The sequence below is a fragment of the Callorhinus ursinus genome, unplaced genomic scaffold, assembly GCF_003265705.2.
Source record: "Callorhinus ursinus isolate GAN/ISIS: 27379988/994484 unplaced genomic scaffold, GSC_fseal_2.0 scaffold22, whole genome shotgun sequence".
Classification (NCBI taxonomy): domain Eukaryota; kingdom Metazoa; phylum Chordata; class Mammalia; order Carnivora; family Otariidae; genus Callorhinus; species Callorhinus ursinus.
In genome coordinates, this window is record NW_027397084.1 from 5,410,588 (window position 1) to 5,554,766 (window position 144,179).

Consider the following 144,179-nt stretch of genomic DNA (forward strand, 5'->3'; position numbering starts at 1 on the left):
GATCTAGCCTCAGGAGAAGCCGGCGGGCCCGGCGAGGGAAGCCCCGCGCCCCCGCTAGCTGTCACTCAGGGGCCCAGCTGGAGACTCCTGTCGCTTCCGCTTTGATTGGGACAGCTGCGAGAGAGCTCCTCGGGGCCTGGGAACCGCTCGCTGTTCCAGAAAACCAGTGAGTGGATGTGCGATTCTTCCCCGGTGAATCCAAATCAAACACCTCGTTCCACCGCAGCCCGGGGGCGGAGGCTGGGGCGCAGGCGGGAGGACGCAGGATGGTACCAATTACAGTGGCTTCCAAGAAGGCAGGGCCCGCAGAGGCTCCTGGATCTTGCTGCCGAGCGAAGGAAGTGGTCTCTAACAGCCATCTTCCCATGACTTGCCCAACCAGTTCCTGTTGCTTTTCATGCTGAGAAAACGCCTTTTTTCCCTCTGGGCTCCTGGGCTGGTTCTGTTTCGTTTGTAGCAGTCGGGGCCGCATACCTCGTTGGGACTTGGCTCTGCATGAAAGAAGGGAAACCGCGGGCCTTGCACGGTCGCACGTCTCCCCGACCCGCTGCCCTTTTGTGCAGAGGGAACGCGGGGGACCTTGTGACTCCTCGTCTCAAAGTTTAAAGGGAAAAGGTTAAGAATGGGTGTCTGGAAAACAGGAAGATGACTTTAGCTGAATCGTGGCCCCCACAGGGAAATGGTATTCGGAGAGAAAGAACGGGGCTCTGGCACAGGGCAGCCGTCTGGGATTGTGCCCCTCATGTCTTCCCTGTTGTTCTGTCTGCTCATAGTCAACTGAGCACAGAAAACTTAGGAGAATTGGTTTCCTCTCTAGAATGTGCTAGAGGATAAACTTAGGTATCCATCTATGCAAGAGGTAAGGAAAGATGGTGTGTGGGGGGCAGGGGGTCGAGTGGATAGGACCCTAACCCCTGAGGTTGGTAAATGGGAACTTATCAGGTGCTTTCTGACTGCCCCACCCCTGCAGAATCCCTGATGGGAACAGAGAGAAAGGGTGGATACCTCACAGGCCTGGCCCAGGGGGCCGGTTCCATTCTCTCAAAGCCCGCTGCTTGGCACCTGCCACTGTGAGGGACACTGGGCTCTGAGTGTCCACAGGGACAGGGCTATATTCGGACGCTGCTGCTGGCTGCCTGCCCTGGAAGAAAGGGGCACCTGGCACTCTGCCACGTGGACCCATTTGATGCCGGGAAAGCCTTCCTCAGAGCAGGCCTCCCCTGGGAACCCTTTAATCACACTTGCAAAGCTTTCCTGCTTCCCAAACTGTCATCCTCCAGGACCATCTGGTCTCCAGGCTGGGACTCAAAGGGCCCAGAAGGCATTGCAGCTGGAAGTTGATCCGCAGGGACACTCCCATCCTTGAGGACTTCTGAATAACCCCTGGGGTTGTGGGACAGGCCTGGGTCTCTGTCAATCCTCCCTACACTCATGGGACAGTGGGGGTCCCCTATGCCCCCTCTGGGCTGTGTGTGCAAGGGGCTGAGTCCTGACCTGTGACACAGATTCTGAGGCAAGGAAAAGGGTTGGACTCTTGCAGGAAGTGCAGAGGGTCTGTGTAGAGGCATGTCTGCAGATGGGCTTTGGGGTCCTGTAAGAAAAGTCATGTGACACACAAGATTGGCTTGAAGGAAATCTGCAGAGTCGGTAAGTTGTTTAGGACTGCCTCATTTCCTCATAGGTGCCTGATGAACTGTGTCCTCCCCTTCCTGATCCAGTGTCCTCCTGATGACCCCCTCGATGCCCAGGAATCCCACTGAGGTCACCAGAGCTTAATGCCCCTGACGGCTTTCTGTGGTCAGCCTCCATCTGCCTTTCAAAGAGATATTGGAAATAATCTTTTGTTTGCATAATACTTGACAGTTTACAAAACCCGTTTACGTAAACTGTGCTTTTTGAGCCTGACAACAGCCTTGAGTGGGAATTTGAATGATCCCTATTTTTTAGGTGAGCAAAGACCAGAGAGGTGTAGGGAAAGGCTCAGGTGAGTGAGGGAAAGTATCTTTCTGTTCCAGGCAGGAGCCATGTTCTTTCTGCCATACCACACTGCTGAGACTGCAGGCTCGTTCCCCAGGAAAGAAGGCTGATAGTGATTCCAGACACTTCCTCCTTCCTGGGGAAGATGTGGAACTGTGATTTCCAGGGGCAAATGCCCCATGCTTGTCAGAAATCTCAGAGGAGAGTTTTGAACAGTGTGGCTTTCAGGCCAGCTTAGGGTGGTGGGAGTCATATGGAAGAGAGGTATTTGTGGCCTTATGGATTTCTACCCCTGCCCCCCCCCGCCCCCCCCCCCCAGTATATGTAGGGTCTCTGCACAGACCAGCGAGGACGATGTGGTACAGGCCTTGTTTTAAATTCATTCTCCTACCCTGCTGTCAGTATACAGAAAGCAGAATGGCAGAAAGCATTTGTCACTGGTTGATACTCTAAGTCTCTGTTGTGCAGGGGCGCCTGGGTGGCTCCGACGTTAAGCGTCTGCCTTTGGCTCAGGTCATGATCCCAGGGTCCTGGGATCGAGCCCCGCATTGGATGCCCTGCTCAGTGAGGAGTCTGCTTCTCCCTCTCCCACTCCCCCTGCTTGTGTTCCCTCTCTTGCTGTCTCTCTCTCTGTCAAATAAATAAATAAAATCTCTAGATACGTGTGGCTATTGAACACTTGAAATGTGGCTGGACAATGGAGGTGCTTGGTTAGCATAAAATACACCCTGGAATTCCAACAGTACAAAGAAAAAGGAAAGGAGTGTACAATGTCTCATTAATAAGTTTACATTAATTACATCCGGAAATGATAATATTTTGGATATGCCTGGCTACACAGAAGTGTTACTGCAATTAGTTTTACTGATTTACTTTTTTTCTAATGTGGCGAACTCAACATTTAAAAGCACGGGACTCACATTCTCATTCTGCTAGACCATGCAGCATACACGACGTTACCAAGTAGTTCAAAGAAAGCTGCATTTGTGTTCACATAAAGTATTCATGGGAAGCACTCTTTTCTTCCTGTTTATATGAAGAAAGTATAAACTTCATAAAGCCAGGAGGGAATGTCTTCAAAATACAAAAATAAACCTCTTCCTTCTGAATGATATATATGTTATCTTACAAAGGAAAAAAAAAATCAATGCAAAGGAGCAGAAAAGTCCAGACAGGCTCCTGTGACCCAGGCGAGTATTCAAGGGGTGTGTGGGTCTGTCGAGGAGGAGCCGTTCCCAGCCCCAGGCGTGACCTGCAGGCTTCAGGCTGCAACATTTCACGGGAAGGTTTAAAGGATGAGAAGTGCCCAGCATAGGAGGAGCATTATTGACTTTATTTTTAAGGACCCGGCGGTCAGAGGTACAAACGTGTGGAGGACTGGCTGGCACCTGTCTGCTTGGGTCTCTGATCCGTTGGCCCAAGCGTCAAGGGAACATCAGCTCCCGGACTCCCTCTACCCGCACCCCAGACACGCACGGCGCTGGGGAAGGTTGTTGGCCCTGGCGTTGTTGAGCCTCATTTCATCTGGACACATCAGGCTTTGCCAAATAGCACCCTTTCCCTGAATCCCCACAGAGCTGGAGGCCGTCCCCTCGGGAAAGGTGACTTCTTTCACATTTGCATAGTCACTAGACAGAGTTAACGCTACATTAGTTGCATCACGTGAGCTTTATCCATGGTCCTGCCGGAGAGCCCCTTTTCAGTGTGATTAGTGCTGTGGAGAAAGAAATGTTTACAGGTCACAAAGCCACAGCGAATGCCTCAGACAGAATCTACAGAGCAGCGTTGGGTCCTTAATGTTGTTTGTTTAAACAATCTGATGCAACAGCCTGTATAATCCTCTCCCATTAACTGTGGGCAGGATCTGTAAATACATCACTGCCAGGAGTAGAATATATTATATGGCCAAGGTCTTCACCTTACATCACAATCTGCTGATGTAATCAAGGCCCCTAATCACCTGACTTCGAGATCGTCACCAGGGTGATTATCCTGGATGGGCCTGACCTAATCAGGTGAGACCTTTACAAGAGGGTCTAGGATCAGAGACTGAAGAAATCAGAGATTCAAAGCAGCATGGAATTTCTCCTGCTGACTTTAAAAAAGCAAAGGACCACGTTGTGGAGAAGGTCACATGGCAGAAGATAGCAGGACACCTCTAGGTAATGAGGGCCTCTGTCCTACACTTAGAAAGAACGGAATTCTGCCCGACAACCAATGAGCACGGAGGGGGAGCTCAGCTTTCAGATGAATCCACAGCTGCTAGCCTGAGTTCTGCCCGACCAGACCCTGAGCAGAGGACCCAGTGAAGCCATGCCCAGATTTCTGACCCCAGAAACTGTGCGCTCATAAGTGGGTGCAGGGTTAAGCCTCTAAGTTCGTGGTAACATGTTACTCAGCCATAGAATATGAAAACAGGAAATATGGGCCCACATTGCAGAAATAATCTGTTGCTAACAGAACTCACAGGGCTCTGTTTTCAGCCGTCCGTGAAAATTCCAACCAAGCCACACACAAATGTTAGAAAAGATATTTGTTTATTTGTTTCCCGGACAGTTAGGTCCTGAAAGCATTGCTTCAGGGTCCCTCGTTTCAAGCCCCTGTAAGCTTCCAGGCTTCGCATGCGGCATGAGAGTGTGGATGGTGTGAGGAAAAACATCAGTGCCCTCAGCCAACTGAGCTCAGCCGGGAGCTTCTGGTACCCCCGCCCCCCACCACACCTGGAGAACAGAAGCCACCGTTCGCTGTGTGGGGAATGGCATTAAATGCTGGTTGGATTTCTGGTCAGGAAGCCTAAAAGAGCAGTGCTGGCCTATTTACAAAAGAGCAGACAATTTATATAAAGAAAGCTTCATGAGATCTTGCTAGATATTTTATTGTAATAAGCATGGATAGGACACAGAGCTGTACGCTGGCATACTCTTATGACATGATTTAATATCCCAAGTCATACTATTAGAAACCTTTAGCATCTCATTCCAAAGCTAACTAGTCTTTCAAATGATGAGACACTATTTTCATTGACTTTTTAAAAAATACCTAAGAAAGATAACATCCACTGTAAGCCCCTCCTTTATTTTGGACACTCAGGGAATCAGCCTTCCATTGGCCTGGGTCACGGCTCCCTTTGGAATTCTGTCTGACATCACCTTCACGTGCCACAAATCAAATGCATTCCATCTACACTGGATTTCTGGGACCATAATTGTTTCCTTTTTTCTTCCCCAATGGTTGTGACTTTCTGCTCCTCTCACCCCAAATAACTCCCTCCCCTGCGTCTGCACTTCCTGGTCGCTGTGATCTTTCTCATTCCCATGTCACTTTTTTTTTTTTTTTGACCTTCCAACACCGATCTCTCTGAAGTTCTCTACACAAACTACAAAAGGCTAGGATTTCCTAGTGTTTCTTAATTTCTGGCCTTAGCAGCTTGTATCCTGAAAACCCCATGGGTCTTTATTTACCTCTTTCTCCATATATAAGAAATGGGGAGGAGGGTGGCAGACATGACTCCTTCAGGACATGGTGTGTTACACTGGACTTAACCGTATTCCCAGAGAATATTTCTGTAGCTTAGATTAATTGCTCCTTTGTGAATGCTCTTACCTCACAAGCTCTGAAGCATTAGCACAGATCCCTTTGCAAGAAACTGACTTAATAGAAGGCCCTTAATGCAAGTTAAGTTTTGGCCCATGGAACTGACTTTACCCACTGAGAGGTCAGGAACATGGGGAAGTCCTGCGCACTTTGCAAGCAGGGCAGACCACACATCTCACTTTGTACCAACATCAGAGCTGACATTCCTTCCTCCTCTTCCTCAGAAATCGGCTGCTAAAAGCCTTGCAATCATTGTTGATTGAGAACTAGTGAATACAGGACCAGGCAGGGTTCCTGCTTTCACGGAGCTCACAGATTCATGGACCACTCTCTTTTACAATATTGAGTTCTATTGTTTATTTTAAGATATTCTTGGCAAACAGCAGTGGTTGAACCATGTATCTTGCAGTTGAGCAGAACACCAGCAAGTATGTCTCTAAGTTTTTGTTTTCATAGGTTTTCTGGAATTTAGATCTGGTGTTGTGGCTTGAAAGCTAGAAAGCACGCGCACACATATGTGTGTATGTGTGTGTGCTGGGGGTAAGGGAACGTGCCTCAGTTAATGCATGTGGGCAAAGGGCCAAATCCACATCCTATGAACGCTGCGAAGGTTCCTGCCATTATAGAGGTTGCCTTCACAACACAATGGTTCCCAAAGGACCCCTACTGCTGTGGCTGGAAGTTCAATGTTCCTTGTCCCATTGTTGTTTTGGAGCCCCTGCTGGGCGCTATGCTTTCTTTGGCGCATCATGTCACGATGGCCAGGCTCACACATTGTACTATATAACCTTGCCTCTGTTACCCCTGAGATTACTCCAGGAATCAGATCGGTCAAAGCCACTCTCTCTCGAGCCTCTAATTCTCATCCCATTTACCCTCCAACCTAGCCTCTGGCTCTGTCTCCTCGGTACTGAGTTCTGCCCAAAGCTGACCATCCTTGGAGGATTTTATAGCTTAATCATTTCCTTTGTGACAATTTCCTGGCAAGCGTGGGAGTAGATGTCTACGTTGTTTGTGAACGTGTAGAAACGAAGAGCGCCTTTACTTGAAACACTATTAGGACTTCTGTCTGCCCCACCTGTTTCTCCCCCTGAAGAAAAGAGGGGCAGAAGTAGAATTTAAAATTAAAAATAAAAAGAAGAGAGGTTAAAGAGCTAAAATAGTGAAAGAAAACTCTTTTGAAACTCAATAAATAAAAGGTTGCTGCATTGCAGCCTTATCTGTCCCACCTTCCTGATGGTTGGATCCTGCTGGTTCTCAGTCCTTACAAAGACCCCACGGCCCACATTCCTCAAGGAGCCCCACATTTTTATTCCATTTCACTCTGTCTCTGGGATCAGACTTCAATTTGGAATGTATGGTTGCTGTGGCTACAGCACATGCTTAACTTTAATATGGATGCAATTTTAATAAATATTTGTATTTTTATGAAATGCACACACCACAAACAACACACACACATGCACATAATTCACAGACAACCAAATCCTCAGGGAAAGCGCCACCATCTGCTCATCAAGGTCAAGTGTCATTGGGAGCATAGAGTAGCCAACTGTAACATTTCATTTCAGAAGATTTCCAAGTGGTTGGAATAAACACAAATTAGACAAGACAAAACTCTGACCGTATATTGGTCTTGGAACTTAAGGGCTGAAAGAGCTAATACATAGGGAGCTAGACCACACACCAAGGGCCACTAAATCCACAGTAGCAACAACAATGATAAACAACGCCATAAGATTATGAAAATCTATTCTAATGCACAGGGAAGTACCTGGTTAAAGCTGTTAAATACAATACATGACAGTCGGGATCTGTTTCCAGTACAATATATCACATTCATATCACCTTATGTCACATTTGGCAAGTGATGCATATATAAATACACATATTTTTTGCCTTCAAAAAGTGGAACAAACCAAAAGATAAGGCTTTTCCGATAAACGGTAAAAAATGTAACTAGCAGTTGGATCTGCTTAGATCTGATAAAGCATGGCTATCCCATTTCCTCTGCCTGCTCCCTCCCCTGAGCTCAAAACTTCATGTGCACCAGCATATGTGTGTGTGTTTAGCATCAGGAGAATTACATCTCCTTCCATGAATTTCTTGTAAATATTATTATCCACTTGAAAGCATCCTGATGTTACAATTTCCTCCCAATCTCTTCCCACTGCCTTTCTAAGAAAATTTTCTCCTGTAGCTAAGAAAATAACAAGAAAATACCAAACTTTCTCCGTGGTTTATTTCAGTTTCTGTTTTTGAGCCATTTTTGTATTCTCCATGTTGCAGTATCAGAATAATTACGTTAACATGGAAATTTTTAAAATGTGGTTCTTATTGTTTTTCTCTGTATTTTTCTTTTTTCCTGTGTCCTTCCTTCTTTCCTTCCCTCCTTCTGAGAGTTCACTGAAGTATTTCCTCGGTACTAGGCTTGTGCTTATTATTTTAATCAAAGCTTATTTTTGTGCCCAACGTGTGAAAAGTAAAAATGTCTCTTTGAAATTCTATTTTACAATATAGACAGGGAATTTGGGCCTCTGGGGACTTGAATCTCACTTAAATACTGTACACATTTAGTATCACACAAGAGGTGGGGGGTGGGGATGCAAATAAACTTAACAATTACGTTTTTAGTCTGTCTTTATGAAAGAAAGCTTCTTTTCCCTAATGAAAGAGGCTCTTCAGCATCTGCTCCAGGAAGCCTGCAGAGAAAGCATTTTACCCTCGGCTTTGAAAGGATTTTTTTTTTTTTTTCCGAGCATATCCACTGTCCCTTAAAGAAGTCACATAGGTCGTTTTTCTTGTTCTTAGTTGAGCAAGGAGTAAGCACTGGATGTGTTTTCCAGGGATGAGCTGGTTGCTTCTGGGGTGGAAACATTGTACGTTCCTGAAAAACAGAACAGCAGCTCAGGCTTACGTGCAAGACTTCACGATCACTGTGGCGTGCCCCTCTCCTGATGTAGCCCCGAGGTGGTGGTGGGGGGGGGAGGCTCTCGCTCGAGAGCCAGGTAAGCTCAGCCACGCCTGGAAACAAACCCATGCCTGCCCCGCTCCCAAGACCCAGAAAGGCCAGAGAACAAACAAAGCCGTCGTTCTCAAGCATGCGTGGCAGCCGACAAGACAAGCACTAACTACTTCCCATCAAACCAGCAGCCGGGTTTCTACACAGGGCAGGGAGAAGGTGAACACGGGCAGCCCTCCACATGCCACCACATGCACGGGCCTGGGGACGTCGGCGTGAGGGAAGCTCCCTGGTCCCCTTGGGTGGGCGTGACTTGGTGGAAGCTCCTGGGAGGGGCCCAGAGGCTGAGCTGGAAAAGGCAAGAAAGGAGTACAATACAGGGGAAGAAAAGGCAGGACCGGGGAAGAAAAGGCAGGACTGGGAAAGAAGCAGAGGTCAGGAGATGCCAACAAAGGTGCAGGGCGGGGGCGGGGGGAGGGCAGCCACGGAGCAGCCACAGGGGCCGGTATCAGCAGGAGGCAGGGACTGAGCACGGGGCAAGTGGGGGCGGGGTGCTGGGCGAGGAAGGGACACAGTGCCCACCCTACCATCAGATTGGTGAGCTGCCACTGCTAACAAGGTTTCCATCACTGCCTGGGGGCCCTTTGGGGCTGCTGACAACATAAACCAAAGTTACAGTGATTATGGGACCTCAAGCAGGCCAACACGGAGCCTCATTAATGACCCTCAAGAGGCCATCAAATGGCAGTGACTGGGAATCTCAGGCCCTGGGACCTCAGGAGCAGACCCTAACTCCAACTTCAATTGGACTGACTCAGAAACAAAGAACCCATTTTATTGCCCTTAGATTGGGTAATTCTGATTCCGTAGACTCAGTTTGTAGAGTTTTCACTTGGATGCAAATGGTCAGAACATTCTAGTGACATGCCGGCCAAGTGCCATGGTAGAACCATACCCTGAGGGTTGGATCATTTCACAGCAGGCCCAATCAGGGACGTTTCAAGGCAAAAGGATAGACCCTCCGCTTTCATGAGTAATGCATCAAATCGAAGCCCCAGACACCACGTCCTTTGGAGTTTTAACAATTGATAGGCATTCTCCAAATTTGATTTTATAGGAAAAGCCTTATTCTGGAATATTGACACATTTCTGGATTCTGCCTTTGTGAGATCTGTTCATTGTCAAGAAGCTGGAAGCAATTCTGGTGCTTATTTTCCTGGGGGCGGAGGGATGGTGGGAAGAGGTTTCAACTTGCCAGGTTAGCTGAGACCCATTGCCCAAAGTCATTAACATTATTTATTTTGTACCTCCAAGGTAGCGATTTAGCTGTGCATGTTCCTAATAGAATGGATAACTTGGGTGATTCCTCCCATATATATGCACAGTTTTATAAATATCAATGTGTACCACAAGCACACTCAAAAAAAAAAAAAAAGAGAAAGAAAGAAAGAAAGAAAAACGAAAGAAAAAAAAGGGGGAAAGAAACCCATAGCATGTGATCCTATAGTAGAGCTTTCTAAATCTATTTTTTGCTACACCTTAACCCATAAACATGACCTTCCTATTCCTATTTAACTTGAATAGCAAAGAGGGTGCCTGGGTGGCTCAGTCAGTTAAGCGTCTGCCTTCGGCTCAGGTCATGATCTCAGGGTCCTGGGATCAAGTCCCACAGCGGGGAGCCTGCTTCTCCCTCTGCCTGCTGCTCCCTCCCCACTTGTGTACTCTCTCTCTCTGTCTCTCTCAAAAATAAATAAATAAAATCTAAAAAAAAAAAAACACGAATAGCAAAAACTCTGTGTTTGACAAGGCCAGCAATTTACAGTTCTCATTTTGGTAGTTGATACAGTTTTGATAGATAGCTCTCCGGAGGCTTGTCTAGATTCTCCAAATCTTATCCTTCTTAAGTTATTATTAGTTGCCCACCAAAGGCAGCTGCCCTCTGTACCAGCCTCCTGCTGGTTTGGGAAAACGTAAGCAAGCTCCTGTATTTAACCTCTGTCCCAAATGAGGCTACTGTGGGTAAATACCTTAAAGGGGGCAGTGGGAAGGTAGGGGTGTGAGACCCCCCATCAGGGCAAATTTGTTTGAGTGAACCCAAAGTGAGTGCTCTAGGGAGGGACCTAGAAGTCACTACGTACCTGTTTTACCAAACAAATTGTTAAATCTTCTTGATATTGGAGAACTCATAGAAAATACCGGTGTCGATGAACCTAGGGATGTTGACTAAAACAGAGAAGAAAGACAGTTACAAAGCAAATGTTAAGCCAAAGCCCTGTTTTATTTCTAGGATGATGCATTTGCTGCCCTCTAGTCACTGCCTGCATCTCTCAGTCCACTTGGAAGTGAGAGCCTGGTGGAGCGTGAATTTCTACTTCAAACAAATCAAGTAGGAGAGCCACTTTGAAACACTGGACTCTCATCGGATTTAGGAAAATAACTTTCAAATACATGTTTCACTGTTCAGTAGGGTTTGATATCTTCTGACATGTGACGGTAGTCAAATATGTTTGAGTGCAATAGTTATTTTCCAAAATGAACTACAGAAAATCTATTCATCGTTATTCCTCACGTTGTGTTCTCTAGTGCCTTAAATTTCCCCAGAAGATTTCTTGTTTTCCCTTGAATTTTGGTTTTTGGCCTCCAATTGGTATTATCTGTGTTATCTGATCCCTATTTAAAGATGTGGGACGGCATCTTAATGGAAGTTCTGTGGCTGACTTTAATAGGCAGAATCGGGTACAAAGCAAAAACAGTGGAATAATAATCTATCCTGAACCTGGGTGTGGACAGAGAGGGGTTTTCAAAAATCTCTACAAAAGAAAGACTGACCTTTGAGTGCTGCGAAGACCATCTTGACAGTGAAAACTTCTTTAGCAAGGCTTCCTGGACCTACAATTGTTTAAAAGAAGCCATCGTAAGTTCAATATGCCACAAGCACTGTCGACTGTTCTAGAAGCATGAAACTGTCATTGTTCTTACCTTCTGATCCCAGAGGCATCCAAAGAGTAAAATGAATAATCCCTGAAAAAAAGAATTGGGAAGAAGGACATTTTATTCACATTCTGTTGCCCAGCAAACCAAGAAGTATTGTTAATCAGGCATTGAATTTGTACTACCTCTCCCATATCTGTATTTATGGAATGAGTCCAGGGGATAATAATATTAAAAGGAATGCAGGTGGTCCACACCAGGGGGCCTTAAATGTTATCATGTGAGAAGGATATTATTCTATTTCCTTATCCCTGCCTCCTTGTGGACTGGAGGGCCTGCTGGTTGAGCTGTTGAAGGCACCTCTTCTGTCTACAGCAGTGCTCACATCATTGTGATGAGAACCTGGGGCTTGGGGTAAAATAACCAGTCCCTTGTAGTCAAGTCATGCTATACACTTCATTGGGCATGAGCCTTATAGTTTGAAGCCATGGACCCAGTAGCAGAAGTTAGGATTTGTGTGGCCTTGGCATGAGCATCTGGGACCATGTCTCAATTTCTCCTCCTTGCCAGTTCATGGGAGCCCATGCTTACCACCCACCTGCTGGTTGAATCAGAATTAAGCATTCCCTTCCTTGCTGCCTGTATCTCTGCTAAAGCTCTTCTAACAATGTGGCTTGTATTATAGTTTGTCATGTGCTAAAGAGAGCAATGAGTGTGTCTTTTTCATTTTAGTAAAATAGAGCAGAATGTCTACCTTACGTAGGGCATTCTTTCTCTCATTCTTCAGCAAATGTCCCTAGAGAACATACTGTGTGGTTCATGGCATTCATTTTATTTACCAGATGGTTATCGAGCACCTACTCTGTGCCAAAGTCTGTTTTAGGTACTATTAGGGATAGAGTGGTAAGGAAGACAAATGCTATCCCTGAATTCACAAAGATAGAGCTCATTTAATGCTTGTGGAAATTAAGTGGAGAAATGACGTGGTTTAATAGTGGTGTTTTCATTTAGGAGATAATAGGTGGCATCATGATAATGTTGGGTAAATAGCAAAATCCTGTGTAGGGAAGGGACTTTCCTCTTACTTGTATTATCAGGGCCTTTCAAAGTGACTCATGCATGCAGCTAAATTATAATGCAGGTGATAAGAGGTATAAGTTTCCGTGGCAGCAGACGAATGTGTCCCTTCTATCTCACTGGGTTCTTGTAACTCCCCCTCTTTAGGGCTAGGGCCTCCTCTGAACTAAAATCCTTCCCCATTCCTACCCCTGTTTGTGTTTCTATCATTAATTTGTCCCACCAGTTCAGATACTTCCTGAGAACCCTGCCCTGCAGAACTTACCTGAAAGGCATTGAGGAGCGTAAATATAATATGGAACACAGCATTGCTTCCTTGGAACACAGTGGCAAGGCCAAAACCCCAGGTGAGCCCCAAGAGTGGCGTGAGGACCCCAATGCTCTTGCTGATCTGAAACAGGCTACTTTTCTCCTGCTTGCTTGGCTTGTCTCCAATGGAAGGTCTCAGGATCTTGGAGATGACCACAACTGTGATGGTCATGTTCACTACCACGATGATCAGTGCTGGGATGACAAAGGCCAGCAGGGCCTTGGTATCCTCCCAGTTGAGCCAGCAGGCATTCTTCCTGGTGTAGACTTCTTGGGGTTGGGTGGCCCCCACTGTGATGACTGAGATGACAAGGGGGCAGCCATAGCCAAGAGAAAATGCAATAGTCTTCTGAATGGACTTGCTTGTGTCATGCAGAATGAAAACCAGGCGGTAGAAGAGCATGAGGCCCAGAGTCAGCATCCAGAAAAAGACGCTGAGGTAGAAGAAGTGGATGAAGAAGGTGGCGGCCACACAGGCTGTCTCGTTGAGAGGGTAAAAATGGTCGTGGATGGCAGCGGCCACAATGAACCAGATGTCGGCCACCAGAAGGGAGGCGGCAATGTTCACTATGCAGATGTGGCGCATATAGGAAGTCCGATTCTTGGTCACGGATTTCCACACCACGGCTTCCACCACTAGACAGGATGCTAAGCTCAAGATGGAAAAGCACAACCCAATGTAGGAAATGATATCCAGTAGTATTTCCAGGAGGGAACCAGGGTATGGAGAGTCAGGGGACATGAGGATGGAGAATGATGTGAGGTGGTCACAGATGCAGGAGACACTGTCCCCATCGACTCTGTTCACATAACACCCACTACTATCCCACCCCCCTGTGTAGTTGGCAAGGTTGAAATTCCAGAAGACACATTGTGGTACCCCGCCTGAAGGGTTGATGTTCTTAAAAGTCATCGAAATCCGGAATGGCAGGGTTATATTGTGGCTAACAGTAGTTGTCATCACTAAGCTGTTTGCAATGTTCTTTCCTTGCCCATCCTGAGTGAGGATGGTTTTGAGAGTTGGGAAAGCCACAGTGACAATAGACGAACCCCACTGCAGACTTCCCAGCTCACACTTGTCAATGGCCACATTGCCCCAGAGGTCCGAGTCCGAGAAAACAAAGCTCTGTTTGTAGGTTTTTGGAGGGCCAGGTTTTATTACCATGCTCCTCATCTGCACATTCGTTTGGTTGATAGACAAAAAAGTGCTATCTTCAGACCGTAATGTTCGGGAAAATCTTTCTACTGAATCCAGGAGCTGTGAGCTCTGGTTGGTCTGTTGCTGTTGGAACACCTGCCAGGTACTCAACATGGGCTTGCTAAGGATGGTGTTAACCGTAGAGAGAACATTCTGTAATTGACATGGCATGGGGTCAAACCAACCGAATTCTTTCAATCATAAAAGAGAGAAAAAAGTAACATCTCCCCGGAAACTGGTTGCATGGGTAAGAGGGAAAGAGAAGAGAAAAATGAGGCATCACAGGCTATGGGCATCTGTGTCCCTCCTTCTGATGGCAGGGAGTTTGCGGAGGATGCGTCCCCAAGGCTACGAGACCTCATCAAACATTGACCAAGTACTGCGCATCCCGCCCCCCCCCCCCCCCCCCGCCGCCCACAAAGGCCAATTCAGCAGGCTGGTAGAGATATGTATTCACTGTTCTATTTTGTTTTAAATCTCAAGCCTGTAAAGAGTGATATTTTACGAGCAAGGGTGAAGTTGTTTCAAAAGACCCTCTTCTAATGCCGAACACCAAATTGCTGGCAAAGGCATCATTCTTTTTGCTAAACATTTTGATTTTCTCTCCCATAAACGGGCTTGTCATTTTCCATTTGGGCTTTCTCTCATTGTAATTTCTTTGCCCTCCTTTGCCTTGTTCTGTTCAATCTGAAACTATGAGCCTTGTAGTTTGTTGAATGGTGGTCCCCAAAAGAACATGTCCTAATACCCAGACCGTGTGAATGTGACCTTATTTTGAGAAGAGGTCTTTGTAGTTGTAATTAAGTTAAGGATCTTGAGAGGAAATCATCCCAGATTACCTAGGTGGGCCCTACATCCAATGTCAAGTATCCTTATGAGGGACAGAAGAGGAGAAGATCAATGGAGAGGGGGAGGCCACGTGAAGACAAAGGCAGAGGGCGTACTGAGGCAGCCACAAGCCAAGGAGTGCTGGAGCTACCTGGAGCTGGACGAGGCAGAGGAAGTCTCCGCTGGAGACTTGGGAAGGAAGGTGGTCTGGCAGACACCTTGATTTCAGACTTCTAGCTTTGAGAACCATGAGAGAATAAGTTCCTGTCATCGTAAGCCACCCACCGTATGGGAATCTGTTACACTCGCCATAGGAGGTCCACATAACCTCCTTGAACCCTTGTTCCCCAAGCTGCTTGCCAGAAGCCTCTGCCTGTGTTTGGCCACTGGGAAGCATTGGCAGGAGATGAGAGGATGGGAGGAGAAAGAAGTTGAAATATATTTTCCTACGCCCCACCACAGTCATCCCCTCACCCCCTATACCCAGATACCATCTTCAGCACATCTTTGGTGATAGTTCTGTTGCTCCTGCTAGCAATCCCTCTTCCAAGGCTTCATTCTCCCTCTGCTGTAGGTACACTCTTTCCTCTCCTTTCCCCTTTAGTCCTCGGGGTGGTACTGGCTTCTAATTTTTTTTTTCTTTTTTATCCCTGGCTTGACCTCTGTAAATATCCTTTCATTAAAGTCTCATCATTTGAATTCTGGGTGACTCCACTCAGAACGCTGAGTGCCTCAGAGTTCATGCTTAGTGCTAGACCACTGAGAATCCCACCTTATACATATTCTGAAAACCTTTCATTCCTAGTTTTCTTAGAAAGCAGGTAAGAATACATTCTACTTTAATGAAGAGACTAAGATGGAGATTCACTAAAGATATCTTTTTAAGATCCCCAAATGAATACTAGAAACACCCCCTGTGACCTTAAAAGCCATAGCTAACAAAGCACAAAGCATGCTATGTGACCCTAAAATCCAGAGTATTGCTCTAGAGAAGACAAAGAAGGAGCTGCAATGGGGACGAGTTACATTTCTTGACTACAAGTCCCAACGGGTGAAAAGAGGAGACCCAAAGCTCCTGTAAGGTCTAAACCAACTCACCGTCATCATTTCTGAATTCACTTGGGTTGGAACTGTTGAGAGCAAATCCAGGATGTTAATGATGGCTCCCAGGCTCCCAGGAAATGAGCTGACTTCATGTTTCACCTTGCCTGTGCTGACAGAAAGATCCTTCAGGTATGTGGGAAGCTTCGTATCCTGACAGGGGCTCTTGATCAAATCCTAGGAAAACAAAAGCCAACACAAACAGACAAAACAAAAAACTTGCCAGTCAGTCCCGTCATCAAATCCTGTTGATCTACCCATGATGAAAATTTCTTACATCTGTGGTTTCTTTTTTTTCTCCACTCCTATAAATATATCCTATAAGATAACTTATCTCTTCATTTAATCTGTGTGCTCTTCAGAATAGAATAAGACCTCACGCGTAGAAGGGGAATAGTAAAACACATGTCAATCTGACAGCTAGCTAAAGAAAAAGAAAAGGAGATGTGATTCCTAGAGAACTAGATTAAAATTGAGTAAAATTATCCCTTGGTGGTCTGCATGGAAGCACATTTGCTACTCTGCTTTTTCTCATCACTTACTTTGCCGACCCTCAGAGGGGTGACTCCCCATCCCAATTTTCCCAGGACAGTTCTGCTTTATATCTGCTGGCCCAGTGTCATTATTACTAGCACCCTCTTTTATTTTCAAAATGTGTCCTGATTTGGATGGTAAATTATATGGTCACCCTATCTATAATGATCACACTTCTGTTTCCTAATTATCTAACCCCTACTTAAAATTAAAGAATGAACTCCAATTTGACCTCCTCCATAAAGAACTTCGACAAGTATTCCAACACATGGGAGATTCTTCCTCTGACTGCCTAAATGTTTGTTATTTTTTTAAAAAAAATATTTATTTATTTATCTTAGAGAGAGAGAGAGAGAGAGCACAAGCTGGAGGGGCAAAGAGGGAGAGAGAATCTCAAGCAGACTCGTGCTCAGCGTGGAGCCCAATGTGGGGCTCAATCTTACAACCCTTAGATCAGGGCCAGAGCGAAAACCAAGAGTCAGATGCTTAATGGACTGCACCACCCAGACGCCCCTGTAAGTGTTTGTTATTTAACATACTTTACATTTGTGACATTTCTACCAATGTCAGCTTGTGTTTTAATTTCATTATCTCTCCAATTAAATTATAAGCTCCTTAGCAATTTGAAACATGTTATATTCCACCTGATATGGTATAATGCCTAGCATAGTATAAGTCATAAATTGGCACATAGTAGGTATTCAATAAATATATGTTGAATGGATAAATCTGATAGACCAACAGGACCCCTTTCCATTGAAATTGTATCTAGGTATCTAGAATTGGAACCAGGGCCCAAAGTTGAGTTCAAATTATAGTATTCCTATCTTTCTCGATTAGGAAAATTCATATCACTGATGCATCCTCATCCAGGTCCAGCTCAGAGGCCAAGTTTTTCAAGCAGAGCTTCCTGATTATCCTAAGCAAAATCAATGTGTATAGGACTATCCAACTGGATTATGTCCTCTAGCAACTACAATAATGCTTTGCACCTAATAGGTATCTTAATGAATTTAGTGTAAGACAAGAGGAGAGTCAGAAGATAATTAGATGAGACACAAATCAATATCACTCCTTTCCCTTAATGCTTCTTCCAAGGGTGAGAGTATTTGGAACCACTTGTCTAACAATGTCATTAACTATAAGTCTACCAGTTGCCTCTTCAGTATTTATTTATTATAACTCATGGCATTTTAGGAGTCCCTACTCTCGACAACTTAAGTATGAGGTAATATTTATTTATTTTCACGAAGAAAAGAAAGGAATTTTCCCCTACTACGTGGCAGGAACCTCTCTTCTAGGTAAGAGAGGCAGGCTAGTACCATCATTCATAACTAAAGGTTTCCTCTAAAGATGGAAGAAATCTCAGACCTATAGAAGCATAAAGCCCAAGCATATTTTTTTTTTTTGCCCTGGTGAACCTTATTTTTTAATGTATCTCCCCCTTCTAAAAAGATTAGAGCTACTTGCTTGATACCCAGATTATTCAAAGGAGAGTGGTAAGAGAAGATAATTCCACCTGCACCTTGGAGGTAATAGGAACAAGGCACTGAGAAGTCAAGGTCAAGGTGTACAGCTGGTCCCAGAGTAGAATACATATTTTCTTGTCTCCACATTTGTACTTAAGAAAAATGTAAAGCGTTTGTAGGATTGCATCTTCTTTGGAAATAAACAAATAAAAGTAGCTTTGGGAGCAACACAAACCAGCCCGAGACCCATTTGCTGAAAAATATGGATAAGCTAGACCCATCTCCCCACCAAGAGCTCGGAGTCAAAGATTTAAGGATCACCTTGGCCAGCTGGAGCAGACTATTTATTGGGGCAGAGATGCAGTCATTTTTCTTCACCTCCCAGTGGGAGCCTACACATTTGTAAGTCATGATCCCGCCAGTGGGACCTCCAGGGCTGCTGGGTACGTTTGAGAACTGGCATAGTTTCTGGATGACTTTCCCAGGTTCCCCAACACCTATTGTGGGATCTCGGCACATGATCTTCTCTCCTGCATTGGAAACACGGAAATAAAAGGGACAATTTGAAAGGAGGAGAAAAGATAGTCAAAATAGGGTCTGACCTAGCTAGAATGTTGCTGTTTGAATTTATTTTTCTCTTTAGTTTCTGTGATCTTTTCAGAGTTACCCACTTTCTTTATTTCACGCCTGATTTTCCAAAGCCCCTTTTAGTGCTCTCGACACAAATCTGACTTTCATCTGCACTTGCTTTTCCTAACAGAATTTATTTCCTCTATGCCTCATCCCCGCCCCTAATCCCTGAGAATCTTCTCTCTGCTGCTGCCTGTAAAATCTAACCCACGGAAAAATCATGAAAGTTTAATGTGTGCTCATCCAGATAAGAGATAATCAGATTACCAGGAATCTCAGGGACAAAATGCCTTAATCCAAGGGATTCTCAACTCCGGCATATTTGAATCACCTGGGGAGCTCAGAAAATACCAATGTCCTAGTTTACTCCAGCCCAAACAAATAAGAACCCCTTGGGGCTGGGATTTAGGCATTGGCTGTGTTTCTCACTTTCCCCAGTGATTCCAGCGTGCAGCCAAGATTGAGAAGCACTGCCTTAATTCACACCTATGATTAATAGTGGGAATTCCAGGTACCCATGACCTGAATATTCTAAGCAATATTTGTAAACATTTGTTCCTTCTGGCTTCCCTAGAGGTGACTCTATTTCATGTCTATTCAAGGCCAGATCTGAACGGGAAAATGACATTTATTGCAGAATCTCTGATCCCCAGGGGACCTTGATTCTCTGATGATAAGATCCCTTTCTCACCAACTTACAAATTTAACATTAATTGAGTTCTCAATCATTGTATAAAATCTTAAGTACGTAAGTAAATTCTTACTAGGAAAAGGAAGAGGAATCAGACCTGGTATGAGGAAAGAGAAGAACAAAGATAAATGGGTGAAGATGGTGGCGTGAGGGACAGTGAAGAAGTGGTCTTGGCTGCCTCCAGAAGAGGTGTTCTTGGTAGAGTCAGGGGACAGTAACTCAGAGAGACAAGGAACTCTAAATTGCTTCCTACCGTGGTGTCCAGGGCTCAGTTACCAACACATATTCTCATATATCACAAATCATTCAGTAAACCCAAACATGAGTTGTGATGGAACCATGAATCCTTTGGGTATCAGAGGTCCTATTACAGACAAGATTTCTGGGGGAGGGGTTTGCTTCTGGTGGAAGCCCAGGACCACCCTTTATTCACTTGCCTCTCTGCTGCTCCTGAGGAGAGCTCTTGGTCATGGGCTATTACAGAAAGAGCCATAAACCATGACCTCCTACGTTGAAAATATTATGCGGGGAGATATTGGCTCAGTGATGACAAAGGATGGGAAAGATGGTTGCTTACGTTTTAGATGGATTCTTTTCACGTAGCCCTGTCCAGTGGGGACACCCTTCCTTGGCTGAAACCTCAAAGGGGTCTCAGCCCCACAAAGACACTATGCACTGCCCAGTCCAGTGCTTTGCCTCTCAGACTCCGCAGAAATAGGCTTTCATCTGCAAGAATTTCTTGATTACTTCCTCCCCACTATCACCAGCAGAGTGAAACCCAGCAGCCTCTTCTGCCTGCCCACACGGTCTCTAGTTCTAACCACATTAGATGTGATCACATTTTTTATCACACCCACCTTTCCCCTATACCTGAGGCTAATCCCCATGGCTTAGTTGTTGTTATTATTGTTGTTGTTTTCCAGACCCTCTACCCTTAGCCCAAGGCTTGCCACATGAAGGTGCTCAATATCTATTTATTGAAGGTATGCATGAGGGAGTGAACGAATAAATGAATCCCTGCTCATGACTATCACATTTAAAAAAAATTTTTTCAAATGCTCTTACCAGAAACCAGGTTAAGCTTCATAGATGAGCTCCGGACTGAATTATTAGCAGCATTGGTAAAGTGACAAAATATGTCCAGCTTTTTTGGACACCTGGAAACTGAGCTTGCCATGAAATTGTATTTGTAACACACTTGCTTTCCTTTAACTTCTTTTTCTGAGAATTATTAAAACAATCAAGTCACAAGATGAGTCTCCAAAGCACACATTTTGTTAAACTGATCCACCATGGATAATGTGTCCAAATTTTTCCAAGGCATGTGCCATATTCATTTCTGATGTGGTTTTAAAAATGCCCCCAGCCAAGAAGTAAGTCAGCCCACACTTACACGGTGCTTGCCTAACTTTACTTCCACCGTTCATGACTCCAAATCTGTGCCCATACAGTTTGGAATATCAAAACGCCTTCCATCATCCCTCTCCTCCCTCTGCCTATCCAAATCTCATCATGCCCTGTGCATTTCTCCTGTCCTGCCTTCACCTCATTGGTTTAGCATCACCTTTTTATGGGTCTGTCTCCTCCATCAGACCATAAAGTCTTGGAGAGAAGGTACCTGGTCCTATTTATCACTGTATCTCCCAATGCCTAGCTTAGTATTTGGCACATACAGAGCACTGGATGCATGCATGTTAAACACGGAATGTTGAAATGCTTAAATACTCCAGTACCGGGATGGATTCTATATCCTCCTATCACCCAGCCTTCTCTAAATCCTCATCTCTACTGGGTCCTGCTTTTCTGAACTTCCAGTGTTCTTTTGATCTGCATTGCTCATTTTGGAAACTTAACGTTACATGGATCATCCTTTATGACAGGAGCCCTTCCAGCTAGATAGTAATACATGTGCCCCAACTCTTGTGTCCCCTTTTCATTGCCTACTATGGTGTTTTGCATTGAGTGTGTCCCCACAAATGGTTGTTCAAAGAATGAATAAGCTTGTAAATCCCTCATGAAGGTGTCTCTGTGTTGAGATTTGGAGTTGTGAGCTCATGGTAGGTTCACCTTAATCTGTAGGAATCCTGAGGTATCTGGATTGAGGGTACATTCTACCTTAGAGGATTTGAATTTTTTTTTTTTTTTTTTTTTTGGCCAGGTACCATTGGGTGCTACTCATGGACCACTTTACATTAGTTACTCCTCAGCTTGGCGTTCCTGGGCCATGGAGGCAGTATAAATTCAAACCCAAACCTGAGTGAGGGCAGGACAGTTGTAATTCTCTGGGGAAATTTTTGTCCACTTGGAGATGAGGCCAAGCTCTTAACTCTGGCAGACAAATTTTGTTTTTCTACTTACCCTCTTCCTGAGTGAGCACGTCACCCTTCGAGGGTCCTGACATTGTGCTGGTGACATGGGGTGCCTTAATCACTGCATAGGGAGCAAGGCCTTTCTTTCATGCCCTTCAGAGCCTTAAAACCCAAGGTTCTGGGACGCCTGGTGGCTCAGTCAGTTAAGCATCTGACTTCGGCTCAGGTCATGATCCTGGGGTCCTGGGCGCGAATCCCATGTCAGGCTCCCTGCTTAGCCGGGAGTCTGCTTCTCCCTCTGCCTCTGCTCCTCCCCCTGCTTGTGCTCTCTCTCTCTCTCTCTCTCAAATAAGTGAATAAAATCTTTAGGAAAAAAAGCCAAGGTTCTGGGTTTCTCATACTGGCCAATGCCCTCAGAGAAGCCCCAGCAGTAGCTAAAACATTTCTATTTTTCTTTTTCTTTATGTTTTTGGCCCTTGGGTATTTCTCTCACTTTCTTGGATGCTCAGCTGTGCATTTAAAAGGATTTCTGTGGTGCTTTTATAGTATGCTGACTCATAGCATGGAGGGAGGGACCACCAGAATACCTGATATACTGAGGAAGCAGAAGACCTGGAGATGTCTTAACACTGTCTTCGACAGCTTCCACTAAAACCCATGGGCTCCACCCTCACAGACCCTCAAATTCTGCCACAAACCAACAAGCCACCGGCCACATAACAAAACAGAAGATAATAAAGGTTCACGAGGTTCCCTCTGTTACATTCTCTCTCTGATGCAATCCTCATGTCTCTTTACCGCTATTTTAAGACTCCACATGAATGAAATATGTCCTCACAATACAGCAATTAGTGTCTTACCGGCAAGAAAGGATAAGGAATCCATTTGGAAAGTTACTTTGTAGTCTTCGTCCTCCTCAATGCAGCACCTGAAGTGATGGGAACCTTTGCATGGAACTGTAGCCTCCAGAGGATCCACCATGATGTCTGGCTCTAGAGGCAGTGGGTGAACGGTCACATCTTTCGTCGCGACACTGTACGAATTCTTATATCTAAACACACAATGATAGGTTCCTGTGTGGAAGGAAATAAAATTGAGATAGAATGTGATCACTGCTCCCAAAAAGCATTAGCTAGGAAATTTAAGAAGAGGCTTACTTTTCCCTGTGAAGCATGGGCAAGGGCACATCACACCTTTTTGGACACTGGACGAGAACATGTTTGATCAATTCTCCTTCTGGGTTATCTATGTATCTGAAGGACTAACCCATTGCCTAAATATTCACTTACTTCTAAATAAAATTAAGTGGCTTATCTAAAGTTACACAGCCTGTTAGGTGTGGAATTGCATTTCTTTCTTAAGATCAAGAGTTGCATGCTCTACGAACTGAGCCAGCCAGGCATCCCAGGAATTGCATTTCAAACCAGGTTCCCAACACCTACTCCAAGGCTCTTTCATTAACCCAGGGGGGAAAATTGGAATTTTGGTGCGTGCTAGGCTGAGGAGGAGTTCTTCGAAGACCATTGCCAGCCAGCTGGAGCTCTGTGGTGGTGGGATGTTCCCTCACTCCATCTGTGAGTGAGTAGACATTCCGGTTCCCGGGCGCCATCGCACCATCAAAGCGTGTGGAGGGTGTAGGCTGAAATCCTTGAGAAAGCTTCCCCTGTGGACCCTGGAGTTGGACGTCTGATGTCTGACTCCCATCTAGTAAAGTCTAAAGGCGAGAGGCTGGCTGGCCTTTCTGGAGGACAGAGGAAAGGCTTCAGCAAGAGTAGCCTGTGCAGCCCATGCCTGGTGAGGCAGAGTAGGCTGAGCACGGTCTTTGGGTCGAGCTTCTAGAGAGGACCTTATCCCAGTGGTCTTTATACCAGGGTCCATCGGAGGATGAGCCACCCCCTGAGCAGCTGCCATGGGGACAGTACAGGAAGATTATAACAGCACCTACAGTTGAGTAAGACCCTTTGACTTTCTCTACATTCCTTCTCTTTGCCCCAACTCTGGAAGAACCAGAGCAGCAACTTAGCCAGGGGGAAAACAGGTAGAACAAGGACAGAGAACAAACCTCCTTCTGTTTCTGTTGGGAGGAATGGAAATGTAGCTTCAATATAAAATAAAAGCGTAGTTGATTTAGATGAGAATGGATTTTTCTTAGGGCCCGAGTATGGGACCGTTAAAGAGTTTATGTTCCTGGAAAAGTGACGGCTCCTCCTCAGTTATGGCTCCTCAGGAGGAAAGAGAAATTGGACAGAGTAGGTGTAAGCTCAGCACAGGAGAAAAATACTCCATCTTCTGACAGTATGCTACCAAGTGATGTGGTTTTAAAAATGCCCCCAGCGGAGGCCAGCCACAGAGTGACACCTTATTTCTACAATGTTGCCTAGGCCTTATATGAACAAATAAAGACGTGGGACTCGTAGGACCTGGGCAGATGAAACTTACAGTTAAGGAAAGCCTTCAGAGTGGAGTGGTCAAGGGTTGGCCGGATAGTCTCCATTTCACCCTGGCTCTGCCATTCACCAGGTGTATAACCACAGATATTTTACTTACCCTCACTGGGCCTCAGTTTCTTCATCTGTAAAATGGGGACACTAATAACACTGTCCTCTAGGTTTATTGTTTTAAATGAACTAACCCACTCAAACACTTAGCATGACGCCTATCACATATGAAGGACTCAAAACATGTCAGTTATTATTGCAGCAATTCTATCAAATCCTTTTCCCTCCAAATCTTTGCATTTCTTTCCAACATGAATAACGTGTAGAGATAAATACGAAATACAAGTGTTCCTTTCTTTGGAACCAGGCATATAAATCCTTTACCTAGATTTTTTTAATATCACGACTCGGTGAAACACTCCTAAAAGTCTGGTAAAACTACTTTTAAAAATAATCCCCTTGGGGCGCCTGGGTGGCTTAGTTAGGTAAGTGTCTGACTCTTGGTTTTGGCTCAGGTCGTGAGATCGAACCCGGCGTGGGACTCCACACTCTGCTTGGGATTCTCTCTCCCATTCCCTGCCCCTCCCGCTTGTGCTCTCTCTCTCTCTCTCTCTAAAATAAATAAATACATCTTTAAAAATAAAGAGCAAAACAGTCCTCTTAACTTCATGGCAAGAGCACAGGTTCTTGAATCGGAGAACCCAGTTCCAGTCCTGACTCTGCACCTTGAGATGCAGGAGCCTGGGAGCATTTGTTATTCTCTCTGAGCCTCTGTTTCCACATCTGTACAATGGAGATTGCGACACCTTCCCCTAAAGAGCTCTTGCATGAAGTGTGGTGGCACAGGCACATCCCGGGCCAGCCCCTCCAGAGATGGTCCCTCTTACAAGGTGTTCCCAGGGGCCCCGGGGCAGCATGGCAGCAGAGGGTCTGGGGTCTCGCACCCACCGTTCCATTCCCGGGTCGCGATCTTCACTCTCAGCACCGACTCTGCTCCAGCAGCAGACCTCCTCGTGGTATAAAACTTTTGGTATATTTTAATTCCAGCAGAAGTGTTCCAGTACACCTCATCATAGTTACTCACATCGCTGATGCACTTTATGGAAAAATTTTGTCCCTCAGAAACAGAAATTGGGTCCGGGGTTATTGTTAGGTTGGCTGAAAGAACGCACACAGAACGGACAAAAGAAAAACCAACAACAAGCACAAGGTTTAGTCTTTCTGGTGACATCGACACAGGAGTGAAATTTAAGACAGAGGCAGAGAGCATGGGCTGTCCTGACTCCACTGGTGTCAATGTGGGATGGGTACCTTGCGGCTCCTGGGTTTTCTTTGTTTCTACGCTGTTCCCGGTGATGCTCTCAACTGTACTCATTTCCATCTCCTGCCTTGGGAACTCGTGCACTTCCCCTTTGTGGCTGGGATTATCTCCTGATGATCGGCAGGGCAAAAGGTTGCAAACTTAGGGCTGTTGACTTAACCCAAGCTCCCCTCCAACCTCTTCTGTGCCAGATGGCTCTGTTCTTACAACAACGCCATTCTCTACTCTTTTAAAACACGTTTTAAATAATACCATGTTGTATTTTAATTTCTTTCCTTCTATATCTCTTCTTCATAAACATGGGAACCTCTCAGGAGCAGAACTCTCTTTTCTGTGTCTTTGCATTGCCCAGGACTTAGCACTGACTATAGTACACATCAATACTTACTAAGCTGAAGAGTGATTTCTGGAACAACATTTGAAGTACAGGGATGGTAGAATGTATTGCCCAAATAATTATACCAGGACTGTCTCAGGCAAACTGGGAGGGATAGGCACCTTAACTCTAAGTCTCTCTACATTTACTCCTCCTTATGAGAATGTCCTCATACATTCATGAGGAATTATTCATCAAAAATGTTAACAAGACCCTTACAAAGGTAAGGGCTTATAGGAACAGTTCACTTTTTCTGGCCTCTGCTTCTATCTTTCTACCCCTCTTTGAGCATGCCATTGACTTTTCAAAATGCCATTCCCTTTTATTTCCTAGGGGTGAACAGTTTCATGCCTTGAGCCCACTGACGTCAGCCTGCTTTTCCCAACAGTGTAAAATCTTGCCCTTCGTCACAACCAAAAGAAATCAGGCCTTTCCATAGTGCCCCTTAGAAGCTGGGATCCCAATGTCCAGATACAGTCCCCTGGTCGCATAAGCATGGATTGCTGTGTCCCTCCCATGGGCCTCACTGGCTGTAGGGATCTGGTGTAGAGATGCCTTTCTAAGGTTGGGCGGTTTCTGAGAGTGGAAAGGGAGAGGCTCATGGAACCCTGAATCTGGTCCTCTTGATTCTCAGACGAGGTCCAAACTACCAGACCAGTGGTTTTCAGTGAAGGCTAAACACGTTTCTATGACAACAAAAAGCCCGCCTAATCAACACAACTCTGAGTCGAAACCTGAAGTGTACAACTGCTCTCACTGCAGAAAGTTGCAAATTGCTCAAAAGACCCACTAGCTTGTCTATGGCGATAATGTTTTCAGATAAGCGTCATCTTGATCTTTGTAAAAATGCTAAGTCACGAGAGTAACAAGTGTGAGCCAGAGTCATCAGTAGTGTTGACATGAGCCTTTCTCCAAATTGTTCAAGGGTGTCGGATGAGTGACCTGAGTAGTTCATTTTTTTGTAAGATGGGGAGAAAAACAACACGTGTGGGTGTCCCGTTTTTGCAGATAGGGGTGAAGTCAGAATGTTTTATTACACGAGGAGAAGAAATGACACTTTTGAAAAGAGGCCTAACTCAGTCGAAAGCATTTAGTCAAAAAGACGAAAAACACTCAAGGCACAACTGTAAAATGACCACAAAGTATCCAATTATTAAAGCTTCCTGCAGCAGAGGTGGAGTGGGAGGGGAGGGAGGGCAGAGCAGGTCTTCGCCTGCTGGGGATGGGCCATGCGCCAGGCTACTGGCGTGCAAGGGAGGATGCGATCACGGGAGGAAAGGGGAAAATTTGGGGCACCGCCCTCGACATAAATTCAATGCTTAAACAGAGCTAATCCAAGGGTGCCTTCTCAGTGCCGGGCGGACCTTCCCTTCCCTGTAGCCCTGGGTTCTCAGCCCTATCCTTCTTTCTTCTAAAGGCTTCCTCTGAATTCAGATGGGCCAGAGGGACATCCCCCTCTGTCGCCCACTTGTGATTGACCCCAACCACACTCCCGCTAGCTCAGAGATATTCCCAGGGGATTGACAGCCCTGGCTTGAGGTGCAAGGCTAAAGATCCTAATGAAGGAGTCCTCACCCACAGAGGTGAACGTCACTTCTATGTTCTTGCCGCCTCTGGCCCCGTGGCTGCTGACGAACTCACACGCATAGACGACCGTCGTTCCAGCTGACCCGCTGGGACACTGAGTCCCATCCGCCCTGAGGGTGTACCTGCTGCAGCCGGACTCTAGGTCAGTTTCAGGGTTGCCTGCAATGACATAAGTAGTTCTTTCACGGTCACAGTTGGCTGACTATTCGATTTAGGGGCAAAGAGGTCCCATCAGTGAAAAAGAATTATTATTTAAACCCGATTTCTTCTCTTTGGAGAAGAAGGATTGTATGGTGGTTAGGTCTGCAGACTCGGGAGCCAGGTGGCCTGGCTGCAGATCCCAAACTACCACTTCCTAGCGGGGTAGGGTTGAAAAAGTCACTCAACTGCTCTCTGCTTCAGTTTCTCCACATGAAAAATGGGGACGACTAATCATAGCTACAACCCCAGATCATAGTCAGGTCAAATGAGTTAAGATACACAGACACTTAGAACAGCACCTGGTTGGGCCGGCCCCTCACACAGACCATTAGAGATGGTCACTGGGGCAGGAAAAATTAAAAATTAAAAAAAAGAGAGAGAGAGAGAAGTAAGGTGTTTGGATATGATTTCAACTGCAAGGAAAAGAGATGTCAGATTATTTAGACCATTATTATTGAAAGGAGAAAGAAGCCTCCTTCCTTCTTCTTCCCGTTGATGCTTACTTCTTAACTTGTCTTTTGAGGCCCAGCTTTACCGTCAAACTGATGTGCAAGACAATGAGTTTTCAGAATCAATAACATAGAGAGACGTACAGAAGAAATGATAATGCATAGTAGAGAGGAAACCTCTAAGCCACTAAATACATTATGGAGGTTGAAGGAGGGGAGTTTTCTTTGGGAGACTCGGGAAGATTTCAGAGAGGAACAGAGGTTTGCTCTAGGTCTTGAAAGACAGAAATGGTGGCTGGAGTGTTCTGGGGTGCGGTTGTATGTGTGAATCAGTACCCCTTGGAGGATGTGGTGTTCCAGTAGCCTGCTTCGGGAGCTGGAGCTGGGGGGGTGGGAAAAAGCCCCTAATCCCATTCACAACTCAAGTGGCTCTGCTATGGCCTGCTTTGCATATCAGATTTCGGTTCTCCACCAGAGTGGTTTTGCCTTCCTGGGGGACATTTGGCATTGTTCAGAGACAGTTCTGATTGTTACAAGTGGGGGTTCTACTGGTATCTAGTGAACAGAGGCCAAGGATGCCGATAAACATCCTACAATGCCTAGAACAGCTCCCCTCAGCAAAGAATTATCCAGCCCCAAATGTTACTAGTGCTGAGGCTGAGGTTTGGCTTGAAGAAAGATTTCTACAGTGAAGTCAGAAAACCACTGGTTCAAACAAAAGCACAGAATCTGTGGCTTGCTGCTCAGGAGACAAACAGTGGGGGGTGGGGGGAATGGGGGGCTACATTGTTCTGTGAGGCTGACACCTGTAGGTCCAGAAAGGCTCCAAAGAGATGGTAAACTCAGAAAATAAAAGCAAGATCTCTGATTGGCAGCATTTGCGTTGCACTTCATCTAGTACCCCAGCACCCCAGCACCCTGGGGGCTCTGCCCCTCAGGGTCCTGCTCTAGAAGGTACTGAATGCAGCTAGTAAGTTGGTGTTGGGCTTTCTGGAGAAGAGATGACATGTGATCACATGTTTGCTTCTCAAGGCGAGATACTCTCCACAGAAGGTTTGCCACCACACTGAGGAAAAGTGAGGAGATGGGTTTGTTGGTTTTTTTAATTTTTAAATGTTTCTTTTTCTTTTTTCTTTTCTTTTTTTTTTTTATTGTGGCAGACTCAGTGTATTCAACTCTGTCTTAAATGTTTACGTTTATCATCATGGTTTTTTTCTCCCCACAAAAGCTTTGCAAAAATGGGTACCATTATCACTACTTAACAGACAAAAGTGGGATCAGTGAGATGACCCAGCTGGGCACGCCCACGGCAGAGCCATGATGTGGCTTTTCAGGACTAAGTACTGTCTTCCTGGAGAGCACTTGGCTCAAGTTCTTTTTTTTTTTTTCTTTTATGCAATTCTGTGGGCATTCCCACAAGTAGAGGAATCACTATTTAAAATCGGATTTAGCCGTGGCTCATTAGGAACACACAGAGAAACACCCAGGAGGAAAAAGAGCAAGGCTGGGGCGGGGCATCCCTAGCTCCTGTCAGGGAGATCCTGGGCCGAGCACAGAAAGCCTCAGTGTCTCATGTGTACAATGAATAGCTGGACTAAATGCATCGTCCTCACGCCCCTCTGCCCAATAAAATCTGCTGTGAAATTTAAGAAAATATGCCACCGCCTGTAATGTGGAGAACAAAGGCAAGAGAAATGCACATAAAACTAGATTTCCATATAACCTGCAGCCCATGGACAAATACTTGAGGCAGGCAGCGTATACCCTTCCTCCAGGAACTCCCAATCTTAATGTTAATGCCTTGCTAGGGGAAAAAAACCACCTTAGCTTGACAATAGTCAGGGGTCCAGGATCCTGTAAGTCTTCTCTAACATATGAAAATCCTTTTGGAAACTTCCTTTGTCTTTACTTCCCCCAACTCCAAAGTATATAATCAAGTGCTGCTCACAACCACAGTGCAGCAATTCCTGCCCAGGGGTCCTGCCCCCGTGCTTCAATAAAACCACATTTTAGCACCAAAAACTACTCAAGAATTCTTTCTTGGCGGTCGGCTCGTGGACCACACTTGAAACCGCATCACCTGGAGCCCTAACACAGAGATCCTGGTGTGGTTGCTCTAGGGTAGAGCCCTGAGAGCTGGTCTGTTTAATAAACCCCTGGGGTGACCCTCACATGTAGCCAGGATGGAGACCACTGCCTTCAGGATGCTATGGACCACGTCCAGCTGCTTCTCTACTTAGGGTTCACCTCAGACCCTGAAGCCAGCCTGCCTCTAGGGGCACTTCATCAAGGGACTCCAAAGCCACAGGCTGATTTCTACTCAGTAAAGAAAAACAGCCAGTCTCCCTTCTTTATATCTGACTGATGCCCTGTTTGGCTGCAAGAAAAACCCAAACCAAACCCAACCAAAACAAAAGCATTTGAGACAGCACGCAGGCACACACAGTAACATACGTTTAAACATTTCAGTGGGGCAATCAGGAAGAAAAGACACAAGTAAAGGGACCGCGGAGTTTGAAGGTGTTCCCTCTCCTGTCACCCAAGGTCACAGCCAAGAGGGAGCTGGCCCCCTCTTGTAGAGATTCAGTTGTTTTATGAATACTCCGTGTGATCATGGGCCACTGGAGTGTGGTAGGCAGGGCCATGAAGAAGTTTATGAACTCATTTGGGAACTGCTCTAACTTGTGGGCAAGGAGGGAATTAAGGCTCCATTAGTTTTTATCATCACACCACATAACAGCTACAGTGAGACTATAAACTCTGTTGCTGTTAGTTTCCCCCAGTTTGTCAATGCATTTCCGTGCAGGCGAAGCTAGCTAGTACTACACCAGGCAGGCGAGATGCTGCACCAATAATAGTAACTATTACCACCTCTACCATTACTACTACTGATACTATTATTTCAGACCATTACCATCTATATCATTAGCTGCTGCCCCAGTGAGTTGAAACACTCCAGGAAGCCCCGCCCTATTCGAAAAAGACCACCCTCTTCACGCTAGAAATCCTACCACTGCTGGTTACCTTCTCTCTGTCTTATCCCTTGTGTTTTGAAAATGAAATGCATCTGTTTCTGAGAGGAGGCAGTCCATTCAGTTCCTCGTGCTTTGGAGTGAATTATTTTGCTAGATTGTCTCCTACTGATCTGGAACAATGGGTGCTAAAAGAATCGTGGAATTTGGAGAGAGAGAGAGAGCTTCAGAGTGGGAGCTGCAAGCGGAGGAGGAAGGCAAGGTGCCGAGGGCAGAGGCTAAGTTCATCAGAGAATGAACGGACGGTGCGGGTCCCCGGGCGGCCAGCCCTGTGGCAGGAAATCCATTGTTCTGTAGCTGGGTCACCTGCACTGGGCATTAGGAATGTCTGAAGCAGTGGTGGCCACAGAGAGGTCCCTGAGCATCTGTACTGCAGACTTCCTGGTTCCTCTGCCAGAGGGCTAGGCTTTCAGCTTTTGGAGCTGAAAGTACATTAAGTCAGTACCAAGGGAAATTTGCAAGGTCTTTCTCCCAACTGGCAGCTTCTCCAGGGTGCCTACACTTCCTCGTCCTGAAAAATCAAGGCAGTGACTAAACGTATCAGGTGTCAACATTTTCAACGGTTACCAGATACCTCTCCCATTCTTCGGAGTATTTAAAGTAAAATACAGATGCAGCAGGTGAAATGTGCTTTGCAAATAGATGGGCTCAGGACAAGTTGCATGTAAATTAATCATTATTTTATTTTTTTATAACTTAATATAGTCTGATAGCAAAGACTCTGTACCATAAAGCCTTACCGCACCGATGTATTTCACGAGTAAAGCCACATTTTACTTTAATTATTTTTTTAGTGTAAAGATGAGCACGTAAAGCTGTCATTTCTTAAGGGAAGGATTGGATCTTGTTACATGAAGTTTCTAGACAAAAAAGTCTCCCGCTCCAGAACAAACATTTCCAGATCAGCCTGCACCAGCACTGGTTCCTTAGGCATGGCTAACATAGTTTTGCCAAGGCAAACACTGGTCTTGCATAATCAGACCTGAGGTGAGTCTCTCTTTTTCTTTCTTTTCCTTTTTGACAACCTCAGATAAGTCAGTGTAGACCTCAATTTCCTTATTTGCAAATTGGAGGAAAAAAATGCCAGCTTCAAACTTGCGATCAGGGTTAAATGTGATCAAGAGTGATAACATATTTTTAAAACATTGGTTAATCATAAACTGTTATACAAAACAGAATCAGTATTGCTCTTTTAATTTATTATTATTATCATTCATCAGTATAAACGGGGGGGCTGGAGAATTTCCAGTAATATCTCAGATCTAAAAGGAAGCTAAGCAAGATCAGAAATTGACATGGAACCAATGAGAGACAAACAGGTCTACACCAAGAAATAAAAAAAGCAAAACAAGACAAAAACCACAAAGACACAGAATTAGGTAATACAGAAGGATGTAGGACAGAGGCAGAGATGTGAGAATGACAGACACCAAGAAAAGAGACACAGAAAGAGAAGTTCCGAGTCAGACTCCAAAGCAAAGCCAATGACCTCATCCTTAGCTCTTTGTCGAAGATGATGAGAGAAGGAAGGTGGGGGGCCAGCTTTTCTACAGGCAGGAGATACTGTGGACCTAAGTCATCACATCTTCCCAGCCAGGATCTTGTCTACAACCCAAGCATGACATTTGTATGCATATATTTTTGGAATGTTGTTCTAGAATAGCTAAGTTGGAGTTGGCATCAAGCCTAGTTATGTTTTTATAGTCTGAAGTTTGGGAAAAAACAGCCATCTGACATTTCCTCTCCCACCCAGTGCATCTCCCATTTTTACTTGGCCAAAAGGCAAAAATGTACATGCAAAATGGCATCTAACATTCTTACCTGGAATGTTTATTTTCCCCTCCTGCTTCCATTCTATCGCGCTCCAATTAACATTAATCTCACTGCAGCAGTTCAAAGACACAGGATTGTTGTCGCACGTCACCTTCATTTCTTCAGTTGCCAAAATTCGGATGGGCGTGACATCTATTTTTTTTCTGGACTCATATTCAAAAATATCTAACGTCAGCTTGCAAATATATTCACCTGCATAGAATACACAAATGTATTTTTTTAAAAAAAAGATTTATTTGTTTATTTCAGAGAGAGAGAGCGTGTGAACGAGCCAGGTGGGGGGGGGGGCAGAGGGCGAGGGAAACAGAGAATCTCCAGCAGACTCCTTGCTGAGCACGGAGCCTGACACAGGGCTCCATCTCAAGACCCCGAGATCACAACCGGAGCCAAAACCAAGAGTTGGATGCTCAACCAACCGCACCACCCAGGTGCCCCTACAATTGCATTTCTTCTTATTACATATATGGAATTCCTTAAAAGAATGATAGCTTCATCTCATGCGTCGTGACAGTACTTCCCGAAGCATCGTTTTCAAAAACATCCAAGACTTGCTCTAAACAACCCTAAAGAAACATTCAGGAAGGTCAATGCAGGTCATTTCTGATGCCACAAGTTAATGAGTAGAGAGATGTTCCAGGGAAGGAGCAGAAATCTCAGTCTTTGCTGATAAGAAAAAAAGGTGTGGTGATGAAAGAGGTAGAAAGGAAAAATTGCAAAGCCTCGGAGAATTAGAAGGTCAGGGATGATTTTGGCATTCTATTTAACTCTGCGGCAAAATCAGAATCCACAAAGATGTAACAGGACCCGTGTGTCTGCAACCCAACTTCTCTGTCAGGGAAAAAGAGATGCCCCTGCTGACATCTGGGTTACAATGGGGTTGTTAGATTCTAGTGTCAGGTTTAAAACTTCTGCTTCTGTGGGTGTTGGGGAGGGAGAGTGGGAAGTGGGAGAGATTACAAGGGAATCCAAGAAAACTGCATGCAGAGGGTGATGGAAAAGATATGTTCGCTCTCCTGAGGAGGGTGGTAGTTTCACAGGTGCACACATATGTCACAACTTACTAAACGGCACCCTTTAAATATGTACAGCTTATTACATGTCAATTCTATCTCAACAAAGCTGTTTAAAATTTTTTAAAGATTAAAAACAAAAGAAGGATTTTTGTCTCCATTTCCAACTCATAAGCCCTTGGTAAATGTGGAAATCTGTTTTTGTCTCCAAGGCTATATTTGCTTACTCATATGCCATGGGATTCATTTTTAATTTTGAAAAGTTGAGGCCAGTGACTTCTTTTCAAAGAGGAAAACACTATGTATATACTCCAAGGCTTGCTTCTTTATGAGCTGTTTGTTCCTTTCCCCGCACCCGTTCTTGGATGGAAACCCACCTGCATCGCCGGGAGTGATGTTGTAAATGGTGAGGCGCGATACTGAGGTCACGTTGTTGAGCACGGCGCTGTAAACCGAGAATCTGCTGCTGTTCTGCAAGTCAGAGCGCCTTTCGACGTGGTGCCAGGTCACGTTAGAGGACAAAACTTCGTTTTCACACACCAGATTTACCGTGTCCCCTTCAAAAATGATTTCTGGTATGATGGTGAACTTCGTTTCATCTGGAAACCCAAAGAAAAGGTATTAAGATCCCAGAGCAAACGAATGGAATTGAGACTACCCAGCGGGCACCCCCACCACATGGGGCTGTAGTGCTTCTAGAAGGAGGCAACGCGTCTTCCTCCTTCCATCCCCGGACAGCTGGTGTCTGAGTCCCAAAGAGTTGCCACCTGCCAGATACCGGGGACAAGGCTTCCAGTTTGGAGTCTGAGCACACTCAATTGGACTCATTGGTAGTGATGTGGATTCCAAAGCTATTTTCAGTATTTCACATAGTCTGGTAGAAAAATGCTCACTTGCTTATAAAAAAGTCACACCAACTCATTTAAACCTCAAGTTTCTTTGCTACTGACTCAATAAGATCAACTGCCTCTTGACAATAATGGGTATCTTATACCACTGAAAGCTCTGTTGTATGTTTTTGGTGAATTATAAGTGGGGAAAAATAATTTCTTATAATAAAGTCTGTTAAGAATTAAGAATTTTTTTTAAAGACTTCATACCCATGGGCCCTTAAGAAGGAGAACTTTATAGACACACAGGTCCAGATTTGAATCCTGGTTCTGTGCCACACACAGCTGTGTGGCCCTAGGGAATTTACTTAGCCTCTCTGAGCCTCAGCTCATTGTCTGGAAAACAGGAGCAGTGAGAGCCACGGGGAGGTGATTTGGGGGAATAGTAGCTATTATTGTTTTCATGGTACAAATCAGGAGAACAATGGCATTAAGTCATTTCACAGAAATAAAACACAACATTTACTTTTTGTGTTTATGGTTGTCCTTTGTTTACACAACATGCGTTTTTTTCCCTTTAAGCTGTGTTTCTTATTCCACATCCTTCATGAATTCCACATGTTGAGGAAATCAGAGGTGCTGGATAAGGGAAGCTCTATGAGGGCTGTTTTGCATGGGCTCCATGCTCAGGCCAGACCCTCTCCATATTGTCAACATGGGATCACAATACCCTAAAATTAATTTCAGGAGCTCTGATGTTCTAGTCAAAGTACCAAGGGATCTAAATATTTCTTATCACTTTTTTTAGGCTCCTGAATTAAAGAAGATTTTAAAATATCACACCCAACTGTTAAGAAACAAGACCTCCTGGGAATATTTAACGTAGCGAACTGACTCAGAAGTCATACAGACTTATGTTGCTTACTCTGTGTTCTTGAGCAAATTATTTACCCTCCCTCCTCTTCTAGTTCCTTCCCTATAAAATGCAGATAACAGGACCCATCTCACAGGATATGTGAGGACACAATTCTGTGTTAAGCTGGGCTTAACACAGAAAAGATACATTAACGATGTGTCTCTTCGTCATCACTGTGGCTAACGATAATGATTAGTAAGACCGTGGGTATCATGTGATTATATGGAATTGACCATGAATTTATGGGCGGTGATGAAAGAAAGGGGCATTCTGGTTAAGCGCCCCTGCTAATTAACCAAACATTAATTACTTTGAGGATGAATACACAACCAAATAAATGGAAATATTCTGAATATTGATTGCCCTGTGTTCTCCGTTATTTCATAACGATTTAAAATAACTTTCTGATACCAACTCATTCATTCAGCTTTTTTTCTTTCTTGTTCTCTTCCTCTTCTCTGCCCCCCAGTATAATTATAATTAAAGCAAAACAAAACCCAGGCTCTTGGCCTTTTGGATATTTATACCCTAGGTAAATAGCAGTAACGCTATGGAGAGCCGGATGATGGGGGAGCTCTCCCGTGGAAATGTACATGACCTACGTTCCTGTTTATTGCTCGGAAGCTGTGCATATCACAGAATCATTCTGGTCTTCCAAGGAGATGGTTGCAGAGATGGATGCAGACGCTCTGCAGAAATGGTGTTGAGCTCCATTCACAATGACTTCATTGCTCTTTGGAAGGATAAGCCACAAACTCCAAAGCACTTTTGGGAACCGTACTGTCAGCAGCATGTTTCTGGACCAACAGTCAGCCACTGATCAGTAACACTGCTAGATACCGGCTCCTTTAAATGGTTGACTATCCTCAACAGAACTGAAATTTGGGGGAAGGAGTAATCATAACCGAAGCTTACCTAGGCTAGAGCCTGATGTTCACCTATGCCGTCAGAACCATAAACATAAGGAATTTTTCGGGGTAAAACGTGTTGGTTGGGGGTGGTGTTGGGGGTCAGGAGGGAGTAGCATCGCTGGGTGCCTTCCATGGGAGCCCATACTTTTAGGCCACTTACTCCCCTTTCTTTAATTTTCCAGTTTTCACCTGTGTTGCTGTCTTATGTATTCTGGATTTTTATTTTGCTTTTTCTCTTGCTTATGTTATAGCACCTTCTTACAATTATGTATGTATCTTTCAATATTTTGTTCTTAAAAATGATCTGGTGTCTAACAATACCGGAGAATGTAAAGACAAAACTTATAAACCTATTGTAAGGATGGCTTAACCCTTGAGAAGGGGTGCCCTTTCTCCCAGGTGTGCCTGAAACAGTCCTTTCGGGGCCCTCCCTGCTGGGGGACAGTGTCACTCCAAGGAGGAATCATCTTGAGTCCAGAACCATGGACTGGAGTTAGCTAGAACATCCACCAGCAAATTCTTACCTGCCAAATCTCTGCTCAGCGGGCTATTTCCCAATTAATAATAGGTCCGCCCACCTAATGACACAACAGAACACAACTCTGTACCCATTTGTAAAATGGGGGAGAACATCTAACACCCCAGGATTTTATCACTGCTCTAGGTGATCCCAAGCAGGGGTTCTCAAACTTTCCCGTGCATCAGAACCACCTGGAGGGCTTGTTGAAACACCAATCGCCCTGGTTGGTCTGGGGTGGCCCTAAGAATCTATCTTTCTAACAAGTTTCCAGGTGGTGCTGATGCTGTTGGTCTGGGGGCCACACTTCAAGAACTACTGCTCTAAAATAACATTATCAATTGTTTAATATCAATGCATTTCATGAATATCCCAACTCCCACCTCCATGTTAGTTTTTGGATGTTTGGGGCCTTCTAATTTTTTATTAAGAATCCATAAACCCAGATGGCTCTGTGACCCTCTGGTCAAATCTCTCTCAACCCTTCAACCCCCCCTCCCAACTGCAGTGACATTAGCCTGGTTGGGAGGCTCTGCACTGGCGCCTCAGATGGGGAGGGGGCAGTGGGCACATAAGTCTCTGTGTCAGGAACAAGACAGTCTCTGTCCATGGAGGACATTGTAATGGAATTTCCTAGTTTTAAGCATAATGATAAATACCATTACTTTATCTAAATAAAATCCATGTACAGGAAAAATGTGCAGATGTCCTACTTACTGCTAGTAACTGCTTGAAAGGAGCTGTAGTCCATTTTGTAGGTCTGATTAAGGTTCTGCATTACTTGCTCGTTTGCTTTATGCATTAATTCGGGTGATGGTGTTGTCGTCTGGACCTCATATGTCACAACCACACTTCCAGGCCTGGATGGAGACCACTCAGTTTAGTAAGGCAGTGACTGACCTGGAAGAGTCTAGATCCTTATGGTGTATTTGCATGGGAGAAACAAAATGGCAGGAACAGCCTGGGCAGTTCTATCTTCAAGGGTTCACTCTAATCAACCTGTTATTAAACTCTAGTTGAAAGCCCGAGGCAGGGCTCACACAGTCAAACAGCCGCAGACAGGTGACATAAATGAACAAAACAGCCAGACAGGAATGAGTGGAGTGAATCACAGAAGCTGGTCATAGGGTGGCAGGCACAACGCAGAGACTATTGTCACAGTCCATGCTGACCCAGGGGTACCAGATACGCTGAATGTTAAGGGAAGCCAAAATCCTGAATTTTTCTCTGAACATTCTTTATTCTTAAAATTGGCAACTAACTTTTTGAAAGCCTGTGCTAACCCGCTCACGGCCGCCACGGTGCCCAGCTCCAGGGGGAGCCATTCACACAGCAGCGTGCAACTGTGTGCTTGCGGCTGGCGGGTGACTTCTCTTGAATAAAGGCATCATGCATGACATTATTTCATTTTTATAACTCAGAACTCACCAGACTGCAAACTTACCCCGTATCTGTTTGCAAAAGTTTTGCATGCACAGAATAAACACAAGGCTTTTGCTCACTTTCCATCTAAGTAGGTGTATCTCTAGGGAGCAAGTTTCTGTTCTCAGCCATTGTCTCCCTCTTTAAGCCCCAGCAACCTGGTATTGTCTTCACTTCTACCAAAATGTCCCTGCTGTGTGCCCACATGATGCCCCCTAATGGGCTTTTTCTCCTTCTCTAACATATTGGTCTCTGCCATTGGGTAGAAATGACCCGATTACAGCTTCTTTTTTTTTCTTCAAGATTTTATTTATTTACTTGGGAGAGAGAGCGAGAGCACAAGCAGGGGGAGTAGAAGGAGGAGAGGGAGAAGCCAGCTTCCCGCTGAGCAGGGAGCCTGATGCGGGGCTTGATCCCAGGACCCTGGGATTATGACCTGAGCTGAAGGCAGATGCTTAACCAACTGAGCCACCCAGCCGCCCCCGATTACATCTTCTTACCTGAACCCTGTCACAGTCACCAATTTGAAGCCTGGTAAAATACTGTAACCTTTCCAGAACTGGAAAACAAAGACAAGTGTCATCGTATCAAGGTCCAGTGAGAGATAAGGCAAAAGATTTAAAGCCGAGTAAAAAGCACATATTCTTTACGACCCCAGCTAAACCCTTCTCCTATATATTTTAATAGTGCTGGCACAGGCAGATCTTTGAAGAAGTAATTCCTGTCTGCCTATTGCAGGCTGGGTTCTCCAAGAAGCAAATACCAGATTACATGTGCAAAAAATTTTACTCAAGGAGATGCCTAGCAAAGAAAATGGGGAGGTTTCTCTGAATACCAATCCACAGGAGACTCATTTTGATTCAAGTCACATCTGCAGGCAGATGTTATACACAAAGCACTGTAGGTGCAGAGCACTGTGCCAGGTACATGGGTGGGTGGGATCTGAAGATTAATATGCCATTCTCTCTTTCCTCCAAGGTATATAATTGAGCGTGCTGTGTGTGTGTGTGTGTGTGTGAGAGAGAGAGAGAGAGGAAGCTTCTTGTGCTGTGCAGAACTATTACATGCCAGATATGCAAATCAGATGTCCAAGAGCTCTTCAGCATTTCAGCATGGCACCCATGGAAATGAAAATAATTTCTGTGGTACAGAAGGGTAAGTGGAGGCGCTCCTGGCCTGAGACAGGGGCTTGGCTGCCCAGAAAACTAAGGGAAGTCATTATTTCAGCGCACCTGTAATAATTTGTAGCACCAATTGGGAAGCTCTACTCCAAATGAGTTAATTCGAGCAAAGCATTTAGGCTCAGATGAATTAATCCAATGTAAAGCACTTAGAATAGTGTCTGGCACACAATTAACACCCAGGGGATATTCTCTATTTTTATATGAGTAAATTTAAATCTGTCATAAGTGAGAATGCCTCGGTACTTTTAATATAGAATGGTTTGAAACCCTCAGTAACAGCCTTAGGCTGATCTGCCCAAAGGATGTTAGGGGCTTCATCCAGGTGGTGTGTGAAAACAAATAGAAATGCACCATCAGGCACTTCTAGACCAGGTTCTTGGGCCTTTGAATAGGATTCAATGAGCTGATGTCACCAAATCTTCTCTGAATCAATTCTACCCTGGGAAGAAGTTCTACCTATAGGTCAAGATGATGTCAAATCATCCCCCGAACACTGTTTGATTTGAGCACTTCTTAATTCATCATCCCAGAGGTATAGGAATAGCTTTGATGTCCACATTCATAAATTCTGACAAAGCCAAGCAATTTATCCACTGTAAATGCAACAGATTCAGTTCAGCCCAAAGCTTGTTGGTTAAGAGGTTCCCGGGGCCAAAACCTACCGCTGTTTCCAAGTCAGTCTTGTAGGACCTATAGAGAGCAGAGGAAGTGTTCTTGAGGTCTTCTTGAAAGCCCACATTGAGTCTGACTGACATTCTTAGGGTAACATCTGCTGAAAAAACGCAGGGCAACATTTTAAAATCTCATGTTAGCAGGTGAATACACACAGAACAGAGAAACGTTTGCTTGAGTTGGTATCAAATAGCCACTCAACAAAGAATCATTTAATGAACAGTTACTTACCTCCTTGGAGCTGGCAGAAAGGTCCCTTGGGAGGTAATCCTTTAAGGCAACTGCAGTGATGCCCTGCAGGGACACTGCCATGCTCTTGACAAGTGAGATTTTGGAGGCACTTTTCCTGAGGCCACCTATAGACTGTCTCACAGGAGCACCAGATTTCATTCCCAGTAGGTCTGCAGACTACCATTAGCCAGAAGAGTAAGAAGAGAGAAGGTGGTCACCACCTTTACATTTATAGACTGTAAGTATTTATACTTGTAGAAAATCCTAACTTGACTCCATATTGCCCTCTGGGAAGTTCAATGGTATTACATGAGATTCACGTGATTCCCATTATGCATCACCATGCTATCAGGCACGGCCACCTAAAGGATGATGGCTTTGACTATCTTAGGGGATGCCTACAATGATACCATGATGAACAGATTCCTGGACATGAAGTGTATGGTAGCCAGTTTCCAGGATGGCCCCTGTCCACCCCTGTTTCTGAGTATTGATACTCTTTTGTAACTCCCTGTCATACTGTACTAGGCTTGGTCTGTGCGACCAACAGAATATGGCAGAAGTGATGATATATCATCTCTGAGATTAGGATATAAAAGACACTGGCTTTCCTCTGTGATCTCTCTCTCTCTCTCTCTCTCTCTTCTTCTCTTTCATCATTTGCTGTGGGGGCAGCCAGCTGCCCCTGCACAAGGACATGTCATGGAAAGACTGACATGGTGAGGAACAAAAGTCTCCAGCCAACAGCTACTAAGGAGCTGGGTCCTGCCAACAACCACATGAGTGGGCTTCAGAGTGGATTTTCCAGCCCCAGTTGAGCCTTCAGAGGATTGCCACTCTGGCTGACAGGTTGGCTGCAACCTCATATAACCTGAGCCTGAGCCACCCAGATAAGCTCCTCCTGAATTTCTGGCCTTCAGAAACTATATGATACAATAAATATTTATTGTTTTAAGATGCTAAGTTTTGGGCTAATTTGTTAAGCAGCAAAAGATAACAAATACAGAGTACAAATACGACTGTGCCTTTTACATTTCTAGTCAAATGTGAACAACCAAAATAGTAGCTAATCCCACTGGGGACATTGGAAAATGCTCTGAAAACAGAGTGTTTTGAATTTATTCCTAAAATTCAATCAAAGTCATAACACTGGGAGCTGTCTATTCTAAGAATCAGCTCCTAGGCAAAGGTCCAAAGAATGACTACCCAAAGGAAAGCCATCAAATCATTGTTCCCGAAATAGGAGGGACACCCAAGCTCTACTGAATCCACGAACACTGATGCAGTTCTGTTCTTCAGCATTGGTGGGAAGTGGCACCCAAAAGGAGCTATGAAGCAACCATTTCAGCAACTATATTCCTCTAGCATATACTAAGAATAAAAAACTGGAATGCATAGATGATATTGATGACTATTTGAAATTTGAGAATTAAAAACAATTTTTGAAAAGCAAGAATTTTATGCTTGCCTCCATTTCAGAATCATAAAATCCAACATCTGTTAGTGCCTGCAAGACAATAACTTTGTTTAGGACAAGGGGGAGTCCCCTATCATAGCTTCCCAGGTGATGGTGTCTGAGAAGTAGGATACCTAGCATATCCTCAAAAGGGAGGCAGTGACCAGAAAGTCCAATCCCATAGCCTGGGGGTTTCTATATTATGTCTTGCTTCCAATCCAGGCATGTACCTCGTTCCTATTTCTTGACCTATGATGCCAGAATGAAGGGAACTTGCCACTTATTAATACCTGAACCAGTCCTTGCTGTACCCACTGATTACCCAGAGGAATGGAACCCCATAGTTGGTCATGAAGGACCTGGCAGTATCTTGGCACATATTTTGTGACAACCAATACACAAGCCACCAAGCAAACATTTGGCCACCATTTGAAATAAGGAAACTGGCTGCAGAGTTTGCCAATAGGGGCCTCATTCTGGAATGCTATGAAGTCATAAAATCATGCCTCAAGCCTTTTTGGGTCATTTCACTTGCCTACTAAGTACAATCTGCTCTAATAGTAAGGAGTGCAGACAGCCTTTCTCCCGATATACCCCACCCTCTGTTCTGAAGCAATGGGTCTTTGACTCACCTGTTGTCACCTCAATGTTTAGAATGTTGGTGGCTTGGTCAGTGCTATTCCCTTGAATTGGGAAACTGAGGCTGTGCAAGTAAGCTTTGATAGGCTCCAGGAAGGAGGCATTTTCAAAACTGATCTGCACATCAACGGTATACTCTTCAGCTGCTGGGCTACTTGAGGCTACTGAAAGGAAAGCACAGGAAGCTGTGAGAACTCGCTGTGGGTGGCAGAGAGGGGCCATGGTGGACAGTTCAACATTTAAAGGCAGTAATGGGACTATGTGAATGCTGGACATTTCAGCCTTAAGGGATTTCTAATGAACCTTTTTAGAGAAAAAGAAGTTTGTCAGTTTATACCACCAAACATCCCCTTCATGGTGTTCCCTCTCTATGACTTTACTATTTATTTATTTATTTGTTTATTTATTTATTTATTTTCTTTTAAAGATTTATTTATTTATTTGAGAGAGAGAGAAAGTGGGGGTGAGGGGCATAGAGAAAGGGGGAGAGAGAGAGAGAGAGAGAGAGAGAAAATCTTAAGCAGATTGCGAGTTGAGTGCAGAGCCCGATGCGGGGCTCAATCTCATGACCCTGATCTCAGGACCCTGATCTCAGGATCTGAGCCCAGACCAAGAGTCTGATGCTTAACCAACTGCACCACCCAGGTGCCCCATGACTTTACCATTTAACGGAGGAAGGCAACCGATTTGTCTGGTCTCAGTGTAGTGGTCTCTGGCCATTTGAGAGATTCACAGGCTAAGTTCAAGTCTTGTCCTTCCTCTCCGTTCTCTCACCCTCCTTGGTGTCCAAGGTCAAGGATTGCTGTGTTGAAACTGGACCGGAAGGGGCAAGAATAGAAGCAGGGAGACCTAGCAGGGGGACCTTGGCAACCGTCTAAACAATAAAGCCATGGTCCTGACTCAGAGGAATGAGTCAGTGTGTTTCCAACACCATTCACTTGACATGTGTGCGTTTTGAGATCTGTACTAGGCATGGCTTGAAGACCTCCAGGAAAAGTCATCCAGTTAATTCCCTTTGCTCTTCGCCTACGCACACAGCATGGGCTCTTAGTTCTTACTGTGTATCTCTGGTGTCCAGAGCATGATAGGTACTCAATGAAAGCAAAATTCATAAATCTCCAGCTCTTCATTGCCTTTCCAAATTGTCTCCAGGCTGATTGACTCTCTGGTGTCCTAAATGCATTTGATGTCCAACACATACCCACCACAGGCAAGCCAGACAATATACATACCAGAATATTCTTTCATAGTTTTCTGTATTACATTATGTCTGGTTCACTAGTTGTAAGCTTCTCAAGGGCAGGAACTATTTCTTTCAGTTCTCATAGCTTTACTCCATCTGGAATGGAGCTCACCACATTAATAAATGTGTGCCCAATCAGTTCTTTTTAAAGTTGTGACCCTCTTGACGGGGCTACACATTCACCTCTCTGTCACTGCCAGAATCTTTGGCTCATTCTTGGCTGAAATACATAACAGGAGCAGAAGCCAAGGGCTAGTTTCATAGCTCATGATGGAACCTTCAAAGACTAGGAGAATTTTTTACACAGATGAATTGAGAAGACAAGTTGTGGCTTATTCTATCTTGTCAGTCAAATAAGGAAGAGGTTAGTGAATACTTACAAAACTATTATTTTAAAATTTAAGTCAAATCTGGAAGTATGCCGTATACTTTGCCATAAATTAAAATTCTAGGTCTGTTTTCTAAAAGGGCAAAGAATTTTCTCACAATATTGCCAGATTTGTTTAAAATTTCCCAAGGAATATTGATGAGAAGCACTAAAATAGAGTAAGTTTGTGATGGGAAACGCCAATGAATAAATTTTTGTTGAAGAAAGCTGTAATATCTGTTTACTTATAGTGATAAACTATGTCTTAGAAGGTTGGTTTTATTCATCAATCTTTCTGAGAATTATTTCATTCTGACATGCATCATTCAACTTGCTGTAATTAACTCAAACTGTGAAAAAAAAGTCTTTGCCAATTTTCTTAAAATTAAGAATATATCTTAAGGTATATTTCCTGCTTATAAAAATGTAATTACAAGTAGAACAAAGTGACTTTTAAAACCCAGTGCAGAAGCACAGTCTGTCATGATACCATGGCAATGCCTCAAATTTCCTGTTTTCTTTCTAATTCTCCAATGATTCTGTGATGAAAACAAGCTTCCTGGAAGAACTGTTCATCTTAATTTATGTGATCCTAACTCTAGACACGGTATGGGGCCTGCTGGGAATATTTGTGAGGAGGGTGGCTGCATGATATTTACAAGGAATGTCTGCCTTGGAGCACATTCTTTTTCCTGAAAATTAATGCAGCCATGTTCAAACCCTTCAGCAGATTCAGCTCCAAGATTCTCTTTGCTGTAGGCAGTCTATCTCCTCCCATGGATGTAAACAGGATATCCTAGATGGTAGGACTTTTTAGAAGAGTGAAGTCAATAACAATACCACATCCCCCACTTCATCACCTGCAATGTTGCATCCCAGGTTCTGACCCCAGCATGGCATCAGCCCCTGCCTGAGCGCCATTCCTACTGCTCATCTCTGAGGCCACTTCTCTGTGTTCTTTTCAGACATAATTTCAGGACAAACGTGTGCCTGGGAAGCACATGGTGATTCACCGATGTCCTCATTCCCCACTGAAACCTAGGCGGTCCTTCCGCTGAGACCTTACAAGGAGCTGAGCCAAAAGCTTAACATACTTAACATCACTTCCTGTGACTTTAACAAATTCTCTTCTAGGGGATTTGTGCAACTGTAATAAAAGTACCAGCCTCCAAGAACCTCTTCCTCTCATCTACCTTTTATGTTTTTCAACTTCTAAAGAAGTTTCAGAATAACCTTCCACCTGAACAACACTTCTCCCTAGAGACTGGTATGGATGTGGGACCTCCACTAGAGAAGGAACGTCTTCAGCATGACAAGAGTCAATTCTTCAGAACAGGCTCAACAACACCATAATAACTCAGAAAACTATAGGCTTGCCCTTGGAAGTCATCATCTATTTTGGTGGTCCACACACTTGATTGGTGATTATGTACACCGAGGGAGTGCAACACACACGGATACTTTGGAGCCTCAATCCAGGTGAGCCAAAGTAAAATCTTTTTGGATTAGGCCCATAAATCTGTATTTATTTTTTCCAATTCCCACTGGTGATCCTGGTGATCAGGCAGGTTTGGGATTTAATGTTTTAATCCAAATGAGGAAACCAAGGAGGTAACCCTAGAGAGCCAATATTGGCACCTAAACTTGTTTCTGTTGTGTGTGTGTTTTCTTGTTTGTTTGTTTTGTTTTTGCTTTGCTTTTTTTTTTTTCCTAGATGCCTCCCGCACCTATGGGGGCAATTAGATAGTCTCCAAGCATACGTGTTCACCTCTTTCTTCAGTCACACCCAATGGATCAAAAGTGCTCATAATAAAAGTAATAATCATTAATAGTAACTGCCACTTATTCACTGCCCTGTAGGTTCCGGGGTCATGAGGAGAATGTGTATACGCCCATTTTGCAGATGATAAAATTGAGGTTTAGTGGGGTGAAGTCCCCTGAATAGCAAACGTTAAAACTGGGATTTGAAATCACATTTTCCTGACTCCAAAGTCCATTTTATTTTAACCGTTCCCTACCACAATTCCAACGGAAGACGATAATGAAGGTGATCGTTTTGTAAACACCTTATAAACCTTTGTGTAAAAAGGAAAAAAAAAATAAGCTTTATAATTAAACGTGTCTTTAGAACTAGTGTGCAATTCTCAAAGTAAATTTTAAAATAACAGCATGTTAAAGGCAAAATTATTCATAATAAACGGAAGAATTATCTAAAACGTTGTTCTATTTGTTTCAGCACCATAAATGTCTTAGAAATCCACACCGAGGAAGAACACAGTGTGACCCATTGCCATTGGCACTCGGATTTTGACATTAAGTCTTGCTAGGTTTATTCACTTGTGCCTTCATTTATTGATTTATTGATTCATAGTAAGTTTACTGTTTATTAAGTGCCTACTTCCCAGGCACTGTGCCAGGTGCTGAGGACATGGGGTAAATAAAAGAGGCAAAGCTCTACTTCCATGGATTGTCTGTCTTCATGCGGGAGGTAAAAGTAAGTTGAAACTTCAGTGTCGGGCAGTTCTGAAGCGCATGGAGACAATAAAGCAGGGTAAGAAAACAGAGTGGCAGGCACATTGAGGGTAGAGTGGGATTTTTTTGTAGAATGGTTAGACAAGACCTTTCTAAAGCAGTAAATGCTGAGCAAAGATGCAAATGAAATAAGGAGTTGCCCTGTGGATATTCGGGGACTACTCCCCCAGGAAGAGAAAATAAGCATAAAAGCCCTGAGACAGCGGATTTCCACAGTTCATCCGAGGAACGTCAAGATGCCCGCCCCATCCGGGTCATTCGTTCTGGTCTCCAGTGTCTCCGCCCCACAGGCAAGACACACGGAGCTGCCACCGGGCCTCCTGTCCCTGTACAGCCGCAGGGCGAGTGTCTGACTTTAAGTAACGTAGCTCAGCTGCTCAGGTGTCAGCGTGACCCGCCGGTGGATGGGACCAGAGGCACACTCCGCCCACAGTTTGGGATAAAAATGCCAAATCCTGCTCGCCTGACCTCTCCCAATTCCGAGGACTTCAGAGCTGGGGAGAGTGATGTTCCTGGTCTTGCTCCAGGCTACAAGGGACTCAGGAGGAACAGAGGAAGGTTTTCCCACCTCTGTGTGAATGTGTCCCCAAGAGGCCCTTCTGTGCTCCTCCTCGGCTGCCTCTGGACCATCTGATTCCAGAGTTTAACGTGTTTCCTTTTTGTCGGGCTTCTGTGGCCTAGTGTTGTTTGCCTGAACTTTTCTGACTCACCGGTGCCCCCAGTGGAAGGTAGCACATTCCAGGTGTCATCCGTGCGACGGATGGAGCCTATAAGCAGGCCCAGAGACACAGACCAAACAGGATTTCCCCTCTCCTTTCCCAGAAATTGCTGCCCGCCACACTGCACTTATCTTAAAGAGACATTTCTGGAAAGTTGGCCACAAACGGAGACAAGTAGTTCTGGGTCTTAAGCACAGCTGTTTAAGCAAACAATCCTATTTTTGCCGGGCCACTCTAATGGGAATTACGGCTTCTCAGAAGTTGGAGCCTAAGTCTATGTGTAAATTAATCTCCCACCTGCAAAAGAACGAAGGCTGCTGACTTCACACAAGACAAATGAGGTTGATGTGATTTTTCGGTTGCCCCAAAGGGACAAGACTTCTTTATCACTGAAGATTTGGCTCTGTTGTTCTCACCCTTAGTCCTGTAGCAGGTAAATATTAAAAGATTCCTGTTCTTCCGCTTGTTTCTTAATATGTTCTAGTAGGTAGAAATTTGGCAGCAGCACCTGTATCCTATTGTACCACTGTCAGCAGATAGTCAGAGGATCATGTTCAGGCAAAGGGAAACTACCAGAACCCCAGGCTGGGGCTCACTGGCAGGTGTCAATGGAGGGGAACATGGGTGGCACAGTGTGTCATGGAACACTGGCCTGTAAAGTCTGGAGAAAGTAATCAATTCTACTAGTTTGTCATATACCCAAGTCATCAAAGTCAGTCCCATATAAAATTCTTTTCCTACTAAGATGAAGGCAGTGCTCCTTACTCTTTACCCTATGAAGCTGCTCTAATAATCACGGACTGGAATCTCACCGGCAAAAACCAGAAACACGTGTTGAAAACTAGAACTCTGTACCACGAGCATGGACTCTGGAGCCAGAGCGAGGTGGGGCGGAATACCTTCTTTCCTGGGCAAGCCATTTAACCTTGTGAGCCACATTTTGCCATCTGTAAAACAGCAGTAATATATTTTTTGCAGAACTGATGCTAGGAAGTTGGTGTGGAGACCCCTAGCAAATTGTCTGGCATATAGTAACCAGTCTGAAATAGCAGGTAGAAATAAGAATATGAATTAAGATAAATGTGATGGTTATATGACATGCAGATGTCTGCTGGTAGGTCAAGAAAAGCTAATGCTATTCCAATCAGGTCTCACCTTTGAGATGGTTAAACAGACACACCACACTGATCAGAAATTAAAAGCAAGAAGCACTCCCAACACACGGAAGGTCAACCCTAAAACCAAACCCAGACACCAGGCTGAGAGCACCTTGTCATCTTTCTCTGCTACCACCTCCACCTGCTTAGTACACTAAATGCCACATGCTATGATAAGGAAGATTAAGGCCACAAAACCCCCCAAATCTGTTCCCCAACCTGGAAAATGCACAGCATTTCCTGGACCTGGATGAAAAAGGGCCAGCACACGCTGAGGCTGCCAGTTCTGCAGAAAGATTGAAATTCCCACACTGGCAGCCAACAACCCAATTCTCTCACTAGGTAAGTATGAACTTGAAGCGCCTCCAGCACAAGGATAAGACACCCTGGATCTCCCTTTCTCGAAAATATGTCTGCTATCAGCCATTCCTTTTGAGGCCAAAGAAGAACCCATGAGGACTTTTCCACCCCGCGCCCAAGAACATTCCCAATGAAGCTCGGAAACCTGGCATGGGCAACCTCACAAAGTGACCTAGAGAACGCATTTGTGTTACTGCTAACCAATAAGAAACTTCTGCTCTCACTCCCCTAGGAAGATTACCCTTAAGACTAAATTTGGAGCTTATTGGTAAACCTTCAAGATAAGATTTCCATTCCAGCTCCGGGTTCTACCTCTGGTCTCCACATCCCCCAGACGCCCAGGTCTGTGAGCTCACAGAGCGTCACAAGGATCACTGCTACCCTTCACCCCACGTCAAAGCAGGTGGGAGATGTGATCCACTTCTCGTAATATCTTTCACAAGCGTTCCCCTTTCTCCTTTCCTATCTCCCTCGAGGGGCCAGGGCCAGTGATGGTCCACGCCGCTGAGCCTCCTCGCTGGACTCCCGAGTGCTGACTTCTTCATTCGGCCGCAACCATCCAGCTACTTCTCACTTCAGACGGTTTCCACCAGTCCTTCCTCTGTGCCAGCCTTTCAGATGATGGAGAATCCACCTCCGAGTGTCATCGGGACATAACTGGATGCTCTGTCTCATTCTTATTTCCCTCTGCTCCCCAGAAGCCTCTCTGCTCTAACTGGCAGATCCACCCTGATTCTGGCCTCTGGCTTCTGGGGTTTTGTGCAGGCTTCTCTTCCCCAATAGAATTTTGAAAGAGTTTTCCAAAAACATTAATTTGCCTCTCATGGCATTCCTCCTCCTGCCTTCAGGGTTATATGGGACTTTCTCTGTACCCGGGATATTTCAGGCTCTTTCAAATGCAATGTTATTTTTATAAATAAATCTGTGTTTCTAATTAAAGAAAAACCCCAAATCAAGTACACCTCTAGATAACCCTAATAACATTTAAATAATATGTACATAATGTTATTTAATCTTAACAACCCTGTAAAGTAATAACTCATATATATATTTATGCATATGTATGTCTGTGTTTGTGCGTGTGATATGTATGTGATATATGTATAATATACATATATGTATGTCTGTGTACCAGGGGCCCAGTGAAGCTATATAGCTGACCAAAGTAACTTAGGAAGAGGTCCATAAGTGCTCTGAGCATAAATGAGTGTTGACCCTACTTTTAAAGACGATTCGATCCCAAACCCTTAAGATCTAATCCAGTGCCTCAAAAGGACATTCCTTTTGAGGAACCTCATTCTCTTGGAAACTTTGTCCCTTTCTGGCATTAAGTCCCCGGAAGGAGCGGATGAATATATATGTGAAAGGGGATATTACCCTGAAAATCAAAGCTTAATCCTATCGCCTCACTTAACTAATACAGCAAGCAGAACACAGACACCTCCGTAAGGCATCTGCTGAACGTAACTCTTCTGTTGGTTTCTTTCATGGCTTTCCTGGAGAGTGGTGCTGTCTATTGCAACTCACATTCCAGTTCTGTGTGATCTAGTGCCTGGCTCTTTCCATGGCCATTTCTTTGGTGATTTTGTAAACGTACCAAAGCCAATCCATCTTCTGAATATGATGGCTTGAGTCATTAACACTTCCAAAATGACTCCAGAGGCCAAGAGCACAGAGGACCGTGTATAATAAATGGAAAACAGGTTTTTATGGTAATTTATTATCATCATGATTGTTTTTAATGAAAGCACACCTGGAAAATTTTGGAGTGACAAATCCTTAGATGTAGGAGTGGTTTCCTCCCCAAAGGCTAACCTCTCACGATGTCACCATGGGTCATAAGCCGCCAGGCCCGGAAGGACAGGAAGACGTTCCTTTTACAACTGTACAGTCACCAACTGTCCCCGAGGAAGCTGACAGCCTGAGGCCAGCAAGAACCTGGCAGAAGCCTGGAGCTAGAACTCATCCACAAATAGTCTGATTTTAAAAAGAAAAGTCTTTCAGAATACCGAACAGGGACATCTCCAGCTCTGTTCCTATCACAGGCTGCAAGAGGACTCAGGGACTGGAGTCGATGTCCTGATGCTCGTTTAAAAGCATGGGAAGTGCGGTCTGTGTGCTTCAGATCGCTTCAGGGAAGGAGGGGAGTGGGAGAGAGAGGGTCTGTAAGGATATCAAACAAAGCTAAAGCAGAAAAGAAAGAAAAGAAAGGCAAAAGAAGAAAAAAAAATGAAGGTGTGACCTTCCAATGAACATTTTGAGACCTCAATAAAATGTGATCAAATTGTCATTTCAAGCAACGGGCAAAGTTGGAGCTGGTTGCTATTCTGGAAGGCTCTAATGGATGGACACGTTTATCCTGGCCTCAGGGAAAGCCCGCTCTCTTTGGCAGCTTCTTGACTCTTGTGGACCACAAAACTGAACAGACCAAGCCACGGCACATTTGGACATGATTCAGTCATAATCCTAAAGGTTAAGAAGTTCTGCCTCCTCCAGAGTTGGTACAGACACTAAGGCAGAGGACTTTTTGCGATAGGAACATATCCTCAACTCACAAAGGGGCAGCTGTGACAGGGACATACACTCTCTTTATTTGTTCACTCATTTACTGAGAAACTGGGCTCGATGCCAGGCTACAGGGATGAAGAGGGCTCGAGAGAACTCCTGTCTCCCGGGGATGACAAATAGGAAGTAAAATAATTACAATGCATTGGGACAAATCTTATGCTCTGGGAATGTAACAAGGGCAGTGGGAACCCAGAGAAGCAGCCCCTCCCTGTCTGGGGCACCAATGGAAAGCCTTACATGGCGGGAATCCGAGTGAATGGAGACTTAGGTTGGAGTCCCCCAAACAACAAAGTGGGGTGGTGGGTGGGGCAGCGACCATGTGAAAGGAAGCAGAAGGAGAACAAGTGGGAAGATCACGCAGTGTCTGGTAAGACGCGAGCAGGTGATTGGATTTTCTCTCCAAGGCAGTTGGGAGCCCATGAAAGATTTTACGCAAGGAAATAGTGGAATCATATTGGTGCTTTTGAAAGGTTACCATGAGGAAGTAGGGAGCTGAGGAGAGAGCCATTGGGAACAGACTTTTGGGGATCTGCGGAGAGCGGTGAGGGAGGAAGTGAGGGGCTTAGCTTATGTGTTGCTAAGATCCACTGAATGTTACTAGATAGAGTAGAGAATGGAGTTCCCTTGTCATTACTCCTAGAAATCAAACCCTGCTGCACTTGGAGACTGAATTACGTGGATCGCAGGGTTTGAAAAGTTACAGCAAATGTCATTTGATCGGACTTGCTAGAAGACACTGCCAAGCGAAGAGGTTACATACCTGCTCTTTTTTGTCTTAGTAGCTCCTTCCCTGCTGGTTCATGTTCACGGAGAATCTGAAAGAATGTTTTAGGAAACTGTCAGTTAGCGTTAGAGATGCCTTTTCTCCATGGCTTTCTGCTCACATGCCCCGAAATGTCAGAGCTGAGCTGAGGGCTTCGGGTCCCAGTGAGTATCATTGTGCCCTGTGGATGGCAGTTACTCTATAATGTGCGCTGGCATTCCCGTTTTAGAGACCACTCTCTAGACCCAGGAGCCGAACCCCAGATCACCATATCTGAGTCTCTGCAAGTTCCTGCAGTTTGAGCCAGGTCAAGAAATTCAAATAATTATGGTGTTCTTAACTTGTGCTCTCTGCCTCAGACTGAGTCATTCCAGTGACCTCTTAGACAAGCACTCAGCCTGTTCCCGCCCCAATCTTTCTGCTGCATTAGGGCTGTTTAGATTGTGCATGCTTAGAAATCATTTTCTCCTCCTTTGGTGCTTTTCCTCCTGGATGGTTCTACTGCTGCTTCCTGTGGCAGGGGCTGTGAGAGCTAGTTCTAGAGTCAGACTGCCTGGGTACAAGGCTGGGTCCTAGCTATGCGACCTTCAGGAACTTCTCTCTGAGCCTCAGGTCTCTTTTCGGTAAAAGAGAATAATATTAGTGGCCCCACAGAACGCTTATGAGAATTAAATGAACTGCCACGTGACACAGTTAGTCTCTAATAAGGTTGAATTGTATCATATAGGAAAATAGTTAAGAGCAAGGATTCTGCAGACATTGAGTTCAAATCCTAGCTCTGCTATAAAATGGCTGTGTGGCCTGGGGCAAGTTATTTAACCTCTCTGTGCTTCAGCACTCATCTATAATGTAAGGATAAAAATAGTCTACCTCATCAGGTTGTCAGAAAGATCAAATGATTAACAAATGTAAAGCACTGAGAATATTCTGGTGACATAGTAAGTGCTCTTCTGGGACCAAGCATCACACTGTTCTAGGGGCACCATCCACATGGACCCCTTCGTCCACACACTGCCATTTACTTTGTCTCTGTGAAGCTCTTCTCCGGTATTATGCAGCTTCTTTGTTTAAGAACTGACTTTGACCGGCTTTGTATTAAGTTCACTGCCAATTCTGCAGCTGGTAACCAGACCTTGACCTGACCTGGGCTTCCTAGCTCATCCCTGCTAGGATGTGCTTCTCAATGCAAACTCCCTTCAAGATTCAACAGAAGAGCCAGATATCCCCTACCCTTTGGGGTGTGTCCCTTACCACGAACTCCAAAAATACTTATGAACACCACCTGAGGCTGAGCTCGTTCTACCATCTGTGATGTCTACCATTAGTTTCTAGTTATCTCTCATCATAACGTTAATAAAAATAATAATTCTCTTTTTAAGGATTTTATTTATTTATTTATTTGAGAGAGAGAGTGCACAACCAGCGGGTAGTGGCAGAGGGAGAGGGAGAAGCAGGCTCCCTGCTGAGCAGGAGCAGGGAGCCCGATGCAGGACTCGATCCCAGGACCCTGGGATCATGACCTGAGCCGAAGGCAGACACTTAACCGACTGAGCCAACCAGGCGCCCCCAAAATAATAATTCTTGAGAGATATCCAATACCTCTGTGCCAGGCACTGGTAAGTACTTGATGTGTGCTTAGGTATTTAATCCTCATGACTGTCTAAGACATAGACACTATTATTATCCACATTTCACTGATGAGAAAGCACAGTTGCAGAGAAGTTAAATGACTTGTCTAAGCTCACACAGCCTTTAAGGGCAGAACCAGGACTCAGACTCCGTTAGCCTGGCTCCAGAGTCTGCACTTATCCATACAGGCAAGGAGTGATCTCATCAGGAGATACCCCAGGAAACTGGGTCTGTCTCAGCACCCCAGTGTCTCCTATCCAGCACCCTTTCTCTTTCTCTGTTGCCTCCTCCTACCCCCTCCTTCCTTTCGATGACAGTTTTTACATCCATAAGGATCTGTAGAGGGGCCGTGTACCTGACAGTTCATAAATGTTCCTGAAGCAACGAAGAGAGGAATGATGCATGATGATTGGAATTTTAGAAGCCCAGTTGCTATTTTGTTTGCAGTGGGCTTATTTTAGCCACACTTAAATACACAGGAACCAAGAAGGAGCAAAGTCAATGCAATGCATAGGGCTGGTTCCTGTCCAGCTTCCCCTGGAGCCTGCTTTGGCTCTGTGCCTAGGCAGAAGGAAAGGGTCTTCCGCTGCATTCCTGAGTCCATCCTCCCTGGGGGCGGGGGGCAGGGAGTGGGGGAGCCACCAGGAAGGCTTCTCCATCCACTCTTCACCGCCTTTTGAACATGAGGCCATCTTTCGAGAAACGCTACTTTTTAGCTATTTTCTCCATCCTGATGGTGATTATCTGTCAGTGTCAGCGGACATCTCTGCAAAGTGCACTCCTGCAGCTCTATCACCTACTGCGCCTGTTGTCCAGTAAGGATGCACATCTTCTTGTGAGAATAACCTATTTGTTTATTTTAAGCCCTGCAACCTTGGCGGAAAATGGAGGAAAAACACTGAAAGTGATCAAGTCTCTGATGAGTTCCTTAGTGGTGGTGGTGATGATGGTGAATACCCTTGGCCCTGCCAGATTTGAGAAGGTACAAAGAGAGGGGCTGCCAGGTCATGGGGTCTGGAGTTCAACAAGGCAAATGCTAGAGTCTTACCCAGCCCCACATCCCAGCACCTCCTCTCCTTCGTAGTTGGAAAAGTCATTCACTCACTCTCAGGCTCAGTGTCTTACATTATGGAAGGTAATGTTCTGAGGCACACCAGAGGCTTGGACAGTTTCTGGCAGTGGTGTGTGTCCAGCCAGCGTGGGGCTCACCAGAGGCCATCCTTGCCCTCCTGAGTCCTCATGTGACCTCAGTTCAGGGACCTTCGTGACTCTGGCACTTGCCTTTTCTCTTAAACGTTGGGTGCTGAGGAGAACTCACAGGGGAGCATAGATCTTGCCAGATGAAGTCTGTACTTCAGACAAGAAAACAGAACCTCCAGGGGGCCTCCCTCTACTTGTCCACATAGAGGTACCCAGATGAGTAGCTGAGGACAATGGCCACCTCCGTCCAAAGGGGGTTTCCTTATGGCCGAGCCTCAGCCCGAAGACCCAAGGTCACCAATTCCAGGAAATGCGCCACCTTTTGGACCTAATGACTTTCAAATAATTGTGTATGGGGGTGGGGGGAGAGAGGACCTGAAGTGGGCATGGACAATCCATCAGGAATGAGAGGTGGCATTTTATGGGGAGAAAACATAATCCCACGGAACAGGATGACAAGCAAGGTGGTCACGGAAGGCCCCCAGAGGTTGTCAGACCTCACTCCTCCTCACCAAGGCCCTGTCACTCACTCCTTTTCTTGGAATTCCCGATTTACCCTCTTTGCCTCCGGTTAGATAATTGTCTCAGCAAAGCTCTTGGCAGGATGTCTCCTCACAAAGGCGTACTAACCCGGGTTTGTTTGTACTAGCACAGTGAAAGTGACTCCCCAAATATGAAGTTCTTGCTCTGTGCTGGTCACTGTGTGTACGTTCGTGTATGAGAACGTCTAACCCTCACGACAAACCAGTGAAGGAGATACTATTTATTCTCACAGTATGTAGAGGAGACAGGTTCAGGGAGATGAAGAAACTTGATGAAGAAATTTCCAAAGCTAACAGAGCCGGGCTTCAGACTCAGCCATGATGCTGAGGTTGAGGGTCCACAGCCTTGCGGCACTAAGTGCCATCATTGGAGCAGGAACAAGGGCAACCTGTCAGAAAGGCCACATCTAGGCCCCACCCCAGACTTCCTGAGTTGAAATCTGCATCTTAATACAGTGCGCAGATGGGTTAATGCACACACTGAAGTTTGAGAAGCTACATTACCACACTTTTAAAGCCCATCACCCCACATTTGTGCATGCATGCTCAGAGCCGCATCATTATTCAGAATAGTCTAGAAAGCAACCCAAGTGTCCATGAATGGAAAATGGATAAACAAAATGTGGGATATACGTACAATGGATCATTATTCAGACTTAAGAAAGGAAGGAAATTCTCATGCCTATTACCACATAGGTAAACTTGTAGGACATTATGCTAAGTGAAGTCAGTCACGTAAGGGCAAAACTGTACGATTCTACTCACATGAGGGACTTAAAGTAGTTGAAGTCATAGAGAGAAAGTAGAATAGTGGTTGCCAGGAGTCGGGGGAAGGGAGGAATGAAAAGTTGTTGTTCAATAGGTATTGATTTTCAGGAATTTTTTTAAAGATTTTATTGATTTATTTGTGAGAGAGAGAGATAGCGACAGGGATAGGGAGAGAGGGCGCAAGCAGGGAGGAGAAGGAGAAGCAGGCTTCCCGCTGAGCAGGGAGCCCCATGCGGGGCTCGATCCCAGGACCCTGGGATCATGATCTGAGCCGAAGGCAGACGCTAAACCAACTGAGCCACCCGGGCGCCCGTGATTTTCAGTTTTGCAGGGTGAGAAAGTTCTGCAGATGGGTTGTATGGTAATGTGGATCTATTTAAGACTACTGAGCTCTATACTTAAAAATGGTTAAGATGGTAAATTGTGTGCATGTTTACCACAAGTTTTTAAAAGCTCATTACCACATGTTGCATTTAAAACGGTAGAACGTCAGCCTTGGGAACTGAGCAGCAGCTTAGGGCAGGATAAGCTGATGAGGCAGGTTCAAGTTCATCTCTCTAATGAGGGGGTCTTCTGCCTTTGGGTTGTATGAAGATACTGTATCCCAAAGGCAGATCTAAGAGGAAAAGTGGGGCCCTTTGGGGTGGTGGTGGGAGTTTCCAGGAAGATGGAGTCTGAACTCCACCAGCAGCTTTGGGAAGCCACTGGCTTATTCCTGGACCAGCCTCTGCCCCCAGGAAGATGGAGGGACTTTGTAAGGGCCACCACAGGGAGGACCACACTGGCATAGCGGGAGGCACAGTTGCCACCATGAGTGCTAGGAAAGTCTGGAACAGAGGTACAGCTGACCCCACCGCTGAGATCATCTCATGCTCAGGCTTTCACCCCACAGACCTGAGTAACTAGAGCTCTACACTGACCCTGTGGATTCACAGGAAGTGTGTTTCTCTCCTATTTATCTGAGCAAGCTGCCGCATATGGTCACACACAAGGTGAAGCCCACACTGGAGTTTGGGAAAAGAGACACACAGTATATAGCTCCCAAGTCATGAGAGAAATAATGAAAAAGACAAAGAAAACCGAGTTCAAATGAAAGATACGAAAACAGAAAAGAAGAAGGAAGTGCATGAAGTCATAAAAGAAAGTCCTGAAAGTAAGATCAAGCATCTTATATATAACATCAAATGTGAATACATTTATGCTCCCCTAATCAAAGTCAGATTTCCTCAGGTTTGGTTTAAAAGAATAAAAAAACTTCAAGCCCATGTTGTTTATAAGAGAACCATTAACACAAAGTGCTACATTAAAGGCTAAACAAAAAACAACCAACAAAGATCAGGCAAACACAAATATAAAAATAGGATTGGAGGCGCCTGGTGGCTCAGTCCATTTAGCGTCGGACTCTTGGTCTCTGCTCAGGTCATGATCTCAGGGTCATGAGATTGAGCCCCGAGTCGGGACTGAGTGCAGTGTCTGCTTGAGATTCTCTCTCCCTCTCCCTTTGTCCCTCCCCCAGCTCACGCTCTAAATTAATAGGCAAACAAACAAACAAATAAATAAATATCTTACCAAAAAAACAGGATTGATCCTCGGAACAGATGACAAAGAATTGAAATTAAAGCAGAGCAAAAAGTGACATTCTATAATGCCAAAAATTACCAATGAAGCTCTAACAATAGTGACAGAATAAAATAGCCCTTAGATATCTTTTTTAAAAATCGGTAGCAAAAGATGCCATTACAGTGGGACAAAGAAATAATAATAGCAAAAAACTTGTGTGCCAGGCACTATTCTAAGGCATCTCACAAATATTTACTGATCTAATTCTCCTAGCAATCAGGAAATCAGTACTATTATCATCATTCCACAAGTGAAGAAACAGAGACACAGGATTCCATCAGTTTCCCAAGATTTCATAACTAAGAACATGCCCTGTCTCTGGTGCCTGGGGCGGCCCCAGGAAGGAATAAGTAATAATTCTTATAAGGAGTAAGGGAGTATTTATCACCCTCTTTCGTTAAGTTAATCTCCCATGAACTTCCCCAAAGCCAAAACAAAACCATCTTATAATCTGTCAGCAAAAAGTTTAAATGACATCTATGGCACCATGGACTCTATCAGTCTGTGATTGTGACACACACACACACACACACACACACACACACACACACACACACACACCCCTTCTGAAATGTGTTCTAGTCTGACGCTCAAGTTTTTATTTATTTATTTATTTGACAGAGAGACAGCGAGAGAGGGAACACAAGCAGGGGGAGTGGGAGAGGGAGAAGCCGACTCTCTGCTGAGCGGGGAGCCTGATGCAGGGCTCGATCCCAGGACCCTGGGATCACGACCTGAGCCAAAGGCAGATGCTTAAAGACTGAGACACCCAGGCGCTCCCCGACTCTCAAGTTTAAATGAATCCTTTGAGAACATGCGTCCTGCCCAGTCCTCACAATCTGCCTTATAGTCATTGTTGTCAGTTTCAGAGCAGAGTTTCAGGCTTAAAGGTGGCCATTTAGTTAAGGAGGGAGGCTGGGGGATGTTCCCTTGACCATCACTGATATCAGAGTATGCTAAGTGGTAGCCCAGTAGACACAATGATATCCGTTTATGTTCACCCCCTCCCCCACATTTGCAACATTTTCTCAAAGGCCCTAAAAATTTTTTTCTAAGCAATTTCTGTCTGTGACATTCCCAGGAAATCAGAAAAATCTGACAAGGAAAAATATAGCAGGCATGGGTGTACTCACCAAGGGATGAACAATAGACTCTAAATTCAAGTTCAGTGTAGCTTGGGAAAAATAAATCACAATAATCATGAAGCACAATGTGGTTCTCCTTGGGGATTTCATTTCTTTAGGACTGAGTTGCTTTGCCTGAAATGTAAATATGATAGTTTAGAGATAGAATTTGTTTATAAAACATAGAGAGAACTAGCAAACCTCGTTTCGAAGGTCACACAACAAAAAGAGGAGAACGGAAGGAGCATGAAGGTATCAACTGTAGAGAACAGTGTCTGCTCCGGACCCGGGGCTGAGTAAATGATCAGGTCGGGCAGGATGGGGGTTGGCGACGGCCCTGTATGGAGGACAAAGGTAGCAGATGTTTGGGTACCTTTCCTATATACTTAGAGAAGGAGAGAGGGAACGAAAGAGAAAGGAGAAAGAGGGAGGAGGCAGAGCAGGAAAAAAGAGAAAGACCACTGAGCAAGAAATACTTCAAACATTGTGATCCAGTACACATAATAAATGAACAAAAGGTTTCAGAGTGCAATATTTACCTTTGCTATATATGTCACATTCTGATTTTTTCAATTCGATCCCATCCTATCTTACCCTATTTTTGTTTCGAATTCTCGTAACAACCCATTAAAATTGACCTTATGATGCATATTAACGGGCTATGACTCATTAGTATGAAAAATCCTGGACTTAGTCATAAAAATATGTTGTATTTTATAGTCTTTTATAGTAATAGAGTGCATAACATTGAATATTCATATAAGGTGTCCCATCTTATGCACTGATTTTTGATAGCTTCCTCTTTATAATGCTGGGTGATTAAGATGAAGTTTTTTGGTGTCTAGATTAATCACTGCTGCATTTAAAAAGTCGAGTATCAGATTGCATCATTCCAACCCACTCGGGTCTGGGGACCCAGACAAACCACTTCGTACAGATGCCTTTCCTCACTGACTTTTTTACGGCCATGAGTTTTCGTGAAAAGAGTAGTAGATCAAGAGGCAGAAGATACAGATTAAGATCCAAGATCACCATAAGCTGTGTATCCTTGGGTAAGTCACATATCTTCGCCGAGCCCGATATTCCCCATCTGAGAAACGGGGATAGTTATACCTCCTCTTATTTTCTCACAGACTTTCCTGAAGCTCAGATGATTAAAAACCATGAAGAGCCACAAGGGTGCAAGCTGCAGTGTTTCACTCTGGTTGTTAGTGGAATCCAGAGGGCAGCCATCAGGAAGGGCAGGCCTCGGCCCAGGCGTTGCAGTGAATGCCAGGGTACCGTGGCCAGGATAACACACAGATGGCAGCCAAGACTTACATGCCAGGGAGAATTGTGTTCCAATCACCAGCTGCTGGCTGCCTTCTTTTCCTCTCCCCCAGTGGAAAAAAGGGAAGCATAAGGCCCTGGAAAACTGACCCAATTTGCAGATCTGGCAATCAAAATACATTTTTAAAATTCTGCAACTCAATGGCTTTTGGAAAATGCTTTGCAATTTGGGTTACGAGAATAGATATCCCAACCAGATGCATCTGCTGTAGGGCAATCGTAGGAACCAATTCTTTGTTCAAAGGGAACAGGCTTTTGTGGATATTGAGCAGACTGAGCCTGGTGATTAACAACTGCTCTTGGGTTGAATTGGGTACTTGGGAGGCAATTTAACCTTTTCAGGCCCCACCTTAGTGCACTCGACTAGCTGCTTCCAGATAGAGGCAGTTAATCTAGGGGATGAGATGTAGCAACTGAACAGTTAATGAGCCTCCCTTGACCTGTGACAGCCAGGGAGGGACCCAGGTGTTAGAGGGACTAGAGCTAACTCTATCCTTTCCATCATTTCCCAGTGGTGGCTTTGGGGTCAGAATTAGCAAGACTTATAATGTCCCCAAATGGCCATGTCTGGTCCTTTTGGTATATAGGCCAGTGGCCAATACTGCCCACTGTCTCCATCTTCCCGCAGCTTCCCTAGGGACAGTTCTTGATGAAATTAACACTCTTCTCTCTGTTGACCTACTTAGTGACAACAAACTCACAAGCCAACAGAGATGTAGCAGGAGCCCCACTGTGGGGAAGGGCATGTTTTCTGGATGCAGGAGAACGAGAACAGGGACCCAGTCATCACTTCCACAGTAAGGGCAAGGGTGGGTTCTCCACTTGAAAGAAGAATGCCACCATGTTGATGGAAAGGTAATATTAAAAATATTTGACAACCAGTTTGTTTTGTCAATACCATTGGCCTGGCCAATCAGAACAGTGATACCAGCTGAGATCAGTTCAGCTTTTGGGGTTCCTACAGTTTGGGAGATACCTGAAGACAAACTGCCTTTACCTGTATCAACAATCTTTCATTAACCCTCAGCTCACAGATATTCTCATCCATGAGGAGCCAATGGAGGCTGTTTAACTTGGCTAATGGTGAGAAAAAAATCCAAATTCACCCAATTAAAAGCAGGGAGTAGAACACCAGATTCAAGGCAATATATCTTCAGTAGGGTCCCTTTAATTGTAAATCCCCTCGAAGTTCATATTCACCCTGCATTCCTAGATTAAATGGCAGACAACTGCCAAGAAACACAGAGACAAACAGGCAGAGAAGAAAGAAAATTATCTGATGTCGTTCTCAATTTCTTTCTCTTTTTAAGTTTTAAATCCTGGATATTCTCTACTAAAACTCACCAGCATGAATGAGCCAGCTGTGTCTTAGAAAAAGCTGGGAAATAATGAGCTCATGCTCAGTACAAACCCCGGGGTGATGAGCAACTTCCGGATCTTCTCTGGTTCTATATTCCTGTCTGTGAAGTTAGAAGACAGGGAGAGGGAAATCAAGCATCCTGACATCATATGCCAGGAATAAGTCCTCAGGATTCCCAGCAGCACTGCATTTGCAGGGTGGGGGTCTGGCTTCCTTGAAGCAGTCTTATAATGACATTCTCTTGCAGAATGATTATGCGTCAGGATCGCCATTGTGAAACTGGCCTGAAACAGACCAGGGAACTGTTCTCCTGGATCTTAGGTACCATCAGTGCTCCAAATCAACTGCTCTCCTGGAAACCCTTCATCAGGCCTGACCTGCCCAGACTTTATTGGCAAGGGGCGGGGGAGCAGCGGCTGGGCGGTGAAGAGGAGCAAATGAACTCGCATGCCTTTGCAAGGTTAGAAGCATATTCACAAAATGGCCACGTCTGTGAGGTCTGGTGCCCCAATGTTATCATCAAGTTGTGATTTCCATCTAAGTAGGGCAATTGTGGAATTCATTCTGGAAATGATTTATTTCCTAAGCTCTACACAGCTCTGCCTTTTCATGCCCTCTGGTATCCTTAGCCCCTCTCCCCTGGGGACTCTTAGCTTAGATACTTTCCTGGCTCCTCTTGGGGAGGAGGAAGGCGAGGTGACAATGTGAACCCACACTTGCTCAGTCTCTGAGCTGGTGCCTCCTCCTGCCTCCAGCTCAGGGCTCTGCTCCCCACTTTAGCCTGGCACGCAGTCCCTCCCCTTAGCATTGCCTAGGGAAAAAAAGTCCCCTCGGGTATTTGTGTATCACCTCCTCCAGGGGTTCTTATCCCTGGTTGCACACCAGAACCATCACCCGGGGAGTTTCTTATTTTTCTTTTTCCATGTGCTTGTTTGTTGTTTTAAAATCACCCTAGACCAATTAAATTAGAACCTCTGGGGGATGGGAGCCAAAATTCTGTATCCACCCAAGCTGTTTCTGATGCATAGGGAAGTCTGGGGTCTGCAGACCTGTATTTTCAGCAATCTATTGCTCCTTCCACATTCCCCTGCACTCTAGTACCTTCCATCACCAGCCTATAGCTCTTTCTACTAAAGAGACCATGTAGAAACAGAAGCTTGAGGGGATGCACTTAGGAAGCAATCAGTCAGTGGTGAATAAATGAATGGATTAATGGAAGTGTGGGCTCCCGAGGTGATATTTGTTTGTTTGCTTTGAGAGAGAGAGACAGAGCAGGCACCCGCAGGAGTGGGGACGGGCAGAGGGAGAAAAAAAGAGTATCTTAAGCAGGCTCCATACTCAGCACGGAGCCCAAAGTGGGGCTCAATCTCAGGACCCTGAGATCATGACCTGAACCAAAATCGAGATGCTTAAGAGACTAAGCCACCCAGGCACCCACTACTCAATAGTTTCTGATAAAATCCAATAGCAGAGGCTGTTTATGTCTCAAATATGTTGCACACTTAGGCGCTGACCAATACAGTGTTTTCTGCAGCCCCAAAATTGTGCTCTGCCATCACAAACTGAAATGAGTCATGGTCCTTGCCCCCAAGAAGCTCTCAGTCTCATTGGGAAGGCACCAAACATAGACTGAAAAACATCAACGTAAAAACCACTATGTACTGAATGTCTACTATATACCAGGCACAGTGCTAAGTGCAGTAAATAGGTTAACTCACTTAGTCTGCCTCTCACAATGACCCTGTGACGTAGGTATTTTTGTCCTAATTCATAGATGAGAAAACGAAGGCCCAGAGAGGTTGCGGAATTCACCCAGGACACACAGCTAATAAGGAACAGAGCCAGATTTGCCCCCAAGTGGGCCTGTCTCCCAAGTGAACCACAGTGTGCAGGTGATAAGCATGCCTGGAGCTGAGGATGGGGGGAAAGTGGGGTGAGTTTGGGAGTGACCAGGGTCCATGGCCAGACTCTAAAGGATGAGCGACGCTTTCATGTGTAATGGCGAAAGAAAAAAGAACCTCAGGAGAAGAAGAACAGCATCAACAGAGGGAACAAAGGAGCTGAAAGGGTGAGGTTTAGCAGTCCCCTGTGCCCCTCACGGGAGTTCCCTTGAGCAGCTTGCCCAACCACTGTGACATAGGCTCAGCCATGGTCCCCAGGAGGGCATTGTTCTCCTGAACAATGACTGGCCCCAAAGAAAGCAGAGCTATTTTTGCTGTGACTTGGAAAGAGAATGTGGTGGCATTAGGGCTCCGGTGATTCCCTCCTTCCTGTAGTAGACTGGAGTGGAAGGAGCATCAGCTTTGAAGAGAAAGGGGCTTGTGTTCTGATTCAAGCTCCACCACTAACCATGGGGAGACACTTCGCCCCAACGAGCCTCTGTCTGCTGATAGGAATGACAACGATGACAGCATCGTTGTAACATTGTATAGACGTTGTAACATTGCTATAGACGTCGGAGATCATGCCCGCGAAACATAAAAGGGCCCGGTCATCATTGTAATTTGTTGTGGGCCGAGTTGTGTCCCTCCAAAATTGGTACCCTCAGTACCTCAGAATGTGATCTTATTTGAAGATAGGTCTTTAAAAAGGTAATTAAGTTAAAATGGGGTCATTACAGGGGGGCCTCATCCTGTACAACCAGTGGCCTTATAAGAAGAAGAGACTAGGACATGGACAGACACAGAGGAAGGATGATGGGAAGATCCCAGAGGAAGATGACAATCTACCAGCCCAGGAGAGAGGCCTCTGAAGGATTATAATGTCCCCAAATGGCCATGTCTGGTCCTTTTGGTATATAGGCCAATGGCCAATACTGCCCACTGTCACCATCTTCCCGCAGCTTCCCTAGGGACAGTTCTTGATGAAATTAACACTCTTCTCCCTGCTGGCCTTCTTAGTGACAACAAACTCACAAGTCAATAGAGATGTAGCAGGAGCCCCACTGTGGGGAAGGGCATGTTTTCTTAGTGACAACAAACTCACAAGTCAATAGAGATGTAGCAGGAGCCCCACTGTGGGGAAGGGCATGTTTTCTGGATGCAGGAGAACGAGAACAGGGACCCAGCAGGGTGGGTGTGTTGATGTGTTGATCTCCTGCTGATGTGTTGATCTCCAATTCTAACCTCCAGGACTGTGAGAGAGTAGATTTCTATTGTTTATACCACCCAGTCTGTGGGCCTTTGTTATGGCAGCCCTGGAAAACTAATTGAAATTCAATAAAAATGACACCCCCCTATTTTTTATTTAAAATGGGTGAGTATGACCCTCTGGTCTACTGCTCAACATTTATTGAGTGCTTATTCTGAGTATGTCTTTCTGAAAACTGAATTACTGGTGTATCCAAACAGAGCATAAACACGCACTGTCTGAATTGGAAAACAAATTAGAATTCATCTCTAGTTCCAGCACTGCCCACCCCCCCACCCCCCTTAGTTTTTCAGATGAGAAAACTGAGACCTAGCAAGGGCTGTCAGCTCCCAAGTCAGGACTCAGGAGGCCAGCTGAGCATTCTTAAAATTCTAGATAATAATGATGTCCCACAGTCAGGCAAGCCATTTCTGATAGGATTGTGGATAGTAATTGTCATCAAAGATGATGATGACAAGTATAGATTCCTGGAACTTATGAGGTGCTCACTCTGTTCCAGGCATGATGCTAAGCTCTCTCCAAGAATTATGTCATGTAACCACCTCGATGATCCTGTGGTACCACTCAATTCTCTCCACTTTTCAGCAGCAGAAATGGAAAGTTAAAAGGAGGAGCAACTCACCAAGACCACACAGCTCACACGCAGTAGTGGCAAAATTATAAGCTAAGCAGTCTATTCCACTAGGCGTACGCTTTGGGTTACAAAGCCTTCCTGGTAGGATAGCGACATGAATAAATGGAAGACTTTCTCTATATGGACACTGGATTAGGCAACTGGAACTACGAGCTCTAGCCTCACTCTGCCACTAACCAGTTCTGTGATCTGGGGCAAGTCCCTTTGTCTTTCAGGGTCTCAACTGCGTTACCAGCAAAGGTAGAGAATTGACTGCACTCAGTATGGGAGATGGCCTCAGAAGTCCCATTACTGTTAAAAGTGTCTAAAATCTCTCACGTTTGTTTCAAAGGCAAGGTAACCTCACTTAGACTTCTGAGCCTAACCATAACTGTCTTTTGTATTTATCCCACCCATCTCTGACTTACGACACAGTTCGGGCCCTCACTACCCCTCACGTGCGCCCTTGCCATGGCTTCCATTCTTTCCCTCCTGCCCCATGGTCTACATGGATGCAGGATTAATCTTCCAGAAGCGCCCTTCTGACATGCTATTCCCTTTTCAGCTCCCCATTGCTTTTAGAATAGAAGCAATTGCTTTCGTTGATACTCAAGGCCTTCCGTGACCTGGATTTTATATTCCAGAGCAAGCATATGTAATAAGGATGGACCAGATTTTCACCACCGAAGGGGTTTGATTTTTTATAATTGAAAATAGGGTAAGGGGTTTTCCAGTGTTCATGCAAAAATAAAAATGCAAAAACTAATCTTTGAGAATTAATCCTGGCAGTGGGGAGGGGCAGTTATTATCGTCAAACTATTTTTCAGTGTTTGGCAAAACCAAAATAACCCTGCCATTTACTTGGTTTGGTAATCCCCATCTTTCTCTGCCCCTGGGACTCAGGAAAATCACCACATATTCAAATTCTATCCATCCCTCAATGACAAGGCAAAATGCAGCCTCCTGGCTGGAGGTTCCTTGATCTGTTCAGCTATAAATAGTCTCTACTTCCTCCAAACACCTGCTCTTAATCTAGGCCCTTAACCTTCCTCCTTGTATTGTATTTATTGTTCTAAGTATATCATGGAGCGATTGTATTTATTCCCTTACTCATGTATCCATTTCTCCATTCATTCACTGCATGTTTATTAAGCTCTGCTAAGTGCCAGGCACTCTGCTGCGTGCAGAGGAAGCAACAGAAAACGAGAGAATGATCCCCGTCTCCATGGAGCTTAGAGTCTAATGGAAGAGATAAGCATCATTGAAGAATCAGTGACACAATTCATTGTTTCACTATGACCGTGAAAGTGTGACCAAGGAGAGTAATCAGAACACTAATCCGTGGTTGAGCACTTACTATGCGCCAGGCACCGAGCTGAGCATCGACTGCATGAAATCTTTTAGCCCTCACAGCAATTCCAGTGCACGGGCTTTAGTATGATAGCTAATGAACAGTATGACATGCAATGAACTGAGCCACAGAATGGTTAAATATTTTGCTCCAAAGCAAATAGGTAGCCAGAATGTGAACCAGAGAAATATAACTGCAGAGCCCCTTTTAACCACCGTGGTGAACTGTCTAATAAAGCCTATAAGAGAGGGACATGACCTAGTCCTGGGGATCTGTGGACAGTATCCTGGAGGAAGTATTTAATGGGGTTGAAATCTGAAGTGTGAGTTGGAATTAGCTGAAAACAAAAGAGAGGTCAGATGGAGAGGAGGATGAGGGTTCCAGGCAGAAGGAAGATCTTGTGCAAAGGCCCGGAGGTAGAAAAAAAAAAATGCATGGCACATTCAATGAGCTGCAAATGGACCGGAGTGGCTGGAATGCCAAAAGGAAGCAGGGGACGGATATTGGAGGGCTACTGAGGTGAGCAGAAGCCAGGGCAGGCACGGTAATTGCAACCACAGGAGTAGTAAGATTGATTAGGAAGCCAGCAGAGAGAGTAGAGTGACAGCTTAGGACTGAGGCCCACAGAATTCCAGCAACCAGAGGTCCTGTCAAAGAAGATGATGGGGCCCAGACGGGAGTGAGAGACCAGAGAGGCAGGAAGAAACAGGGCTAGAAGAGAGTCTGGAACCAGGGAAGGTCGGGTTTCAAGAAGCAGAACGTGGTCAATTATGTCCAGCGGTGCTGAAAGGACCATACGAAGGGGGCTGAGACCGTTGGATTTGGACACATGATGTGTTCTCAGCAAGGGGACTCTCCTTGGAGTGAGTGGGGAGGAAATCACATTGGGGGCAGTTGTCCAGTGAGTGGGAGATGAGAGCATGGAGACAGTGAGTGTACAGAACTTGAGAAATTTGGTTGCAAGGTGGAAGAGAGAGTGCAGATTTTTCCCAAATGTAACCTGCTCTGCTCTCCCGTCACACTCAGTAGTGATGTTATGTGTGTGACTTTCTTTTTAAGAAAGAAGCTAACTGTGTTGCACGCGAGGACTCTATCAAGGGGAGCCATGCCTCCTACTAAAGCTTGGCCTGTGACTGGCTAAGTAAGACAAGCTACTGTCCCCTTTCAAAGAAGCCACCGGCGTGTCTCCCTATTCCCTGCTTTGCACGTTCTGGGATACAGACTACATGTTCACGTAGCTATTCTTTTAAACATGTACTTCTGAACAAAATAGTAGGCGAGAGACTGAAATTAGATATAAACATGCATCATTCTACGACTGGAGAATAATTCAAAGCAGATTCCTTTTGATGGTAGAGACTAAATGGTAATACCAGATTTCAGGAGGGCTCCTATTGCAAATCTTTCTGGGATTATTACTCTTCGCTCATCTCCGTGAGGCACAGGGTGCCGTTGGTAACCCCCCTCCTGAATTGTAGAACTACAGATCAAAAATCCTCAAGTATAACTTTAAAAGCCTGCCTTCATAGATCTGTATTTTCAACTGCAGAGGTGATAAGACTTATCTTTGCTGACATTATTTAATTAGATGATTCATCCCTCGCACATGCAGAACGATAAGCTAAATATTTATTTAACACGAACACGAACCACAATGTCAATTAAAGGACTGCCTTGAAAATTTTTTTCTCTATTTAATTTTCCCTTGCCTTGAACTAAGGTCCTGCAATAGCATTGTGTCAGGGTGGCTCAGAACTCTCAGATTACAGAGGAACATTTGTTTGTACACAATGGGGTCAAGTTTTCCAAAACACACTGCACATGTGTGCAGCGTTGATAACCTTTTTATACTTCTTCCCTTGTTGTAAATCCCTGGAGGGTTTTAACCTTTAAGCAAGAGATTGCCATCTTTAGGAAAACATGAAGTTCCTAACTCGGCCTTTATCTCATCTATCTTGCTACTTTCATTTGCCATGTGGAGAGGTTTCCCTAAGCCCCAGCAAAACAATGCCAGGGGTGCATTCCAGTTTCGAGGGAGGGTAGCCCTGTGGTTGGCTATTGTGCTGGAGAGAGCATCAGAGGGCTTGGGAATGGGTGCAAGCCTTACAGTTCTGTGGTTCTACCCTCCAGCAAGTGAGAGGCAAAAGAATACTGGAGTATTAATCATAATAATAATGGACCAATAGGAGCAGTCTCTGGTCACTATGCAGAAGCCTGGAAGCTGTCATTCTGGAGAGTGAGGGCCTTACATTCTGTGGGAGGGTCTGCGGGCTGGGTGGCTGAGGTGGAGGTGGGCGGGGGCCACACTGGGCATTCCAGGGGCTCAAGGCAGCGATTTACAACATGGTTTAAAGATTCCAACATTTTAAGAATTGGCAGGGCTGCCTTAGCCCTCTGTGTCTCCTGCTTTCAGGAGCCCTTACCCCCTCCATCTCCTGAGACAAGGCATTGCTATCCTTGGCCCGTGACTTCCTTTCTCTGAAATTTTCATTCCCCCCTCCAGGGGGATTGTTAGACTTCAAGAATAAGGTGTGCGTGCGACTCAAAATGAAAAACTATTTTTTTCCCAAAAATACATATCCTGAGAAGTCATGAACATGCCAAGATTTCTTTAATCTGAACAGTCCGATATTCGTCAATGCTATTCTTCCAGAATCCTTGTCCTCCCTGGGTTCTTGGTTTCTGAAGTCACTCAGTGCCTCTTCCTTTGTGGCGCCCGTCCCCCTTCCTCCTGGGTCTCTTATCACTCCAATTTTTGCTCCTTTCCCTCCTCCTCCCATGATTTCTCATCCACAACGTCCCCGTCACGGGCCTGCCAAAAACTGTCCTCGGTCCTTTGTTCATTCCTCTAGACACCCTCTCTCTTAGGGAGCTTGCCCACTTCCATAGTTTTGGTTATCAAGTTACGTGAGAATTCCCAAAGCTTTATTTCCACCCTGATCTCTTTGTTATATATCAGGAGCGGCTCCCCAACCATACTATTCTCACCTGGGTCAAAATTCAGCTCACCCAAGACTGATTGTCATTCTTCTGTCCCCCTGCTACCTCCTAACCCAGCTCTTCCCAGATTTGCCAACGGCTAGCCTTGCTCTCTGGTTTCATGCCACAGGTAGTGAGCAGGGCTGGGAGCAGCAATTCAACCAGCCACTGAGTCCTGTCATTGTCTCCACTGCCACCTGCTATCCCCTGGCCACCACGCTGGCTCGGACATGATCACCCCACACCTGGATGATTGCAGCCATCTCCTGAATGGTCTTCCTCACTTCTTCCCCCCACCTGCTCAATAACCCAACACACCATCAGCAAATTCATTTGCCTAGAACGCTGTTTTCCACAGACTGCTGTCTACCACATTCATATTCTTCAAACGTTCTCAAGTGACCGGGGACTATTTGGGCTCCTTCACCTGGGGAGCATGATCGCCACAACCTAAATGTGAACCCGGCTCTGCCACATTTTTCTTCCACTACACTTGTATACAGAGCGGGCTGACCACTCACAAGCTTTCATTGTGCCTTCTTCTGCAAAATGTGTCATAAATATTAACCATAAATATTGGTCGAATGGATTGCTGCCTCTCAGCTCCTTCTCAAACCACTCTTGGCAACTGAAAGGTCCCACTCCTCCTTTCTGAGCTTTGCTCATTTCGTCTCTTGCTATTTCCTTAATAACAGCAACAACTGCTCTCATTTATCAAGCTCTTGCTACAGGCCAGGCATTAGACTAAGCACTCTGCGAGCGCTTGGCTCATTTAATCCTTAAATCCTATATTGGTAGAACTATCAAGGTCCCCGTTTCACAGATGAAGAAATTGAGGCAGGAGTAAATTAAATACAACACCCCAGGTCACACGGTAAAATAGTTAAGTCTGTTGCCAAAGTCTAGACTCCTTATCTTTACACCATACTGCCGCTTTTCTTGTCCCCTCCAGAGATGCATCTTTCTCCTGACTACCCTGCATGTCTCCGTCATGTGCATCTTTCTGCAGTGCCCTTGTGAGTGTTGTAGCATATAGCATGGTCATTAGGCATGACTCTTAAGCCAGACTGCCAACTATACTAGTTGCTGGCCTTGTGTGCCTTGGGCAACTTACAACTGTGTGTCCCTTCATCCATAAAACAGCTACCATAATAGAACCTGATGTATAGGTTATAGGAACAACTAACTGAGCTAACAACTTAGGTAAAGCACCGAGCAGCATGGCACATGATAAACACTCAGTACATATTACCAGCTATTATTAAAATCCCCAATGCCTGTGTGTTGCCTCCTATTAAGAGTGTAAGCTAACTTGGACGCCTGGGTGGCCCAGTTGCTTAAGCATCTGCCTTTGGCTCCGGTCATGATCCCAGGGTCCTGGGATCGAGCCCTGCACTGGGCTCCCTGCTCAGCGGGGAGTCTCCCTCTGCCTCTCCCCCAGCTCAGGCTCTCTCTCTCTCTCTCTCAAATAAATAAATAAAATCTTTAAGAAAAAAGAGAGTGTAAGCTAACTAAAGGAAAAGATTCTCTGCCTTGGTAATTCCAGAGCACCTAGCGAGTCTAGCCAGAACAGATGTTTCCACCAAACTGTGTCTTTGAAGGTTTCACTTGGGGGATGATTTTTAGGAAATAGGCAAGATGTCAGTTATTGAACCTTCAGGACTGGAATCATGCAATATGAGTTGAAATGCCGAGTGCGTAAGTAACTTGTGACTTCATAGCATGCCCAAAGCCCATGCAGATATTTTGGTCATCAAGCCTTCCTGTAGTATCTACTCTTTGCCGAAACTCATGGGCACCGGGGACATGGAGGTAAGCTGAGAGAGCCCCTCCTAGCGCTCTCTATACAGGACACAAACATGACATGGAGGAGCCATACTAGCTTGAACTATATTGAGAGATGTCAGTGGGGAGGGGAGAGGATTCTAGGGGCACGTTTTATGATTTAAAAACAACCCTGATTTATTGTCTATCCATATATAGATCAATCCACAAAGTGGTGGGTCATGCAAAGGATAATTAGTATTTCGGCCTTCCCTTTTTTTCTGGGGATTGGGACACACATGTTAAAGTGACATGGAATAAAATGGATGGCCCCCATAATCATTTGGCACTAGAAGAGCACATCCTGTTTACCTAGAACATCTAATCTGGTTTTGAAAATTCGGCAAGGAACAGCGAGACAGGGTATCCGCAGAGAAGTCAGGGGTGTGGCATTGCCATTGTGGGGAGCTGGAAAACTCTGCATATTCTCACATGCAGGTGTGAGATGGGTCTGCTCCTGTCACAGGCAGCAGAAGCCAGAATCCTAACACACGTTGCTCACGTGCTCACAGCTGCTGGCACTCCCGGCCCCGACTTCCCGGGCACATGAACAAGGATTGCTTCTGCTTCTCCCATGAGCCACTTTCTCTCTTACATTTAGGACTCAGTGGTTCGCAACCCTAGCTATATAAAAGAGTCACTTCAGAGAATAAAAAAATATATATATGCCATGCCCAGAGATTCTGATTTAGTTGCTCCAGGGATGTGTGTCTAGGCATTGTTTTCTTTTTGTTAATTTCTGGGATGATACTAATGGACAGCATGTGTTGGAATCTGCAAAAAATCTGATCCAGGCAATAGCTTCATCTATCTATAGAATTCCAGCAAAACTGGGAATCCGTGTTGCTACAAAGCTGACAGGATCCAGCCAATCACATTAATTTTCTATTCCTCGTGCCTCCTAGCCTCACATTACTGCCCAAAAATGGGGTTGGAAAGCCAGAGGCCTGGGTTTTTTTCTTATCTTGGTGCCCCAATAAGATCCAAACCACTTGATCTCTGAAGCTTTCATTTTTGTGTTCCATAAAATGAGATAGGACATCTGCTTCCCCTGTGATGGGGTGAAAGAAGAGGCAGTCTCTGCCAGGGCTAGCGCCATGCAGTACGGTGAAGTGATTAATTGGATTAACCACGCCTGGGAGAGGGATCCAGACAGGCAAATTCAACAGGATGCTCAAGAAGCACTACAGAATATCCACAATCAGCCGGGCCAAGTGGCCTTCTAGTTTGGGATAGAGAAACCTTGGAAAGGCCAAGGAAATAAAACTGAAAGTATTTTGTAATTATTCTTGGATTTGACAGTGCCTATTTGTAACTTCTTTCTAAACCCTCTCTCCATGACCTATACCAACTTGTTCATAGTGATTTTTTCTTCTTCACTTGTCTCATAACATTGTATGGGGGGAAAAATGAAATGTCACTCTTTTACAGAAGGTTAAAAGAGGTAGAAAGTGAACTTATCTGTTAAAAAAAATTATCATCCATGAAATAAAAAGGGAATCTCTCCCACCCTCATCCTATCTTCCCTGAACCAACCACTTAATTTACTAGCTTCTAGTTAGCTAGCTAGCTATCCATTCATCCACCTATCTAATTCATTTTCCTTTCCTTTCCATTCCATTCCTTTCCTTTCCTTTCCTTTTTCCTTTCCTTTCCTTTCCTTTCCTTTCCTTTCCTTTCCTTTCCTTTCCCTTTCCTTTCCTTTCTTTCCCTTTCCTTTCCTCTCCTCTCCTCTTTTCTCTTCTCCTCCCTTCCCCTCCCCTCCTCTCCTCTTCCCTTCCTTTCCTTTCTTTTTATTCTTTCATTTCCAGAACAAGGCTGCCTTTGATGGCCTTCAGAGAGGACCAAACCTCCAGTTGGAAAATCTAGAGTTTAATCCGTGGGGAGCTATTATTAACATTACTTGCCAAAGCCAAAATCAACACAAGAGTAATAATGATAAAAATGAGTAAAACTCTTTCAGACTTTTCTAAGTGTTAAAAGAGCTGTTCACACCCCCAGGTGTCATTTTATCTTTTAGTGTGAGAAGGTGCTGTTAAAGATGGGTAAATGAATCTGACAATGAGAATTTACTGTACTCTGTGCCCTGGCTTATCCTGAGAGCTGAGAAGACAGAAATAACTGGTAAGATGCACAGCACACTATTGATGGGATAATCGGGGGGAGGAGAAGAAAAGAGTGGGTACTGGAGAGTATGAGATATTCTATGACAGTAGGAATATATTCATGTTCTACTGGTATAATTCCGAAATGAAAGACCAAAAACCTGAGCCCTTTATGAAAGGAAAGCCAGAGTGCCAGCTAAGTGGCATGGTCTGGCTTTCTAAAACGCATAAGAAAACATGGTTTAAGCAAGCCACACTTCATAGAGCCTTTCCTCCTTCTAGAATGCTCAAGACAAGTCTGCCCAGATCCTAAAGCCAGCACTTTTCTTGACTTGCTTCCTAGCCCTGACCGTAAACCCTTCCCCTCGGTCATGGGTGAGAGGTGACAGCTGAACTTTTTGGAGATAACCCCTTGTCCCGGTGACTGCCTGGGAGCTGAGAGAGTGCACGGTGTAACCTCTTGCTTTGTCAACACAACCGCAACATGGCTGCCTGGCCATGGAAACACTCACGGCAGCATTCACGAATCTTCTGGTCTTTATGGTATTTTCTGGCTCAGGGATGGGAAAATTCATTAAGAAAGAAAAGAAAAGAAGAGAAGAGAAGAGAAGAGAAGAGAAGAGAAGAGAAGAGAAAAGAAAAGAAAAGAAAAGAAAAGAAAAGAAATAAAAGAACGCAAAAAAATAAGAAAGGGGAAAAAAGGAAAGCTCTCTTTATTATAGAGAAAACCCTTAAAAGATGCCAAGTGGTTGCATGATACTCAGTCTCCCTAAAGACAATCTCATCAACTGGGCCAACAGCCTGCACAATGCTCTTGACCAAATGCACCTTACGCTTGCAACATACATATTGCAGCCACACAAAAGAAAATCAGGCAGAGGATCAAAACTGGGCATTGCCTTAAAAGGAGTATCAAAGTGACTGAGGTGCCCCTGAGGTCTTCCTACAGAGGGAGGTGAACCACAGCAGGAGAAGACATGTTACCTGTCCAGCACTGCAGTCCCCAGGCTGCCTTCTGCTCTGATCAGACGCCTAAGACCATCCAGGTTTCCACTATGAGGCCATTTGCCCCGCGGTCTCCAAGAAAACCTACACCCGATGAAGGCAAAGCCAAGCAGGATTCATTGTGAGGGCTCAGGCAGGACTGGCAGCTCCGTGCCGAGCTCAGCCTCACCCCTGTCCTGCGCCTCCCCTGCTGTGGTCCTCCGAGCCTCACAGCGCCAACTGTGAGAGGCTTGCTTCTGTTTGAAAAACAAGAAGTGATTTCCTGCTCCTCTTCCCCGGATGGCGTGTGCGATTTCCCTTACGCCCATGGGAAGTCCTTCAGATCCTCCTTATCTAGAAACCTCTCCACTGAGTGGCCAGACTTGTTTGGTCAATGCCCCTGGTCCTTGCTTTTCTTTCACCAAAGAAAAAAATCAGGAAAATAAAACCAAAGCAAACCCCAAATGGGTTAGAGCTAAGGAGTGGTATAGAATGCCTTGTTTAAACCTTCGAAAGATGTTCACTAAATTAGATTATGTTTTCAGCGTGGAAGGAAAACAATGATGAGTCCTCGTCTTTGGCAGTGTCAAGAAGTCAGAGAATTAAAAAAAAAAAATCCCCCAAGTGTGAGAAGACCTAAAGCTGTCATTAGTCCTTGCCCTGGGCTTTAGAGAAAGCTGCACTTCAAATCTGCCACATGAAGGGGACAGCTGGTTCTCTCAGATTTCTAGGAAAACTCTATGGATATTTATGCCTCAAATGCTGTGATGCTTAAAATATCATCTTGATAACAACACTAATATTTAAAGATAAGATACATGGAAAAGGGCCAGTTGGCAAGCTGCAGTCAGGTTGCTGGGTTTAAAGATGAATTATAATCAGAGTTTTTGAGCTGGAAGTGACCTACTTACCCATCCTCAGTTTACAAGTTAGGAAACTGGGACCCAAGGAGAAACTGTGACTTGCCCAAGGTCAGAACACAGATGAGAAGGAATAGATTATCATTCACTAGTTCTTACATGTTAGTGGGGGCAATGATCAGTTTCCTACTCTGGACCTCGTCCCCACAGAGAGGTTGATGAATGAGGCCTGGAGCCCAGGAATCTGCATTGTAAGTGCTCCTGGTGAGTCTGATGCAGGCAATCCCCAGACCGCAGTTAGAGAAACCCTTATAACATAAGGACTCCAGTGTCAGACTGGAGGGATTCAAACTGTAGTCCCACGGGGTTTTTATTTATGTAGCCTTTTACACATTACAATGCTTCCCTGAGACTTGGTTTTATTATGTGTGAAAATGGATTACAGTCCTGCTGAGTTTACAGGCTCCAGTGTGAGCGTGGCATAGAGAAGGAGCTCGAGAACTGTTTGTGACTCTCTGGGGACCTGGGCTCTAATACTACAAGCTCATACACTTGTCCTGTTCCACATCAACCCTCCTTTTCACCCACCTTCCCATCCGGTCAAAGCTATCACCCTTAGGCATGTTGACAACTGCCAGTGGCACTCAGGCTTGAGAGAGAAGTTAAGAATTTTGACAAAAAAGAGGATGAACCTTCACAATATCATTCTAACTTCTCGGTGCTGATTCTCAACTGTACTGTCTAGTCCATTCCATGTCGTGGTTAGGACTTGGTTGGACAGTTAGGCAGTCAGGGCCAGGGTCCCCAACAAGAAAATATGGAGTCAGGACAGCTAAAATAAAACAGCACTGACATCCTGTTTTGCAGCTTAGACAGGACCACACTAGCATTCTGTTCTGCAGCCTTTGCAGAAATGACTTCTGCAAAACGGCCTAAAATAAGACAGTTAACCACAAGGCATTTGTCAATATCACGGGCCAGGGGCAGTTAAGACCTAAGCCCCCAGATGTCAGCAAAAAAAGGCCATCAGCACATGGACATGAACCTAAGAGGTAGACAGATACATGGCCAAAGCCCTGATTGGCGCGACTCAGCACACCCTGATTGCTTAAAATAGTTCTGCAAAAGAGCTCATAAAAACCCCTAAACTAAAAACTCCAAGGGCAACCCTCTTGCCTGCCCCCCGTCTCCGGGACCTTTATACTCTTGCTTAATAGACTCTGCTTTGCTGCCCACCACTCTTCGTCTTGTCTACCCCTTCATTCTTCAAAGCGGCATGACCAAGAACCGTGGGCACTGAGGGCAGAGAAATCCTGCAACATCGTCACTGGGAGATGTGGTATTTGCCCACCCAGCTGACTCTCCACTTCTCCTTGCTGCCAGCCCGAGTCTGGCTGGGGAACTCAGGGACGGCAACTTGCTCCCTAGGGCCTCAGCGAATCATGATTGGTCTAAAGCACGCTGATCTCACGCTCCTTGCCGGGCGGCGGGGCGTGCTTGCACGTGAGGCCGGTGTGGATGCACATTACCTCTGGATTTACCATTAGCGGCACAATAAAAGTCCTTATTATGTAAGCCAGTTCCAGTTGGGGTTTCTGTTATTTGTAGCTAAAAGCTAAAAATAGTAACGTGGTGAATCACCATGAAGAATAAATCTTTTGAGTCTATATAAAATACTACTCTTGGCCTAAAAAAGTATCAGGCAGAGCATTAAAACACGTACACACAGAGCCAGATGGCTTAAATCATATTCTAAAATATTCCAAAATAATTTCCTGTACTAGATATTTGAGGTATTAAGTTTTTCTATAGGAAATGGACAAAGATACCCCAGATTCTCTCTTACATTAAGAATCTATAATATGAAATATAAGTAGTGGAAAAGCACCTACGTCTTGGAAACCCTGAGGAGCCTGGGGTTGACAGTATGGACTCCAGATCTGCCCACCACTAGCTCCGTGGAACTTGAACAGGTTATTTCATCTTTCTGTGCCTCAGTTTCCTCAACTGTAAAATCAGAGTAATAATAGTACCTACCTCAGTGTTGCCGTGAAGATTAAAATGCTTGTAACATTGCCTGGCATAGAGGGAGCAGGTATAAGTGTTGGTTATTGTTAACTCTATGGAAAGAAAATTTTTGCGGTAACAATATAGCTGCCTGTATGGATTTGGCAGTGTCTTTGCCTCTGCTTTCTGCCAGGTTTGCCTCTAAGTTCAGCAGAGATTGGCCCTTTGAAGATGCCTTTGAAATATATCTTGTCTTTGTCATGGGATTGGTTCCTTTGGGAGTAACTTGAGTGGATTAGGATAAACGTAGATAAATGACACCAGCTGTGTTGGGGAGGAATGAAGAAAAACCAGGAGGACACTGGACATTAATGTGGTAGTAAAAGACACTAAAAGAATTTTGCCGGCTGACCGCTTTGGAAAGTAATTGTAGGATAGAACTAAATGCCAGGGGGCCAGTTAGTGCACCCCAGGAGAAAGGGAAATTTGCAGACCTTGGGGAGTTGGACTTGGATATTTACAAAAAGAGTAACAATGGGGGGAGCTTGATATCCAAGTCTGAAAAAACACCCCGGGGTCAGAGTGAGCTCCCTGAGTAAATGCTTCTAAAATGCTCTGAGATTTCCTGCTTGGGTTGGGTTGTGGGTGGGCTGTGGGCGCAGTTGGCTCTCTGACATGGAACGGGGCGTCATCAAGGTGGCTGTCCCTTCGCTTCCCTGAAGAGCAATTCCTCTCTCACCCACAGTCCCGTTTGTTGCTAGGAACACTCTGTGCTTGTCCCACTCACTTTACAATGAAAACAAAGACAATTAAAAAATGGAACCACCATATGGTCTCGGCTGCAACCCAGAATTAGCTGCTGATGGGGAGACTTTGCCCTATCGTGGCTAAGCCTTCCTGTGGCTGTGACAGAGGCCCTTCTCCTGAATTCTAAGATGTTGGAGTTGGTGGCAGGTCAAACCCAAGCTTCTTCAAACAGACTGCAGTGGTGCATTCAGAGTAACTAATTCACCAGTCATGTTATATGTGTTTATAGGTGTGACGTGTCTCTTAGGACTTGAGGGTATCACCTCATTCCGTACAGAGCTGTTTTCTCAGGCAGAAATGTTGGCACCAAATTAACACATATTTCCAGCATGCTCCAGGCTGTTTCACTGCCCAGCCCTTCCCTCTTGCTCACCTAGGTAACTTTTAGTCTCCTTCTAAGTTGTAGGTGTTATTTCATCCAAGGACCCTCCTCTCCCTCCCAGCCTGGGACAAGTTCCTTCTCCCTGGACCCATAATTCCAGGTCCATGTCTTTTTGCAGTTACCACACTGCATCCAAATGATTATCTTAATGCATTCACTGTAAGCAGCTCGAGGCTTAATGCAAGCACTGTAAGCAGGGACTAGTTTTATTTATTGTATGCTAGCAACTAGTATACTGCTGGCATATAGTAGGTGATCAATAAAAGCAAAAAGAAAATGAAACTGCTCCATCTCATCCGTTGCTGGTTCCCCCTCTTAACACTGGCGTGGTCCAACTCTTCTTTGTTGATACTCATTTCTCAGGTCAGCTCCAGCCTGGTTTTAATCTTTGTGCTGATAACTTCCAAATGTACTGCTCTATCACGGACCTCTCTCCTGAATTCCTGACCCGTATATCCAACTGCCTACTTGATATTTCCACTTGGATATTCAGTAGGATCTCACACTGAATGTAACCAAAACTAAAGTCATGATCTGCCCCTCCAGACCAGCTCTTCCAACCATCTCTCCCATCTTAGTAAAGGGCATGGCCATCCTTCCAGGTTGCCCAGACCACAACTCAAAGAGTCATCCTTGAGCTCTCCCTCACACACTCTATAATTTGTCATCAAATCCTATCATCTCTACCTTCCAAATATATGCATGATTGGGCATTTCTTAGCCCTTCCACTACTATTTTTCTCATCAAGCCATCATTATCTCTTGGCTGCATTATTATCGTGGCCTCTAATTGGTCTCTGTGCAAGACTACAGTTAGAATGGTCCTCATAAAAAGTATGCTATGTGATGTCCACCTATACTCAGCCCTCCTGTGCTCCCACCTCACACAGTCAAAGTACAAGGGCCTTCAGCATTCTGCACCGCCTACGCCCCCAGGCACCTCTGCTCCTCCCACTGTTTCTTCCTTCGATTCCTCTCTTACTTCTCTCTGCCTTTGCTCACATTGCCCCAGCCATGCTGGCCTCCTTGCAAGCCAGGCACAATTCCATCTCAGAGTCTTTGCACTGCCTGGAATACTCTTTGCCCAGATATGCTTGTGCCTCCCTCCCTCACCTCATTCCCAGCTTTGTCCAAACAATGCCTCCTTAGTGAGGCCTTTGCTGACTGCCGTATTTCACATTTCCCAATTCGCCATCCCTGACTCTTTTTCTCCCATATCACATATGACCTCTCATGCACAATAATGTACTTACTTGTTTTGTTTATTGTCTGTTTCCCCCTTCCATCCCTCTCACCTAGCATGTAAGCTCCTTGAGGACAGGGATGCCTAGTTTGTTCACTAAAGAAGAGTATTTGCAAGTGTAACACACAAAGTTGTGAATGCCACAGCATTAGCATATACACAGCAAAAGTATGTACAAAAGTGTGTAACGGTTCCACTTGCAAGAGCCTCCCACCTTCACGTCTTGGCAGGGTAAGCCCTGGTTTTTTAAATCTACAACCAGATGTTAGTAACCTTTTTGACCCCCTGTGGCCCAGGGTCAGCTCTCTTTTGGTGTTTCCATATCAAGGCCAGGAAAATTCCCCTCTGGCACTGACCTGTCCTTATGCAAGGAAGGAACCAACAAATAATTGGGCAGTTTTATAGTATACAAATGGTCTTATTCTTATCTTTTGTGTGTATATCTTGGCAGCGTCTCTGCTAACTGGAGTTGATTATATTTACACTCGGCTGGGGCCTCTCAGGTTTAATCTGCACTTGCTGTTACTGGGCCCATTCCACCAATAGATAACCAGAGTTATTATACCTTCTCTGTGTATATATCCTCCAGAGAGTTATATTACTTTGCTATGGAAGATCCCAAAGCTTCCATCTTTCGCACCAGTTAGATAGAGTTGACAGCCGCATTGCACCCGCCTTTTTATGTTCCCAGACATGGCTCTGGCTTCTGTCAGAAATCCAAAGCACACCCCATCTGGAACCCTGTTTTGGACTCCACACCCAGGATTGCCACCCCTATATTTTCCCAGAAGAGGGAACGACAGCACATGGGGGAAATGGAGGCAGATTTAGGAGATGGCTCCACAGAGTTATCATTAACAGCCCTCTTTTGACCTTTCCTGACCTTTCCTTGATGGGAGGGTTGACCATCGGTGGCCTGTGAGTCATCCCCAGCCTTCAGGTTCCACCTTCAGTTCTCGCAGGAGACATGCTATTCATATAACAGGAAGTGCTTGCTAATGCCCACAGTATGACATATGTCATCCACATGCTGCAGCTCTGATGGACATGACGTCAGTCACTGACTGACCAAATTTGTTATTGACTCCTCCTCCTTCAGCCCTTTCCCCCACACTTCTGTCAGCCTCATGGGGAAGAGCCCGTTATTTGGGGACATGTGTATTCCTTCTTATCTTAATCTCTTTAGAAGGGGGCTGCATTTCCTCTAAAGTGCACATCTTCTTCTGTCCATGCACACTGGGTGGCCACTCCTGTTCCAATCTCTGGTCCTTTGTTGTGCATCTGATCTGCATCCGCAGATATCGGACACCTCAGGTAACAGGGAGCGTCATCTGCAAACATGTGGCGGCCCCGAGTTTGGACTTGCAAAACCCTGTCCCCATAAGGGCAATTCCCATCTAGATTCCATTGCTCTCTACTGTTTTCAGGGCCGCAGCACTTCTGACCCCAAAAGAAAATTTCCCCCATGTTTGCCTCTGATTACAGAGGTATTTTCTCCCTCGTATTTTATCAAGTTGATCAGTGAACAGCCATGATGCCAAAACCACTAAATAAATATGAGTTGAGGAGTTGTTCATGCCAGGATAAAAGTAAGAATCAAAGAGTGTTATACTATGGGGGCCCAGTGATCATTCATTCCAGCTCTCTACGGGCAGAGGGACATTGGGAGGCAACCAAGGTCACAGCACCATCAGTGTCAGAGCCAGAACTGGAATTTAGACCTTCTGTCTTCCCAGGCAGGACTTTCAACATTGTGCCCCGGTGCCTGTCCCCACCCCGCCCCCACAGGATACTGTGCAGCGCTCTCTCCTCTTACCTCTAAACCGACACAACTGCACGGTACAGTTAGGGTGCTTATCCCTGTACCTAATGGCAGGATGGAGTGGTGATTTCTGAGTAGAGAAAGAGACAATATTAAACTTGTGTTAAACTTGCAGACCTTTCTTTAGGATGTTCGGTTCACAACTTAATGAGTGCCCGAAATGATGCCCTAAATCATAAAGTAGCCCAATGTTTCCAGCACCTATATTCTTTCATGGGAGAAAGTTAAATACTTCTAACATGTTGGGATGTAGCTGAACTGTAAGTGTAGTGAATGGCACCATGATGGTCTGGAAAATATGGGGCCAGGTGACATCGGTAGTATAGGCTGTCACCTTTGTGGCAGGATTTGAGAAAGAACAGAAAAACCTACATGCATTTGCCCCTAATGCCTAAAATTACACTTTTGGGGACAAATTGCTTTAAGTGAAGGCACAGCCCTACTCTGACTCAAAAGCCTTTGAAAAGTTGACATATTGTCTATTTCCAATGAGTTATGTAGAAGCATGAATTAGTTTAAGTCCTCAAAGAAGCTTTTATATGGAAGAGAGTCAAATTAACAGGAGGGCGATGAGGCTAGAGAAAAGTGGGGAGTACGGGGAAAGGATTTCAAAGGGCAGCTCTTACCGTGTCTGGGAGCAGACCGACAGCTCACGGACAACATCCGGCTAATTGTTGGTGGAATCGCTACAGTCACATAGCCTGACAGTCCCATTATTTACGCTACTTCTTCCACTCCTCAGAATGACCATTCCACACCCTCTCTTCTCTCCTCACTCTTTGTAGTAGCCTTGCCTCATACTTCATTGAGAAAACAGAAGCAATCAAATGGGAACGCTCATCCTCCTACACACACACACTTTCAACCCCCTCTTGCATCTGCACTGCCCTCTTTGGCCCTCCGTCTGGTCCGAGAAGACGTGTCCCTGCTCCTCCTGCTGGCCCGCCTCTTCCCTCCACTTGGCTCTGGGTCCCATTTCCTCTTACTTCCTCAGCAATGGATCAGTCCCAGCAGCACACAAACACGCTCCAGAAACTCCCTTTATAAGCCTTGCTTTGACATATGTCGCTCGCTCTCTGTCTCCATTGACTGCAGTGTTTTCCTGCTCCCTATTACAGCAAAACTTGAGCAAAGAGCTGAATACACAGATTTTTGTCTCCATATTCTCACTCTTCTTCTCTGGTCCCTAAGTCAGTCAAACCAGTCTTCCTCTACCGGGACAGCTGACCTTTTACAATGTGGAGGTTAGGGACACTGACCCCCCCCGCTCAGTTGAAAAGCCACAAATAACTTTTGACTTCCCCCAAACTTAACTACTAGTAGTCTACTCTTGACTAGAAGCCTTACCGATTACATAAATAGCCAATTAACACATATTTTGTATATTGTATGTATTATATGCTGTCTTCTTACAATAAAGCAAGCCAGAGAAAAGAAAATGTTATTAAGAAAATCATATGGCGAAGAAAATAGATTTACAATAATGTGCTGTATTTCTCAAAAAGCATCCATGTATAAATGGACCCATGCAGTTCAAATCCATGTTGTTCAAGGGTCAACTGTACTGCACAAAGCTCACCATGGTTTCCACGTCACCGTCATTTGCTATTCGCTGTTCTCAACTTCCTTGAACCTGCAGCACCACTGGGCAGAGTTGGCCACTCCCTCCTTGAAACCCCATATTCTTCTAGCTTCTGTGGGCACCCACTCTTCTGATGTTCTTCCTACCGCCCTCCACCCCCCACCCCCGGTTCCTCTTCTCTATCTCCTCCATGGCCTTTCTTCCTCTCGCTGATCTTTAGAAGTTGGCATGCCCCACATTTGGTCCAGGATCCCACTGTCCTTTCTCACCTGTGTTTTTTTCCCAGGGTGACATCATCTGGCTCCATATTTGGAAGGACATTCATGGACAAGAGCAAAATAAAGATATTTTTAGACATATAAAGATTGAAAAAGTTTGTATTTCACTGACTCTGGCTGAAAGCACTAGTAAAATAGGGTAAAAATTTTTTTGTGCCATGGACTCCTTTGGCCATCTGGTGAAGACTATCGATCCTTCTCAGAATTATGTTTTTAAATGCATAAAACAAATACACAGGATTACAAAGGAAAATAATGACATTGCAATATAGTTATCAAAGTATCAAAACATAATGGGGCTTAGTAATATATTTACTTCTTTGTTAATGTATTCAATTAAAAGAGTTAATGAGGCAGGTTTAATAACCACACAATTTTAAGTAGTAATGAGAATAAACTGGAGTTTGAGGATCTGCAACCTAGTAATGTGATATGAAAGTACCTGGGATTTCTATTGGTGACAAATTCATAGGTACAGCTAATACTGTGGTGGTTTTTTGCCTAAGTTCCTAATTAAAGGAAGTCCTAAATTATAATCGGGGGTTAGTGAAAATAAAGGTATTTTCTCATTCAAATTCACGGACTCCCTAATTTTTATTCATATGGCATCCATGCACCTGGGTTAGGGATATATTTAAGAAAGCAGGAAATTGAAACTCGAGAACTGAAAGTTTACGGGGCGCCTGGGTGGCTCAGTCGTTAAGCGTCTGCTTTCAGTTCAGGTCATGATCCCAGGGTCCTGGGATCGAGCCCCTCATCCGGCTCCCTGCTCTGCTGGAAGCCTGCTTCTCCCACTCTCCCTGCTTGTGTTCCCTCTCTCGCTGTCTATCTCTCTCTGTCAAAATAAGTAAATAAAATCTTTCAAAAAAAAAAGAACTGGAAGTTTAAAAACTATTTTTAAACTATTAGTTTTAAAAATTATTCATTAGAGTGCCTGGGTAGCTCATTTGATTAAGCATCCGACTCTTGATTTCATCTAAGGTCATGGTCTAAGTGTTGCGGGATGGAGCCCCACATCAGGCTTCACACTGAGCATGGAACCTGCTTAAGATTCTCTCTCTCCCTCTGCCCCTTCCCCTACTTACACATTCTCTCTCTCTCTCTCTCTCTCTCTCTTAAAAAATTAGTTAAAAATTACTAACTTGGAAATGGGAGTATAAAAGATAATATGAACTAAAACACTAGGTAACAGTGAAAAGGAACATAGTAGGTGTTCAATTAATACTTGTTTAATGAATACATGGATCAAGGGGAGACTGGTTTTATGCTTATCCCTTTTTTAGCTGGCTAGATACACACCAGGAGGGGAATCCAGTACTTCCAAAAACAAGGTCACAGCATGGTTTTGCTAATACACCGTGCACACTAATGCCCCCCTGCATGACGTCCTGCTTGTTAATAGGGTTACAGGAGTCCCCATACATGGATGGACGGGAAGGAACTCCACCATCTTGGCCAAAGAGTGGAAGTAATTTCGGAGATACAGCTAGAAATCCCTGGCACATAACAGATGCTCAATAAAATTGCCAAGACCTGCAATATGGAGGTAACACTAATAGGCCAATATCAGCTCTGGTCCTCCAGAGAAGGCCACTTTGTGATAACTTGCCCCCCACTTGCCCCCCACACAAGTATACATCTCACCTCGTCCAGAGTCACCACTCCTGGCTCCTACATCACGTCTAACAGTTATGTCCCTGGACTAACACTTCTCTCAATTCTTCAAAAGAAGAATGTATTCTTTTTAAATGTCCTTTCAAGAATACATAATATGTCAGGCACAATGACAGTGTTTGCTTGAGAAAGAAATCAGAAAGACTGGCTGACGCCTATGTCTATGAAGAACAACAAAGGCTCTGAAATTCAGCCCCGTTGAGGAGAAGCATAAAATTGGGGGCAGCAGTGGTTAGAATGGAAAATGAAGCACAAATGAAAATTAATCAAAACTTTTTAGGTTAAACTCCCTGGGGAAAGGAAGAATGTGTCTTTGAAAAGCATGGAGACATGGAATGCTGAAAAAACAACAGAGCTCATGACTGAGCTTTGGGGAACCCAAATAGTCCACACTTAGCAATATCTTGTTAGATCAAGAACACCACGTTTTAAATTACCTGTAGTGAATTACTTTTTAAAAAAAAAGATTTTATTTATTTATTTGAAAGAGAGAGAGAGAGAGCATGAGCGAGGGGAGGAGCAGAGAGGAAGGGAGAGTGACAAACAGACTCAGTGCTGAGCAGGGACCCCGACACTGGGCTCAATCCCAGGACCCTGAGATCATGACCTGAGCTGAAATCAAGAGATGGCCGTTTAACCGACTGCGCCACCCACGCGTCCCTGTAGTAAATTACTTTTAAAGAAAATGTTAAGGGCACATAATTCCCGATAGTGCCTGTATTACTCAGAAAAATGGCTCCTATTCAAAACAACTTATTTGTTTTAATGTTGGGGAAAAGCATTAGTTGTTCATTTTGAGTGGCCTATGCATAGATTTACTGACTTCTTGTCTCCCCAAATCTAAGCCGTGGATATGGCATTGTTTTGGCACCCGGTTTACTCACTGATCTGTTCCCATTTCCCATACCATTATGGCAAACTCAGAGTCTGTCTGAGCTTCTAGTCTGCCTGGTAGTTGAGTTGGTAAACCCAAAGGCAAGGTGCTCTGGATTCTAGACTGTACTTTTTGAGTTTTTCAGAAGTAAATGTGTAAGAGATTAGGGGAACGATGTTCGTGATGGTTGCTTCTGCCCTTTGAAATGGCCTACTGTCAGACACACGGTCATCCTGTTTTGTGTGTTTCATGAAAGTTGCCCATCCTTCCACAGATCCAATAGTCCGTCCCAGGACAACGAGGGATCCAAGATTCCAAGTTCAAGACCTCTCCTAACTACATTGCCTTCTACGAATTAAAGTCTGCCTCTAGGGACCACTAAACTATTTTTAGACCTGATACATAGCACACAGAACACAGTTACATATCAACAATTACATGACTACTCCAGGCCCACACCCCTTAAGTTTGCCTCATTTGACCTGGAACATTAACAGAGGGAAAACCACGTATTATTTTTAGTCTTTTCCTGAATTCCTCTAATGCTGTTCAACTTTCCATTTTCGTTAGGGCCATCAAGATCGGGCCTTTGTGCTTTTCGTGACAGTATGTGTACACATTTCAGCGTACTTTTGTCTGGGACTATTTATTTGAACCTGCTGAGCTCTCTCTAAATATGGGCACTCTTATGAATGACCTCTGGCCCTTGGATCACTTACAGTTAGAAATGCTCCCATATTGTCTCTTCTTAAGTGCTAGAGTCACCTTCTACATCAGGTGCCTGCCCAGGGATTATTTATATGCACTAACAGGAACAATATTTGAGTATACTTGTATGTTTAAAACGAAATTTTCCAGGAACCAAGAAATGACTGAAAGAGAGAATTTGTTCCCTAAACCCACTAACACACACACACACACACACACACACACACACACACACACACACACACACACTCCTACTTCTCTGCATTGCAAAATCAGAATGAAGAAGGTGGCAGTCAGGGCAGGGAATTCTGGACCATGGAGGCATCTAGCATATTTGACATCTGCACCAGATCTCTTACTGACGCCTCCCTCTTGTATATGAGAACATTATTTTCAGTAATAATCTTTATTTTCTTGATTCAATTATTCAGATTTAAAACAGCTAAAAGAGAAAACATTTCACTTTAAAATATTAGAATTCAGGGGTGCCTGGATGGCTCCATCAGTTGGGCGTTTGCCTTCAGTTCCAGTCATAAACCCAGTGTTCTGGGATCGAGTCCCGCATCGGGCTCCTTGCTCAGCAGGGAGCCTGTTTCTCTGTCTGCTGCTCCCCCTGCTTGTGCTCACTCTCTCTCTGACAAATAAATAAATAAAATCTTTTAAAAAATTAAAATTCAATAAAACATTTAAGGGGGAGGTAAATTTTATGTCTACCAAATGAAAAGAGTATAATTTGCAGGTTGTACTCTACTTCACTGTTTTAAATTTTATTTATTTAAAAGAAATCCTTTTAAAGATTTATTTATTTATTTATTTGAGAGAGAGAGAGAGAGAGAGAGAGAGAGAGAGAGAGAGAGCACATGAGTAGGGAGAGGGAGATAATCCCAACCAGACTGCTCACTGAGCTCAGAGCCCATTGTAGGGCCGATCCCAGGACCCTGAGATCATGACCTGAGCTGAAATTGAAAAGTTGGATGCTTAAGTAACTGAGCCACCCAGGCAACACCTTCACCGATTTAAAATTTTAAACATAAATAAAAATTCCATGTGGTCCCATAGAATAACAGAGTTGAAGCAACTCCATTCAGCTTCTTTGTCTGTACAACCACTGTGCTAACCTTGTTTATTTTTAATCTCCGTTCAAACGTGGGGACATGTCATGCCCAGGAGCTAGAGACACTTCAAACAAGCTCAGACACTTACAAGGGAACAAGCACATGCAGCTGAGTCCCTTTGCATCAGGAGTCATGATATGACTGAGAGCTTAGGAAATTAACTTTTATGTAGAATACAATCTTTATTTAAAAATAAGGACTAAAAATATGATCATTAGGAGCTTATATTAATGAAATTCACCAGTGATGTCAGCCCCTGTTTAGAAGTTAGACCAACAAAAGATTATTTTAGGAAGAATATTTTGTCACTGACAGTGTTTGGAATTGCTATCATGTGGTGATAATTGGTTTTATTATTGATTTTAAATTCTCTACAGATTGTGTACCACCTTATTGCCTGCACCTAGGGGGTCTCCCCACATGCCACCCTCGGGGCCCCCAAGTCCAAAGGGTCTCTTGCAAACTCCTCACCCAAGACTGGGAGACTTTGTGTCTGAGGGTTGCTCCTTCTCTCTTCATTCACTAGCCTCATCTGTTTAACCTGAGAGCAGTCCTTTCAGGGATACAGACCCAAAGGGGGCGGAGGAAGCCACTACAAAGAGAAGTAGGGGAGAGCTGGAGAAGGAAGTCCATGTGAATCCCAAGACTCACTAAGGCATTTCCCATCTCCTCTAAGGGAAGCTGACCTCGCCTTCCCCCCTTCCCCGAGGCCCCCACATGCTCCTCACTTCAGCTCCATCTGGAGACCGCTCCCCGGCCAGAGGAAGGAAGGACCCACACACTCCTCTTTCTCAGCACAGCTCTGAGCCACCCCCAGGCCACCTGAAAAAAAAAAAAGTGTGGTGTGTGGCTCTGACCAGGGGTCAGAAGGGAAACCGGCTTCAGACTCACTTGACTTGAAGGAAGGAAGCAGGAAGCCCTGCTTGGGGCCGGGGGTGAAGCCATCCTCCGGGGCCAGCTGTCCTATTACCTCCTGACTCCTTCTCTAATCAAGAAGGCTTGGGAATGGCTCCAGCATAGAAAGCAGAGCTTCTGCAGCACCTTCCACTTTCTACTCTCAAGATTAAAGACTGCGTCTTGCACAAGAAATGATCCTTCTGGTTACTACTGTTTACACCCTGTCAGGCAGTGGGGGTCAAGCCCCAAGTGAGCCTCCGCAACTCCAAGAGGGAGGAGCCATTGTTGTCCCATTTTACAGACAGAAACTCCATCTCATGCGGTATATATATACACAATGGAATATTACTCAGCCTTAAAAAGGGTTAAATCTTGCCATTTACATCGACGTGAATGGAACTGGAGGGAATTATGCTAAATAAGTCAAGCAGAGAAAGACAGTTATCACATGCTTTCACTCATATGTGGACTATAAGAAACAGCACAGAGGACCATAGGGGAAGGGAGGGAAAACTGATGGGAAGCCATCAGAGAGGGAGAGAAATCATGAGAGAGTCTTGACTATAGGAAACAAACTGAGGGTTGCTGGAGGGGAGGGGGGTGGGGGGATGGGGTAATTGGGTGATGGACATTAATGACAGTATGTGATGTGATGAGCACTGGGTGTTACATGCAACTGATAAATTATTGAACTCTACATCTGAAACTAATGATGTACTATAAGTTGGCTAATTGAATTTAAATTTTAAAAAAGAGAGAGAGAGAAAAGAAACTCCATCTCAGAGCTGATCTGGAGAGGATGGAACCCAGAACTACCTCGTGTCCAAGGCCCCGTGTCCTTACTGGGGTGGGGTTGGCTGGGGGCCGAAACCTCCCTGGACTCTAGCATCTGTGGATCCCAGAGCACCGCCTTCAGACCATGGTAGTTGCGCGGCTGGTTGGACAGCACTGGGGGCCATCGTCAAACCCAGCGGTGCGGCGAGCAAGACTTTAGAAATGTATAAAGTGAACTTCCAGATAACTTACTAGTTTAATATGTGTGCGATCAGATGCCAGGTATCCTCTCATTCTTTTCTTCCAGGTCTGCCTGCCCCTCAAAATATCCCTTCCCATGAAGGCATTATGAGCAAGGATGGATTTAAATATGATAACAGCAACGATGTGTGGATTTGCCTCATACACTCTATGTTACTCAAATCCTCTTTTCGTATGTTTCTTCTTCTAAGCCATGCATCATTCATTCATTCAGCAAATACTGATGAAAACCAATGCTCCAGACACTACCCTACCTCCTGGATAAGCAGTAACTAAAACAACTGTCCCCTAGGAGTTTACGTTCTAGTTGGGGTTCTCTCCCCTGCTCTGTGCCCAGGAGGCCGACCCCACATCCTACAGGGCCTTGTCGGGTTGGAGGGCAATGAGAAGAACAGGAAGGTGGGAGATCCCAGCAGGAGACTGCAGGATGGAAAGAACAAGGAGCCAGGTATTTGCTTCCTCTTTTCCTTCCAGGCTGCGGTTTGGGCGGTGGCTGTGTTCCTCCACTCTCCCCCCAGTTCTGGGGAATTCCTCCTACCCCAGCCGCAGATCTTGCCAGACTCCTCTGACACCCCAATATCAACCTTCTTGCCCCTCTGTACCCTGGGGGAGGCAACCACAGGCTTCTTCATGCCTGCTCATGCCCTGTTGACCTAACTGCCTACAGTTTTTCAGTTAGTGTTTGACACCATCATTTCTGCCAGTAACATAGACAATAAGCAAATAAGTTATATATATATCCGATGAGCAAAAATGCTATGTAGCAATATAAAGCAGAGTAAAGGCATTAAAGTGAGTGTGTGTGTGTGTGTGTGTGTGTGTGTGTGTGTGTGTGTATGTGAATCTTTTCTACCTGTAGGGGTGGAAGTTTTGCTTTAATAGGTGTTGACTGGTCAAGCTCCAACTGTCTGGATTGAATGCTTGCAGGGGGTGGAACCAAGGTAGCCTAAAGGTGTGGTGGGGACATCAGGAAATGGGAAGGCACTGGCTGCCCCGTGAGCTTGTGGAGGCTCAGAGCAACTGAGCAGACAACCAAATTGATAAATTTGGGGGACTTCAACTAAAATCCCTATGTGGAAATTAAATAAATGAGGGGAAAGAGCAAGTTAATACAAATGTATTGTTTCTTGGGCTCAATCAAAGTCATTTTCTGCGTATTTCCTTTTTATACAATTACTGTTAATTTCAATTATTTTTAGTAACTTCCCTTGGAACTCATCGTTTCAAAACTCAAAGGTGACTTTTTTTTTTTTAAGATTTTACTTATTTATTTCACAGAGAGAGATATAGCGAGAGAGTGCAAGCACAAGCAGAGGGAGTGGGAGAGGGAGAAGCAAGCCCCCCACGGAGCAGGGAGCCCGATGCGGGGCTCCATCCCAGGACCCTGGGATCATGACCTGAGTCGAAGGCAGATGCTTAATGACTGAGGTACCCAGGCACCCCTCAAAGGTGACTTTCATTAAATGTTGAATTTTGTTGTGAGGATATGGAATGCAGAGCTCCACTAATTTATTTCATTGGTAAACTAAGGGTCAAAATTGGATAGCATCGAAAAAATCCTAAAATATATGTTTAGCCCATTTCTTCTATAATGCAACAGAGACTGTTAATGGAATTGAATCTGCTTTGGATGGATGAGGATGTCCAGATGCTCCCAGATATTCAGAATGGTGTTTTTTTTATCTTAACACCATAGATAGAGGAATTTAAGCTACTGGATGGGTCATCAAACCCTCACAGAAACTTGTTTTTTTTGTGATTTGAATTTATTTCTGCTCCTGGGAGCCTCACTTTGATCCATCACTCATGTTAATAATTGTTAATTTGGCCAGTTGCTATTTATCATATCAATCTTTTTCTTCTAAATATTTGGTATGAAAACTTATGTTTGTGACCATGACATTTAAAAAGGTAGATTTTTTTTTTTTTTTTTTTTTTTGGTAAGCAAAAAAGAACATGAAGTTTCCAGGATCCTTCTTTCTCCATCCATCCTTTCACTCCTCCCTTGTTTGAGGTGACTGCATTTCCCAGTCTCTTCCTGCTCCTCCTGTTATCGATCCAGGAGGAGATAACAACAGCTGTGATACATGTTGGCCTTAGCCAGCCGGCCACACTCAAAGACACCGATCACCTATTTCCACATTCACAGCCCATTCTGTAAAGACTCAGATTCAAACTGTTTTAAAAGGTAGAGAAATGTGCTCAAAAGCTGAGGCTCTAAAGCCCTCCAAAGGGGCAAGCTCTTCACATAAGTGTTTGCTCTGGACAACAGTGACTTCCTGCTTTGCAAACAGAAGTTTCAAAGGGCCGATTTTTGAAATTCCAATGAAACCTACAAGTCACCATATTTTGACCACTTACAGATCAAAATCAACCAGAATTTTGGGAATTTTTGGATTAAATTTTCTTCAACTACAGAAATATTCAGAAGTTAAAGGAGCATTAGAGAAAAGAAGGTAAGAGATTTAGCCATTCTTCCTTACACGAATTTTCAAAATTTAATGCAGCTTAAGAATCACACAAAACAAGGACGCCTGGGTGGCTTAGTCTGTTAAGCGTCTGCTTTCGCTTAGGTCTCAATCCCAGGGTCCTGGGATCAAGTCCCTCATTGGGCTCCTTGCTCAGTGGGGAGCCTGCTTCTCCCTCTCCCTCTGCCTGCCGCTCCCCCTGCTTGTGTGTGTGCACGTGTGCTCTCTCTCTCTCTGACAAATAAATGAATAAAGTCTTAAAAAAAAACAAAAAAAAATTTCCTTTAAAAAAAAAAGAATCACACAAAACAGATGAACATAGGGGAAGGGAAGGAAAAATAAAACAAGATGAAAACAGAGAGGGAGGCAAACCATTAAGAGACTCTGAACTATAGGGAAGGAACTGAGGGTTGCTGGAGGGGAAGGAGTGGGGAGATGGGGTAGCTGGGTGATAGATATTAAGGAGGGCATGTGATGTGATGAGCACTGGCTGTTATAAGCAACTGATGAATCACTAAACTCTACCTCTGAAACTAATAAAACACTATATGTTAACTAAATTGAATTTAAATTAAAAAATTTAAAAAAAAGAATCACACAAATAAATAATTTGGTCTAAGTTCTTGGCTATATGATCATAAATTCTGCTCTGCAGGACCACAGACCAGTAGCACAAACACCACCCAGGAATTTGCTAGAAATTCCAATTCTTGAGACCACCCAGACCTCCGGGTTCTAAAATCCCGGGGGTGCGCCCAGTGATCAATGTTAAAACAAGCTCTCCGGAGGTGATTCTGAGGCACACAAAAGTTTAATAACCACTGAGATACAGCATGATTTTTTTTTAGAAAAATACTGTTGCCTGGTCCCCAGGCCTAGGTCTGTTGAATCAAAAGCTCCGCGTATGTTTAGAGAAACATTGACAGATAGGGGAGCTGCTGGCTTAGTTCATGGAGAGTCTCTCCAGGTCTCAAAATGACACATTGCCTTCAGCTAAAAGCCTTAATCATTAGGGCTTCTGCCTACCTATCCAGCTTCACCTCCCTCTGACACTTTGTCCTTATCTTCCTCTCCCCCTTTGAGCCCCCTCAGTGCCCTGCAAGCACTGTGTTCTCCAGCCTCTGCCCAGAACAGCCTCCTTCCTCCATTTTCACTTGTTTAACTCCCGTTGTCCTTCAAGGTCCAAGTCAAAGTCATTCCCCGCAAGAGGCCACCTCTGACTCCCTCTAGTTGTGTGTACACCTCTGCCCCTCACTGCCCTCTGTCAAAGCCCTTACTGAACTGCGCTAGAATAGTCTATTTGTGATCCCCTTTTCCCCACTCTCGCTCCCAAAGCAGGACTCCACTGTGGAGTGCTTGGCACCTAGCACAGTGTTGGGCACAGAATAGGCTTGTGCTCAGTGTTTGTTATGAATGAATCATCGAGATGTCACAGGATCGGAGGTGCTATAAGAGGTTAAGAGCATGGGCTCTGGCACCAGAGTACCTGGGTTCAAGTCCAAGTTCTACCACTTACTAGCTATGTAAATTTGGGCAAATTATTTAATCTCTCTGTTCCTCAGTTGCTGGTGTTAATGATATTTTTTGTTGTTATTATTAATTGCTGTCTCTGGGGGAGAACCAACTCCGCCACAGGGTCTAGGCTGAGTGCTTTTTAAGAAATTGTTCATGCACGATTCATTTAATTTTCAATTCTTGAGACCTACTATGAACTACTTAGTTATTCCCATCTGAGAGAGGGAGGCTTAGAACAACTCATCAACTTGCCTAGCCTCATTTAAAAACTATACAGATTGGAGGGCAAACAAATTGAAGAATTTGAGGCAGAATCTGAGCCCCAAACCCAGCTCCTGTCACTGCACTTTATTGTGCTCTAAGACAAGCTGCCCAGACATAAACTCACCAAGAGTTAAACACGTGATGGCGTGAGCGATGGTACAAAGCAGTGTAGGATTCTCCTCCAAACTCGTGGCTCAAAGAAGGGTTACAACTTTGGCAGGAAGACGTCCCTGCAAAGATGAGTCCAGATGGCAAAACTATTAACCTACCCAGAGGAATGCAGGGAGGGGCCCCTTACTCCACCAGCGTAAACACTTTTCTCAACACAAGTTGGCAGATATTTTCTAAATATTGTGACTTATGCACAGCTCAATGTGCATCAGACCTTGGAAGCACCATCTCACATGCTGTTTGAAAAGCCCGTAGTCTACAGACTGGCCCCTTCCCTGCCCCCATTCCCACCTGCCTGCACACACAGGTGGGAATAGGGCCAGGTGGAGCCTGGCAATCAGCATTTTGATGAGTGCTCCAGTCCGTTTGTCTGCAGGCAGCGGCTAGTTCTTCTGTGCTAATATTTTACACACGTTATCACAAAAACCCAACATAGAGATTTTAAAAGGATGAGATTCTTCAAAATAAAGAGCAGTTCACCCATTCTCTCTTCCTGGCCCAGGGAGGATGCAGAGCTGGGTGAGCCTCAGGCTCTGTCCTCGAAGCACTGTCCTGCCCTGCACGCCCCTGGAAGACAGCAGGTCAGCTGGATTCTGCGCTGACTCAGGGCTCAGGCTCCTTCTGCTGTGGCCTCCACAGTCCTCCTGCAGACACATTTGCAAGTCAACTTCTGGCTTCCAGTGATCTGCAGGTGCAGTTTATGTAACACCAGCTTCCCGCTGAAGCGGCGACCTTGACAAACTGTCAGTCCTGCGCCAAAACAGCCACCCCACTTCAGGTGCATGGAAATACACTGTTATTCATGACACATTCAGAAATTCTCCCCGAGGGGAAATTTAAATTCAACATGAAGTCCAAGTTGTCATTTAAACAGGATTAAAAACTCAAAAAGGAAGTGTTAAGAATTGTGATTTCAATTTTTGGGAAAAGTGAAGTACTGTTAGTATTCTAAATGTGCATAGCTTAGCTTTAAAAATTATATTAAAATCAGGGGCCCCTGGGTGGCTCAGTCGAATGAGTGTCTGACTCTTGATTTCAGCTCAGGTCATGATCTCGGGGTCCTGGGATTGAGACCTGTGTTGGGCTCCATGCTCAAAGAAGAGTTTGCTGGAGATTCTCTCTCTCCCTCTTCGTCTGCCCCTCCTCCCCTCCTCTCTCTCAAATAAATAAATAAATCTTTTAAAAAATTATATTAAAATCAAAGCTTCCTAAGACATCCATTGCAAAACAGTACAGTTGTTATTTAAGCTCAGGTATAAGCTTACCAAAATGTCTGTGAAAGGACACTTTCACATTCCCAATTTTTTATCAAACATTGATTGAAAACCTGCTGTGCCAGGTACCATGCCAGGGGCTAGGAATACAAAGATGAATAAGATGGCATCCCTGCCTCCAGGGAGAATGTACATGTGAGAAATTGCTGTGAATACAAATACACAAGGCCTCTAACAGAAGCTTGGGGAAGTGCTGTGAGAACAGCTAGAAGAGAGGTGAGTTCTGCACATGGATGGGGGGGCCCTCAAAAGGACGTCATTGGGTGACATTTAAAATTGGCTCTGCTCAAGAAACAAGAAAGGTCTCAAATATACAACCTAACCTACACCTAAAGGAGCTGGAGAAAGAACAGCAAATAAAGCCTAAACCCAGCAGAAGAGAAATAATAAAGATCAGAGCAGAAATCAGTGAAATAGAAACCAATAGAACAGAACACTAGAATAGATCAGTGAAACTAGGAGCTTGTTCTTTGAAAGAATGAATGAGATAAACCCCTGGCAAGACTTAATATTATGAGCAACTCTATGCCAGCAAATTAGATAATCTGGAAGAAAAGGATGCATTCCTATAGACATATAAACTACCAAAACTGAACCAGGAAGAAATAGAAAACCTGAACAGACCCATAACCAGTAAGGAAATTGAAGCAGTAATGAAAAATCTCCCAACAAACAAGAGCCCAGGGCCAGATGGCTTCCCAGGGGAATTCTACCAAACGTTTAAAGAAGAATTAATACCTATTCTTCTGAAGCTGTTCCAAAAAGTAGAAATGGGAGGAAAACTTCCAAACTCATTTTATGAGGCCAGCATCACCTTGATCCCAAAACCAGATAAAGACCCCATCAAAAAGGAGAATTACCAATTACCAGGGACCAATATTCCTGATAAACATGGATGCAAAAATTCTCACCAAATAATAGCCAATAGGATCTAACAGTGCATTAAAAGGATTATTCACCACGACCAAGTGGTATTTATTCCTGGGCTGCAAGGTTGGCTCAACATCCACAAATCAATCAATGTGATACAATACATTCATAAAAGAAAGAACAAGAATCATATGATCCTCTCAATAGATGCAGAAAAAGCATTTGTCAAAGTACAGCATCCTTTCTTGATCAAAACCCTTCAGAGTATAGGCATAGAGGGTACACACCTCAATATCATAAAAGCCGTCTATAAAAAACCCACAGCAAATATCATTCTCAATGGGGAAAAACTGAGAGCTTTTCCCCTAAGGTCAGGAACGCGGCAGGGATGTCCACTCTCACAACTGCTATTCAACATAGTATTAGAAGTCCTAGCCACAGCAATCAGACAACAAAAAGAAATAAAAGGCATCCAAATTGGCACAGAAGAAGTCAGACTCTCACTGTTTGCAGACGATATGATACTTTATGTGGAAAACCCAAAAGACTCCACCCCAAAACTGCTAGAACTCATACAGGAATTCAGTAAAGTGGCAGGATACAAAATCAATGCACAGAAATCAGTGGCATTCCTATACACCAACAACAAGACAGAAGGAAGAGAAGTTAAGGAGTCGATTCCGTTTACAATTGCACCCAAAACCATTAAGATACCTAGGAATAAATCTAACCAAAGAGGCAAAGAATCTGTACTCAGAAAACTACAGAATACTCATGAAAGAAATTGAGGAAGACACAAAGAAATGGAAAAACGTTCCATGCTCATGGATTGGAAGAACAAATATTGTGAAGATGTCAATGCTAACTAGAGCAATCTGCACATTTAATGCAATCCTTATCAAAATGCCATCCACTTTTTTCAAAGTAATGGAACAAGTAATCCTAAAGTTTGTACGGATCCAGAAAAGATCCCAATTAGCCAAAGGAATGTTGAAAAAGCAAAGCAAAGCTGGTGGCATCACAATTCTGGACTCCAAGCTCTATTACAAAGATGTAATCATCAAGACAGTATGGTACTGGCACAAAAACAGACACATAGATCAATGGAACAGAACAGAGAGCCCAGAAATGGACCCTCAACTCTATGGTCAACTAATCTTCGACAAAGCAGGAAAGAATGTCCAATGGAAAAAAGACAGTCTCTTCAACAAATGGTGTTGGGAAAATTGGATAGCCACAGGCAGAAGAATAAAACTGTACAATTTCCTTACACCACACACAAAAATAGATTCAAAATGGATGAAAGACCTAAATGTGAAACAGGAATCCATCAAAATCCTTGAGGAGAATACAGGCAGCAACCTCTTCAACCTCAGCCGCAGCAACTTCTTCCTAGAAACATCACCAAAGGTAAGGGAAGCAAGGGCAAAAATGAACTATTGGGATTTCATCAAGATAAAAAGCTTTTGCACAGTGGAGGAAACAGTCAACAAAACCAAAAGACAACCAACAGAATGCGAGAAGATATTTGCAAATGACACATCAGATAAAGGGCTAGTATCCAAAATCTATAAAGAACTTATCAAACTCAGCACCCAAAGAACAAATAATCCAATCAAGAAATAGGAAGAAGACATGAACAGACATTTTTCCAAGGAAGACATCCAAATGGCCAACAGACACATGAAGAAGTGCTCAACCTCACTCGGCATCAGGGAAATCCAAATCAAAACCGCAGTGAGATACCACCTCACACCAGTCAGAAGGGTTAAAATTAACAAGTCAGGAAATGACAGATGTTGGAGAGGATGCGAAGAAAGGGGAACCCTCCTACACTGTTGGTGGGAATGCAAGCTGGTGCAGCCACTCTGGAAAACAAGATGGAGCTTCCTCAAAAAGTTGAAAATAGAGCTACCCTACGACCCAGCAATTGCACTACTGGGTTTTTACTGCAAAGATACAAATGTAGTGATCCGAAGGAGCACGTGCACCCCAATGTTTATGGCAACAATGTCCACAATAGCCAAACTATGGAAAAAGCCTAAATGTCCATCAACAGATTAATGGATAAAGAAGATGTGTTATATATATATATACAATGGAATATTATGAAGCTATCAAAAAAATGAAATCTTGCCATTTGCAATGATGTGGACTGAACTAGAGGGTATTATGCTAAGTGAAATAAGTCATTCAGAGAAAGACAATTATCATATGATCTCACTGATATGAGGAATATGAGAAACAAGACAGAGGATCATAGGGGAAGTGGGGGCGAGGAGAGCTGAGCTCTGGATGTGGGAAAGGTCATCTCTTCAGACAGGAAAGAGGAGGAAGAGATGGGTGTTGAAGCTAATCCTTTCATGGAGTTGGTGTGAGAAAGCAAGGGAGTTACTTCCTCTGGGAAGGCAAAGCTCTCTCCTGGGAGTGATGTGTGTGTGTGTGTGTGCATGATTGCATGTACGTGTGTCTATGTGCATTTATGCACTCAGTTATGCTGGTGCTTGGAGATTTGTGGACAGTGCAGACACTGTGAAAATGTCTCTGGGGATATTAGAGTCTCCAGCTGGGTGAGGGTTCATGTATCTCTTCTGATCATCCCAGACTTAGACTATACAGTTATCTGGCTTCTTGGCATCCTCACTTATAACGCATGAGTGTGTGTCTGTATATATGTGTAAATGTTATATATTCTTGACATTTCTTGTAGGCAGAACTTGTTTCCCCTTGGTGGCCAGTAGAGTTTAGGTATGTAGCATAGGGTCAATAAACCACTGGGTTGATTAGAGGATCTTCAACTCATGGTGCCCCACGTTAAGCAATAAGTGGATCCCAAATGAGAACAGCAACTATCATTCTAGAAGTGTCCTGCCCCAGGGACAGGGAATTAAAACTGGGTCAGCCTTTTTCATAGGAAAGCATATATAATAAAGAAAGTACAAATTTTTCCTGGTCTAAACTATGATTGGGTGCATGTTATGATACTGAATGAAAGCTTTTAAAATGCCATGCTTTGTGCTTTATTATTTATTTCTTCCTCACCAACACACACACTGACACATACATGCACACACAAATCTGCAAGTGCACACACCCCGAAATCTCTCTGCTTCTTAGCAGGCTGGAAGCGTGATTGTTCTGTGATGTGGGGACACGGGAGTGGTGGACAGGAGAAAGGGTTAAGTCAGGATCTCTAGTAATGCTTCCACTTGTTCTCTGAGGACTAACAAAGAGAGGAAGCAGGGCCTTTGTAGAAGGAAATTCCCAGGCCCTACTTCGGACATTCACAACCTGCCCTGTGAACCCCTGAGGGGTGTCTGATAATAAACACTTGCAAACAAAACAATCCATAAAGGCGTTTTTAACAACATTCTCGCATTTTCACCAAGCGTTAGAACACCTTTTCCTGCATCTGCAGACCTGAAGGGGCTGGACATCCACCTACTAGCAGAGTCCCACAATCCCAGCTCAGGCCTGTCACATGTAAGGGCAGTCCCCTGGTCCCTCAGGCTTTTGATTGTGCAGGGGCCCCTTCCCCACACAAGGCTGCTGGGATGCAGGACGCAGACCCTACACACAGTGGGTAGGGGCCGCCACATGCTGACCTGAGACCTACCCCTTCATCTTCCACAGTGACCCCCAGATACAACCCTGAGTGTTGCAACCTTGAGTACTGATGCAGTAACCTTCCCCATCGGTAGGGACAGCTTGACAAAGACAAGACAACTCAATGAGCAAAGTCTGCCAATAAAGAAACAGACCAAGCTTCTTTTTCTACAGTGGCAAAAAAAAAAAAAATAATAATAAAAAATCAAACAAATAAAAACAAAAAAGCAACCCCCAAAACAACAACAACCAAAATCCCTAGAGACTTGATGGTAAATATTTTGACAGTAATTTCTTGTAAGGTGCTCAAAGCATATTAAGTCCCAAATGCAAAACTTTTCGCAGAAGTCTAGTTTGAGTCAGTTTATTTGTAATATTGTACCTTATTTCTCCCCAAAACTAATAGGACATGAGGTTTGTCGTACCCATTTCTTAGATAAATAAATCAAGGAACAGATACTGACCTAGGATAATAGCAAAGATCCGGGAGATTCAGATAAATATCTGATACCTGCTCTCTCTCTCTCTCTCTCTCTCTCTCTCTCTCTCTCTCTCTCTGTGTGTGTGTGTGTGTGTGTGTGTGTGTGTGTGGCTGTATGTATGTGCATGGATGCTTTTTTACTATAAAACCTTTAATAGTTGTGGTCAAATGCAGGCTCTTTGAATGACATCCCTGTTTCTGGGTTTGAACAGAATCCACTTCACGGCACGAGTGAGGATTAGATCCTTGGCTGCCAAAAGAAAGCTGAGCCTTTATTTTTGAAATCCCTGGTCTCCAGGATATTTTTAGATGAAATAATCATACATGTCTACTCATTTGCATCTGCCCAAAGCTGGCGGGCGACCTCCATTTTGACCCCGGCACTCAGGACCATGTAGACTGAGGGAATGACAGGTTCCAGATCTCTCTCTGGGAGGGGTTACCATGAGCCTTCCACTCAGGCCTCCTGCCCTTTGTACAGTAACAATGCACGGAAACACAGCCTTGTTAGAGGAAATTCCCAGGGCCACAGTTTGGACATTAGACAGTTGCTTTGCTATGCTGGCCAAGCTGATGTGCATCTAAAAATAAACACACTGGTCTGCATGGGTTTCTATGATTTTGCCATGCACAGTTGACTATATTTCAAATGGATTTTTTTTAACTTTGTTTTTAAGATAACAAGCCTAGGTAAGTAAACCTGGAGAATAAAATATATCACAGTTTCGGTTGGCTTTGACAAAATGTAGCATTTGCTGATACCCATTTCTGTGGAAACGACCACTACTCTTTTGCTCTGGGATTCTAAAGCGAGCATGGCATACTGACTTGCTGCCCAAGAGACTGCAGAAGATGTGAGGTTTCAAAAACACATGATCAGCCAGTTCTTCTGAGTCCGGAAGGCTAAATTATTAGCAAAGAAGCCCGGGGTAGCCCAGCAATAGATGATGCACCTAGGACCCACCTGAGCTAAATTCTCCCTACTCTAAGTCTCCAGGTCCCTAACTGGCAGAGAGGCTGTGATCAACGTGGCTCATTTAGCAGAAAAGGAAAGGTGGGTGGGAATGATGGCTGAAGACCTCAACTCAGAGCAGGCAGACAGTCCCAGCCAGCTCTCCTCTTTCCACAAGAATCATGTATCCCGCTCATGGTCCCTGCGATTTAGAGGAGAATAGCACCATTTATTTTGCACTTTTAAAAATCAGATTTCTGAATAGCTAAGAATACATACCCATAAAGTTACAAAGATGAGTCTTGCTGTTACTTGCCTGAACCTAGTTTGGTAGAAAATGTACCAAAATGTGGCAATTTTCCATCAAATAAGAATGTGTTTGCAGCACAAGAAGGAACCCACTATCTAGTTAAAGAGTAACCCAAGAAGAGTGGTTTGGGGTGAACTTTTCCCACCTCATTGTTCTCATTTCTTTTTTGCTTTTCCTGGAAGTCCACTGTAGCTCTATTGTTGTGGCAAAGACCCTATTTAGAAATGATCGCTGCAGATATGTTGGGCAAGCTAGTACAAATGCAGCTACAATCACTCTACAGCCCTGATGATTTTTTTTTGCAACCCTCCTTTCGTGGCTTGGGTTGGGAACCTGACATCACAAGACTCCTGGTAGCTCTGAGCGGGAAGGACCTAGAGGTCATCACCCGGACTCCACCCAGTGCGGGCATCCCTTCGGGAACACCCCGGCCATGGGCTAACAGGGTGCTGGCGCACTGCCTGGGACAGGGCGTTCACCATGCCGCAAGGCAGTTCACCCGGTTTTACACAGTCCTGATGGTGGGTAAATCCTTCCACACATTGAACTAAAACCTGTTACCCTATAATTTCCACTCATCAATCTTCTGTCGACTTCTTTTCCCACACGGAACGATCTTTAAATATTTGAAGGCAACCTCCATGGGCTATGAGACCAACTTTTTACTTCGAATATCTCCTGATTCCTTCAATGAGTCTGCAAATGACAATTTTCTCATTTTCACCATGTTGGCCAGTCTCCTCTTTTAAGAGCTGATGTAGGTCTTGAGGCAACACATTAGGTACTGAAGCTAATTAATCTCTACGACCTTGTGTGCTAAAGATTATCTGCATTTCCAGAAATGAAACCAAGACTTGGCAAGATACAGCTACTTATGAAAGGAAGTGGCAGAAGGAAGATTCAAAACCAGGTCTGCCTCTTTCTAGCCCACCACAGGCCTCTGATTAAAAAAGAAATGTTGACCAGGTACAGCCAAGGTTGATCTCAGGTACATTGTGAGATTGGCAGGAGGTCATTAGAAACCTCACATGCAGGCTGACCTCCCTTTTGTTGCTACAACTTGTGCTTACTAATAGAGATTAATGTTAATTTGAAAGGTTAGGAAATGACCAGCAGAAAACACTGTGGCTGCCTAAAGGCGACTATCGACAAGGCGGGTGTGCAGGAAGTATGGAGGCAAAGAGATGCATGAGTAACAGGAAGCGAGAAGGAATCCAGGAGGTCTAGAGGGCATTTCCTTTGGAAGCTCCAGATGATGAGGGAGCAAGACAAGAGGGTTTGAAGATGGAAAGAGTCATTACCTGAGATTGCCCAAGCAGTTTGCTTCAGACTAAGCTTGTGGTTGTGTCTGGAGAACAAAGAGAAGGTATTGGTTTCCTCCCAGCTGTCCATGCGCCCCATGGAAGGGGCGTGGGGACAACGTATACCACGCCCTGCCTAACATTTTGTTCTAGGTGATGTCCGGTTAAGAAACAAATCTTTAGGTGGAAAAAGAAAAAAGAAATCTTTGTAGCTCTGCCACAGTGAGGTTCAGGGACTGGCTATATGTCTTGAAGCTTTTAGATTTGTCCTGTAGTACTTGGTAGAGGTGCATTCTTCCCTTCTTCTGGCTGCTTTCCAAAGACAGAGATTGCCTGAGGATGACACAGTCTCTTTCCTTAGCTGCCTTACTTCAACCAGCTCTATACCCCACAGCTAATGTCAAGTGGGTCTCTTCAAGCTGCAGGGCACTGCTCCCTAGGAGCCTTTGCCACACTGTGCTTGCTGGCTGAGCACTTAGCAGAATAATGCGATGACTCCCTTAAGATCTCTTCTTTGTCAGCTTGACTCAGTACTACAGAGCAGTGCCTTTCAAATAATCATGCAGCATGAGAGAAGGTGAGCGCAGAGACTCCCTAGACATCATCTTCTCTATGTGCTCATGAAGGCAGGGGTTTCTCTTCCTGATAGCTCTATATCTCGCTCATCATTAGAGAAAAATCGAAGTTCAGAGAACAGATGTGGCCCCACCCTCATTCACATGGTGAGTGAGTTCCAGGTACAGGACTAAATCGGGGCCCCAAAGTACAATCCAGCTTTCTTTCTGCTAAATCACACTGCCTTCTAGTGCCCAATGCCTTTGCCTGGATGTGCCAATATTTGTTAGAGATCAGACTTCAGTTTTCCTTAACACCTTTTAGGGAGAAGAGGGATAGAGGATGATAAAGAATGTGTTCTCTGTAAGGGGAGCTTCATGGAGGCAGTACTCACATCTGTGTCATTTGCCATCATACCCCAACCACATAGCACAGTGTCTGGTGTGTGTCAGGTTCTCAGTACATAGTTGCTGAAAAATGAGTAAGTCTCTGACTTAGAGTGGTGGACAGGAGGGGCACTGGTAGAGAAACACCTAATGGGAGAAGCTATCCATAGAGACATAAAGAAATAGATTCTGGGGGTGCCTCGTGGCTCAGTTGGTTAAGCGTCCAACTCTTGATTTTGGCTCAGGTCATGATATCAGGGTCATGAGATCAAGCCCCACATTGGGTTCCATGCTGAGCATGGAACCTACTTAAGGTTCTCTCTCTCCCTCTCTCTCTCCCTCTCTCTCTGCCCCCTCCACCCCCACTCACGTGTGCTCTCTCTCTCTCTCCGAAAAAAAAAAATAGACTCTGAAAGGTATGGCATACAGTGAGTACTCAAAATACTTGGTGAAAAAAATCCAACAAAATCTCATAAAAGACAGTATGGGAAAATATTATGGGGATTGGCAATCTCCTTGGAAAACTTCCAACCATAGATCTCAGTCTGGTAATTAATTTGGGCTCTTTAGTCAATATATCCATTCATTTGTTCATTCATTTCTTCATGAATTCAATAAACACTGATTGAGCACATGCTGTGCTCCTGGCATTGCTTCAAGAGCTCTAGATTCAGAAATAAAAGCCCAATAACCCTCACAGATGAAAATAAGCATAGCAGTCATAATATAATGTGCTAAGGGCTATGACAGAAGCATTTCACCAAGTGCCGTAAAGCATAGACTTGAGAGACCCTTGGTCTGAGGTAGACTGGATGAGGGGATGAAGAGGTAACTAATCAGGCTGCAGTGGAAGTTGGGGGGAGAAGATGAATGGTGGCCTCCTGAACAGAGAGAACAGCACACAGAGACGTAGGTAGGCATTAGAACTCTCACATCTTGGGGAACAGAAGGTGTTCGGTATAGCCAGAAAGACAGGTGATGAGACATAAGGCTGGATGGGATGAAAAAGAACAAACTTAGAAGGTCTTGTCTGCCTTCCTTTGAGAAGTTGGGGCTTCTCAAACTTTAACGTGTATATGAATCCCCCAGGGACCTGGGGGGGGGGGCGGATTAAAATACAGATCCACTAAGTCTGGGAAGGGAATGGAGAATTTGCATCTCTAACAAGATCCCAAGTGATGTGTGATGCAGCTGGTCCCAGAACGGACTACTCTTTAGGTAGCAAGGATGTAGGCAATGGGATGCAGAGGACATATTTCACTGAGGAGAGTGACATGATCAGAATTGCATTTTCCCAAGAACCCTGTAGTAGGATATGGAGGACGGAATGGAGAGAGACTGCGCTAAGGTAGAATTCATAAGTGGCAAGAAATTATGAGCATCTGAACTAAATAAGCTTGGGAAGAACAGCCAAAGTTCAATAAATGGCTGTAAACTGGCTGAGATTCTGTGAAGCCACCATAAAACTTTTCTCCCAGAGGAAGGGCTAGCTGTGAAGACCAAAACGAAACAATATCAACATAAAAGGCAAAAAAATAATCCAGAGAAACATGTCCTGTTATTTGAATAAAGCTTGACCCCTCTCCAGGTCTCAGTTGACATATCATCTTGATTCTCAATAGCGACCAAAGGAAGCCACCAGCTAAGGGGTGAGCACCATCCCGGCAGCCAGGTATCATAACAGAATAAATAAAATCAGCCTCTCGGCCATCACTTGGTAGACACTGTCACTACTCAGATCTAATTTCAGGAAACCACAGAGAGAGCAATTGTTTCATATTTTCAAACATGGAAAATTAACATGGAAGTCCACCAGATCATGAACAGAATGCTTGTTCATTTACTTATAACTTACAGTTACTCTAAATTAGAAACACCTATTTCTATTTCTGTGAGAAAATCCTCTGTGAACTCTGGTACATTCTTAACTCAATAAATAAATAAATAAATAAATAAATAAATAAATAAATAAATAAATAAAAGCAAACAGACAAAACAAAACAAAACAAGCACACCTCAGAAAGAAATAAAAAAAAAAAAATCATGGTAGGCGTCTATGTTTGAAAAGAAAAAGCAGGCAGTAAGCTTTTACCCCTTATGCAGAAGCCAAAAACATGTAACTTCTAATATTTGCCCTCCAAAGAAAATAAGAATCAGCTTCATGTACCATGCTAGTTAGCATTCTTTATCCAAAGACGTTCAAATTCAAAAAACCCAAATGTCACCTCCCTGCTCACAATTTTTTCTCGCAGCCCACTAATCAGTAAATCTCAACAAGACACACATGTTGAAAACCCGCAGCCAACTAGAGAAGCCATATGGACACACACATCTACTTCAGAGCAGCTTGATTCACGTCAAGACAGACCAAAATAATTCAGGGACCTACCTTTCTCTTCTGTGGTTTGCAGCCTCCTAAAATTTGACCCAGTACTAGAGATCTCAAGAACCTCTTCGGTGAGGTGACGCTCAAGGGCCTCCCATTCAGTCACACAACCACAGGAGGGTGGGGTTTCACAAGACCAGACTTCAGATCCTCAGGGCTCACACAGACCTCAGGGAGCAGAGGTGAACTGCCTCCTCTCCTGTGCCGCAGGAAAAAGCTGGAAGACACAGTGTGGCTGGAGGTGGGGGCGGAGGCTGGGGGAGGGGAAGTAATATGGGAACCGTAATAAATAAGAGATCCTCTCCACATGATTTCCTGTATTTGGTGCCTGTAGCCTTTCTCCAGGCTCCCTAGAGGAAATAAGAAATTTAAACTTGTCCTTTGGCCACTGGAAAGAGGAGAATAAACATGCTAAGACCCATGAAAATGTGAATGAGCAGAGCAGCAGACAGGGAGTTGATGGGCCAGCTAGGTTTACCTTTCACCAAGTGCTCTCTTCCTGAAATTTCTCCAGGTGCTTAACTCTGCAAAAGTCAAGGATGCCCTTGTCAAAAAAAAAAAAAAAAAAAAAAAAAAAGGATGCCCGCGTCCTCTCCCCCTGGGCTGAATCATTCTCTGGCCACAGTCCAGATGTCGTGTTACAGAGCCACTGAAGAAAGGCAGGTCAGAGCAGGCCTGGAAGAGTCTGTTGGCCATCACAGGGAAAGACTCTCTCCTTTCTGTCTTTAGAAATGCTGGTGACATTCTGTGCCTCATCTTGGGACAACTGCTAAAGTCCTCAGGCCATTTTGCCTTAGGGTTGAAAGAATTATCAGAAGGCTACCATCCGTAGATTGCTGGAAGCAGGACCCCCTCCATAATTTGTGGGACCCAGTGCAAAAAAATGAAAATGCAAGGCCACTCATCCACGAGTTAAGGATTTCAAGATGGTGACAGCAGAACATTAAACCAAGGATGAGGACTCTTTTAATGCAGGCTCTATGCCACTGCACACCTTGCATACCCATGAAGCTATGGGGAAAAGGTTGGAATTATGGCTGCGTGGTTTTAACCAGCTGAGTTATCAAGAGGCTGGGACTGTCGACATTTTGTCCAGAGAGGTGACGGTGAGCCCTCCAACACAGTGCACCCAGAGTCGGGTGCAAGGGGGGTGGAAAATCCTGGGTTTGGGGTGTGAGCAGGCCTGGACCACAGACATATCACACCGGTGGTCTTCTTGCATACCTTTGGCTCACATCAATCTGTTCTCCTCCCTGCCGTCAAAACAATTTCTCTCAAATGCAGTCCTCATGATATGATTCACATGCTTAGAGTCTCTCTGTGAAACTAGGATCCAAGGCCAAACTCTTCCGCATGGCTTCCAGCCCCTTCAGCACCGGGTGCTGGCCAGCCTCTCTCACCTCACCTCAAAGCCCACCGCCACCCTCGGCCCCTTCTCATTCCCTCCTCCCCCACCTTTCCCCACTGCTGGGAATCGTTCTGTGAAAAATGCCCTCCCCCCAACCCTACAATCCTTCAAAGCTCACGTCCTTCAGTTAACATTTTTTTCTGATTCCCGGGACCCCCTTGCTTTTCTTCCTCAGCAAACCATGCTTCTCTCAAAGTGATGAAGACGCACCCGCCGTCCCCAGCCCGCCGCTGAGCTGTAAACTCGGCAAAGTCATGGACTGTGTCTGCTTCCACCTGGACCTAGGGCCCGGCAGGATGGGCTTCGTGCAAGTTCCATGTTAGCAGGAGACACTGCCCCTCTTTAGGCAAAGGGAAACACATAGGACTCGGAGGAAAACAGAAGATCGTCAGGAATGTTTTCCAGTTTAAACCCTGGCAGAATGGAGCAATTTTCACCGGTGATACCACAGTGCTTTTGGTCAGTATTTGTTAAAAATGCCAGTTTGTCATGTGCTGTCCCTCCCTGTTCTCACGGGGCTATATTGTGGGGGAGGAAATGACCTCTATTCCAAAAAACGAAGCTTTAGACAGGCCAACCAGGAGGAGCAAAGTTAGTAAGGGCGAAGGAAAATGGGAAGATGCTGGAGGCGAGGAGAGAGAGGGGGAGAAGATGATGCGGGTGGGAGAAGGAAGAGGAAAGAGGGGCCAGGAGGGGAATATGGGAGCGAGAAAGGGATGCAAGGAAGGACGGGTGAGGTGACAAAAAGCGCAGGGATCCACCAGAGGCTGGAAAACAGTGGGGCGGAGAGGACAGCAGGAAAATGACACGGTGAGCATTTCATCCAGAAGCCGAGCACCCAACACAGGCCCCACCCTCCCTTTCTCAGCTCCCTCATAAACCAAACCGTGTTTTCTAAAACTCAAGAGGCATAAGGCGGACAAGGGACATGCCACAGCACTGCTGTTACAACACAAATCAAGTTCTGAGGTTTGTTTGGATTTGGAAACATTTTTTGTCATGGTTTTGAACACTTGTACGGCAGTGTTTCTACTAGAATTGCTGAGCGTGTATTCTAGTTGTTTCTCGCGGTTCCTCTGAACCAACAAGTCCCTTTGGGCATGTGTTAGGGCTGCATCTGTCTGAGAAGCCCCTGTTGATGTTATCTGATTAGAGTACAAACTATGGTAACAGATCCATAATCTAACATCTGTAAAAATAACCTAAGTATGCTGGATTTTGAATATCTACTTTGGGGCAATTAATTGAAATTTCATATGCACGTGTACCTATAATAAAGGAAAGATGTATCAGACCAATAGTACGAACTTTCTTCGTAGTGCCTCAATTTTGTTTCTAATTAATGAGTATTACTTCCATTAAAAACAGAATTGTCAGGGCACCTGGGTGGCTCAGTCAGGTAAGCATCCAACTCTTGGTTTTGGCTCAGGTCATGATCTCAGGGTCCTGGGATCCAGCCCCGTGTCGTCAGGCTCTGCGCTCAGCAGGGAGTCTGCTTGGGACGCTCCCTCTCCCTCTGCCCCTCCCCCTATGTGGGCGCTCTCTCAAATAAATAAATAAAATCTTAGAAGGAAACGGAAATATCAAGAAAATAGTGAGAGACTTTATTTAAAGTGGGAAAAGATGACTGTCACAGAATGTCAAGTGCCGTCTACCAGACCCTTTGGGAGGAACTGACTCTGTAATGGTCTATACCTGTCATTATCTTCGCTCGGCTATTTTATAGTTCTGAAAGATACAGATACATAGTAATGCAAATGATTCTTGTTCACAGAAATACAAATTAATTTTCTCTAATAAAGACCGTTGATTTCCACCCCATAGAAATGATTATCCCAAGCCTTACATTTTAGCTCTCTATAAGATATTAGTTTTGTATTTATTAGCAAATTCAGTTTAGTATTCCCGATAGCCTATGTAGTAAATATTACCTACTTTTGAGATTTGTCTTTGACCCACTTTTAACATCTTATCATCCCTTCATTAATTATGGAGTTAAATAAAATCTTTATCACAGGTTCATTTTATATTTGCATGACAGTGAAGACTTTACCTTTCGGAGAATGATCTTTTGCCAGGAATCAGGTGACAATCAGTGAATACAGTAAGTTGTATTGGGAATTTGTAGTGACAGAATTCTGTTTCCTTCAATATTTTGCTTAGTTGTATATATTCCCTGAGATGTAAAATATAAATAGGGAATAGAAGAAGCATGTTGACTGTCAAAGTAAATAACAGAACTGCCTCAGCAGAACAATTAGGAGAGTGTAGTATCTCAGTGAGGGCAGAAGTATAGGCAAAGCCGCAAATGGGACCATATGAAGCCATAGCTGGACATGGGTTTACCAGGCAGAGTAAAAGTGCCAGAGTTTGGACCCTTAAAAACTAGTACTTTGGAGATTAGAAGACCTTAATAAGCAAAAAGTATCTATTTTAGGTATTTGATAGTTCTCAAATAAATAAATAAAATCTTTTAAAAAAACAGTATTTTCAGGAATTCTAGCTGCATAGACAACCATCCAGAAATATCTCACTATCAATCAGCTATAGCAAACCCTTCAACAAAGGGGTCTGTGGCACTTTGCCAGGGAAAGAACAGAAAATACCAATATATTTGTGTGATTTGGTTTCTCTTTAATTTTAATATTTGTTATATTTCTTTATTGCTGTAACTTGCAATATAGATTTCTAATATCAAAGGCATAAAATAATTTATCTTTAAGGAATGGTCTGGTCAGTTAGTTCAGTCTGCTGCCTAAAATTCTTGGCGTCAGATAAGCAAGTAAACATAAAGGTTTTTGTTCTGTTTTGTTTTGTTTTTTGTTTTTACTCCAGAAATGAATGTTATTAGTTCCATTATTTGTAGGGGAAAAAATAACAGCCCAATGTGGAAGTTCGGATGTTTTTCTGAGAAGAATGATTCCTGATTTGTTGAAAAGTATAAACAGTCACGGCAAGTAACAGAACAAATGTGATCTGTTAGATGCTCAGAGATCACTCACTGAAAACATGGAGCTCTTTCTGCAGGAGTTCTAAATGCCTTTGGAAGGGAGAATCTGTCCCGACAGCTTTGGCTCCACCTACATTAGAAGTAAGGCTAGTCTTGTTCCATTAGCTGTTTTTCTCTTTGCCAACTACCAACATTACATTTGTCATTGAAGATGGAGCACTAAGAGGTGACTACTAAGGAGTTCTGTGACCTTCAGTATTTCATGGAGAGATAAAAAGGAAATGTGTATTCCATTATACCAAACCTGTCAAAGAAGGAGCAGGTGCAAGAAACATCAGTAGGACTGTTCTTGGGAAAATAAGAAAGCTCATCTTAAGTAAGACCACCATCATAATCCTCCCCAGAAGATATAGGTGTTGACAGAAAGTAAGGAAGAAAGACGCTAAGTCCAAGTGTTCAGGGGAACTAGGAATTCTCATGCACTACTGAGTGTTTTGCGGAGAATTAGGAACTCTCACAATGCTGAGTGTTATTTGATAAATCACTTTGGAGAGCAATTTGGCAGTATCCAGGAGAGTTCAAAATTCTGGTCACTATATGCATTCTAGAAAAACACTTGCCTGTATATAAAAGCAGAAAAGTGAGCATATTCAGTTGCATCACTCTTTATTATTAATAGTTAGAATCCAAAGAAACACGTACATGTAATCAGTCTGGGAAATGGATTAAAAAATCAGCATTATTATAGGAATAGTGCCTTAGGTCTGTATGTAACAACATGGATGAATAATATTTTAAAAAGTGGGGGGGAAAAACCAGCCAGAGTGCAAAAAGGCAGTTGCAGAAACATATGTACAAATGATAAATAATGAAAAAATACACAGTGTAGTCCAGAAGAAGGAAGTTATGGAAGAGGACTAAGCAGCGAATAAACAAGATTTTTTCACGTTATTCTATGTCTCTGGTATAAAAAAAAGAAACAAAATGGCAAAATTATCAGTAACTTTAATTTTATATGACACATAATACAGATGATTGTTTTTCTCTATAGTTTGTCTTTTAAAAAGAGAAGAAAGCAAGTCCCTAAAATATTATTTTAAAAAAGAGACACTTGAGTCATAGACTAAACACATTCTTTTCACAGCCTCCACCTGCAACTGAAGTAGGAAAAAAAGTTATTAGGAGAAGAACTCTAGGGAAAATCATAATTATCTTTAATCTTGAATGAAATGGCATTGCCTGGAGTGCCTGGGTGGCTCAGTCGGTTAAACGTCTGCCTTCGGCTGAGGTCATGATCCCAGGGTCCTGGGATGGTCTGCTTCTCTCTCTGCCCCTCCGCCTGCTTGTGCGCTCTCTCTCTCTCGTAAATAAATAAAGTCTTTTGAAAAAATGGCAATGCTATCCTTGGCTCGAGGTCAGATTTGCTCACTTCTTCCATATGAAATGAAACCTTGTCTCCTCAAGGGTCCCTTCAGGGGCGGCATATCCCAGGGTCCTGCATGTTGACTGACAGCTTGGCATCCTTTACTGAGCATGCTCTTCCATATGAGCGAACCTGTGGAGCCTCAATGAATAGATCTAAAAACTTCCCCCAAACAACTGGCTTTAAAAATGTATGTATCTTTGGAAGTTGAAAAAGAAATTATTTTATTTGGATGTTGTAAAGCAGACCTTGTTTTAAAAAAAATTAAACGTAAGCATTCTGCATCTGACTACAAATCCTGCTTGGTTTGGTTGGTTGGTTTGGTTGGGGGAATTTTAGTAACAAAGCAATGTGAGTTGAGAATACACTGAGGAATTTTTTTTTTTTTTCTAATTGTAGAGACAGAGGAGAAAACTATGGCTTTGTGGAAATGTCCTAAATTTCTCTACCCTCTGACTTTCCTGTGAGTTAAGGGGTGGTTCTTGTTTCCGACTCACTTCCAGGCTTGCCATTCAACATCTCAGATGGAAAAGTGAATAAACAGAGACCACGTCTCTTTAAAGATGTGTCTGAGGGGAACAGCTGGTGGTCCAGGAGCCTACTGTGATGACGTCCCAGCCCCTGCGGAGGCAGGCCTTCTTGGATCTCCGCACCCTGGCTAGTTTCCCCTGAAGCATTTCTGTGACCCAGCAGCTGGCACAGCTCAGGCTTGGGTTAAGGCCTCCTCCATTCTCCAGAGCCTCTGCCTCCAGACTCCTTTCTTATCTCTGTGGATGTCCTCCTAGTCACCATGCCTGCCCCCCGGGCACAAATCCTCCCCTCCCCCTGTTATCCCTTCATTCCTGCCGTACTCATCCATCACTCCTCTCTCTTCCACTGTTCTTTGAAGGTTGGCTCCTGGCTCACAGTCTTGACTCTGCAATCCCTCTCTGATTTCTGTGTGCCCACGTCCTAGACCCCGGCCTCTCATTTCCTGGGAGCTCCTGCATGCCAATGACGGACACAGCCCTTTAGCAAACTACCCTGTGTTTCCATAAGAGCTGCCACCCTGTGTTGCTTACGTCTGGAACTGCTCTGATTTCAAAACAGATGATTCTAAGTTTGAATTTGGGGGGGGGGGACACACCGTTTTACCTCCTATTCCTCACTTCCATTGGGTGTCTGACTCAGTTCTTCTACACCCCCTTTCTTAGCCTCCACCTACTTCAAATTACTCTTACTTTCCTATCAAATTTAGATGCCATGATAGCTATTTACTTATTTATTCATTTATTTATTTATTTATTTATTTATTTATTTATTTATTTGAGAGAGGGAGAGCAGGGAGAAGGGGCAGAGGGAGAAGGAGAGAGAGAATCTTAAGCAGGTTCCTTGCCCAGGGCAGAGCCCAAGTGGGGGCTCAATCTCACAGCCCTGAGATCATCATCCTGAGCCTAAATCAAGAGTTGGATGCCTAACCAACGGAGCCCCCTGACAGGCGCCCCCTTTCTAAATTTTATTTTACTGGTTTTTTTGAGAGGGAGGGAGTGAGAGAGAGAGGTCATGAATAACTATTTAAATACTTTCTTTGCCAACTTTTCATCATATTTTTCTTTTGTGACATCCCACCGTGCACTGGGATGGGGGGACTTACCTACCCATCTCCTCTGCTCTCTCTGTGACCGACTGAGGGCCACAGCTGGATCCTCGGAGCTGCTTGGCAAAGATTTGCAGGACTCAGCCTACTTGTGCTCTTGAGATCTGCCCCCCATACCCTCTTCCAGCACCTGCAGTCTCTCGTTTTGTACCTACTCCTTCCAGCACCTGTAGTCTCTCGTTTTGTACCTACTCCTTAATCGCTGTGCTTGAACATATGTCCACAGACACTTCAGTAACAAACCTTACCTTAGCTCTGCCTAATCTTGAATTACCGTCCCATCTTTTCCCTTCCATTTTCACCCAAACTTATGACAAAACCAATTGATAATCACCCAGCCTCTTCCTCCTCTCTGTGAAGCTCCACAAGCCTCTCTCTCTCTAAATCACCCTCTTTAAAGTCACCAATGTCTTTAGGCTAATGAGGGCTTTTCTCAGATCGCATCTTTTTCATCTTGAAACTTTTAATATGTCGATCAAATCTTTCTTGAACCTCCTCTCCCTTCTTCCCTTGCCTCTGTACCACCTGGAGGCTCCATCCTAGGACCTCCCACCTGCTCCCTCCTGGTCTGACTTTTCCTCATTCCTCTTCAAGCAAGGGCCTTTCCCCCAAGTATTTCACATGCTTTGTCCCATCCATACCACCATTCTTCTAGATCTTTAGGTTCAAATCTGGGGTGTGATAATTAGCTTTCCTTCCACCTTCTTTTTCTTAGCTCCCATCCTTTGCCCGAACCCAAGTCAGTTTCCAGAACCTGCTCATTATTACTTTGACACCTCTTTCCCATATGTCTCTTTCTTTGTATGTCCACTGCCATCTCTCCATGCTTATATTTATCTTTTCCACCCTGAACTACTGAGAAATTATCCTCAGTCTTTCCTTCCCTGGACTCCCTCCTCCCAGCCACTGGCACTCTGTTGTCAGGTTCATTCCCTTAAAGTGATGGTTTTGATATTCTGTTCTTCTCATGACACCTGTGCTGCACACAGCATACACAAACTGCCTAACAAGAGGCTTTACTCTTTAGATTGCCACTCCAAACCCTCCCAGTCTATGCCCATTCTGCCTTTCCAATGTAACTTCTGCTTTTCTGTACTTAACTTTTGGCTCCAGACCCCAAAGAATCTCCCACAAGCCTTGTCTTTTCCTTTCTGCAGAGAGCTAGTCTTCCAGCTGAAGTCATCCCTTAGTCTCAAACAAGTCCACACGCCCAGCATGATGTCCAGCCCCTTCACAAAACTTTCTCTGATAAATGAGGCCAGAAGTAATTTCTCCCATCACCAAAGTCCTGGAACCCATATTGTCTGTGTCACTTTAGTAGTTCTATCTTGTCTTGTATAATATCTATTTATGGTTTCACAAAGCAGCTATTCAAATAATAGAAATAATAATACCAAAACCTCATTGAGTGCTTACCATATGCCAAGTGAACATATTAACATAGTGACAGATTAATCCATTCCATTAGAAACAATTCTGTAGGATGATTTCAGCCTCTTCTATATGATTCCAAAAGAATGGCTGGACTTTCCTTCCCATGTTATGTGGAAATCCACCAAAGCCCAGCCCTCCCCGCTCCCATTTCTTTGGGATCTTCAAGGAAGGTGTGCAGGAGGGAGAGTTGAGTTCATCTGAGCCATCCTTGCTGGAGGCTGGGCTGGAACCAACACAAAATGGTTTGTTGCCAAGACGTTGCTCTTGGTTCCTGGCTTTGAACCCCACATCCTTCATTTCCCAAAAAACCCATTAGTATGTCTTTGGGTGGGACAGATTTTTTTGAAGGTCTGAGAAAAGGGAGAGGGTAATTACATCAAAGCCCAGAAAACAACTTACATTGATTACTGGAGGCAAGGTCCTAAAGTCCCTCTGCCACCACTCCACAGGGAATTTTTCTAGCCATTGTTCCCCTGAAGCCTCCATCTACATCATGTGCTCCAACTCTTCTTCCACTCCAGAGCTTCCTGGCAGCTCCCTCTTCTCTTTCCCTTGGGTCCCCTCCTCTCACTGCTGTGAAAATTCCCCATTCTTCTCATGCCATGTTGCAGAGCACTTTATCTCTCTTCTTAGTTTTGCACCCACTCATCCAAATGCCCAGGAGCGTTCAGCCTTCGCCTTCAAACTGACCTAAGGGCGGTATCTTCTAAGATAGCATCCATCTTGGGGTGGCACAGTCAGTTAAGCATCTGACTCTTGATTTTGAGTCAGATCGTGATCTCAGGGTCCTGAGATTGAGCCCCATGTCAGGCTCCTTGCTCAGTCCCTCTCCCCCTGCCCCTCCCCCTTCAAATAAATAATTAAATCTTTTAAAAAAATAAAATAAAATAGCATCCATCTTTATGCTACTCCCTTCGAAGGCTATGGTACTTTTATCGATCTAAATAGCAACATTTTCTTTTTTTCCTCACCTGTGTCTAGCTTATCTTCCTGGTATATGCATGGCTTATCTTTTATACTATATTGTTAGCATCTTGACTGTATCTTTTATCAGCTTCGTATCCTTCTTTGTGCCACATACTTATTGAAGAAATAGTAAGACAGAGAATGATAAAACGCATGAGGACAGAAGGCCTATGAGGATGGATAAAGAGAAGGAAGGGTTGATTTCCATCAATGATTAGAAAAACTTAAAGGTCTCTTTTTCATGGTTGCAGATGACCCAAAGCCGGGAAATAGAATAGTGTGCAGAAGTGAAATTCAGCAAGGTCTTAAAAGTTCTGTGTGATTTCCAGAATTCACTGCCTCTTTACTTGGCCTAGATTACAAAATGTATTCTCTAAATACTGAATGTCTTAGGAAATGACATGAAGTATTATCCCTCAGCAGCCCCACTTTTTTTCTGGAATAAGAAATGTAGGAAAAATAAGCTGCCACTAAGTTCCCCCCGGACTGAGCCCTCATTCAGGGTGTGGGCAGCAGTTGGTTGAAACCATTTCCTTTGGTTTATCATTGTTGACATGGCTGTAAAGCGAATGTTTCAGTTCATTCCCAGGGGATGACTCCCATTCTCTCTGCCTCAATAAGCTGTCATTTCTTTTCACAGAAACAATAATTTCCCCAGCTATTAATTCTTCAAATCAACCAGAATTTATAAAAATGTGTTCTTTATTCCTCTCTGAGATTCACACAGAATATTCATTTAACAGGCTTTGTTCCTAATCATTCCCAGCTACCTTAGGGAGAAAAATCTGTCGACACCATCAAAGATTGGACAATCCGAGTCCAGTCTCTCTGTCAGGTTTTGTTCCCAGCACTGGAGACTCAAACAGCTCACAGTTGAAGCGATTAAATCATTTCATAACTATTTAAGTTTAGAAACCCCTAAACTTCAGATCGTTGACCTCATTGAGAGTTTGAATACAACTTTAATGTACTCTGGGAAGAATCACTACCTACTCTTTTCTCAATTTTCCTCCTCATATTCCCATATGAAAAGAGGATAGAAATGTGGGTAAGACAGTTTAGAAGTCACAAAAATGTTCTCTTCCAAAACACTGTCATTTATTTAGATGTGCAGAATGTATTTTTAACAAAAAACAGAATTCCTAAAATAACAACAACAATAATTGCTACCGTTTGTTGAGTGTTTATCGCGTACCAGGGGCGATGATAGGCTGAATGATATTTTGCTTCATTCCAGCACCAACTCTGAAGGTGGGTATGAGGACTTCCATTTTGACAGAAAACTAAAGCTCAGAGAGGTTATGTAACTTACTCACGGTCACTCAGCTGTGCTTTAAAAATGTAGTTATTTTTGGCTCTCACAGTAAATATTGAATAAGTCAATTAAGGAAAGAATGACTAAGTATGTGAACCCGTGGCTTCCCGAAATGACCCCCATAGCCTATGTAATTATTCTTATGCAAAGGAAAATAAGCACAAAAATTAATTACAATATTAATAATAAAATTGTGCAGAAAATCAGTAATTTGGGATAAAACAGATTTTTACATTGAAGTCTGATGTTCGAGAGGAGCTGGTCCAAATAGAGGGGAGAGACGAACCATTTGGAGAGATAATTCTAGTCGCTTTAAATTTTACTTGGGGGCGCCTGGGTGGCTCAGTTGGTTAAGCGACTGCCTTTGGCTCAGGTCATGATCCTGGAGTCCTGGGATCGAGTCCCACGTCGGGCTCCCAGCTCAGCAGGGAGCCTGCTTCTTCCTCTGACCCTCTCCCCTCTCATGCTGTTTCTCTCTCTCTCTCTAATAAATAAATAAAACCTTTAAAAATCTTTTAATAAATTTTACTTGGAAAATTTGGCTTCACTTTTCCTTGATACTAGTATTTCTCTTCACTACTTTTATTTTTACCATCCTGACAAGTTTTCTTTTAGGTGTCAAAATGAACAAAATAAAACATCCCTAATTACAGGGGGCAGAAATTCAAGGGCAAGGACTCTCCACATTTTATATTTTATGATCCCTTGTCATTATTAGAGACTCTGCATCAAACCCTGATAGGAACAAAACTCTCAGCCATTCTGCTTCCCCCAGCCCTCTACATCCACTAAAGACATTGATATGTTCATAAATATTGATCTTTATTAATCTTTCATTCTAAGTGTATAAAAATTTCAAAAATATTATAGTAAACCTCACTGCTATAGCTCAAAAAGTAATAAACATAGCAAATACATTTGCTAGTAGTTGAAATAATAATTCTATTATTTAAAAAGTATGATAGGGCTGTGTTTTAAAAAAATGTATTATTCTGACTGAAACGCAAGGCAAATTTCCTTTATCAAGAATTGCACTGATGATTTCTTAGGTACACGTGGAGTTCGAGGAAATATTAATTCGTTAATGTTACTGACTATGCTTATCTGACCTACTCTTTCTGCAATCCCTTCAACATACCTCTCAGGGAGCCCATGAAGCATCAAGACTCGGGAGCTGGAGGCACTGTGCTGGAGAGGGCAGGCACAGATGGACAGCCTGGTTAAAAAAAAAAAAGGTAGGAACCATGAGGGCATAGGTCTGGAGAGCAGGACCAAGACCCAACAAGCATTCAAAAACTGATGAGGAGGATAGAGGTAGGTGAGTGGTCAAAGGTCTGGCAAAGTTCCAGGTCTGGCCAGTTTCAGGAGAGTCACCAAGTTACGGGAGCATGTGGGCAAGACAGTGAACAGGCCCCAGGCCCCAACCAGAGTCCTGCACACCTGGGGAAGGTTGGCCCTTGGAGCTCTAACAGCCTTTACTTTTCTCCCCCAGTTCCACACACAGGTGGCCTGAAGGTCCTCAGCTTGAGGCTGTTGACATCAAAGAAAGGAGAAGGCCCAATTCTTCAAGTGTCTAAAAAAGGAGTTGGTAGAGAGGAAGGCAAAATAGTATTAGGAGCTGAATGCTAATGAATGAACAGGAAGGGCCTCACTGTTCATACCTAGTTTACAAGTGAGCAATGAAATTAGCTTGCGAGATGTTCTGCTGCCCACCCATCACTCACCTCTGAGGAGCAGTAATTCTGGAGCATTGGCTGCTGGGCTCACCCGAGCACTGGGTAAAGCTAGACAGGGGTGGAGGTCAGAGAGGAGCTTGAGATACGTAGATTTTCAATGGAACGGTCAAAATCCTACTGGTGGGCAAAAAAGACTGGATAGAGTGAAGAGACGATAAAAAAAAAAAAAAGAGGAAAAGTAGCTATTTCAAGTCAAATTTGGAGAAGACATTTTGGGGAGAAGGGCCAAGCGCTTATACCTATAAGGGCTGAGCACGAGTACATATGGAGAGCCACATCCTCTATGTTTCAATATCTAAAAATTATAAATTAAGCTAACTGTATCAATCAGGGCCTCACCAGCAAAAGAGAACCAGATGGAGATATGTATTAAGAAATTTACTGCAAAATTTGGTTTATGCAATTGTGGAAGCCGGCTAGGTAAGTCTGAGATCTGTTACAGCCTGTGGTCAAGAATAGGCTAAACTCTGGGGGCGCCTGGGTGGCTCAGTTGGTTGGGCGACTGCCTTCGGCTCGGGTCATGATCCTGGAGTCCCTGGATCGAGTCCCACATCGGGCTCCCTGCTCGGTGGGGAGTCTGCTTCTCCCTCTGACCCTCCCCCCTCTCATGTGCCCGCTGTCTCTCAAATAAATAAATAAAATCTTAAAAAAAAAAAAAAGAATAGGCTAAACTCTGACCCTGCAGTCCCCAGGCAGAATTTCTTCTTCCTCAGGAAACCTCAATTCTGTTCTAAAGGACTTTCAACTGATAGAATCAGGCCCACCCAGATTATCGAGGATAATCTCCTGTACTTAAGATCAACTGATTATAGATATAAATCATATCTATAAGATACCTTCAGGGCAACACTTAGATTAGAATTGGATTGAATAACGCTTTCGCTCTGTGTGGGAGGTAACACTAGAGTTATAACAAAATGTCTTAAAGAAATATTTAGATTGGGGAATGACCACGAACTTATGTGTCTTTTTCCAATATTATGATATCACGTAAAAGAAATTAGTGTTGTCACAGAACATACTGTAAGATAGTTTAATTTTATCATAAAAGTTTTATCATATCACATATTGCAGTTTTAACCATCTCACAAACCCGAATTTAGATCCGTATGATATTTTTACATTTCATTTCCTTTCAAGTGTTTCAAAGCTGACGTAGTGTGAAGAAAAACTAAAAATAGCACGATGTTGCTGCAATTGTTCAAATCTTTCTTCGGTAGGGAGCATACCTTGATCCATAATGACCAGAAAATCATCCTTACAGGAGTTTCTTTTGGAATTATTTGTACATAAATCTTCTTTATATTCATATACATGTTTTTGTTGCCTTACTTAATTAACTTATATTTTATTGGAAGGTCAATTTTCTGTACAGGTCACATGCAGTTTCTTTTGACTAACAGAAACACCTTTTCCTTAAAACTTTTGAAAAACATTTGTGACCCTTTTATAAGTGAAATGGTCCAACTCTGATCTTCTCTTTCTATAAAATTTTACCTAACTGTTCATACCGATTAGACAAAGTTCATTCCAAATAACAAAATAACAGGGGCAGCTCATGTTCAAAATTACCTGAATTTTCTGCTGAAGACCATGGTTTGCAGCTTATTTGAAGCCCTTTTGTTGTTTCACTTAACTCTCCCATCCATCTGATATTTTGTCTAAATTAAATCTTACTGCTTAACAGCGTACTGTCAGCCTTGCCATTACGTGTCTAAGGATGGTTGCACAGCCAAATTTGACATTGGTTTCTTCCATTTTCCATCTTTTGGAAATTGATATGGACAATAATGTATGTAATTTTTTTGTTGTTCCATAGAATGCCGTTGTTGTCCACAAGTTGATGCTTTGTCTCCTGGTAACAAACTCAAACTACACTGGATACTGGGTGATATGCTTTTCTTCACCTGAATTTAATTCTCAACAAACTTTTTTTGGGGGGGGTAGGAAGAGCAGAGGAAGAGGGAGAGAATCCCAAGCAGGGTCCAGGCCCAGCGTGGAGCCTGACATGGGGCTGGATCCCACCACCCTGAGATCAGGACCTGAGCCAAAATCAAGAGTCAGATGCTCACCCCCCTGAGCCACACAGGCACCCCACAACAAACTTTTAATCAATGCCCCAAATTGAAATTTGTCTTTTTAGCTTTTTATAAAAGCCAGAACTCTCACTTATTACACAAGATGCAAAAACCATCAAAACACTTACAAATTTTTACTTCTTTATTTTTTCATCCACTGGTCTTTCATAACTTGTATGATAAATGTAGGTGTACAAGAAGACTTTTATCACTATACAATCTAGTTGACCTGAGGTATGCATACTTTAAAATTTTATGTTTTAAATACTCCTATTTTGTTACTCATAATTAGCAATCCCTTTTAAAATTTTCCATTCTAGATAGTGATCATTTGTTTAATTATTTTTTATCTGTGTTTTTATCTGTTTGTCCAGTGTAGCATCAAATTTCAGAATCATTTCTGCTTAACCTAAAAATAGTCCAGTGTTTTCTGTAAATATTACTCTATTATTGCCACAAAAATATCATTATGCTTGGATGAATATTGGACACAACATTATTCTTTTAATAATATCACCCAATGCCTAATGGTCGATTTCAGTGATGAAATATTAGCAATTGTTTTCCATTTATTCAACCTTTTTTTTTTTTTAGTTGCGATAATTGCTATTTGCTTTTGGGGGGGTTGCATTGTTTATGTTCTTTTTTTTTCTTTTTTTGAGAGCCTAAGAATTTACAGCCACAGATATCTTCATTGGCCAAAGCTGACCTTGAAAATGGATTGCACAACACACACCAGTAATATCAAAACACTGTTTTTGAAGTTACAGTATAAAAACCAATTAGAGGGGCGCCTCAGTGGCTCAGTCAGTTAAGCATCTGACTCTTGATTTCCTCTCAGGTCATGATCTCAGGGTCCTGAGATCAAGCCCCATGTTGGGCTCTGTGCTCAGCACAGGTTTTGTCCCTTTTGTCCCTCTCCCTCCTCCCCCCCTGCCCTCCCTCCGTGTGTTCTCTCTTTAATTAATAAATAATAAATAAATAAATAAAATCTTAAAAAAACAATTAGCTAGATAGAAGGCAGAGGTTTTATTGGTTTTATTAAAATGCCCAGAAACCTTCATGCAAAGATACCTTTAAATTAAAATTTTAAAGGACATCTCTCATTGAGTGTATTAGCATCCATTCCAATATTTATATCTGTAAATAAATATGTTTGGAAGACAAAAGCCATTTTGTCATGCCACTTAAATTATCAAGAAGGACCAAGGCAAAAACTATAAGCTTTTGCAGTGGTAGTTCTATTTCTTTGCAGAGACCAAATCTCCTCCTTTAAAATGATTTTGCTTGCAATGCTAACATTTCAGCCTATTCTGAATGTGTTAATGAAGTCACTTCCTCTGATGTTAGCCCTTTTGCTAATAGCATGGCTATTCCTCCAGTTCTTGGGCTGAAAGGTAGGGCTGTCTTTAACTCATACCTCTCCTTCATCTCATGATGGATGTCAGTTACCAAGTCCTGGCAGTCTTAGCTCAGCAATGTCCTTCTTACCTGTCCTCTGCCTTTTGGTCCTTGCTAACACTTCCCTAGTTTAGGCCATCATTACTTCACCTGTAGATTTCTAAATAGGTTTCTAAATTATGTACGCTTCTCCCAGGCTCTCTCCTGTTCAAGTCAAACCATGCATTGGTACCACACTAATTCTTCAAAATCTTAGCCTGATTTTCACTTGTGGATATCCTATACATTCTTTTAAAATCAAGTCCAGTTGTTTCTTCTTCCATGAAGCTTTAGCTGATCCTTTCAACCAGAAGATACCTCCCTCTTGAATCTCCTGGTCTTCTCTGGGAAAGACATTCTTCTTGCTTTGTTGTCTGATTACTTCTCTTATTCCCCTTACTAAACTATGAACTTCTTGTGGTCGAAGTCTTGGTCTTTCTGTTCTTTATCTCCCCTGTTTCCCTAACATGATACTATATATACTAACAGCATCATTAAAAATTTGCTAAATTAAATTAAACAGAGATTATAGAAGCTTCCTCTTCTAAATGAGCCTATTTTAATATCTATTCAGATTAAATATTTTATGAAAAATCTTTCTTTGTCTGGAATATCCAGAAATGTTTGGCTCTAATAGAACTTCTTCTGAGGAATTGAAGGCAATCTCTCTTCACAGCTCCCCATTGTATGAGTAATGCTTCAAATCCAGATCTGTGGACAAACTTTTTAGTCTAATGTATTAGGGTAGTTGCAAGTTATAAGCAGAACTGACTTAGAGCTGTCTTTCCTTCAACATTACAAAAAGTGAAGAGAAGTGGAGATGAATTATTACGGATTTACAGTCCTCCAGCTCTAAGAGTAAGATAACAGTAATACCTTATAATTCTATCTCATTTAAGAGATCCCAATATTTGCAAATGTCATATTGGATAAAGGGTTAGGATCCAAAATATATGAAGAACTTATAAATCTCAACACCCAAAAAACAAATAATCCATTCTAAAAATGGGCAGAAGACATGAACAGACATTTCTCCAAAGAAGACATCCGGTTGGCTAACAGACACATGAAAAAATGTTCATAATCGCTTACCATCAGGGAAATGCAAATCAAAACTACAATAAGTTATCACCTCATGCCTGTCAGAATGGCTAAAATCAACAACACAAGAAACAACAGGTGTTGGCAAGGATGTGGAGAAAAAGGAACACTTGTGCACTGTTGGTGGAATGCAAACTGGTACAGCCACTCTGGAAAACAGTATGGAGGTTCCTCAAAAAGTTAAAAATAAAATAGCCCTACAGTCTAGCAATCACACTACTGGATATTTACCTAAAGAATACAAAAACACTAACTCGAAGGGATAAATGCACCCTTATGTTTATAGCAGAATTATTTACAATAGTCAAGATATGGAAGGAGCCCAAGTATCCACTGATTGTAGATACAGATATATAGATATAGATATATGGAATATCATTCAGCCATAAAAAAAGAATGAAGTCTTGTCATTTGCAACGACATGGATGGAGCTAAAGAGTATAATGTTAAGTGAAATAAGTCCATCAGAGAAAGACAAATACCATCTGATTTCACTCATATGTAGAATTTAAGAAACAAAACAAAAGAGCAAAGAAAAAAAGAGAGAGAGAGAGAGAGAGAAACCAAAAAACAGACTCTTAACTACTGAGAACAAACTGAGGGTTACCAGAAGGGAGGTGGGTGGGAGGATGGGTGAAATAGGTGCTGGGGATTAAGGATGCACTTGTCATGATGGACCAAGGATGATGTATGGAAGTGTTGAATCACCATATTATACACCTGAAACTAATATAACATTATATGTTACCAACTGGACTTAAAATAAAAACTCAAAAAAAGAGATCCCAAAATATTTCCATATACAAATGATGCTCAGAGCATCTGTAAGTTAATCAAGTTAGGTATTAACAAGCTAATTTTCAAAAAGCAAAATAGATTTGTAAATGGAAAGTGAGAATTCCATCACTCCACCCACTGAACCAGCATTTTTTTTAATTTCCTTCACGCTGCATACTATTCCTTAAATTTAAATAATACACTAAAATTTCCATAGAATATACTAAAATTTTTCCTAAGATTTATTCTGTTAACACAAGAAAATAGGATTCTGGATTGAAAAAGCCATTAGATAATATCTAGCCTTGAAGTAATAAATGGGTCACATCTTAAGCACACCAGCTCTACCCAATTACTCAATTGGTAGCAGTTGCCTATAGCATTTAATTGAGAAGGATTGTATTACAAAGTCAAGGATAAGTGGTTTGTAAAGAGCTCGGTGATGGATTACCTGTATCTCCCAACGATATAGGGGGAGAAGGGACAGCATGTGTGCACTATATTTGATGAGCTTAATATCTAGTTCACCTCTCTAGTTGTAAAGGTGGGAAGACTGGACCTCAGAGTTGGAATGACTGGTTTTAGGATACATTGCTCCCAGAGGACAGAAACTGGACTAGAATCCAGAATTTTGAATGTACAGAGCAGTTTCATGTCTACTCCTCCTGTTCTACGTCTATATTCACGTACACACTTATGCTGGTTACTACTGATTACTAGCATCTCCAGTTTAGGGAGACTAATGACTCCAAAAGAACACACACAAGAGTAATTAATAACCTAATTGCTGATTCAGGAAAAGATCTCAGTTTTCGTGGGCATGAAAACACCTGCAGGAAAAGGAATGACTACTGCTTTTCAGGGGTAGGAGATTGTGGAGTATATTTGTTTTCAAAACTTCTGTTTGAAAAATCTCAACCGGAACTCCAACATCAAACTAGAGAAAACCTCCCTACGGATGTTTGTTCCTGTTTGTTTAAATGGGAATATTCTAAGATATTTTGACTACCTGGTCTTCTTGTTTTCATGCTGAGGGACATTCCGTCCTCTAGAAAGAGAAAAGAAAGAAAAAAGCCTGAGCCTGGGAAAAGTGGAAGTAATCTTTTTCCCTAAAGCTAATTGCCTTGCAAAGCCATAAATAGGACATGTGTTAATGGAGGATAATTAATTCATTCCTCATAAATATCATTCTTGTTTCACCAATGTGGCTATTTTCTCCAGTGTTCTTATTTGTCCCAAAAGTACAGACACCTCCTGATAAGATATGAATCACCTGACCAAACTGAGAAGTCCCTGCCTCAAGAAAGCAAACATTTTGAGATTTACTAGGGCAATTCACATCGAAGGCAAGTGATACATTTATTTCAACACTTTGCTCCTACCCCTCTGAAACATGAAGGCAAATATTTACCCAAGCCATCAGGAAATATGGCTGTGATTGACACAAAATTGATTTTCCACATACATATCAGTCCCAGAAAAGTAAGCTATGAAAGAGTAGATTCACAGATACATTGGGAACTTTGTAAAAATTAGGAAAGGAAAGCTATTTCCTCCTATGCAACATTCTTAGTTTGAGGAAAGGGGTTCTGAGACAGCATGACCTATAATGTTAAATATAAAATTAAAAATCTTAACTGTCTAGAGTCAATTATTATCTTGTGTGAGTTACACATGACTCCATCACACAGTTCTGACACAATACAAAATATTTGCAGAAACAACAGTACAACACACCTGTAAAGGACAATGGAACAAAGCAAGAACATTACAACCTTGAACTGTTCTTCAATCCTTGACCACTTTGGGGACAGCCAGCAAGACCCAGAGCTCACTTGGAGCACTTGGGGCTTACACCATGCCAGGCTTTGTACATTTATCTCCAGGGCCCTTTGAACTGGTGGTTGCAATGCAGATAAAGAGGAGGGGGCAGGTGTGAGAAATATCTGGGTGGCAAGAAGGATTCGCTAATAGACTGGTGGGGAGAGAGCGTGGTGAGGAAGAGGAAGGAGCTGAAGACCAGGCCTGAGGTGGCTAGGAGTGAGGAGACCAATGATGGAGACATTCCCTGAGAAGGGAAATATAAGAGGAGGATCCTACTTGGTGTTTGAGATCATGAAAGAATCACGAATTCCTCCATAGGATATGGCAGTAGAAGCCATTTGCATAGAGTCTGGGTATAAGGAAACACCTCAGCCCTTCCAGTCAGACTGTGGGAGGTTCCCTATACCTCCGACTCCACCGGCACCACTTTTGTACCCTCAGCCCAGTAAGATGGGCATCTGTAGCACATCTAACTATTAAAGTTACAGTGATTCAACTATACACTATCCTCAGAGGAATAAAAAAAAGAGAGAGAAATAACTTAAACAGTTGAGGGGATTCTAACGGCCACCCCACTCAATTGACAGAGGACTTCTAGTAAGTCAGAGAGGTACAGGAGACCCTAGATCTGAGCAGGAGTGACGTCCTCCACCTCACGCTCCCGGCCCCCTCCTGCTCCACAGGGGGTCTCACACATATGGGTGTGAACATCCAGGTTAGCATATCTAGACTCTAACTATACATGCTTGGTCACCATGTGGGGTTAGGAATCTGCACACCAGTGGTACAATCCATTCTAGGGGCAAAGCCTACACAGGCCCAGAAAACCAGGCTGAGGTCTTTAGAGTTCCAGGATCCTGGATTGCTATAGTCAAGTCCAGAGAGTATGGGTCATGGGTTCTGGAGGGGCTTGTCCCTTTAGCCCTAAGGAGAGGTGTGGCTGGAGGATGACCTCTCTCTTCACTGCCACACTCTGGCACAAAACTTTAAGGAGTCTGAAAGATGCCTATCCATGCAGGCTTTTTTTTTTTTTAGAGAAAGTGAGACAGAGTGTGTGAGCAAGGTAGGAGAGGGGCAGAGGGGGAGGAAGAGAGAGAATCCCAAGCAGGCTCCACACCAAGTGTGGAGCCCAACATGGGGCTTGGTCTCAAGACCCTGAGATCATGACCTGGGCCAAAATCAAGAGTCAAGAGTCAGATGCTTAACTGACTGAGCCACCCAGGCGCCCCTCCCTCCCTCCACATCATTATTATGAAAGTCTACTGGTCAAGGAAGAAAGATGAAATACATTTTATTTCACAATTTGTTTGCTTAATTTATAACTTCAAAAATATAGAGACATATGTTCTGTGGGCCTCTATTTATGTTCTTGTCCCAGTTTTCACCAAAAGCAAGGGTAGGGTCTGGAGAAAGGAGATTTGAGTTGGTCACTTCCTCCGGTTGCTCAGTGCCCATGTTCCTCTGACACTGAGTATGACTATTGCCACACTGTGTGTGTCTTTAGGATTAAGAGATACATATTACTCATAGCATATAGCCTCTGAATGCAAGTCAGCTACTGCACCTGATACCAGCTAGGACACAGCCATCATGTCTAACCCTGAGAGATCGTGGGCCATGTTGGACTCACTGTGACACTGTGTCATGTTTGTCCCAATGTGACCTGTCAATATGGGCTTTTACATAGTTGTCTATGTCTCATGAAGGTATTTTTCAAAGTTAATTTTGACTGTATTTAAATGTATGTACATGCTGACTGAATGACCATCAGGCATCCCGGTGAAGGTAGTAACCCTTACGCTAGTCATTAGAGTGTGAAGGGAAAAAATGTAAGTAAGATGAATTGGGGATGGTTTCAAATGGAAGAAAAATAAAAGATGTGGGATAATTTAGATATTTTATTCTTTTGCCAACCTAAAGACAAATGAGAATGACCAAGGCAACTGACGTCAACCCTTTCACTTACCTACTTCAAAATTGATGAATTGATGAATTGATGGAGCAGACAAGCAAGTGCTTTGTGGATAGGGTGAATAATTCTATTTATAAAGAGGGGAAAGAAAACATAATTAAAGGTCAAGTTCTAAAATCCCATTATGAGGATTGGATCCTCTGTTGTTCGATAAAAAGTCACAAGAGAACCTTCCCACTCAGCCTTAAGCCCAGCACTACAGTCCCTGAACCTTGAATTCGTCAAGAGAAGGCCATGCCACCTTCTGATGAAACTGGTTCATCCTGATACTTTGAAGCAAGTCTCCCGGGAACAAGCTGTTGGAGAGAAAGATAGTTTTACTGAATCTGTAAGGGCTGATTTTCAAGAACTGGGAAAAGCAACATTGCTTTAAGAAGGACAACACTGCCAATAATTGAGTTCTTCTAAAGGAGGTTTGAAAAGATAGGATGGTAAACACTCAAAGAGAACTAGGCTTTCAAAGAAATAGGTGCCCATGGCTGAAAACATAAAGGCTGTTTTTTTTCTGTCTGAAAGATGGTTCAGTTGCTTTTATTTCAGAAGAAATGTCAGCTATTATTTGGGCGCTGTTGATTATCTTGTTCAACGGGTATAGAGAACACAAAGTTAGCAGGAAATGAGACCACAAAAAAATTTAAAAAGAGAGGAATGTGCATCACGATGGTGAGCAAAATTCAGAGGTGGAATAAACCAGAATCCTAATACAGTGGGCTTGTGAGAAATATATGGACAAAGAATGGGAGGGAGACTCTTAAAGATTCCCAAGTTTAGGTTTGATAATTTCTTATTAAGGCTACCAAACATAATTCTTTGTGAATCAGATTTTTCTCCTAAATTATAATTTGAATATAACATCAAGACAAAGTCCATTATTCAAGAACAGATATTGTGTACAGCACCTTCAATTTTGTAAGAGGTAAGAGACATGTAAGGCACAGGTCCTGACTTCAGAAAGTTGATTTTTTTTTTTCCCCTAGGAGGAATGCAAAACCAAGACCATGGACTGAATTGTGTAGACAGTAGGAAGAGGGCTGCCCATTGGGGGAATCCACCTCTGCCATTTACTGCACATGTGACATTGGGGAAGTTTCTAGGCTGCTCCGTGCCTCAGCTTCTTCATCCATAAAATGGGGATAAGCACTGTAAACCTCTCTATGGAATTGTTGTGAAGACTAAATGAGTTAATATATGTAGAAGTCCTTATACCAGTTTCTAGCACATAGTAGGTGCTCAATACTTTTGACTGTAATTATCATTATAGTTATTATTTACTTTTTAAAAAGATTTTATTTATTTATTTGAGAGAGAGAGAGTAAATGAGAGGGAGAGGGAGAAAGAATCTGAAGCAGACTCCACACTAGCACAGAGTCCAACACAGGGCTTGATCCTACAACCATGAGATCATGACCTGAGCTGAAATCAAGAGTCGGATGTTTAACCAACTGAGCCACCCAGGTGCCCCTACTTACTTTTTAAATAAACTTAGACACATCATACTTCATTTTTTTGAAACATACTAAAAACAGGTTTCCTGCAGTATGGAATAATATGGTTTTGGATATAAAATGAAGAACCGTGCTCTATATATTCTTTTAATATAAATGATTACAATTATAATGGTTATAATATATTGCAAAGCAAACACTGGTAAGTCCTTCACGTATACTGTATTTTCTGACTTAAATGCTCGTTGCCAATTTTCAAGATGGGCATGGATAGGTACATTTTCATTGAAGATCTAAAAAGTTAAGCACTTGCCCATAGTCAGCCTCACAGTTAGTAAGTGCTGGCATTTGGACCATGCTGTCGCGCCTATGCAAATTGGGAAACTCAAGGCTGTATCACTTTCTTATACAAAGCAGTTGGTTCTCATGAGAGACTATGGACTCTGAGAAACAAACTAAGGGTTCTAGAGGGGAAGGGGTGGGGGATGGGTTAGCCTGGTAATGGGTATTAAGGAGGGCACGTTCTGCATGGAGCGCTGGGTGTTATACGCAAACAATGAATCATGGAACACTACATCAAAAACTAATGATGTAATGTATGATGATTAACATAACATAATAAAAAAAAAGTTTTTTTTATTGAATAAATGGCTATTACTTCCAAAAAAAAAAAAAAGCAGTTGTGTTCTGCCCGCAGCCCTCATAGCCATCACTTCTCAAACCCTTTGAAATATATTCAAAAAGCAAGAGAGAGCTGAGCCTGAAAACAAAAGAGGAGACACAGTTTCCCTTGAGACCGAGGTCTAGGGTTAAGGGGCTCACATGCCTGAGAAGAGAATTTTCCCCTTGGTTACTTAGGAGCACAAAGTAGGAGCACTTTAAACTCGACCTGTGTTCCAAATGTGGTCTGGTTGTCTCTTCCTGGCTCTCAGGGTTGCACCTTCCAGGAAGAGTACAGTCTGCCGATGACATTTTTATTCTCTAGCCCATGAATGAGGAAGTATTTAATAAGTCACTCATCTGGAAAGCTCAATTGAGTGAGTTTTTTCCCCCCATAATGCTAACAGTGCAAATAAAAAGGTCTATCAGTCCAAATGAAGCATTGTGATAAGATACATTTTCTCCTATCAAGTTTTGCTGGAAACATTTCTTTTGTCAAAACTAGTGCTTCTCACACTTGTCTCAGGAACTCCTGACATTAAAAATTAGAGCCTTTGTTTGTGCTTATGTTCTTGTACTCTTAATGTTTATCAATATTAACCATTTTAGGAATTAAATCAGAAATGGAAAAAATACATTTGGTAATTCATTTTATTTTTTTAATTTCAGTATAATTAACATACAGTATTATCTTTGCTTCAGGTGTACAATATAGTGATTCCACAATTCTATACATTACTCAGTGCTCATCATGATAAGTGTGCTCTTAATCTCCTTCACCTGTTTCACCCATCCCCCAACATGAGTGAAATCAAATGGTATTTGTCTTTCTCTGACTGACTGACTTCACTTAACATCATACCCTCTAGATCCGTCCATGTTGCAAATGGCAAGATTTCATTCTCTTTTATGGTTGAGTAATGTTCCATTATATATAATGTCATATATATATATATGCATGCCACATCTTCTTTATCCATTCATCTATGGATGGACAATTGGGCTGCTTCCATAATTTGGCTATTGTAAACAATGTTGCAATAAACATAGGGGTGCATGTATCTTTTTGAATAAGCAAATACCAAGCAGTAGAATTACTGGATCATATGGTAATTTTATTTTTAATTTTTTGAGGAATCTCCATACTGTTTTCCACAGTATCTTCACTAGTGGGCATGAGGGTTCCTTTTCTCCTGATCCTTGCCAATACTTGTTTCACAGGTGTGAGGTGATACCTCATTGTGGTTTTGATTTGCATTTCCCTTATGAGGAGGTGTCCTCTGGTTGAAAGGATCAGCTAAAGCCTCATGGAAGAAGAAACAACTGGACTTGATTTTAAAATTTGTATCTGTAAATAAATATGTTTGGAAGACAAAAGCCATTTTGTCATGCCACTTAAATTATCAAGAAGGACCAAGGCAAAAACTATAAGCTTTTACAGTGGTAGTTCTATTTCTTTGCAGAGACCGAATCCCCTCCTTTAAAATGATTTTGCCTGCAATGCTAACATTTCAGCCTATTCTGAATGTGTTAATGAAGCCACTTCCATTGATGTTAGCCCTTTTGCTAATAGCATGGCTATTCCTCCAGTTCTTGGGCTGGAAAGGTAGGGCTGTCTTTAACTCATTCCTCATGTGTCTATTTGTCATCTGTTTGTCTTCCTTGGAAAAATATCTGTTCATGTTTTCTGCCCATTTTTAATTGGATTATTTTTTGGTGTTGAGTTATATAAGTTCTTTATATACTTTGGATACTAACCCCTTATCGGATATGTCATTTGCAAATATCTTCTCCCATTCAGTAGGTTATTTTCTTGTTTTGTTGATCGTTTTCTTTGCTGTGCAGAAGATTTATATTTTGATATATTCCCAATGGTTTATTTTTGCTTTTGTTTCCCTTGCCTGGGAGGCATACCTAGAAAAATTTAGCTACGTCCAATGTCAGAGAAATTACTGCCTGTGCTCTCTTCTAGGATTTTCATGGGTCTTTAATCTATTTTGAGTTTATTTTTGTGCATGGTTTAAAGAAAGTGGTCCAGTTTCATTATTTTACATGTAGCTGTCCAGTTTTTCCCAACATCACTTGTAGAAGATACTTTTTCCTACTGCATATTCTTGCCTCCTTTGTTGTACATTAATTGACCATATAATCATGAGTTTATTTCTGGGCTTTCATTCCATTCCACCGACTTTATGTGTCTGCTTTGTATCAGTACCATACTGTTTTGATTACTACAGCTTTGTAGCATATCTTGAAATCTAGGACTGTGATACCTCCAGTTTTGTTCTTCATTTTTGGTAAATCATTTAAAATGGCAATAATCAACCCATCACATGTTAACAAAAATAACATTTTTATGAAAAATAATTGTGCTTTCCAGAACAAAAACGAATTGAGTGACAAGAGTGGCATTGGTTTACATTTTTGCAAACCTCTTTGTGTCTGGATCCTCATATTTACTTCTGTATTCAACCTGTGCTTTATATCACATGTCATGCAGCCTTTGGAAAGTCTCATCATATGAATACAAGAAAATGAGAGTAAAAAAGGCAAATTATATTTTAATGTTATGTTGAAAATAGATTTAACTTCAAAGACTTCTCTTTGAAGTCTTCTCAGAGAAGTCAAAGACTTCTCAGAAACTCTAATCACTGGACACCGCTTAAAAACCTCTGGCTCCACGATCTAAGAAGGCAGGAGAAGGCAGACTAGAGAAACACAGAGTGAAAAGCATTCAGATATGAAGAGATAAGACAGGGAGGACACTGAAAAAAAACCTCTTTGGTAAATTTTGAAGTGTTAATGTGAGTAAAGAAAACTGCTTTGTTAAGATGCTATTTGTTTCTTCAGGTGGTTACACCAACTTTGAAATGTTTTTTAGCAATTAGCCACTGTTGACAGCTTTTCAGTTCCTCTTTGGGAAATCACATCTCAATGGGAGCCAGGAACTGGTGCATCATTTGCCTAGCCCAGTGCAAAATGAAAATGTGGGCTCCTTGTTCAAAGAATTTCAAGACAATGATAGCAGAGCATTAATCCATCCCTAGGCCCTTCAAAATGTAGGACTCTGTGCAACTTACAGTTCACACACCAGTGAAGCTGGCCCTGATGGGAGTACTTAGAGAAGAGAATTGTTTTCTGCGCTACATTTGTAGTGAACAGAGAATTATCCTTGGAAATGAATGAAATCACAGGGAAGGCTCACATCTTTTCCTATCCCTTTCTAGGCCCATTGAGCATTTTCTCTTAAATATAGTAATTTCCATCAATCTTCTCAAATTATCTAGAAAAGAATCTTTGGAAATCTCACAATATTTGAACAGTATACTTTTGGAAGGTGAATATGTCCTCCCTGATACCATGCTTACAATTTGGATAATAGCTTCCATCCATCCATCTATCCATCTGTCCATCCATTTATTTTTTGACATAACATTTATCAAGTACCTGCTGTGTGCAAGAGTCTATCCTGGGAGCTGAGGAGTCAATTGGAAGTTTCCATTAAAAGTGTTAATACAGGGCACCTGGGTGGCTCAGTTGGTTAAGCATCTCTTGATTTGGGCTCAGGTCATGATCTCAGGGTTGTGAGATCAAGCCCTGTGCAGAGCTCCATGCTCAGTGGGAGTCTGCTTGAGATTATCTCTCTCCCTCTCTCTCTGCCCCTCCCTGCCAAAATAAATAAATAAATCTAAAAAAAATTCTCTCTCTCCCTCTGCCCCTCCCACCCCACGGTCTCACTCACTCTCTCTCTATCTGTAAATAAACAAACAAAAAAAATTGTTAATATATTCTCATGGGAAAGCTTAGAACGATTTCCTTACTATTAATTTTCAGAAGAAAGACTAGCATTGTTTCAAATTGTGCATAAGTACTACAGACTTTTGAGGTCTTAGTAGGTACCCTTATATTAAGTATCAAATACTTAAGGAGGCTCTGGGGTGGCTGCGTGGCTCAGTCAGTTGAGCATCCAACTCTTGATTTTTGCTCAGGTCATGATGTCAGGGTCTGGGATCAAGGTCATGTTGGGCTCATGCTCAGTGAGGAGTCTGCTTAAGATTCTCTGTCTCCCTCTTCCTCTGCTCTCCCCCCCCCCACTCGCTCACATGTTCTCTCTCTCTAAAATAAACAAATAAATAAAATCTTAAAAAAAAGAAGGCTCTGAGTCTAGATTCTGACCATATGACATATAATCTGCTTGCTATTGACTTCCTCTGGAATAATCAACTTTTAAACTTAACCTTTTATAGGGGGTTCAGCTCCCTCAAATCCTTTGTGCAATGAGGTTCCATGGCAGCTAGACTCTTGGAAGGTCTGTCATAACGGGAGTCACCTTAATCCTTTTCTTCAAATACTCACTTGTCCAAGCTTTATTGGTGCAGCCCAGATCATTCCCTCACTGACCTCCAAAAGAACCTTATGCTTCCCTGCCTCAGGGCATTTGCCTTTTCTCCTTGACCCACGTGGAAAGCCTTCCCTGCCTTCCCTATCTCATGCTACACGTCCAAATGCTTCCACTTTTTCAAGTTTGATGCCCAGGTATTTTACCTCATTAATTCTATTTTCGTGAACTTAATGAGAGATACAAACAGATGTGCATCCTATATATTACTATAAATCATCCTCACTTCTGATGCCAACTGTAGAGTTTGGGGATTCTTAAGGCCACCTTCAGTTTTGATAATTCACTAGGATTCACAGAGTTCACCAAAAACTGTTATACTTATGGTAATGTTTTATTACAATGAAAGAATACAGGTGAAAACCAGAGGGCAGAGTTCCAGAAAATTCCAAATATGAAGCTTCTATTTGTCTCCTTCCAGTAGAATCATGGTCAGCATGAAATCCCCTGGGAACAATGTGTGATAATATGACAAAGTATTGCCAACTAGAGAAGGCGTCCTGATTCTTGAATGTCCGGAATTTTTATTGGGACTCAAGCACAAATACATGATTGACTGCTTATGTGACAGTGTGGCACATCCTATTTCATGTTCAGCCCCTCTGGAGGTAAAACAGAGGCCACATGGCCCTAAAGCCTCCGTCATAAATCACATTCTTAGACTGCGCAGTGTGGCACAAATCCCCAAGGTAAACAAAGACACTCTTATCAGGCAGGACATTCCAAAGGCCAAGAGAACATCTCCCAGTAGCCAAAGTAAAAGCCAAACCTCTCGTTGGGTAAGATTAATTCATTACTACAGAGCCCTGCAAATGAGGGGTTGGTTAAATTATTAAGTACAGTACAGCAACGTGATGGAAGAGCATGCAACTCATTGCAATTATGTTTTGAAACCCACTTATGACACAGGGAAATTTGCAGAACACAGTCTTGTGTATATCTTCTAAATTGTGTGTGTGCGTGTGTATGCGTGTGTGTGCGCGTGTGCATGTGTGCGTGTGCACGTGCGCACGTATGTGTGTGATGTCTTTTAGCTCACCTGTGCTTTATTTACATTTTTCTGTGTTAATGATTTTTTCCGTCGCCCACATTCAGTTTCCATGAAATGTATTTTTTTATTCTCCCATTCAAGTTTTGCATTTCCTTACAGGATAACAGAGGCTTCTCCTTCCTTCCTATTACTTTTATCCCCATACCAGGCCTGGTGTCAATGTTTAAAGTCAAAGAATGGAAATTTACCTTGGAAAGTCAGTCGTACAGAGAAGAGAGTTTCTTGGTAAGAATTCTCCGTTTCTCTGCCTATTAAATTTAATCTTTCATCCCTTCATTTGCTGAACAAACCTTATAGAATTTGTGTTAGGACCAGGGGCTATACAGGTGAGTGAGCCATATATTCAATCTTACAACCAAAAGGCTGGGAATCTGGTGACAGAAAGAAACATATAAAGGATAAGTTACCACATAATGACAAAGGTGTCTTCTCACCCCACGAAAACCCAAGTGCTCCAGCATGTTCCAATCTAGAAACTTAGAAAATAGTTGAGAGTTTACTCTTGCTGGGCCATAGAGGTAAGGCATTTACAACAGAACGGTCCTTCTTCCACAGATCCTATGCTATAGCTTTCAGGCCACAACCAGATCCCAGGATGTAATATTAGGAGGGGGACTCAAGTATCTGTCACCTTATGGACACAGAATCTGAATTCTATTTCTATTCTATTTACTTTGGAGTTTGACCTCTTACCCTCCTTTCAATTCTCGCGTTCAAAGGCACATTACATTGCTATCCAAGCCATTGGGAAGGCAGGACCGACGTTTGCAGGAGACATCTCAAGTGGAGCCAGGGTTCCCACATTTTATCTTCAGTGATTTCACAGTGGTTTACCTCTCACCATTTCTGGCTTTGCTGCTTGTTTTGGAGCAAAACAAGAAAACAAAACAATGACAAGATAGAACAAAATAAAAATACATGTTTTTTTTCCATCAACATAAGTGATTGATTGAAGGAATAAATGGTAAATATTCTTTAATATATACAAGTATAACAGGGAGACACAAAGTGGAAAATACCATAACACCAGAAAAAAAGACTGTAAGACTTGAGGAAATAAAATATCCCCTCCCCTCCCCCTTATACACAGATCTGCCTCAACCCCCAATATGATTTGGTTCTAGGACCCTTAAAAATTTTCTTTGGCACCATTTCTAATGACTATCACAGCTGCTGTGTTTAATATCTAAGTCAGCTGTTTCCACACAGTGTTAGGGGTTTTCTTAAGCACTCCAAAAGTCAGCATTGTTATTGCTAAGTTCAAAAACAAGTTCCACCTTTCTGCTCCATTCAAAGCCCAAGGGCGTGGGGGAAATCTCTACCTACAAGCCAGGCAGAGCACACACAAGTGCACGCAAACACAGGTCGACAGACCAACCAACCACCCAGAAGGAAATGCTTTACATTTTGGCTTGTCCTGAAGGGCTTGGCAAACACTGGAGAGAATTGAGATGGGAAAATACCAAAAAGCTGCTTGAAGCATGCATCTGCGTGTTTAAAAGAACAGGGAGGTGTGAGTGGCTCTGGATCACAGTGTGTTGAAGTAGATATATAGCCACGTTAAATGAAAGGGTCTCACTTTTTTCATCTCCTTGACCATATTTTTTTCTGCCACACGCAGAGCTACTTTTTTCCTACACCAGATTTACAAATAATACAGAAAGCAAAACCATTTTGATCAGTTGCTTGAAGAGGGAAATATCTATGAATGGATAATTACTTAGGACTAGTCCACAGATTAATTGGTTAGTGTTGAGAAAATACAGGTCAATCTTCTAGTGGATTCTTTTCTACATTTCCAGCATCTAATGATCAACTGAATCATTTTTAGCTTTTATCCAATCACCTGGTTTTCTTGTAGACAATTTTATCATAATGTAAAAGTTGTCCAAAATAGGGCAAAGCTAGCCTTTCCTCTTATCAACCAAGTGTAATACACACCACACACACTCATGAAGGCACAGTCACACACATACATACGTACATACACACACGCAACTTCTGATAACCAGAACCAAGAATTACGACATGGGGTTATTTTTAATTTCAGTATTGTTGAATAGTTCCTTGGCCTTTCTTGACTCATTTTGGAAAATATGAACTCCTCAAGGGCATACATTGTGTTGTCAATTTCCTTTCTATCCCCCATAGCACCACATCACTTTGGACATTAACAGGAACTCAGAATATGTTAAATGGATATATGCATGAATGATTCAGAACATAACTCAATTATCGAAAGATTTTAATTAACAAATGAAAAGATATATTTCAAGTGTATAGAATTCATATGCAAATCTAATACAATGGGCTAGCTACTAACAAAGAATAAAGCACAGTCCTTGCTGTGAAGGAGTGAGTAACCCAGCCCGGGGGTGGGGGTGGGAACAAGATTAAAGGAGATGAAGAACAGCAAATGATAGGAAAGGTATGCAATAAATAACCTCCTGTAACATCTTGGTGGCTACTTGAGTATTACAAGGTTCAGGGGAGAGGGGAGCTGACAGAGGCATGAGCAGCAGGAATGTCCTCACTCAGGATGTGGGTGCCACCTACACCATGAAAAGCCAGGGAGATTTGCCACGGTGGAAGAGACTGGGTGGGCTTTTTAGGTGAGTGAAACCACATGGTGAGTGGTTATGTTATTTATTGATGAGGCCTACATATTCCAGATCCATAAAAATAACACCTTGCAAGATGGCAGAGGCTAGGAGACAGCAAGAAACTGACCAGACAAGCTGCGAAGCTGTAGGCTTGCAATGGGTTGGCAATCATGTGGAAATACAGGATGGGTGAACAACACATAGGTTCCATATGGACAGGAACCTCACCTGCCTTGTTCATCTTGCTCACTATTATATCCCTGATACCTACAACAGTGTTTGGCCCATAATAGGAGCCCAGCATACTTCTGTTGAGTAGATGAATGAATGAATCTTGGAAAAGCTCACAGTGAGTCTCAGGTTTGTATACTTCCAAGCAGAACCATTTTTAGAAACCTGCAGAGTGAGTGCTATGTTTGTTTTCCTGAATGGACCGGTCTCAGTAGTATTTGCTAAAAACACAGATCATTTCTCCATTAGAGTAAAGGTTAAAAAAAAAAACCCTCAGAGAATCTTCTTTCTCTTCCCTTCAGAAGTGCATGAAAGTAAATGTCCTTTTCTAAGCTGACCTACTCCACACCCGGGCCCAGAAGAATGAAGTTTGATTGCTCATTCCAAAGTTTGCATGACTACCCGTGTTAATAAAGGTCACAAAAGAGTTCAGCCCTTTACAAACGAGTCAGTTATTTATTTTTCCTGTGCCATGTGTGCACTCTGAGGACTGAGTATGTGTGGTAGAGTTTATTGTGCATAATGGCTTCAAATCTAGTCAAGTTTCCAATTTAGCTTCAACTAAACACAAAGAAAGGATCTGTCCCAAGATTTGTGGGATATATTCAGAAGGAAGAAATGCCCCAACTAAGAAAACATGGAATGAGTTGATATGTCAATTCATAAGATGAAAATAAAAAGGAGACCATGTTTTATTCCTTATCCTACAACTAAGGGTAACTGATATTTCAGTATTTTCTGAAAATGACACTGTCCTCAAACCCTCATGCTCTCCACTTCTTCCAACCAGACCTTTTACTTCTGACACATAGAAGGAAATAAAGAGACTCCCCAGTACACATCTCTTTCTTCTTCTGTGGTCTCACAAGCCCTTCAGGAAAAGATCATGCCCCCCATAGAGTAACCTTCGATGTCTGCACTTTGTTTTCTTCTAGGAATATGAAACCTTTTATGATTTCTCCACAACATACTCTCAGCAGCAGTAGGAATATAAGTCATTGTTCTCTCCCTCTTTTGGCTTTTTTTCTCCCGCTCATGCCTTCATGCTTTCCAACACCCAAAAAAGGATTTTTACTTATGTGTTTGTTTTTCCTTTGTTTGCTGGCAGGTCTCCCCTGTGCCCAGGATCCAGGGAGAAGGGCAGAGAATGAACATGGACTATTTCCTAGGGCTCCTCAGTGACCCGCCTTTTGACTCCTCCACTGGGAGAGGAAAGAACCATAGTTATATTCCTATTCAGGAAATTCAGCCTGGAAGCCTGGCTTCCTGAGAGTGTGTCCTCACGCTCCTCAGAGGACATTCAACCTTCTTGATGTTCTTGTCTGTCCATGGATTGTGGGAGGTAAGGTTGGGGAAGCCAAAATTGGAGGCTGTGATGTCTGGCAAGGCTACACATCCGTGAAGGATGTAGGTAGACCCAACAGAAGACCACCAACTATGAATTCTGTGGTCAGTGTTTTAGTGGTTAAATGATGACATTCTTGCTAAGGCTAAATCAACAGTCGACAGAAAGACATTAACCAAAGTAGAATAATGTGATAGATATCAGAAGGCATCTCGGTAATCTCTCTCTTACCAGTGTTTCAGTGATTCTTGGATCTTGAGTAGTTTGGGAGCAGAGAACAAGGATTTTGGAGCGAGAGAGTTTCTGAGCTTAAATCTCACTTTTGTTACTTTCTAGGTAAATTTGGTCTCTGTATCCTCATCTATAGAACTGAGAGGATAATTATAATTAAGTGGCATTCTCTGTGTAAAGAATCTTGTGTTGAGTCATGTAAATGGGACGCAGAAGATTTGCAATAGAAGGCTTACTGAGTCTAAATGGTGCTGATCTTTAATAAGTTGATTTGAGTGAACTCTTTCTGGACAAGGTGGAGATGATGACCATGAACGTCCAGTCAGTAGTGGCACAAGGAAAATATACCTGTACCTAGGCACATGTCCAACCAGGAGGCAGAGCCGTATCTTAAAGTGGGTTGTGTGCATGTGCATGTGTGCCCATGCATGCCTTATCCTGCTCCCAGCAGGATTCCCTGCTCCCACTACCTCCTCCTGGAAATGTCGTAAGATAACTGAGCACACGTATATTGTACTTTATCCAGAAGAAGCATTTGCAAAGAAAAAGCTGGAATTCAGTAATGAAGTCTCACCTCTTGGCAGTAAAAGTTGCTGGCCCCTGCCAACAAATCTTGATCAAAGTTGCTCATTGCCCACTCTATGTCTGCTATGATTTTTTACATGTGAAACTGGTTTATCAGCTGCACTGGAGGGGGAATCCCAGAGTTAATATATTGAATTGGAACTTCATTGCACTCCTGGGCTGCAATGGAGATGGGAGGAGGAAGAGGGTGTGTGTGTGTGTATGTGGAGTTAACACTTCTGTTGGAGTTATCTTCAGGGTCAGCATCACAATCTTCTGAATATCTGCTATGATGACAAAATCAGCAGCTTTGAGAGGGGTGTGAAATTTTTGAGAAAATAAAAGTCAGCCAGACCACTTTAATGGATATAAGTAGCCATATAAAACAAGGCAGTTTTTATTTTGAAAATTAGCTATAACCCTTAAATTCTAAACTTTTAAGATCTATTCCCTCTGTATTTCATATCTAGTTCAATCTCATAGAAAATTTCCAAACTTCCTTTATGTGAATTTTTGAAATAAACATCAAACGTAAGCTTACAAGGGAAAATATATACAGTGGGTCCCATTTGTGGGCAAGGTTAGTCTTAAAAAAATATATCCCAAATCTTTAACAATGATTCTTTCTTGAAGGGACGGGGGACTTGGGGGGGGGGCAAAAGTATAATAAGGAAAGGATTTTTTACTTTCTATCTTATATACTTTTTATATTTATAATAAAATAAAAGCTAAAAGTAAGAAGAGTTAACCTATACTGAACACATACTATGTTCCATGAATTTTGCTACATGCACCATTTTATTTAATCCTTTTAATTACCCTGTGGGCAGGTAACATCACCGCCTCAATTTCACCATTGAGAAAACTGAGGCCTTGGAGGAGCTGAATCACTTGCCAGGCACACGTGGCTGAGCAGAAGAGATTTAGTGCAAATGTAGAGTCCAGATTCTGTACTTCTGGCCACCATACTAAACGTCCTCAACCGAATGAATAAATGCAAATTGAAATTCCTTTTTGGGGAACAAAGAGCCAGTCTCACTACCTCATAGTCACACCTCCCATACATCTCACACTTATACTTGGAATGTAAAGTTTGGTTCCTTTCAACACTCAATCAAGTGTGTATTACTGGCTACAAAACCCTTCCCAGCACCTACCAGGCCAGGGTGAGGACAATGCGCACCTTTGGGGGGGGCGGAACAGGTAGAAAACAAAAGAGCCCAGAAAAAGATATCTGAGGCTGCTGGTTGGTCTTCCTTAAAGTAGAAAACAAAAGGCAGAGGGAGAGACGAGCTAGAAAGATCTTGTAATTTAGGAAACTGAGAGCACCACACATTCGAAATCCTAACTAGGAGTTACAGTAATGCTCTTTGACACACTTTTGAAGTCTGTTTTATGTTAGCAAAATAAAATCATTACAACTTTCTTCTGGTTTGTAACTCTTTGGTATTCTTCTTTTTAAAGGCTTTCTTTTGCCTAGGGATTTTTTCTTTTGACAAATCAAGGGTCATTAAATTTTTCTATAGGATAATGAATAAGAAAAAGAAATACACATAATGGGACCCTCTCCTTCATGGCCTCCTCTGGTCTTTCCCCTCCCTTTTATATTTTTAAGATTTTATTTATTTATTTGACAGAGAGAGAGAGAGAGCACAAGCAGGGGGAGTGGCAGGCAGAGGGAGAAGCAGGCCTCCCGCTGAGCAGGGAGCCCAATGCAGGGCTCCATCCCAGGACCCCGAGATCATGACCTGAGCCAGCTTAAGGCAGACACTTCAGATGCCCTCCCCTCCCTTTTATACAAGTATTTTCTATACCATCCTGATAGAATGTCCCAATACGAATATTTTGCTTGATTAAATCCCTGGCACAGTGATCTTCATACTCTTAAAATTTGGGGAAGGAAGGAAAAAGAAAAGTTAACACCTATAGGGTGCAGTACTAAAGAAGCTGCTTTCTGGACTTCATTTGAGCCTTCCAGTGACCTTGAATCTTTCCCATTTTACAAATAAAGAGAGATAAGATAACCTGGCCTAGGTGGTCAGTAGCAGAACTGAGATCTGAAGCTTTGTCTATGGTTCCTGAAGAGTGCATCTTTCCTCCCAGTGCACTGTTTTGAAGCAATAACAATGTCATATGGAATCCATGCTTCATTATTAACATTAGCATTATAAATGCCATTAATAGCCACCATTTGTTGGATGTTTAGCAAATACCAGGCAGTATGCTAAAAACTTTCAGCTTCTCTGCGCGCCTGGGAGGCTCAATCCCATGAGCCTCCAACTCTTGGTTTCAGCTCAGGTCATGATCTCATGGGTTGTGGGATCAGGCCCAGCCTCCAGTTTTGTGCTCAGCTAGGAGTCTGCTTGGAGGTTCTCTCCCTCTGCCCCTCCCCCGACTTATGCATGCACCCTCTATCTCTCTCGCTCTCGAATAAATAAATAAATCTTAAAAAAAAAAAAAACCCACGAATTTTCAGCTTTTCTCATGTGCTCCCAGCATTAACTTTACATGGAGTTACTACCTTTGTTTTCAGATGAAATAACTGAGGTTTGAGAATTTAACAAGTTAATACAATTAGTATGTGTTAGAGCCAGGCCTCAAACCCTTTCTTTCTTAACAGTTATATTATATTATCCAGAATCCCACCGTCCAGCATTAAACACTTCTCTGCTCAGAAGTGTTGGCAATAGAAAATAAAATTGAAAAAAATCCTGATTCTCATGACCTACACTCCTCCCACATAAGGGGAGGTTCCAGAGCCTGGGAATGCTAATCTCCAGCCTCAATCTGGAACATTCCCTCTCTGAGTCCTCGAAGTCAGTGGTTCCCAAATCTGAGTGTGCAT

General features: G+C 43.5%; 1 protein-coding gene across 12 annotated transcripts; it reads right to left on the minus strand.

Moving 5' to 3' along the window:
* Positions 1-4,836: 4,836 nt before the first annotated feature.
* Positions 4,837-106,963, minus strand: ADGRF5 (adhesion G protein-coupled receptor F5). Of its 12 annotated transcripts, none has more exons than XM_025890740.2 (23): positions 106,749-106,963; positions 59,237-59,362; positions 52,342-52,396; positions 42,629-42,799; positions 40,541-40,717; positions 40,300-40,409; positions 38,954-39,012; positions 37,749-37,891; positions 34,235-34,456; positions 32,836-33,039; positions 27,321-27,491; positions 25,360-25,479; positions 24,997-25,206; positions 22,471-22,683; positions 20,367-20,522; positions 18,302-18,510; positions 15,975-16,154; positions 12,807-14,201; positions 11,513-11,554; positions 11,363-11,422; positions 10,672-10,756; positions 9,121-9,186; positions 4,837-8,458 (listed from the first exon to the last, which is right to left on the minus strand). In XM_025890740.2, the coding sequence occupies exons 2-23, from the start codon at positions 59,336-59,338 to the stop codon at positions 8,379-8,381; spliced, it is 4,230 nt and encodes a 1,409-aa protein (XP_025746525.1). In that variant the 5' UTR covers positions 59,339-59,362; positions 106,749-106,963; the 3' UTR covers positions 4,837-8,378. The 12 variants fall into 12 exon arrangements, with proteins under 12 accessions (XP_025746525.1, XP_073761151.1, XP_025746524.1 ...); XM_073905050.1 differs by lacking the exon at positions 106,749-106,963 and adding an exon at positions 82,670-82,848; XM_025890739.2 differs by lacking the exon at positions 106,749-106,963 and adding an exon at positions 74,923-75,244.
* Between the last annotated feature and the right edge of the window lie 37,216 nt (positions 106,964-144,179).

What these genes read in the sequence shown, in the direction of transcription:
- ADGRF5 (XM_073905047.1), bottom strand. An exon ending in TTTCTGCCAGCTCCAAGGAG is followed by an intron (nt 40,410 to 40,540) that starts GTAAGTAACTGT and finishes GCGTTTTTTCAG; the next exon opens with CAGATGTTACCCTAAGAATG. An exon ending in GTCTGCTCCAGCTGGCCAAG is followed by an intron (nt 16,155 to 18,301) that starts GTGATCCTTAAA and finishes TTGTTTTCCTAG; the next exon opens with GATTTGATCAAGAGCCCCTG.